The sequence below is a fragment of the Dryas octopetala genome, chromosome 7, assembly GCF_963921425.1.
Source record: "Dryas octopetala chromosome 7, drDryOcto1.1, whole genome shotgun sequence".
In the NCBI taxonomy this organism is placed as follows: Eukaryota; Viridiplantae; Streptophyta; class Magnoliopsida; order Rosales; family Rosaceae; genus Dryas; species Dryas octopetala.
In genome coordinates, this window is record NC_141372.1 from 12560778 (window position 1) to 12704036 (window position 143259).

General features: G+C 36.8%; 14 protein-coding genes and 1 pseudogene across 15 annotated transcripts; 4 read left to right on the forward strand and 11 right to left on the reverse strand.

The window, feature by feature from the left end:
* Positions 1-1196: 1196 nt before the first annotated feature.
* On the reverse strand, positions 1197-6945 carry LOC147279800 (oxidoreductase, 2OG-Fe(II) oxygenase family protein). Of its 2 annotated transcripts, none has more exons than XM_086251735.1 (7): positions 6257-6945; positions 3626-3756; positions 3393-3510; positions 2704-2805; positions 2433-2548; positions 2105-2259; positions 1197-2005 (listed from the first exon to the last, which is right to left on the reverse strand). In XM_086251735.1, exons 1-7 carry the CDS (start codon positions 6795-6797, stop codon positions 1531-1533), a joined length of 1638 nt encoding a protein of 545 aa, XP_086107861.1. In that variant the 5' UTR covers positions 6798-6945; the 3' UTR covers positions 1197-1530. The 2 variants fall into 2 exon arrangements, with proteins under 2 accessions (XP_086107861.1, XP_086107860.1); XM_086251734.1 differs by having other exon boundaries at positions 2689-2805.
* An 11445-nt stretch (positions 6946-18390) lies between these two features.
* LOC147279801 (uncharacterized) lies at positions 18391-19328 on the reverse strand. Its single transcript, XM_086251675.1, has one exon. The coding sequence runs from the start codon at positions 19314-19316 to the stop codon at positions 18600-18602; it is 717 nt and encodes a 238-aa protein (XP_086107801.1). The 5' UTR covers positions 19317-19328; the 3' UTR covers positions 18391-18599.
* A 25608-nt stretch (positions 19329-44936) lies between these two features.
* Positions 44937-46555, reverse strand: LOC147279802 (uncharacterized). Its single transcript, XM_086252427.1, has one exon. It carries the CDS (start codon positions 45860-45862, stop codon positions 45146-45148), a length of 717 nt encoding a protein of 238 aa, XP_086108553.1. The 5' UTR covers positions 45863-46555; the 3' UTR covers positions 44937-45145.
* A 2586-nt stretch (positions 46556-49141) lies between these two features.
* DAL1 (E3 Ubiquitin ligase family protein) lies at positions 49142-52494 on the reverse strand. The gene is made up of 11 exons (XM_086252378.1): positions 52055-52494; positions 51842-51894; positions 51569-51690; positions 51346-51441; positions 51026-51163; positions 50884-50949; positions 50393-50505; positions 50135-50245; positions 49862-49905; positions 49668-49776; positions 49142-49580 (listed from the first exon to the last, which is right to left on the reverse strand). Exons 1-11 carry the CDS (start codon positions 52126-52128, stop codon positions 49478-49480), a joined length of 1029 nt encoding a protein of 342 aa, XP_086108504.1. The 5' UTR covers positions 52129-52494; the 3' UTR covers positions 49142-49477.
* A 555-nt stretch (positions 52495-53049) lies between these two features.
* LOC147279804 (GDSL esterase/lipase At1g54790-like) lies at positions 53050-54576 on the reverse strand. Its single transcript, XM_086252377.1, has 5 exons — positions 54381-54576; positions 54086-54286; positions 53806-53972; positions 53429-53699; positions 53050-53344 (listed from the first exon to the last, which is right to left on the reverse strand). Exons 1-5 carry the CDS (start codon positions 54574-54576, stop codon positions 53055-53057), a joined length of 1125 nt encoding a protein of 374 aa, XP_086108503.1. The 3' UTR covers positions 53050-53054.
* Positions 54577-55411: 835 nt separating this feature from the next.
* On the forward strand, positions 55412-59249 carry LOC147279805 (GTP binding Elongation factor Tu family protein). The gene is made up of 12 exons (XM_086252374.1): positions 55412-55736; positions 56033-56108; positions 56366-56458; positions 56591-56665; positions 56742-56846; positions 56958-57048; positions 57133-57338; positions 57605-57688; positions 57908-57973; positions 58064-58126; positions 58347-58587; positions 58768-59249. Exons 1-12 carry the CDS (start codon positions 55555-55557, stop codon positions 58833-58835), a joined length of 1350 nt encoding a protein of 449 aa, XP_086108500.1. The 5' UTR covers positions 55412-55554; the 3' UTR covers positions 58836-59249.
* A 473-nt stretch (positions 59250-59722) lies between these two features.
* Positions 59723-63254, reverse strand: LOC147279806 (uncharacterized). Its single transcript, XM_086252376.1, has 5 exons — positions 63033-63254; positions 62351-62531; positions 61225-61630; positions 60906-60986; positions 59723-60659 (listed from the first exon to the last, which is right to left on the reverse strand). The coding sequence occupies exons 1-5, from the start codon at positions 63117-63119 to the stop codon at positions 60158-60160; spliced, it is 1257 nt and encodes a 418-aa protein (XP_086108502.1). The 5' UTR covers positions 63120-63254; the 3' UTR covers positions 59723-60157.
* A 5024-nt stretch (positions 63255-68278) lies between these two features.
* Positions 68279-72198, forward strand: LOC147279807 (BTB/POZ and MATH domain-containing protein 2-like). The gene is made up of 4 exons (XM_086251980.1): positions 68279-69009; positions 69773-70121; positions 70765-71041; positions 71798-72198. Exons 1-4 carry the CDS (start codon positions 68585-68587, stop codon positions 71974-71976), a joined length of 1230 nt encoding a protein of 409 aa, XP_086108106.1. The 5' UTR covers positions 68279-68584; the 3' UTR covers positions 71977-72198.
* Positions 72199-72343: 145 nt separating this feature from the next.
* On the reverse strand, positions 72344-74352 carry LOC147279808 (aspartic proteinase 36-like). The gene has a single exon (XM_086251978.1). The coding sequence runs from the start codon at positions 73977-73979 to the stop codon at positions 72489-72491; it is 1491 nt and encodes a 496-aa protein (XP_086108104.1). The 5' UTR covers positions 73980-74352; the 3' UTR covers positions 72344-72488.
* A 2290-nt stretch (positions 74353-76642) lies between these two features.
* On the reverse strand, positions 76643-80888 carry LOC147279809 (endo-1,3;1,4-beta-D-glucanase-like). Its single transcript, XM_086251981.1, has 7 exons — positions 80634-80888; positions 80419-80440; positions 78475-78604; positions 78219-78309; positions 77989-78078; positions 77355-77455; positions 76643-77137 (listed from the first exon to the last, which is right to left on the reverse strand). Exons 1-7 carry the CDS (start codon positions 80779-80781, stop codon positions 76997-76999), a joined length of 723 nt encoding a protein of 240 aa, XP_086108107.1. The 5' UTR covers positions 80782-80888; the 3' UTR covers positions 76643-76996.
* An 8647-nt stretch (positions 80889-89535) lies between these two features.
* On the reverse strand, positions 89536-91546 carry LOC147279810 (uncharacterized). Its single transcript, XM_086251755.1, has 4 exons — positions 91483-91546; positions 91292-91361; positions 91093-91191; positions 89536-89923 (listed from the first exon to the last, which is right to left on the reverse strand). The coding sequence occupies exons 1-4, from the start codon at positions 91527-91529 to the stop codon at positions 89834-89836; spliced, it is 306 nt and encodes a 101-aa protein (XP_086107881.1). The 5' UTR covers positions 91530-91546; the 3' UTR covers positions 89536-89833.
* Positions 91547-94878: 3332 nt separating this feature from the next.
* Positions 94879-98294, reverse strand: LOC147279811 (uncharacterized). The gene is made up of 3 exons (XM_086252074.1): positions 95824-98294; positions 95624-95729; positions 94879-95520 (listed from the first exon to the last, which is right to left on the reverse strand). Exons 1-3 carry the CDS (start codon positions 98292-98294, stop codon positions 94879-94881), a joined length of 3219 nt encoding a protein of 1072 aa, XP_086108200.1.
* A 4681-nt stretch (positions 98295-102975) lies between these two features.
* Positions 102976-111163, reverse strand: LOC147279812 (phosphomevalonate kinase, peroxisomal-like). The gene is made up of 10 exons (XM_086250527.1): positions 111026-111163; positions 110769-110928; positions 110536-110633; positions 110165-110274; positions 110013-110065; positions 109290-109670; positions 107759-107863; positions 106602-106829; positions 106117-106239; positions 102976-103482 (listed from the first exon to the last, which is right to left on the reverse strand). The coding sequence occupies exons 1-10, from the start codon at positions 111031-111033 to the stop codon at positions 103219-103221; spliced, it is 1530 nt and encodes a 509-aa protein (XP_086106653.1). The 5' UTR covers positions 111034-111163; the 3' UTR covers positions 102976-103218.
* Positions 111164-127520: 16357 nt separating this feature from the next.
* On the forward strand, positions 127521-136857 carry APG5 (autophagy protein Apg5 family). Its single transcript, XM_086250350.1, has 8 exons — positions 127521-127830; positions 127975-128099; positions 128515-128581; positions 129741-129830; positions 130041-130128; positions 133386-133529; positions 135172-135306; positions 136358-136857. The coding sequence occupies exons 1-8, from the start codon at positions 127726-127728 to the stop codon at positions 136684-136686; spliced, it is 1083 nt and encodes a 360-aa protein (XP_086106476.1). The 5' UTR covers positions 127521-127725; the 3' UTR covers positions 136687-136857.
* Positions 136858-139756: 2899 nt separating this feature from the next.
* LOC147279814 (mitogen-activated protein kinase kinase 9 pseudogene) lies at positions 139757-140737 on the forward strand (annotated as a pseudogene).
* Positions 140738-143259: the final 2522 nt, after the last annotated feature.

The following is a 143259-nucleotide window of genomic DNA, read 5'->3' on the forward strand; positions in this document are numbered from 1 at the left end:
TTTCTTCTAAGTTGGCTTGGTGTTTTGTATGTTTCTGTTTGTTTAGATCAGTGGGCTCATAAAAAGATGGTAATCTTAAGTGAATTGAAAAGATTATGTTGTAACACTTTAGACAGCAAACTCGGCAGTACATTGGGTTACTGCAAAGTTTGGTCATGTTCACACTTTTAATTTTATAGCGTCTATAAAACAGAGGCCAAAGAATTCAAGAGTCTCATTTTTTTGAAGTTTAAACAATGTAGAAACCTACTGTAAACTCCCTCGAAGGAGTTTCGTTGACAAAAAAATTGCAGGCGTTTCGGTTAATTGTCCAGAGCTGATTGGTTGATATATTTATTTTCTTATATCAACTACGAATTACCGTGTAGTTGCATGGTACAAAATCACAAAATTACAGTGGTTTATTTTTATTTTTTTTCTTGTGCTTTGTGTTTTCTGCTAGTGTATATTATTTTTTTAAAGGATCAATTATAAAATACCTACATTAACTATAGTGGCACTATCAATTCGGTATACAATGTTTGGTCTGTTTGACAATCGCACAATTTTTGTCAATGCTCGGTCAAATTCGTCGTTAAATGCATATGTGGCACCAGTGGGTCCCTTTTTTTTACAGCGACGCAGCCACTCAATCAAATTCCCACCACCACTTGCCGCAGCAGCCGCTGCCGCAAGTTCTCTCCCATGAACCCGTCGTCCTTCTGACTGGTTTGGGAATTGAAGAAGTGTTATACAAGCTTCTCTTTTTTAACTGTGACAATCAATTTGCAAACCCTGGGATGTTCACTGTCTAATTCCCAGTTCCAAATATGAAATGTTTTCAGTTGAATGTTCACCCTGTTTATTTGGATCATTGAATACCAGATTTCCATTTGATCAGGAACTTATTAACAGGTTAAAATGCATTCTTCTATTTCATTCAAAGAGAAGAGTCCGGTGCATGCTTATACCTAACCCCTAGTCTTTGGTGCCGTCATTGTACATTAATGTTGGGTGAAGGATGTGAATGCCTCTTGAGCCATTCTTGTTTCAATTTTGGTGGTTTCCACTTTCCTTGTCCTCTTATGTCTCTCTCTCAAATGAAATATTATTTATCAATGCAATTGTAACAAGAATTTGAAATTTGAAAAATTGCAATTGATATTAAGATTAGAACTTAGAACTTCTCAAAATTAAGGCCTGAAGTTAATGAAACATTCAGAAGAAAAAAAAAATATGGTGCATATAATAATTTAACCTGTCTATGAAAAACATTAACATAATACAAAATTCAGCCCTTTACTTGAGCAAATTCACACTCCACAAACTCGATGCTCGACTACTACCTCTGAAGCCCTACCACAATCTCCATTCAAGAAAAAAAGTATTGTGACCACCACTAAAACCTAATCTTACTGAGGAAAAGAAAATCGGAAAAAACCGAACTCTAACAGCACCGAGACTCTGTTTGTACAACAAGAAAAAAAGTCCTGCAGAACAAGGATGTGAACATGAATGCTGTCTTTGCTGATTCATATCATTTTGGACCCATTAGACACTGATGGGCGGCTCAGAAGTGGACTCAACCGCATGTGTTTCTGGTGGGGAAGGGAGTGCCATGAGTCGTCCTTTTTGGGCACGAGGTGGAAGATGCTTTGCTGGCTTTCTTGATCCCACAGTCCAGGGCAAGAAAACCCCAGTACCACTTTGAGGAACTTTTCGAGGGCTCATTACCATAGGCCGAACTGGGGCTAGCATGACCACAGGAGCACGGAGGACACCCCATTTGGGCATTACATCCATTGCTTCATAGCCATTGAGAGGTCCATCTGGAACTGCATATGGGCTCAGAATGCCGGGTTGCCATAGAGTCATGTTACCATTCTGGGGAGGACTTGTTGGTGACTGGTATTGGTTGGATTCTACTCGGACTCTGAAGAATGTGATGCTCACCCTTCTGTTTGGAGATGGACACATGACATGTCTTGCCATGTCAGCACTGTTTCCCCTCATCACTAAAAGAGACCTGCAGATTTTACATTCAATATCATGAGTTGATTCTTCTCAATCACAACCACAGTTAACATACATGTAGTTAGAACTAAAAGAATCTAAGAGTCCATACCCTTGTGTCAATGAGAGCATCAGTGGCCCCTTGTAGTTCCCATCATTATCGCTCACAAGGGTGCGCCCGAAAGCCATTGTTGATTCAGAGAGGAGAAGAGTGGAGATGGGCTGGTCCAAATGGGGTGGTTTCAGGAATGGCTGTGAATATTCTCCCTACACAAGAAATAATCATGTTCTCATCTGTTTCTCTCTTAAAATTAGATTCCAAGTACATAAATCAAACACTCAAAACACAAACCAATGGTGTGAAGCGTCTTCTTTGCAGCTATGTTCTAGCAAACAATAACAGACGAGGTAACATGATAATGCAGCAAAACATAGAATACCTCCTCAAAGAAGTTGATGATGCAACCATTTGGTCTTTTATACTCTGGAATTAGTTGCCACAGTACAAGGTGATCAATCACATCTTGAAGAAGAGCTGGAATTGGCCCTATATTGCCTATAAAGACAAAATGTCAAATTAAAGTTGCTTTGGTATTTAGTATTCACTGCATAGAATGCATTATTGATTTTTAATGACCCCATCACAAATTTGTAAAATTTTATTCAAATTTAATAGAAAGTTGAAGTCTGTATTACTAGTTTGATTATTACTTGTAGCATCCTCTTTGATCTGTCCGAAAATTGGAATACCAAACTGAATCAACTCTCTCCTGTTTCCCTTAATTTGCTTGTTGAATAAGATAAAGGTCTCACCTATATTCAATCAAGAAGATAGGATTAGATTTTTGAAGGAATGATAATCCACAGATTACAATTTGTGTGCAACAGTATTGCCTATCTACACAGCCATCATGTTAGAAAAGCCAGAGTTACCCACATTAATATACCAAGTTACATGGAGATAATTTAGTACTTGGAAAGATAAAAAGGGATGCCATTAAACAACAAAGAAAAGAAATTTTAAAATAGAAAATGGACTGCTACTATCATCTCCATTACATAAAACCTTATAATAGGGAAATATACAAGATCACAAATATAATCAAAACAAAAATAAAAATGATCAACTATACAGGTTCAAATGAAGCTACAAAAGACATAGATGGCCTTATCAAATCTTGGGAAAAAACTTACCTATCACTGTTGTATACACCTTTGTGTCTATCTCTCACATCATGTGACCTAGCACGTGAAGAAAGAGATAGACACAATGTTGTATACACCCGTTATATGGAAGTCTTTCTCCAAATCTTGGTATCAAAACAGCAATAATTACAAAGTAACATAAAGTCAGTTGAATAATCACAAGAATGAGGTCCGAAATAAGGGGATAAATTTACCAGAGAGCTCTCCATTCAGGCCAGCCATGTGGAGATCATTTACAAAGTCAATCAATTTAGAGAGCTCTGAATCAGTGAAAATGTCCTCATATAGCTTTAACCCTTTTACAACATTCACCTGCCAGTTTCAATTATCTGTCTGTCAGTAATAGCCACCTGCATTTCTCTTACAGAATCAACTCATTGAATTCCATAATCTCTAGTGAAATTAGGTAATGAAAGAAAGAACTTGCCATATGCCCTTTGACTGACTCCTTTGCTGAGAAACCTTTTGTCAACTTGATCTGGCCACGACGTGCCTCACAGTCTTCATGATTAGAACATATCTCATCGTTAACTGAATTGATCTGCACCTCTTGAGATCCTGCACTCAAAAGAACAGAGAATCAAATGAATTCAATGGTGCAACAATCAAAGTTAATTTTATGGATAACAGATTAACAATAGCTTATCAGAGAAATATAAATACCCACTGAGACAGCAAAAACCAATTGGTTGTGTTCTGCAGTCAGCTGGAGTCTAATTAAGTAACAGGCTTACATTTATTTAAACCAGTCAAAAAGGCCTAGTATACAGAAACTAATGCAAGTTTATATCAAATCAACTCATCTATGAACATCACGATTGAAAGAAGTATGATATCTTCTAGGTTTATAACACAAGGGAAGCTGAGATTAAGCAAAAATAAGAAGCCAAAGAAAAAGATTTGAAAAAGACATTAAGAGTAGGATATCCTTAGACACAAGGGAAGCTGCGATTAAAGCAAGTTTCTACAGTAGATTTTCAAACCCGTTATACATATCCAATGTTGAATAAAATGGGGGAAAGCACCTCCATAATATCATACCCAACACGCATATAATGTACACAACCAACCAATTTAACAGTAAAACTTCCTTAGAGGCTGCATTTGAAAGCAAGCAAGGACAGTTCAAAACCTAATGCATAATTTTCTCTCGATATTTTTAAAAACTTTTATCACTTAGATCATGTGCAATAGTGATCAATTGGCAATTCAATTGGCATCTATTGACAATTTGAAATAAAAATGGTTTGCAATAGAGTGTCAATTGACAATAGATGAATTGAAATGGCAATTGATAGGTCAAAAATTTGACTCGTCAATTATCAATTGATTTATAATTGCACCAAAAAAGTGGAGGGACCCACTATGGGAAAAAGTGAAAAGAGAAGAGAGATTGTATCATGTGACTTGGTGTATCAATGTTTTTTTTTTTTCCATGTACTATGGTTTTTTATTAATAGGGTTATTTTATAGTTTATAATCTAAAATAGAGAAATTTAAATTTGAGTATGAATTTAAATTATTAAAAAATATCAAGTATTTGGCTTATTTTAAAGATCTTATTGAGATCATTTCAATGGTATAATTTTTAAAATAAATAAATTTATAAACTTAACTTGTAAGAGAATATATAAAAAATATTAAAAAATATATAACTATTGACTTATGTTATTAACTTGAATCATTGCAACAAAACAAACTTGTGTCAAGTCAATAATTGAAAAAAAAATGTCAATATGCTTGTATTGAATTGTCTATTGACCTCAACCATTGCACATCCTCTAAGAGATCAACTTTAGCTATTTGAAATTTTATTTTGCAGTTAATGACGACATTGAAAAAGAAAAAAACCAAAAGAAAACTTGGTACATCAGTTTTTAATATGCAATCTTATTTGCCAATATATAACCATATGTCAAATGAGCAGTTGATTCCAAATAGACCAACACTTGCAGGTACAGGGTTCTACCGGCCTCATTGGTGCTTTTACAACAAAGCAAAAGCTGTCACTGCTCAGCACTCAGCACGCAACAAACAAAACCCCAATAAATAACGACCACCACTATCACCGTATCCGAATCTCGAATTCCTTATTCGCCTGCCCAAACAACAACCCAACCAATCATCCCCGAGTTCACTCGTCAACTCGGTAATATCAAACGGGTCCACCCTACCCTAAGTCATAATAGACTCAACGTTTGGGGATGGCCACCCAAACTAAAAATCAATAAAACGGACCCGTGACGTCAACCGTATCATCCATCTGACGGCTCTGATCGTGCGCCGCCTACAATTAAATCAACGGCACACATCTCGAGCCATTACATCAACGTGTGATAGTTAAAAAGGGTATTCGCTTACCCCACGAAACTAACTGTGACATCGAGTGCAGACAAACTTTTCCCCCCACCTCGAAATCTTCAAACCCCCCCTAAACCTCGGGAAAATACCAACCACAATAAAAATAAAAAATTATTTATTTAATTAATAAAGCAGAGATTAATATTAAATCAGAGGGATTAAAAACGGAACGGAACGTTGAATTCAAAGCCAGCGATAATGACTTAACGGGTTTTGAATCTCGGATCTGGTGGAGAAAAACATGTTTTCATTTGGACTTGAAAAAAAGGAAGCGAAAATGTTTTGAAATTATTAAAATAATAATATCGCTTCGTAGTCAGGGAAAATACTCAAATATTCCAAAAAATAAATGATTTTTTTTTCTCGGAGACAAAACAGCTAGAGTAAAGTTTTCCAGATTCCAAAAGCTTTCATTTTTATCTGCTTCTGTTTTTCTCACCAACCAAACGGGACCTAACTTCAGGAAAAAAGGAATCAGTACTTTCTCAGCGAACGCTACGTAGCTGGTAGCTTCACGTCTTTTGGAGAATCGGAAATTCAAACACCTTAAACAACTAAAAATCGATCGAAAAAGGAAAAAAAAAAAAAGATCAAAACTTTAGAGTGATGCTACTAATCTAGCTCACTCAGTCAAATATTTCATCGAACTTTTGCATAAAACGACAAAAAATGATAGCTTGGAAGAACAATTACTTACCTGAATCAGTAATATCGCTATCAGGCGAACCGTCCTCTTCGGTACCTTCGTCGGCAGCGTCATTCGACTCATTTTCCTTCTCTTTCTCGTCGATCAAACACGACTTAGCCTCCTCGCTCTCGTAATTTTTGTCCTCAACTTCCGCGACGTCGCCGTTTTGGTCGTCGCTCATCTCCTTCTCCTTCTTGGCCCCAACGTTCCTGAGCTCGACCATGACGTCGGCGATGGAGTGGTACTTCTGCATCTGGAGCACGGGGATCCAATTCGCCCTCCGCCGGTGTATCGCGGCGAAGGCGGCACTGTACTCAGAGCTGTTTGCGCCGCTGAGCTGAGCCAGGTGGCCGCAGAGCGCGTCGATGATCGCGTTTGCAGCTGCGAACTCGCCGCGGTACCAACCGATGATCGCGTCCTTGGCCAGCGCGTCGGAGACCACCGTCATCGGAGTCGGCATCGGCATCGGCATCGGCATCATTGCAGGTCCCAGCACTGCAGGAGTGGCTCCATCACTCGGCGACGCAGCTGGCCCAACCGCCATCGCCATATATGTAACTCTGTTTTTCTCTTCAAAGCTCGATCTTTTCTGCGACGTCGTTTTGCTCCGAAACCGAAATCTCGGGTTTTCACACGCCGGTACGGTGTTCCTCAGTTATTACTCGGTCGAGGTTTCGGTGAATATCACGCAGAGAGAGAGAGATTTTCACATGGAAGGGATTTGTGGAGAGGACTTATATATACTCGGGGGTGTTGGAGAGAGTGAGTGGCAATGTCCGTGCAGGTGGGGACCACTCGTTGACGTGGCAATTTTGAGGTTCAAGTGACGTGGCACCATGGAACTGAAAGGTTTGGGTAGTTGGGACTTGGGCTAAGGCACTACACTATATGGGGGCAGACAGCAGAGGAGAAGAAGGTAAGCAGGCTGAAATTACCAAAATACCCTTCTTCCTTTCTCGTGTCCTCCAAACTCCAAAGTGTTAGGTCTGGGGCTACCCTGTAACTAACGATTCTTTATGTGGCACGTGGGGAATTTGGATGGCGGGGATTTTAATGCAATGGTGGACAAATAAAGGAAACACCACAAGCTTTTAATTTTCTGCTTTGGACTATCTCATCTAGCCTTCGACTCAAATCGGAAGGTTAATAATTAATAATTCATTCATATTTTTAAATGCTACACTTATTATATTTTTATATCATAATTTTATACTATCTCATATGACATTCAAATATTAAATACTAAAAAATAAAAAATAAAACTTAAAAAATGAAAGAAGAAATACCTTTCTAGTAAAATAATGATACATAAGGTGAGATACGAATGTGAAAAAAAAAATGTGAGACAATTAGCATTATTGTTTTACATTCTATGTTCGTTGATTTTAGGTACAAAATTACAATGTTTTTTCATTTTAGCTATTAAAATGTTTATATCATTTTACTTTAAATACTCAATTTTAGTTTAGTTACCAATTTTAAAAAATATGGTCATACCAAACTATGACTGTTTAACAATCATAACTTTTTTATTGATTTGTTGTTTTTTCAATGTTTGTAAGACTTAAACTTTAATGTTTATTTTTTGGATTATAGGACTTCATTCTTCAATCCTAAATCAAAAACATAAACTCATATAAATTTTAAATTTTTAAGAATTTAAAATAGTCACAATTATAACTGTTCGACAGTCACAACTGCATAGTAAATTGATTTGTGACATAATCTAAAATATCTTACTCTAGATTAATACCTAAACTAAAAAAAAAAATTAGTATCTTGTTGCTTTACTGAAAAACTATTAATATTTGATATTTAATCATAATTTTTTATTCATATATACCACCCCATTTTCCTTAATTTCTCTTTTTAATATCTTAAGCTTTCGAATTTGACAATTTCTCTCTTTTTCTTTTTGTACTAATTTGAACATTTATTTCATACATGGGTCTTTTAAATTTGTGGCTGTCAGGAGCGTATGCAATTAAAAATTAAAAAGTCCTAATTTGTTAATTTGGCTGTGAATAACTCTACTTTTATTTTCCAACCATGTTCAAGATTTCGGGTGGATGTATAATGTATCGGAGATGCGTTTATATATAGTTTATCATTTGTTTCAAGGAATCCAAGAATAGTATAGGATTGATGCTCAATGGTAGCAACTGCCCTCTGGTGCCCAATGTTAATTTATAGCTCATAACAAGTATTTTGAAGGATCAATTATACTTAAATTTAACCTAAATAAGTATAGCGATCATAATTAATCACCTGATCATACATAAGTATAATTATTAGCAAATTGGCCTTACGGCTAATAGTCTAACGGTTATTTATTTCGTATAGATTCTTTAATTCATATATTTGTCCCAAAAAAGATTAACGATCATAACTAATTAAAATTGTACATAAGTAAACTATTAATGAGCTTTTTACTCAAAACTCAATTATGCGGCGCAAATTCTAAATTTAAATGGATCATAATGAAGATTTAATAGGACTAAACATGCATTTAATCATTAACTAGATTTAAATTATGTTATCATGTATTTACACGCTATACCAGTGGCGGATCCATAAATCTATTGTTATAGGGGCAAGATTAACCCAGCAGGGGCAGAAGCGAGGCTTGCGACTTGCTAGCAGAGGTAGCAGCCAGCAGAGGGTGACGGGTGACAGCGACAGCGACGGAGCAAAGGGCAACATGCGACAACGAGGAAGCAGGGGGCGACAGGCTCGCAACCTTCAGTAGTTCAGGCAAGTTGGGAACTTGGGGGTCTAGTCGAGAGTTGTGAGTCTCTTTGTTTGTTTAATTAACTTGCCAAAACAACGTCGTTTTGGCAAGTTTAGAATTTTTTTAAAAAATCATATGCATCTCACGTGCTTTCAAGTTTCAGCAATTCAACCTTTCATGTTTCATCCCCTTCCTCTGTTCTGGTTCTTGTCCCTGCTCTGCAATCTTGCCCTTGCCAGCCATGGCTGCAACCAAGACCCAAACTTCATTCATAGAGTCAAGATTTTTCATCAAGCCCAACCTTTCTAAGTTCATGGGGTCAAGTGACCCCATTGTAGATTCGCCCTTGCGCCATACCATATCATTTTTGTATATTTAACATAGATCGTACCATATTAAATATTTATTCCAATAAAAATCATTTAATCAAATTGACATAATCCATATTAAGCTTTGTGTTTATAAGTCTTGGTTTAAAAACTCATTAATAATCTAGTAGAAGATTAACTAGTAAAAGAACTTATTTTTGCACCCACCAAATGGAATGAAAATATTTATTAGTATTTCTAACTTAAAAAAAAAAATGTAAAATGTGGTTTTTTCATTTGACATCACCAAGTAGTAGGCAGACCAAAATAAGTGACAAGACGACCAAGAAAATGCCAAGCGTGGGGTAGCACTATAGCAACCCCATAAAGGGCAAGGTTCGTTTTGGTGGCAGGGTCCACTCCGTGCCTCTATTGTTGGCTTATAGACGAAGAAGGAAAGTTGCGTGGGTCCCACGCCCGAGTGTCTAAGGCTAATGTTGAGGGTTGCTCATGTGGCGTCGACCCAAAAATCACGAATCAAGTGTGATGTGTTTATGGCCCAAAAAAAAAAAAAAAAGTGTGATGTGTTTACTTGAATTATAATAGGTGTATAATTGTTAAAATAAAATTTATACATTAATAATTGTGTCCTACACTCCTACACTCCTACATATAATTTAAATAAATTTATTATATTATATTTGTTTGTGGGAAAACCCACATCGACCCGAACAGCCAATCACAGCTCGACACGTGGCTGGTCAAACATCCACCTCGGAGTTGATTCTCAGTGGTCAAACTTTGACTTCCACGTCATCACTGATCAGCACTTCCTCTACCAGCTCAGACCGGATCTCCACACCGCCCCTCCTTGTTCGGTCCGAGCCGAACCGATGATCTTCCTTGGGATCGAGTGTCCATCTTCCCACGATCATCCCGGCTCGGCTCGGCTCGGCACACGAGATGGCTTCCTTCCGAGTTCTGGCGTCGACCAGTTAGGGCTCGGAAAGACTCCAATCTATGGACCGGCTCGGCTTGGAGTCCCATGCCCGATCCGACCACATATGGACTTCGTGTCTTCGCATGGGAACATATGTTCGTATCGGCTCGGCTCGGCTCTCCGCCGCCATTCCCAGGAAGATCACGCTGGGAAGTTCATATGTTCATATGAACTTTATTCTATATCTATATAAATAGGTATGCATCTTTTTAACAAGAACAATTTTAGCTGTGCCACTTCTGCATTTTAACATATTTTTATTAATTTTTCTTTGTTAAAAAGCGTTAGAGAATCCCTTTGGTGCAAATGAATAAATTTTCACTTTTAATCAAAATAATCTATCCATTAGAGTATAATTAAAGTGTTTCTTGCTAAAAGGATGACAAAGCAATTTTCCTTAAAGTGAAGTAACTGTTAAATATGAATTAATTAGCTTTAACCTTTAGTGGGTTCTGTGGTGACGTGGCAGCACTATAAACAAATAAAATGAAAGAATGGCTCTGCCTAAGCCAAGCCTAGCTGACATTTAGTGGGGGGGAAAAGGCCTTGATTCGATTTACCTTTTTTAGCCCAAAATTGAAGGTGGACATGAGAATTGAGAGGTCCATGTAAAAAGTAGTCCAAAAAGGGTGCCATTTTGCATGGAGACCATCCCATGACTCACACCCACAAGACCCACACACACAAGCACTTTCTAGAAAAAGTCAAATTGCATGTATTTCAAACCAATTGCCAATTACAAATCTACATCTACTTGTCATGCATGAACATCATCAGTCCATATCAATATTTAGCATATACTTAGAGAAAACCAATTTTGTGATGCCTTTGTTAATGCCCAAAAAATCTATAAAGATATGTCCTATGTGTACTTAAATTTTTCATTATGCCAACATTTGGATGTGACATTTCAAACATAGGAATTTTAGTTCATGTTTTATTATTAAATTACTTCTTTATATGTTGTTATTAAATTACTTGAATGGAATGTTAAACTAAAGAAATATCTAGATGCAATAAGGTGTGCCATGGCCTAGCTAAATTTGCACTACTAAATACTCTTGTTTCTTTTTTTTTCAATTTGAGGAGGGGATTTAAAGTTGTATCTCTTCCAATAAAATGGAGGAAAATATTTCTGACTAAACCCATAGATAGAGGTTGAAAATACTCTTAATTGGATGGAGTGGTTGATCAATTGGCTTATTCCTCTTATTCTATTTGACACTATTTACCCTAGTGTATATAATTCAGATCTCTTAGTCATAATTAATTATGAAAATTCAATTGAGAGTATTTTATATTAACAATGTGAAGTTTTGCCTAAAATTTATAATGTCTTAAGCTCGATCTTCACCCACTCACAACTGATTTTGAATTGATACATTAATTATTTCAAATTTCAGTATATCAAACATTTTAAAGTTAAAATAAATAATCATATATACTCGATTTTCATGGTAGGAATATCTCATTCATAGTTAGGTTTCCATCGTAAAACATAACTATGAGATGTTATCTAGAACTCTTCAAACACACACAACTCAACAAGATAAGAAACCCCTCTACATTCACACAAACAATGAGACCAACCCTCAGCTTTGAATGTGCTTGTTATTGAGAGTTGTGGGTGTGCCAACTTTTTGTTAAACTTGGAGGCTGGTGGAGGACCATGTACACATAGCTAGCAGCTGAGACATGTAACCTGGTCCATCCAAATTCCAAACTAAGTAGAAGTAGTTATGTATTTTCCCAATGTTTTGTGAAAAACAATAAAAATGCCTGAACATGACATGTGGATTCTTCACGGCCATCAAGTGGGGAAAGATGTATAAAGAAGAAAATGGATTCCTTTTATATATGATCTGTAATCTCTATAATGACTGATGGACACAAGCCAATTAATAAAGAAGGTGCTCCAAAGATAGGTAGAGTATCATTTTGAGCAATCTTGCTATTATACAAGATAACACGGATCTCCTTCCCCTTTCTTTATTTCCCTTTCAGCCGAACGTTAATATTTTGTTTTCATTCCACTCACATGAGAGACGATGAAAGTTAAATTCATAATTTTTTAGATTTATTTATAGTGATTAATTTCATAATTTGAACAGTTTATTTTTTAGGTCTCACTCTAAAGATCATCATTGCAAAAAATTAACCAAATCTAAAATTATTTAGTCATATAACTATGATAAAATAAATAGACGAACAATCTTTTCGATAAAAGCATATCAATAGCTGTTATCATAATCAAATGCCTAAACGACTTCCAATTTTGAAGATTTTTTACAAAGATAATTTTTGAAGTGTAACCTAAAAAATAAATGATTCAGATAATGAAATTACATTATATGGTAGATCTAAAAGAGTATTTAACTTCATATTAACTTGTTAAGTAATTAGCTTTAAAACATTTTTGTGATACGTAAGACATAAATTTATCTAATTTTAGAAAGAGACATTTGGAGTACATGAGGTTAATGAGGTGTACTAATTCCAGTATCCTTCTTAATTCTCCTTTTTCTCTCTGTCACGGAATTTTTAGCAATTAATCTCCAAGTAAGATTTTGTGGACAAGAAGGCAAAGTCATAGCCTTGTAGGCCATTTGGCCACATGCAAATTAAAAAATTTACTTTTACTTTTTATGTAATTTACAAGTGACAAATCTTAATATATATATATATATGGAAATTTTTAGTTAAACAATTTCAACTATACCTATGTTTTTATTCAGGATATAAATTTTACTTTATATTAAATGGGACTCAAACTTTTATTTTGTTTCAAACAAGGACTTTTTGCTAGCAGCGTTACATTTTCCGTCAAGGCCAAAATCATCACTTCTCCCCAATTGCCCTCCATCTCCAATATAGTTACATTTACTGGTGCGATACCGCCGGACCCAAGGGGTGCCGGCGGCTTTGCTGGCCATTCTGGAGGTCTTTGGAGAGCCTCGCGTCGGATCGCCGCCGCTCTCTTGCAGTCGTCGAGCTTCGACTCGAACGAATAAGACGACGTCCTCGTGCATTCCGGAAACCACCGATTCGATGATGTCCTCGTCTTCTTTGAGCAGGAGCTTCTCATCTTTTCGTTGTTGCGGTGACGGTTGAGATTGTGACTGTTGCAGAACGACGTCGTCGTGCGGAGTGCGAGCGACGAAGGACTGGACGAAGTCAATGCCGAAGAAGCCGAGGAGGTAGATGACGGAGGCAACAAAAGAAAAGATGGTGGCGATCTCGGAGAGAGTGACGACGTGGAGGGGAGTGGAGGTGCGGATCTTCTCGCACCAGCGGTGGAGGAGGAAGTAGGCGACGGTGAAGAAGAGGCCATTGGTAGCCGGAGAGGGAGAGGGGGAGGGGAAGGATGGGTTGGTGAGGGGAAGGGTTTCTGAATTTTTTTTTTTTTTTCAGTTTTTTTTTTTTTTAACAACTATATTGGAGATGAAGGGCAATTGGGGAAAAGTGACAATTTTGCCCTTGAAAAGGGACGGAAAATATAACATTGTTATCAAAAAGTTCTTATTTGACACAAAATAAAAATTTGACTCCTCAATTGACACAAAATAAAATTTATATTCTAAATAAGAACATAGGGTATAGTTTGAGTACTTTATCTAAAATTTTTCATATATATATATATATATACATATAAGCTGCTCTTTGATTAATCTTGTTTATATATTGACAAACAAATCTTTTAAAAGGAAAGCAACATCGTTTACATTTTACACTCAAAAAAGAACAAAGACATATAATGGAGATAGGGAATACTTATCCACCTTCTTCATATGTTTTTTCCTTTATTATTCTCATTGTACTGTGTATTTTCATAATCGGAACTGTTTATTTTTTAGATAATTATTTAAAGATTATCTCTACAAAAAATTAACTAAATCGGAAATCGTTTGGTCATGTAATCGTTATCAAATAAAAAATGGTGAATCAAATTGTTATCAAAACCGTATGTTTATTCGGCTACAATTACATAACCAAACGATTTCTGATCTGATAATTTTTTACAAAGAGGATCTTCATAATTAGATCTAAATAATGAACGGTTCCGATTATAAATTTACATTGCAGAATGAGAATAATAAAAGAAAAGATCGATGAAGAAGGTAGATTGGAGAAATTGGATAGCATTCCTCCGCGATGGAGATAATTTTATACCAACTTATATTTTCAGGTCCCGATACTTTTAATATTTGTATTAATTTGAAGGTCCCCACAAAGAAACACTTTCATTGTCACCCATTTGTCTAATTAAGATGGCGAAATAACTCAGCAGTACTGGGCCCTAAAGATTGGGTATATCAAAGTCAAACACCCATAGTTGGGTTATAAGCCCTTTCATATGACCACTTCAAAATTTTTTTCTTTTTGCTGACCAAACTATAGTGATATATCACATTCAATACCATATAATTCAGTTTAACTAACCAAATTAATCATACAATATATATAACATTTTATCAAAATGTGGGGTCTTCTAAAGCATGCATGATATATTGGGGGTGTGGTATTATACATCCCCACATCACATTCATAGCCTAGGTCTCCCTCCATAATTTGTGTCAAAATTGAATTCTATGAAGTTTATTTTTCTTTGAAATATCATATCATATTAAATACAAACAAAGCTATGCCCGCATGCGTGAACATGTTGCAAGCAATTGATTATTATTATTTATTTGGACGGCTTGACCTCTGCTTATTTAAAAAAAAAAAAAAAAACCCAATATAAAAAAGAGAAAAACAGTATAACATCTCATGCACAGGCTTAAAATATGTTACATTTTTCTTACCTCTAAAGGCTCTAATCACAAGCCATTAATTATAACAAAAAAATAAAAATATTGAATTAATTTTTAATTAAAACTACATGAATAGTGCTTTTTCGACACCAGCTACTGGCATATAAATTGCATATAAATAAATTTATATGATTAATGTACTAATATTATATAGAATTATATAATTTTGTTTAATCTGTGTATGTGTTGAGGAATTAATTATGTACGTAATATATGTTATTTACATATTTTTATTTTTTGTAAATTTGTGGTTTTTCTTGAAAAGTGACATATTAATTTCTCAATCAAATTAAGGTTGTTAACAGCTTGTCATGCTGCTGCCCTCACTCTGAGCATGCTCTAGCAGCCTCTTATTCTATTTTCAGGTGCAACAAACAGTTAAGCATTTCTAAATAATATTAACTAATTTACTTTAATTTAATAAAGTATTAGTTGATCCTTTTATAAAATAATGCTAGATATGACATTTTTATTTTGCTCATGGAGACCCCCGAAGGTTCTCTCATCACCAATTTGCTTAATTACCAATAAAAAACAGTGATACTCCATTTTTTCTTTCTTTCTTTTTTTAATCTGAAATTTTCTTTGTGGTTATTGTGAATTATAGCTCCATCTCTCTCTTTCTGTCACTCTTAGACTATATTCTTTAAAATTTTATAAAATTGGCATCCTACTCATAGCCAAAACCATTATAATTAATCTTTTATGAGCCAGCCTAGATGAAGTTCTCATTTGAAGCAATGTCTTTTTCCCCTTTCCACCGGGCAACACTTTTTCACTTTCAAATTTGAACAAATGGTCCCTCATTACATTATTAATTATTTAACCTAAAAAATAATAATATGCTGTTTAGCCACAAACCCAAAAATGTTTCCACATTAATTAGGATATAAAGGCTGTTAATTAGGTACCCTAATGTTAAAAATGTAAATAAATAATTTCAATTGCATAGTGTGCATGGGAATGTCATGTAGGATATTCTTAATTAAAATACCAAACACTCATTAATTACTCATAGACTTCTAACTGCATGATAGTTGCTTGCACAGCATATGGCATATGCTACATAATAATAGAGGACAGTCAAAGAAACAATTCAAAATTATGAATAGAAAATCTAGAGAAATAGAAAAAGTCAATTAATGGATGGTTCCAATTTTGTAGGTCTTGTCCCCCAAAAAAAAATGCAGTGGAATGACAAAACAATGAACATGGTCATAATGTAATGGGCCGTCTTACAAGAAATTCAATTCAATTCAAGCATTCAACCAACCATGTAAAGACCGAACAATGCGGCTGCATAATAGCCACAAAAGGACAAGAGGTTATTATGGGGGCCCAGCATTTTTTATTTTATGATGCAACAAAGCTGAGTGGGCCAGATGGAAAGTTTTGATCATAAAATCATGATGTATTTGTTAAGAGGCCCATAACAGCCGAGTGGCTTGCAAGTTGCAATCAGAGGTGGGTAAACTACTTTTTCGGTCCCTAGGTTTTGCCTCGAAATCACGTTTTGTTCTCGTGGTTTTAATTTTTTCAATTAGTCCTTGTGTTTTATGTTATTTGCAATCTTAGGATAATTTTAATAAAATTCAAATCTTCAATTTGGGGATAAATTATCCACTTGTTTTCACAAAAAATTTTGTTGGGGATTGAAAGACTATCTTATGAGCTTTCTAAAACTAATTTCAATTTTTATTTTTGAATTTATTTGCAAAAAAAATTGGGACTCACAAAATTTTTAGAGTTTGAACTTTAAGTTTGTGATTTCTTTAAATTCTTGTTTGAAAATAAAAAATTCAAAGTTATATACATGATTTTTAGTCATTTTTTTGTAAAACTTGCTAGGTTTAAACAAATTATTAGTTTTGATTTGAGAAAATTTTTCAAGTTAGCTGCATAATGTCCCAAAATTGCAAAAAGTATAAAACACAATGACTAAATTGGGAAAATTGAAACCACGAGTACCAAATGTGTTGTCGGGTCAAAACACAGGGATAAAAAATGTAGTTTACCCATCACCAGTTGGTTGGCTGGTTGGGTCCTATTTAACAATTTTTTTTTGTTATGATATTTAACATATTTGTTCATGATCTTCACATTGACAATTTTATTTGTCTAAAAGCTTGGTCATGTTCAAAATTGATCACCTGCTCATTATAGAGTGGTGAATTCCCCGCTCACTATAAAGTAGAAAATTCAATGATCGGAACGGTTTATTTTTTAGGTCCTTCTTCAAAGGTCGTCATTGTAAAAAATCAGCAAAATCGATAATTGTTTGGTCATTTAAACTATACAGACAAATACAGTCCATTAGATAAAATTGAAATGATATTGACAATAATTTACTGGCTAAACAGTCTTCGATTTAGCTTATTCTTTGCAAGGATGACCTTTGAATGATGTTCTAAAATATGGACGGCTCCGATCATTGAACTTCATTACTGGGTGGTGAGTAGAGATCTATAGTGAGCGGGTGAACTTTTATTTGGTCATGTTAATTAATCATTGATTTAAGAAGCATGAAACATGAATTTTTTGTGTATATTTTATTTTGTAATTTTTATTTTAAGATAAATATTTTTTGAGTCAAGCATTCTAACGCTCGCCTGAGCATTCAGAAGCTCAGGTCAAAACTGAGCTGGGTTATCATATTTTTAAGCATGTAGTCTGTTTTATCATTGTACTTAGACTAAAATACCGACCCTTCTATTATAACTATTGTTATAAATTAAAGACAAATATAGATAAAACCAGATAAAGAAGTAGGAAGAATTTAAAGTGTATTTCTTATTTATATAAGGCCTCTATTTATAGGCTCATGGATGACTAGGGATAAGCCCTTAAGGTCTCCTATTTTATATTGAGTTGGAATCTTCTCAATTATCTATACAATTTACTCTAGATAAATACAGAAATAATGATAAACATGATAATAGACAGCTACATATTTATGATATTTACAACAAATGAAGGTTATGAAGATTTTAATTGTTGAATGTATATTCTCAAAGATATGGTAGTTGGGCCCCTGTTTTTAGACATGTCCATGAAATTGGGTGTAGCCTGGCCCTAGTGACTTAGAGTGAGGAGGACCAATGGGTTGGCTTGAGCTGGGCTCTGTGAATCCAAACCCAACCTTTCAAACCCTTTTTAATACTCATCTGTCTGTTAATTTGTTTAGTCCATTCACATGGACCTTTATTTGGGACTCTTTATATGTTGTTAATTGCTAACCATAATTGGTATTGCATTACAAGCCAATATAAATGCACAAAATAATCAAATAGCAACCACCAACTGAAGTATAACATACATAACCAGATTATATGTAGCTCACATAATTAACATGTTTATCTTATGCATGCACACACAATTAGGAAGATCATCATCATGTACTTCCCAACAATTAATCAATCACAAACAAGACCACCATTATTTTTCAAAACCCAAAAACCAAATAAACTTTGAATACCATCCTCCATTAATTAATTATCTCCTACTCTCGCTTAAAGGAGATGTTGTTTCCAGTCCCAAGATTTGAGGGTGTAGATTTGAACTTGTTCCTTACACGATGAATGTAATCAGAGAAATGGTCTTTTATGCTTTCTTTTCTCTTTCCACCATTCACATAATCATCATAATCATCATCTGGTCGTTCTGATATCTTCTTTGATGACAAGGTTCTAATCTTATTCTTTGCCCGGTTGATATATTCAGAAAATGTGTCATCCACATTCACATCAGAAGCTCCTTTTACTGGTGACTCAGACTTGGAGTAGTACTTGGGCTTCTTGTGCTTCTCCTCCTTGGCTTCTTGGCCATGACTGTGGTCAACACCAATTACCTTCTTTTGGGCCAAGTCTTCCTTGGGCTTGGGCTTTTCTTGGACTGGGGTATCAACATTTGTGGTTTTGTTTATCTTCTGAAGATAGACATGTGATGCTTCAAACTTGATGGGGACCTGAGTCACTTTCTCTGCTGCTTCACTACTTTTGGCTGGGGCTTGAGGCTTGCTTTGGATAACAATGGTTTTCACTGCAGCATGTGAAGTGTCTCTAGCAGGAGAGGGAGATGCAGAGTCTTGTGGGAAATGTGTGATTTGGCGAATTGTACGAAAAGCAGGACTAATTGTAATGGCATTGAAGATTTTCTCACACACTCCCATGGAGTCTGGAGGAGTGGTAGTAGTAGTAGCATTGCCTTTCTTTTCCATCAAGACTCAGAGTGAAGTGCATGCAAGTCTCTGAGGACCAGAGAAGGGTGGTATTTATGCATTATAACACCCCATGTACCTGAAACCCTAAATCTAATGGCTAGTCTCTAGTCACAAAAGAGAAGTAGTTTGTCAAATTTGGGTGACATTATTAATCTTTGGGATCATATTCTCATGTGCTTTATGTGCCCTTATTTTCTACGGAAATTAGAATCCAAAAAGTACCACTAACAAAGCATGCATTCACAAGTAAAGGATAAATCTTTATCTGGTTTCCACAATTACTTTTGACAGCTTTAGTTGGACAAGGAAATGGGATTATAATAAGATATGCATGATGCATTTTGGGTAGATGACAAGTTGAGATTAGCATCTATCTATAAATGAACATATTGACCCTTAATTACAGGAATCTAGCTCCTATAGCCGGTGATGCTCTCACACTTAAGAAGCTTCAAAGAATCATACTTTTGCTAGCTGCCTGGTGAGTGGTGACAAACAATATCAAGGAAGAAACTTAAACTAGCTTTTGACAATTCAGTGAGTTATTCACTCTTTTTTCCTTGCTTTCTCTCCAAGTAAAATTCTCAGAAAGAGATCGAATCCTTTTGAAATGGAATAATCAGAATACAAAACTTTTGAAATGAGGAAAATGCTTTTAAAGTAACCTCATAATACAACATAAAAACCAGCAATTCCATAGTAAAGTTTTTATATTCCAAAAAATAAATGTTTTTTTTTTCTCGGAGACCAAACAGCTAGAGTAAAGTTTTCCAGATTCCAAAAGCTTTCATTTTTATCTGCTTCTGTTTTTCTCACCAACCAAACGGGACCTAACTTCAGGAAAAAAGGAATCAGTACTTTCTCAGCGAACGCTACGTAGCTGGTAGCTTCACGTCTTTTGGAGAATCGGAAATTCAAACACCTTAAACAACTAAAAATCGATCGAAAAAGGAAAAAAAAAAAAAGATCAAAACTTTAGAGTGATGCTACTAATCTAGCTCACTCAGTCAAATATTTCATCGAACTTTTGCATAAAACGACAAAAAATGATAGCTTGGAAGAACAATTACTTACCTGAATCAGTAATATCGCTATCAGGCGAACCGTCCTCTTCGGTACCTTCGTCGGCAGCGTCATTCGACTCATTTTCCTTCTCTTTCTCGTCGATCAAACACGACTTAGCCTCCTCGCTCTCGTAATTTTTGTCCTCAACTTCCGCGACGTCGCCGTTTTGGTCGTCGCTCATCTCCTTCTCCTTCTTGGCCCCAACGTTCCTGAGCTCGACCATGACGTCGGCGATGGAGTGGTACTTCTGCATCTGGAGCACGGGGATCCAATTCGCCCTCCGCCGGTGTATCGCGGCGAAGGCGGCACTGTACTCAGAGCTGTTTGCGCCGCTGAGCTGAGCCAGGTGGCCGCAGAGCGCGTCGATGATCGCGTTTGCAGCTGCGAACTCGCCGCGGTACCAACCGATGATCGCGTCCTTGGCCAGCGCGTCGGAGACCACCGTCATCGGAGTCGGCATCGGCATCGGCATCGGCATCATTGCAGGTCCCAGCACTGCAGGAGTGGCTCCATCACTCGGCGACGCAGCTGGCCCAACCGCCATCGCCATATATGTAACTCTGTTTTTCTCTTCAAAGCTCGATCTTTTCTGCGACGTCGTTTTGCTCCGAAACCGAAATCTCGGGTTTTCACACGCCGGTACGGTGTTCCTCAGTTATTACTCGGTCGAGGTTTCGGTGAATATCACGCAGAGAGAGAGAGATTTTCACATGGAAGGGTTTTGTGGAGAGGACTTATATATACTCGGGGGTGTTGGAGAGAGTGAGTGGCAATGTCCGTGCAGGTGGGGACCACTCGTTGACGTGGCAATTTTGAGGTTCAAGTGACGTGGCACCATGGAACTGAAAGGTGTGGGTAGTTGGGACTTGGGCTAAGGCACTACACTATATGGGGGCAGACAGCAGAGGAGAAGAAGGTAAGCAGGCTGAAATTGCCAAAATACCCTTCTTCCTTTCTCGTGTCCTCCAAACTCCAAAGTGTTAGGTCTGGGGCTACCCTGTAACTAACGATTCTTTATGTGGCACGTGGGGAATTTGGATGGCGGGGATTTTAATGCAATGGTGGACAAATAAAGGAAACACCACAAGCTTTTAATTTTCTGCTTTGGACTATCTCATCTAGCCTTCGACTCAAATCGGAACGTTAATAATTAATAATTCATTCATATTTTCAAATGGCTACATTTATTATATTTTTATATCATAATTTTATACTACTTCATATGACATTCAAATATTAAATACTAAAAAATAAAAAATAAAACTTAAAAAAGAAAGAAGAAATACCCTTCTAGTAAAATAATGATACATAAAATGAGATACAAATGTGGAAAAAAAATATGAGACAATTAGCATTATTGTTTTACATTCTATGTTCGTTGATTTTAGGTACAAAATTACAATGTTTTTTCATTTTAGCTATTAAAATGTTTATATCATTTCACTTTAAATACTCAATTTTAGTTTAGTTACCAATTTTAAAAAATATGATCATACCAAATTATGACTGTTTAACAATCATAACTTTTTTATTGATTTGTTGTTTTTTCAATATTTGTAAGACTTAAACTTTAATTTTTATTTTTTGGATTATAGGACTTCATTCCTCAATCCTAAATCAAAAACATAAACTCATATAAATTTTAAATTTTTAAGAATTTAAAATAGTCACAATTATAACTGTTCGACAGTCACAACTGCATAGTAAATTGATTTGTGACATAATCTAAAATATCTTACTCTAGGTTAATACCTAAACTAAAAAAAAATTAGTATCTTGTTGCTTTATTGAAAAACTATTAATATTTGATATTAAATAAATCATAATTTTTTATTCATATATACCACCCTATTTTCCTTAATTTCTCTTTTTAATATCTTAAGCTTTCGAATTTGACAATTTCTCTCTTTTTCTTTTTGTACTAATTTGAACATTTATTTCATACATGGGTCTTTTAAATTTGTGGCTGTCAGGAGCATATGCAATTAAAAATTAAAAAGTCCTAATTTTTTAATTTGGCTGTGAATAACTCTACTTTATTTTCCAACCATGTTCAAGATTTCGGGTGGATGTATAATGTATCGGAGATGCGTTTATATATAGTTTATCATTTGTTTCAAGGAATCCAAGAATAGTATAGGATTGATGCTCAATGGTAGCAACTGCCCTCTGGTGCCCAATGTTAATTTATAGCTCATAACAAGTATTTTGAAGGATCAATTATACTTAAATTTAACCTAAATAAGTATAGCGATCATAATTAATCACTTGATCATACATAAGTATAATTATTAGCAAATTGGCCTTACGGCTAATAGTCTAACGGTTATTTATTTCGTATAGATTCTTTAATTTATATATTTGTCCCAAAAAAGATTAACGATCATAACTAATTAAAATTGTACATAAGTAAACTATTAATGAGCTTTTTACTCAAAACTCAATTATGCGGCGCAAATTCTAAATTTAAATGGATCATAATGAAGATTTAATAGGACTAAACATGCATTTAATCATTAACTAGATTTAAATTATGTTATCATGTATTTACACGCTATACCAGTGGCGGATCCATAAATCTATTGTTATAGGGGCAAGATTAACCCAGCAGGGGCAGAAGCGAGGCTTGCGACTTGCTAGCAGAGGTAGCAGCCAGCAGAGGGTGACGGGTGACAGCGACAGCGACGGAGCAAAGGGCAACATGCGACAACGAGGAAGCAGGGGGCGACAGGCTCGCAACCTTCAGTAGTTCAGGCAAGTTGGGAACTTGGGGGTCTAGTCGAGAGTTGTGAGTCTCTTTGTTTGTTTAATTAACTTGCCAAAACAACGTCGTTTTGGCAAGTTTAGAATTTTTTTAAAAAATCATATGCATCTCACGTGCTTTCAAGTTTCAGCAATTCAACCTTTCATGTTTCATCCCCTTCCTCTGTTCTGGTTCTTGTCCCTGCTCTGCAATCTTGCCCTTGCCAGCCATGGCTGCAACCAAGACCCAAACTTCATTCATAGAGTCAAGATTTTTCATCAAGCCCAACCTTTCTAAGTTCATGGGGTCAAGTGACCCCATTGTAGATTCGCCCTTGCGCCATACCATATCATTTTTGTATATTTAACATAGATCGTACCATATTAAATATTTATTCCAATAAAAATCATTTAATCAAATTGACATAATCCATATTAAGCTTTGTGTTTATAAGTCTTGGTTTAAAAACTCATTAATAATCTAGTAGAAGATTAACTAGTAAAAGAACTTATTTTTGCACCCACCAAATGGAATGAAAATATTTATTAGTATTTCTAACTTAAAAAAAAAAATGTAAAATGTGGTTTTTTCATTTGACATCACCAAGTAGTAGGCAGACCAAAATAAGTGACAAGACGACCAAGAAAATGCCAAGCGTGGGGTAGCACTATAGCAACCCCATAAAGGGCAAGGTTCGTTTTGGTGGCAGGGTCCACTCCGTGCCTCTATTGTTGGCTTATAGACGAAGAAGGAAAGTTGCGTGGGTCCCACGCCCGAGTGTCTAAGGCTAATGTTGAGGGTTGCTCATGTGGCGTCGACCCAAAAATCACGAATCAAGTGTGATGTGTTTATGGCCCAAAAAAAAAAAAAAAAGTGTGATGTGTTTACTTGAATTATAATAGGTGTATAATTGTTAAAATAAAATTTATACATTAATAATTGTGTCCTACACTCCTACACTCCTACATATAATTTAAATAAATTTATTATATTATATTTGTTTGTGGGAAAACCCACATCGACCCGAACAGCCAATCACAGCTCGACACGTGGCTGGTCAAACATCCACCTCGGAGTTGATTCTCAGTGGTCAAACTTTGACTTCCACGTCATCACTGATCAGCACTTCCTCTACCAGCTCAGACCGGATCTCCACACCGCCCCTCCTTGTTCGGTCCGAGCCGAACCGATGATCTTCCTTGGGATCGAGTGTCCATCTTCCCACGATCATCCCGGCTCGGCTCGGCTCGGCACACGAGATGGCTTCCTTCCGAGTTCTGGCGTCGACCAGTTAGGGCTCGGAAAGACTCCAATCTATGGACCGGCTCGGCTTGGAGTCCCATGCCCGATCCGACCACATATGGACTTCGTGTCTTCGCATGGGAACATATGTTCGTATCGGCTCGGCTCGGCTCTCCGCCGCCATTCCCAGGAAGATCACGCTGGGACGAACCGCCACACTTAAATGCACCTGACACATTCTTCTGACAGATAGAATATCAGGCCTGCATTCATGAATGTTGGAGCAGTCTACCTGAACCTTCCAACCTTGCATTTAATGGAGCATTCAATGCAGCATTGAATGCTGAGGAAGCAAGCAGCTGAGCATGCAACTAGGTCTGACCAGGTGCGTGGGTCTTTGGCAACCATTCATTCACATGCAGGTATCTTACTCATTAAGGTTTCCTTTGCTTATATATATACCAAGTCATATGCACAAAATGGGGCACCTAGCAATCCACCAATATACACGCAAAAACACTTGCATTCCCTTCTACAAAAAAAGCCTACCCAACTTGCTGAGAATAACCCAGAACATTTGCCTTGTTCTTCCCATTCTCCCAAGTTCTTCCTTTGTTCTTCCTCACCCACCATCAAACATCATCACTGATTTCATCATCGGAGTGTGTTTGGCTGGTACCACACCGGTCCATCTCCTTTGATCTTGTTTTTTCTACAGGAAGATCTCAACCAGCATCCACTTCATCATCCAACAAAGCACCTGATCAGCCAGGTCAACTTATCTAAGTTGTTGCATCTACCTTACGAGAATTTGCATCAACAGATTGGCGCCGTCTGTGGGAAGCTGACTTCAGCCGTTGTGTTCATCACCGCAAACGCTAAGCTCTTCCTCCACGCAAGTCATCATGACTACCATATTTCGGGACACCAGTTCTTCTTCAGGAGCGTCTCAGAATGATGAACAGCATCAGCCTGAGACACCTGAGAAAACGAGGGGAGCACAACTCCCCAGGACGCCAAAGTCCAAAGGTCCCTCCAAGATCCGAGCCGCTCACAAACTCCTTAAGGAGAGTCAGCGACATCTGGCCGCTGAGAATGCACTCCTGAAGCAGAATAACGAGCTGCTCGCAAAACAGGCCGAGCTGGCCGGGGAACTTGCACGCCACCGTGCTCAACTTGAGAATAGTGGGGGATCGGGCTTCCGATCACGCCGGACCCGAACCGAGCAGGAGGTCCTTTCGCCGTCTCCTTCTCGGCAAAGCACTCCTGCCGAGCCGAACGACCAGACCGATCAGCAGGAATCGGATCACGTCTTCCCGGGCTTCGAGGACATGCCCCCGGCCGAACAGGCCGAATGCCTGAACGCCCACCGTCTTCTTCAGCAAAAACAGGCGGCTTTCGGGAAACGTGCCCCCAGGAATTCGGGCGGAGACCGTGCCGACCCGAACACAAATCGACGACCCCCGGCCCAATCAAGGTTGGGGGCCAACAGTCCTGCCGGTTCGGCCGAAACCAGGGGCCCGATTCGGAATAGACTCGGCCCTATCGCCAGTCAGGATCCTTCCCCATCAGGAACTTACTCGGGGAGGCGATCAGTGAGCGACCGACTGGGGTCCACCATGATCATGTCGGATCGACAACCGGCAAGCGAGAGGCTCACTCGTCAGCCGGTGAGTGAGAGACTCGGCAACCAGGCCGAGTGCTCAGGGGAAAATGCGGCCGAGCCGACCCCGCCCAATGTGGAAAATCTTGTTCGGACTTTGGTCCAGGACCAGATCCGAAGCGTCCACGATCGGCTCGGACATGTCGAGGTCTCCAGGGGGTATACCGGTAGAGCCGACCACGGGGAGGAACTTCCCCTCCCGTACACCAGCAGAATCATGGATGCTGAGGTCTCCCGCGACACCAAGCCCCCCAAGATGGATCAGTATGACGGGACCAAGGATCCCTACGACCATCTTGACAGCTTCAGATACGCCATGGAGGCCCGCCAGGCATCTGAAGCCACGAAGTGCAGAATTTTCCCTTCGACCTTGAAGGGCTCGGCTCGGGGTTGGTTCCGAACCCTCCAACCGAACTCCATCGACTCCTTCTCCGACCTCCGGAGGGCCTTCCTGGCGAGATATCGGGTTGTATCCGAACGACTCTACAACTTGAACGATATGTCGCTCATCAAGCAGCAGGAGGGGGAGAGCCTCAAGGCCTATCTGATCCGCTTCAACATCGAATATACGAAGTGCGACGATTGCGACGATAGGTCAGCTAAGAATGCCCTCATGCAAGGCCTGCACGCCGGGGGACTCCGTTCCCACTTGATGAGGAATCCTCCCTCCACTTACGATGAGCTTTCTGCCGAAGCCACTAAGTGGGCGCGGGCTGAGGAGTGGGATGCTCAGGTGGAGGCCCTGAATCCCAGGCCAACCTCGGCCAAGAGGAAGGAGGGAGAGGTCGCAAGTCCCAAACCCCAGGTCCAACCCAAGAAGACCAGGACCGAGGAGCCACGCCAACTTCTGGGCAAGGGACCCAAGTTTGTCCAGTACACGGAGTACACTCCCCTCAACGCCGGTCTGGAGACAATCTACTCCAAGGTCAAGGACCAACTCCCAGTCGCAAGGGAGATCAAGGGACCACCCCCAGACAAAATCAAGGAGGACGTCTTCTGCAAATACCATTCCAATCACGGCCACGTCACGGGTGATTGCTACGCCCTCCGCGACGGGATTGAGACTCTTGCCCGGGCGGGTAAGATCAATCAATTCCTGGCCGGTGGGCCTAGGATACCCAAGGCCGCGCCGAAGAAGCCCACCAACACCATCGAGGTCCAGGATGCTGCCATCGGATCGATCGGGGGGGGACCAACCTTCGTGGGGAACTCGAACCGATCCCAGAAGGAGTATGTCAGACAGGCGGCTCAAGCACACGAGTCCCTGTCGATCCAGGCGGGTCAGCCCAGCACTTCCAAAAGACAGCGGAAGGACTGGGCACCGGTCACCTTTGAGCCAAACGAGGCAAACGAGATCATCTTCCCCCACTATGATCCGGTCGTCATAGTGGCTGAGGTGGCCGGAACAACCATCGCGCGTTCCTTCGTCGATGGAGGGAGCTCAGTCAACATCCTCTACCACTCTGCGTTCGCGCAGATGGGCATCGGCGAGGATAAGCTGGAGACCGATACACCTGCCTTGGTCGGGTTCGGGGGAGAAGTGGTTCAGCCCCTCGGACACATCTACCTTCCCCTTTCGCTCGGGAAGGGACCGATCAAGAAGACCTGCATGACGTACTTCATTGTCGTCAAGCGGCCGTCAGCCTACAACATCATTCTGGGCAGACCGGCTCTAGTCGACCTTGACTGCATCGTCCATTACGCCAACCTTCTCATCAAATGTCCGGTGGGCGACGACTGCATTGTCATTCAGGGAGACCAGTGCTCGGCTCGGTCATGCTACGCCGCTTCGATCAAGCAGAAGGGTCAGCTGCCGAACTCGCAGGAGCTTGACTCTATCGCCGATTCGGGCAGGTGGCCGAGGGCGGAGACATTCGACTTCACTTCCGAGCCGAGCTCAGATTCTCGGCCCCTCCCCGCCGAGGCTTGGGAGGAAGTGCCGATCTCGGCCGAGACACCGGATCGGCTCGTCCGAGTGGGGACTCAGACCAGCCCCGAGCAGCGCTCCGCCATAATTGACTTCCTCCGTGCCAACGCGGAAGTGTTCGCCTGGTCTTACGATGACATGCCAGGCATATCGTCTGACGTGATCACCCACAGGCTGAACACGGACCCGGGATGCAAACCGGTCCGTCAGAAGAGGAGGTCATACGACCCGGTTCGATACGCCGCCATGGCTGAAGAGGTAACCAAGTTGCAAAACAACGGGTTCATCCGGGAGGTCAACTACCCCGACTGGCTCGCCAACGTGGTCATGGTGAAAAAGAACAATGGGAAGTGGAGGATGTGCGTGGACTTCACCGATCTGAACAGGGCTTGTCCCAAGGATAGTTTTCCCTTGCCCAGAATAGATCAGCTCGTCGATGCAACAGCAGGACATCAGCTCCTCAGTTTCATGGACGCCTACTCTGGATACAACCAGATCCTGATGCACAAGTCCGACCAGGAAGGCACATCTTTCATAACTGATCGCGGCATGTACTGCTACAAGGTCATGCCCTTCGGCCTCAAAAACGCCGGAGCCACCTATCAAAGGCTGGTCAACCACATGTTCAGATCTTCCATCGGCAAATCCGTAGAGGTTTACGTGGATGACATGCTGGTCAAGAGCATCAAGGCGGACGATCACGTCAAGGACCTCTCAGACATGTTCGGAGTCCTGAAGGAGTATCAGATGCGGCTGAACCCAGCCAAATGTATCTTTGGGGTTCGGTCAGGAAAGTTCCTGGGCTACCTGGTCAGCCAACGGGGGATTGAAGCCAATCCGGAGAAGATCCAGGCTTTGATCAACATGAAGTCCCCAAGGACACGCAAGGAAATCCAGAGTCTGACTGGAAGAGTTGCCGCCCTGAACCGGTTCATCTCAAAATCTACTGACCGGTGCCTCCCTTTCTTCAAAGCCTTAAGGGGAGCAGGGAAGAGCATAGAATGGACCCCCCAATGCGAGCAGGCCTTTCAAGATCTGAAAAGGCACATGGGGGAACCTCCCATCTTATCCAAACCAGAGGAAGGTGAAGAACTTTTCCTCTACCTTTCTGTTTCAGACTCGGCTCTCAGCTCGGTCCTGGTGAGGGAGGTCGGCGGTGTACAACACCCCGTCTTCTACACGAGCCGAGCCCTCGCCGATGCCGAGACCAGGTATCCAAAATTCGAGAAGATGGCTCTCGCCCTGGTCAGCTCGGCTCGGAAACTGAGACCCTACTTCCAGGCTCATTCTATCGTTGTCTTGACGGATCAGCCGCTCAGACAAATCCTAGCAAAACCTGAGACTTCAGGTCGGCTCATCAAGTGGTCAATCGAGCTCGGCGAATTTGACATCATCTACCGTCCCAGGACGGCCATCAAAGGTCAGGCCATGTCAGACTTCATCTGTGAGTCGACCACCTCGACGGAGGATCCACCGCGCGCCGACGCTATGCCAGCAGCAGCTGATCCGAACAAAATCTGCGAACGCGACCAGGTTGATCTCATTACCTGGACCCTCTATGTGGACGGATCTTCCAACGCCATGGGAAGCGGGGCCGGGCTTGTTCTGATCTCTCCAGAACAAGTTGTGATGGAGTATGCTCTTCGTTTCAGATTTCAAGCATCCAACAATGAAGCAGAGTATGAGGCACTCATCGCCGGGCTCAGATTGGCAAAAGAGCTCGGCGCGATCAAACTAAACATCTTCAGCGACTCCCAGCTAATCGTCAATCAGATTTTGGGAGAGTATGAGACTCGAGAGCCTAGCATGACTGCTTACCTCGAGAAGACTCGTCTGCTACTTGGAAACTTCCACGAATACAGAATATCTCAAATCCCGAGGGCAGAGAACTGCAGAGCCGACGCCTTGGCGCGCCTGGCTTCGGCCACAGACACCGGATCTGCCAGGCATGTTCCAGTCGAAATCCTGGACAGACCTAGCACCGCCGAAACCGAGGCCACGGTTATGCAAACCGAGGCCGAGCCGAACTGGATGACGCCGATCATCACCTACTTGGTCTCCGGGATCCTCCCCCCAGAGAGGGATAAAGCACGTCTCATCAAAACGAGGTCGGCTCGGTTCAGCATGATCGATGGTCAGCTCTACAAGAGGAGTTTCTCCCTACCTTACTTGCGGTGTGTCACTCCCCAAGAAGGTCAGGATGTGCTGAGAGAAATCCACGAGGGGATATGCGGAAACCACTCGGGAGGAAGAACCCTCGCCTACAAGACGATCAGACAGGGTTACTTCTGGCCAACGCTGAACAAGGACGCAGATCATCTGTCTCGCGCTTGTATCAAGTGCCAGCAATTTGCCGCGGTTCCCCATCAACCTCCCCAATTGCTGACTTCCATATCCAGCCCCTGGCCGTTCGCGCAGTGGGGACTCGATCTGATCGGTCCTATGCCGAAAGCTAAAGGGCAAGTCACCATGGCGGTGGTAGCAGTCGACTACTTCACCAAATGGGCCGAGGCCGAGCCCCTGGCCACAACCACAGCCGAACGGATGGAGACCTTCGTCTGGAAGAACATCATTTGCCGGTTCGGCATGCCGCACACCATCATTGCGGACAATGGCAAGCAGTTCGACTGCAAGAAGTTCAGGAGTTTTTGTTCACGTCTGAACATCAACTTGCGCTTCACCGCGCCATACCATCCGCAGTCGAACGGACAGGTCGAGGCCATCAACAAGATCATCAAGAAAACCCTCAAGACTAAACTAGATAAGGCTAAGGGAAATTGGCCTGAACTCCTGCCAGAGGTACTTTGGTCCTACCGAACTTCCTATCGCAACTCCACGAAGGAAACTCCCTATGCGTTGGCGTTCGGAGCTGACGCCGTCGTCCCGGTCGAAATGGGGACTCCTTCATTCCGGACCGGCACGTACAATCCCGAGACCAATGACGCCGGACTTCGGCTCGGCCTGGACATGATCGAGGAGAGACGAACCGACGCCGATCTCTGCCGAGCCGCCTACCAACAAAGGGTAGCCAAATATTACAATCAAAGGGTCAGACCCAGAAGCTTCGGATTGGGCAATCTCGTCATGAAAAAGAATCCCCTTGCTATCAAAGAGAGCTCATTCGATCCGAACTGGACCGGACCATATAGAATCACGGGCATAGTCAAGCCCGGCACTTACAACTTGGCCACTCTGGCTGGGAAGCCTCTCAAGCATAGCTGGAACGCTGAACACTTGAAGACTTATTACCAGTAAAAATGTAGTTAGGATCGGGGACTGTCCGACCTAACACCCATTCCAATCAATGAAAAGATGAACATTTTTTCTACCTCATTTTTTTTTTTTCGAAGCAAACACTGGGGACTCTACTCCTATACACTTCTAACAAAGAGGAAAGATCTAAGTGTTTCCTTCGAAAAAATTGTACATCTCATGTGCCGAGCCGAAGCGCCATTTCCGGCCCGATGCTCGGCATATTACAGACTCATCAGGTCTATAAACTCATGTGTCGAGCGGGCGCGCCATTTCCGGCCCGATGCTCGGCATATTACAGACTCATCAGGTCTATAAACTCATGTGTCGAGCGGGCGCGCCATTTCCGGCCCGATGCTCGGTATATTACAGACTCATCAGGTCTATAAACTCCCGTGCCGAACTAGCGCGCTACTTTCGGCCCAATGCTCGGCATGGTACAGACTTATCAGGTCTATAAAAATCCCTGTCTGAGCCGAAGCGACTTCCTACAGTCCTAACGTTCAACAGGATATTTCTAAAAGAAAAATATACACTCCAACCAAAACTTTCATCGTGCATGCCGAGCCGATCTGAAAGTAGGTTTGAATATTTTTCTCAAAAAACTGCATTCCTAAAATATCTCAATGGGTATGCCGAGCCCATCCTAAAATATTTTTACTTATCCTGGTTATGCTTATCAAGCTGATCCGAAGACAAGTTCTAATTTATCATCACCATTCATTTTCATTTTAATCGGCATGCCGAGCCGATCTCAAAATGTCTTTGTTCTTATTATGTTTTCACTTTTATCATTTTCTTTTCCATGTGTTATTAGTTTTGTCTTTTAGCTTAATTCCCGAAGCCGAACTGACAGCAACTTGTATCATAAAAAGAAATACTGATAAATAAGTAACATAAAACCAAATACAATCTGTCCCAAAATTAGTCAAACCCGAGCCACACCTCGGCTCGGGAAGAAATATAAAAACATAAACATTACAATTAAGCAAAATCAGCTATCATGCAGACCGCTCGGCAGGGCTCTCCTGGACCGGCTCGGTAGACTCCTCAGGCGTCTCCTCGCCAAGCTGCACCACCTCAACCCCGCCGATCTGCATCTCAGCGTTGGGATCGGATTCGGGGGCCGGGGGGATCGGGGTCGGCTCGTACGCAGGCAGTGGAGGGTCTTCCGGAGTCGGCTCGGCTTCTGCGGGGACTTGGCGATCAAGAGGAGGAAGCTCATCCTGATGACTCCCCTGGGTATCTTCCCCCTCGTCATCGGACTCGCCGAGGAATGAGACATCCCAGTCCGGCCTCTTCGCTTTGATCGCCTCCAAGAGCTCCTGATACCCATCAAAGTGGGCATCAGCCAGTGCCTGGGCGCTTGGAAGCCCAGCTCGACGCCGAGACTCGGCCGCCCTTCGTTCAGCCTCATCAACATCCCGCTGGAGCTGGTCAGCAAGTTGCCCCAGGTCAGCCACCTTTTGCTCTGAAGAGGCAAGCTCCTTACTGAGCCGAGCGACCTCCTCCTCCTTCCCGGCCAGCCTGGACCGCAAACCCTCCGACCGTTCACGCTCGGCATCGACCGTCCGCTCGGCCTCGGCTAGCTTCTCTTTTAGCTCCAGGATTCGTGCCCGAAACCTCTCCAGTTTCGCCTCGGCATCGACGGCGGCTTTGGCAGCTTCGAACTGCCTCATGGCGAGCTGCAAGAAAAAGAGAGGCAAATTCGTTACTAATCCGAACCGAGCGAATGGACAAAGTCCGAAGTAAAAGAGACTTACCAACATGGCCTGGCGGGATGCGATCAGAGCCTGGTGGCTGAAGCCCGGCTCGCCATGATCGGCCCACAGCCCCTCCTGCGCCCTCGCGGTCATCACGCGCTTAAGGCCCGTGACGAACGGCTCGAGGCCGGGGTCTACCTCCACCGCCTTCAGGGGCGCCGAACCGGACGTCCCGACACCAGAACCGCCGGGCTCGGCCCGAGCCCTCTTCTCCACCGGGGCCTCGGCCTGGGAGGCCTTCCTCTTCTCTGCCTGCCGAACCGGTCTCGGCGCAGGAGATCTAGGCTGAGCTGCCGCTGGGGCAGGAGCCTGGACCGGCTCGGTAGGGGGCCGCCCCGCAGCTCTCCTTTGGACACTCTTCGCCGCCTTCCTCCTGAGCCGAGCCTCAAGATCTGCCGAATTCATACCTCTTTCCGCTCTCGGATTCCACCTGGGTACAAACCAGGAGATCCCACTTAACCTGATCTGAGTCGGTCCGAGCAGGAACTTGGTGGACAGGTATTCGGTCGGCGAATCTCTGATCACGGCGATCTGATCCTTCAGCTCGCCTCGGAGTTTATATTTGCCCCAGCTGACTGCAAGGATGAAACCAAAAGAAGTTAGCCACAAAATACACATACAATCACTACAAAATATATATAAATTGCCCTCGGATCAGCCCCAGTCTTCCGTTGCCCACCTGGGATCCTAAAAGCTCTCGGAACCCGAGCCGTGGTGGGTCTGCTCGGATCGGAGAATTCCCAATCCCCGGAGACGAAGAAATATCTCCTCTTCCAGGTCTTCTGAGAGGAGGGGTTGCCCGAGAACAACGGCCCCGAGTAGGCCTGCAGGTTGTAGAAGCCGAGCTCAGTGTTCTTCGACCTCAGCGCGTAAGAGCAGAACAGGACATCCTTGTGTGGCACACACTTGTGCACTTTGTGCCACAAGATGTGCATGGACAGGATGATCCTGTACACGTTCGGGTTCAACTGGTGTGGCGCCGCGCCGATCGTCGCAAGCCAGTCCTGCAGGAAGGTGTGCAGGGGAAGCCGAACCCCATTCTCAAACATCTCCGGGTACATGGTCACCCATCCTATCGGGGGTCGGCTCGGCTTCTCCCCCTCGCTCGGCAACCTCATCAGCACGGAGTCGGGGACTGAGTATCTATTCCTCAAATCCCTGAGATGGTACTCGGTCATCTCATTGGGGATCTGATCGGCCTTCCACGCCAGTTCCTCGTAGAAGTCCGGGTCGATCGGATTCCCCGTCACCCCCTGAGCCGAGGTCGACGCCTCGTGACCCCTATCCCTTCCATCCGAGCCTGAAGTAAGAGTGCTCGGGATAGTGGCGATCGGCTCGACGTCGAGAGGTTCTTCATCACCTCCTTCGGCCGTGCCTTGTTCCCAGTCGGAACTCAATATCTCGGGGTTTTCCTGATCCCCTCGGGCTCGGCGCTCTCCACCCGGATTGCGATTCAATGCCGAGCCGGCCTCGTCCAACTCTTCGGACAACCCGTCCCAACTCGCCTCACCCGCAGGTGGGCTTCGGCTCGGCTCGGCCTCACCCGCAGATGGGCTTCGGCTCACCTCAGCCTCACTATCTCCCTCGAAGGCTTCCCCAGAGCCGAGCCGACCACTTGAATCAGTCTCGGACATTACAAACACCTTCTCACCTTTCTCTCTCTTGCTTTTTGAATCAAAAAGTGGTTTTTCTCAAGAACTCTCAAGAACACACACCCAAAACCCGAAAAACACAAAAACTCAGAAAGGAGGAGAATCACTTACTGGTTTTCCTCCGCCCAAAGTCTCCGCCCCTTACACACTCGGAACCACCTCGCCCGCGACCGTGTCTAGTCAAAATCAGGATCGGACAACCTCTCAGACGGCGGTGGGAGATTGAAATTCGCGGCGAGAGAGAGAGGTTTCGCAGAGAGAGGAAGAAACTGAAGATGAAAGTGTGAGGGAAGAGAGAGAAAAGCATGATTTATACCCCCATGCAGACCGATCTCAGCCCTTCATTTCTGGCGCTTCAAATGCCAGATCTTGACACCTGTCAAGCATTCAAAAAATACCCATAATGAGGTGACCCTTACGTTCCCCCATGCAGAAATCAAACGTCCCTTCACCTGTCCCAGAGATTTTCTGACCAATCACAAGTCGTCATGTGCTCGGATCTTCGGGAACATGGGCTTGTAGGGTTCGGCTCGGACCAAGCGAACACGCCATCCTTGGGATTACACTTCAACTTCCAATCCACCACTGCCCGCTCGGATCGGAAGCTGGGGGACTCCTGTTTGTGGGAAAACCCACATCGACCCGAACAGCCAATCACAGCTCGACACGTGGCTGGTCAAACATCCACCTCGGAGTTGATTCTCAGTGGTCAAACTTTGACTTCCACGTCATCACTGATCAGCACTTCCTCTACCAGCTCAGACCGGATCTCCACACCGCCCCTCCTTGTTCGGTCCGAGCCGAACCGATGATCTTCCTTGGGATCGAGTGTCCATCTTCCCACGATCATCCCGGCTCGGCTCGGCTCGGCACACGAGATGGCTTCCTTCCGAGTTCTGGCGTCGACCAGTTAGGGCTCGGAAAGACTCCAATCTATGGACCGGCTCGGCTTGGAGTCCCATGCCCGATCCGACCACATATGGACTTCGTGTCTTCGCATGGGAACATATGTTCGTATCGGCTCGGCTCGGCTCTCCGCCGCCATTCCCAGGAAGATCACGCTGGGACGAACCGCCACACTTAAATGCACCTGACACATTCTTCTGACAGATAGAATATCAGGCCTGCATTCATGAATGTTGGAGCAGTCTACCTGAACCTTCCAACCTTGCATTTAATGGAGCATTCAATGCAGCATTGAATGCTGAGGAAGCAAGCAGCTGAGCATGCAACTAGGTCTGACCAGGTGCGTGGGTCTTTGGCAACCATTCATTCACATGCAGGTATCTTACTCATTAAGGTTTCCTTTGCTTATATATATACCAAGTCATATGCACAAAATGGGGCACCTAGCAATCCACCAATATACACGCAAAAACACTTGCATTCCCTTCTACAAAAAAAGCCTACCCAACTTGCTGAGAATAACCCAGAACATTTGCCTTGTTCTTCCCATTCTCCCAAGTTCTTCCTTTGTTCTTCCTCACCCACCATCAAACATCATCACTGATTTCATCATCGGAGTGTGTTTGGCTGGTACCACACCGGTCCATCTCCTTTGATCTTGTTTTGTCTACAGGAAGATCTCAACCAGCATCCACTTCATCATCCAACAAAGCACCTGATCAGCCAGGTCAACTTATCTAAGTTGTTGCATCTACCTTACGAGAATTTGCATCAACAATATTATTATAATACGTAACGTTATGATTACATATAAAAATTTTCGTAGCGGAACTGTGCTTGACCATAAGGACCATAGCTTACCAGTTACGACCACCATAAAAGACACTCGAAGTCGGCTGTTGAAGCCACTCACTCGGCTTGGCCCCAACTTTTCCTTTTTCGTTTTTATGTTTTTTTTTTGTTTTTATACGGATCTTTCTATTTTATTTTCATAAAAGGCTTGACAGATGTCTTCTCTTTTGTTGGGATCAGAATAAAAGGTTTGCTGTCTAATTCTCCAATTTTGCATGAAAACAAAGGAAGCTTCCTTGATAAGGTTGACGTTCACCTGTCATCCATGTGAGAGTTTACATCTTTGTTTTTAGAGAAATCAAAGTTTTTTTTTTTTTTTAATTATGCATTTATTATTGAACAAGACAATTGATTGACATTACATTCACACATGAGATTTAATGAACCCATACCTAATTTTTTTTATTCGATGAGATCTCAATCATTGGCATGTGTTAATTTGTTGTTCCAAACATGCATTTCAATGAATGCACATATAATATTTTGTATGTATATATGTGAAATTATAATTTCTTTTTAGATAGTTTGACTTGGACATAACTAATAATTAGGGGAAATCCCATATAAATCTACGGTTTTATTAAAGAGAACATAACATGGTAAACACTTTGATAAAGTGAACTTTATTCTATATCTATATAAATAGGTATGCATCTTTTTAACAAGAACAATTTTAGCTGTGCCACTTCTGCATTTTAACATATTTTTATTAATTTTGCTTTGTTAAAAAGCGTTAGAGAATCCCTTTGGTGCAAATGAATAAATTTTCACTTTTAATCAAAATAATCTATCCATTAGAGTATAATTAAAGTGTTTGTTGCTAAAAGGATGACAAAGCAATTTTCCTTAAAGTGAAGTAACTGTTAAATATGAATTAATTAGCTTTAACCTTTAGTGGGTTCTGTGGTGACGTGGCAGCACTATAAACAAATAAAATGAAAGAATGGCTCTGCCTAAGCCAAGCCTAGCTGACATTTAGTGGGGGGGGAAAAGGCCTTGATTCGATTTACCTTTTTTAGCCCAAAATTGAAGGTGCACATGAGAATTGAGAGGTCCATGTAAAAAGTAGTCCAAAAAGGGTGCCATTTTGCATGGAGACCATCCCATGACTCATACCCACAAGACCCACACACACAAGCACTTTCTAGAAAAAGTCAAATTGCATGTATTTCAAACCAATTGCCAATAACAAATCTACATCTACTTCTCATGCATGAACATCATCAGTCCATATCAATATTTAGCATATACTTAGAGAAAACCAATTTTGTGATGCCTTTGTTAATGCCCAAAAAATCTATAAAGATATGTCCTATGTGTACTTAAATTTTTCATTATGCCAACATTTGGATGTGACATTTCAAACATAGGAATTTTAGTTCATGTTTTATTATTAAATTACTTCTTTATATGTTGTTATTAAATTACTTGAATGGAATGTTAAAATAAAGAAATATCTAGATGCAATAAGGTGGGCCATGGCCTAGCTAAATTTGCACTACTAAATACTCTTGTTTCTTTTTTTTCAATTTGAGGAGGGGATTTAAAGTTGTATCTCTTCCAACAAAATGGAGGAAAATATTTCTGACTAAACCCATAGATAGAGGTTGAAAATACTCTTAATTGGATGGAGTGGTTGATCAATTGGCTTATTCCTCTTATTCTATTTGAGACTATTTACCCTAGTGTATATAATTCAGATCTCTTAGTCATAATTAATTATGAAAATTCAATTGAGAGTATTTTATATTAACAATGTGAAGTTTTGCCTAAAATTTATAATGTCTTAAGCTCGATCTTCACCCATTCACAACTGATTTTGAATTAATACATTAATTATTTCAAATTCAGTATATCAAACATTTTAAAGTTAAAATAAATAATCATATATACTTGGTTTTCATGGTAGGAATATCTCATCCATAGTTAGGTTTCCATAGTAAAACCTAACTATGGGATGTTATCTAGAACTCTTCAAACACACACAACTCAACAAGATAAGAAACCCCTCTACATTCACACAAACAATGAGACCAACCCTCAGATTTGAATGTGCTTGTTCTTGTGAGTTGTGGGTGTGCCAACTTTTTGTTAAACTTGGAGGCTGGTGGAGGACCATGTACACATAGCTAGCAGCTGAGACATGTAACCTGGTCCATCCAAATTCCAAACTAAGTAGAAGTAGTTATGTATTTTCCCAATGTTTTGTGAAAAACAATAAAAATGCCTGAACATGACATGTGGATTCTTCACGGCCATCAAGTGGGGAAAGATGTATAAAGAAGAAAATGGATTCCTTTTATATATGATCTGTAATCTCTATAATGACTGATGGACACAAGCCAATTAATAAAGAAGGTGCTCCAAAGATAGGTAGAGTATCATTTTGAGCAATCTTGCTATTATACAAGATAACACGGATCTCCTTCCCCTTTCTTTATTTCCCTTTCAGCCGAACGTTAATATTTTGTTTTCATTCCACTCACATGAGAGACGATGAAAGTTAAATTCATAATTTTTTAGATTTATTTATAGTGATTAATTTCATAATTTGAACAGTTTATTTTTTAGGTCTCACTCTAAAGATCATCATTGCAAAAAATTAACCAAATCTAAAATTATTTAGTCATATAACTATGATAAAATAAATAGACGAACAATCTTTTCGATAAAAGCATATCAATAGCTGTTATCATAATCAAATGCCTAAACGACTTCCAATTTTAAAGATTTTTTACAAAGATAATTTTTGAAGTGTAACCTAAAAAATAAACGATTCAGATAATGAAATTACATTATATGGTAGATCTAAAAGAGTATTTAACTTCATATTAACTTGTTAAGTAATTAGCTTTAAAACATTTTTGTGATACGTAAGACATAAATTTATCTAATTTTAGAAAGAGACATTTGGAGTACATGAGGTTAATGAGGTGTACTAATTCCAGTATCCTTCTTAATTCTCCTTTTTCTCTCTGTCACGGAATTTTTAGCAATTAATCTCCAAGTAAGATTTTGTGGACAAGAAGGCAAAGTCATAGCCTTGTAGGCCATTTGGCCACATGCAAATTAAAAAATTTACTTTTACTTTTTATGTAATTTACAAGTGACAAATCTTAATATATATATATATATGGAAATTTTTAGTTAAACAATTTCAACTATACCTATGTTTTTATTCAGGATATAAATTTTACTTTATATTAAATGGGACTCAAACTTTTATTTTGTTTCAAACAAGGACTTTTTGCTAGCAGCGTTACATTTTCCGTCAAGGCCAAAATCATCACTTCTCCCCAATTGCCCTCCATCTCCAATATAGTTACATTTACTGGTGCGATACCGCCGGACCCAAGGGGTGCCGGCGGCTTTGCTGGCCATTCTGGAGGTCTTTGGAGAGCCTCGCGTCGGATCGCCGCCGCTCTCTTGCAGTCGTCGAGCTTCGACTCGAACGAATAAGACGACGTCCTCGTGCATTCCGGAAACCACCGATTCGATGATGTCCTCGTCTTCTTTGAGCAGGAGCTTCTCATCTTTTCGTTGTTGCGGTGACGGTTGAGATTGTGACTGTTGCAGAACGACGTCGTCGTGCGGAGTGCGAGCGACGAAGGACTGGACGAAGTCAATGCCGAAGAAGCCGAGGAGGTAGATGACGGAGGCAACAAAAGAAAAGATGGTGGCGATCTCGGAGAGAGTGACGACGTGGAGGGGAGTGGAGGTGCGGATCTTCTCGCACCAGCGGTGGAGGAGGAAGTAGGCGACGGTGAAGAAGAGGCCATTGGTAGCCGGAGAGGGAGAGGGGGAGGGGAAGGATGGGTTGGTGAGGGGAAGGGTTTCTGAATTTTTTTTTTTTTTTCAGTTTTTTTTTTTTTTAACAACTATATTGGAGATGAAGGGCAATTGGGGAAAAGTGACAATTTTGCCCTTGAAAAGGGACGGAAAATATAACATTGTTATCAAAAAGTTCTTATTTGACACAAAATAAAAATTTGACTCCTCAATTGACACAAAATAAAATTTATATTCTAAATAAGAACATAGGGTATAGTTTGAGTACTTTATCTAAAATTTTTCATATATATATATATATATACATATAAGCTGCTCTTTGATTAATCTTGTTTATATATTGACAAACAAATCTTTTAAAAGGAAAGCAACATCGTTTACATTTTACACTCAAAAAAGAACAAAGACATATAATGGAGATAGGGAATACTTATCCACCTTCTTCATATGTTTTTTCCTTTATTATTCTCATTGTACTGTGTATTTTCATAATCGGAACTGTTTATTTTTTAGATAATTATTTAAAGATTATCTCTACAAAAAATTAACTAAATCGGAAATCGTTTGGTCATGTAATCGTTATCAAATAAAAAATGGTGAATCAAATTGTTATCAAAACCGTCTGTTTATTCGGCTACAATTACATAACCAAACGATTTCTGATCTGATAATTTTTTACAAAGAGGATCTTCATAATTAGATCTAAATAATGAACGGTTCCGATTATAAATTTACATTGCAGAATGAGAATAATAAAAGAAAAGATCGATGAAGAAGGTAGATTGGAGAAATTGGATAGCATTCCTCCGCGATGGAGATAATTTTATACCAACTTATATTTTCAGGTCCCGATACTTTTAATATTTGTATTAATTTGAAGGTCCCCACAAAGAAACACTTTCATTGTCACCCATTTGTCTAATTAAGATGGCGAAATAACTCAGCAGTACTGGGCCCTAAAGATTGGGTATATCAAAGTCAAACACCCATAGTTGGGTTATAAGCCCTTTCATATGACCACTTCAAAATTTTTTTCTTTTTGCTGACCAAACTATAGTGATATATCACATTCAATACCATATAATTCAGTTTAACTAACCAAATTAATCATACAATATATATAACATTTTATCAAAATGTGGGGTCTTCTAAAGCATGCATGATATATTGGGGGTGTGGTATTATACATCCCCACATCACATTCATAGCCTAGGTCTCCCTCCATAATTTGTGTCAAAATTGAATTCTATGAAGTTTATTTTTCTTTGAAATATCATATCATATTAAATACAAACAAAGCTATGCCCGCATGCGTGAACATGTTGCAAGCAATTGATTATTATTATTTATTTGGACGGCTTGACCTCTGCTTATTTAAAAAAAAAAAAAAAAACCCAATATAAAAAAGAGAAAAACAGTATAACATCTCATGCACAGGCTTAAAATATGTTACATTTTTCTTACCTCTAAAGGCTCTAATCACAAGCCATTAATTATAACAAAAAAATAAAAATATTGAATTAATTTTTAATTAAAACTACATGAATAGTGCTTTTTCGACACCAGCTACTGGCATATAAATTGCATATAAATAAATTTATATGATTAATGTACTAATATTATATAGAATTATATAATTTTGTTTAATCTGTGTATGTGTTGAGGAATTAATTATGTACGTAATATATGTTATTTACATATTTTTATTTTTTGTAAATTTGTGGTTTTTCTTGAAAAGTGACATATTAATTTCTCAATCAAATTAAGGTTGTTAACAGCTTGTCATGCTGCTGCCCTCACTCTGAGCATGCTCTAGCAGCCTCTTATTCTATTTTCAGGTGCAACAAACAGTTAAGCATTTCTAAATAATATTAACTAATTTACTTTAATTTAATAAAGTATTAGTTGATCCTTTTATAAAATAATGCTAGATATGACATTTTTATTTTGCTCATGGAGACCCCCGAAGGTTCTCTCATCACCAATTTGCTTAATTACCAATAAAAAACAGTGATACTCCATTTTTTCTTTCTTTCTTTTTTTAATCTGAAATTTTCTTTGTGGTTATTGTGAATTATAGCTCCATCTCTCTCTTTCTGTCACTCTTAGACTATATTCTTTAAAATTTTATAAAATTGGCATCCTACTCATAGCCAAAACCATTATAATTAATCTTTTATGAGCCAGCCTAGATGAAGTTCTCATTTGAAGCAATGTCTTTTTCCCCTTTCCACCGGGCAACACTTTTTCACTTTCAAATTTGAACAAATGGTCCCTCATTACATTATTAATTATTTAACCTAAAAAATAATAATATGCTGTTTAGCCACAAACCCAAAAATGTTTCCACATTAATTAGGATATAAAGGCTGTTAATTAGGTACCCTAATGTTAAAAATGTAAATAAATAATTTCAATTGCATAGTGTGCATGGGAATGTCATGTAGGATATTCTTAATTAAAATACCAAACACTCATTAATTACTCATAGACTTCTAACTGCATGATAGTTGCTTGCACAGCATATGGCATATGCTACATAATAATAGAGGACAGTCAAAGAAACAATTCAAAATTATGAATAGAAAATCTAGAGAAATAGAAAAAGTCAATTAATGGATGGTTCCAATTTTGTAGGTCTTGTCCCCCAAAAAAAAATGCAGTGGAATGACAAAACAATGAACATGGTCATAATGTAATGGGCCGTCTTACAAGAAATTCAATTCAATTCAAGCATTCAACCAACCATGTAAAGACCGAACAATGCGGCTGCATAATAGCCACAAAAGGACAAGAGGTTATTATGGGGGCCCAGCATTTTTTATTTTATGATGCAACAAAGCTGAGTGGGCCAGATGGAAAGTTTTGATCATAAAATCATGATGTATTTGTTAAGAGGCCCATAACAGCCGAGTGGCTTGCAAGTTGCAATCAGAGGTGGGTAAACTACTTTTTCGGTCCCTAGGTTTTGCCTCGAAATCACGTTTTGTTCTCGTGGTTTTAATTTTTTCAATTAGTCCTTGTGTTTTATGTTATTTGCAATCTTAGGATAATTTTAATAAAATTCAAATCTTCAATTTGGGGATAAATTATCCACTTGTTTTCACAAAAAATTTTGTTGGGGATTGAAAGACTATCTTATGAGCTTTCTAAAACTAATTTCAATTTTTATTTTTGAATTTATTTGCAAAAAAAATTGGGACTCACAAAATTTTTAGAGTTTGAACTTTAAGTTTGTGATTTCTTTAAATTCTTGTTTGAAAATAAAAAATTCAAAGTTATATACATGATTTTTAGTCATTTTTTTGTAAAACTTGCTAGGTTTAAACAAATTATTAGTTTTGATTTGAGAAAATTTTTCAAGTTAGCTGCATAATGTCCCAAAATTGCAAAAAGTATAAAACACAATGACTAAATTGGGAAAATTGAAACCACGAGTACCAAATGTGTTGTCGGGTCAAAACACAGGGATAAAAAATGTAGTTTACCCATCACCAGTTGGTTGGCTGGTTGGGTCCTATTTAACAATTTTTTTTTGTTATGATATTTAACATATTTGTTCATGATCTTCACATTGACAATTTTATTTGTCTAAAAGCTTGGTCATGTTCAAAATTGATCACCTGCTCATTATAGAGTGGTGAATTCCCCGCTCACTATAAAGTAGAAAATTCAATGATCGGAACGGTTTATTTTTTAGGTCCTTCTTCAAAGGTCGTCATTGTAAAAAATCAGCAAAATCGATAATTGTTTGGTCATTTAAACTATACAGACAAATACAGTCCATTAGATAAAATTGAAATGATATTGACAATAATTTACTGGCTAAACAGTCTTCGATTTAGCTTATTCTTTGCAAGGATGACCTTTGAATGATGTTCTAAAATATGGACGGCTCCGATCATTGAACTTCATTACTGGGTGGTGAGTAGAGATCTATAGTGAGCGGGTGAACTTTTATTTGGTCATGTTAATTAATCATTGATTTAAGAAGCATGAAACATGAATTTTTTGTGTATATTTTATTTTGTAATTTTTATTTTAAGATAAATATTTTTTGAGTCAAGCATTCTAACGCTCGCCTGAGCATTCAGAAGCTCAGGTCAAAACTGAGCTGGGTTATCATATTTTTAAGCATGTAGTCTGTTTTATCATTGTACTTAGACTAAAATACCGACCCTTCTATTATAACTATTGTTATAAATTAAAGACAAATATAGATAAAACCAGATAAAGAAGTAGGAAGAATTTAAAGTGTATTTCTTATTTATATAAGGCCTCTATTTATAGGCTCATGGATGACTAGGGATAAGCCCTTAAGGTCTCCTATTTTATATTGAGTTGGAATCTTCTCAATTATCTATACAATTTACTCTAGATAAATACAGAAATAATGATAAACATGATAATAGACAGCTACATATTTATGATATTTACAACAAATGAAGGTTATGAAGATTTTAATTGTTGAATGTATATTCTCAAAGATATGGTAGTTGGGCCCCTGTTTTTAGACATGTCCATGAAATTGGGTGTAGCCTGGCCCTAGTGACTTAGAGTGAGGAGGACCAATGGGTTGGCTTGAGCTGGGCTCTGTGAATCCAAACCCAACCTTTCAAACCCTTTTTAATACTCATCTGTCTGTTAATTTGTTTAGTCCATTCACATGGACCTTTATTTGGGACTCTTTATATGTTGTTAATTGCTAACCATAATTGGTATTGCATTACAAGCCAATATAAATGCACAAAATAATCAAATAGCAACCACCAACTGAAGTATAACATACATAACCAGATTATATGTAGCTCACATAATTAACATGTTTATCTTATGCATGCACACACAATTAGGAAGATCATCATCATGTACTTCCCAACAATTAATCAATCACAAACAAGACCACCATTATTTTTCAAAACCCAAAAACCAAATAAACTTTGAATACCATCCTCCATTAATTAATTATCTCCTACTCTCGCTTAAAGGAGATGTTGTTTCCAGTCCCAAGATTTGAGGGTGTAGATTTGAACTTGTTCCTTACACGATGAATGTAATCAGAGAAATGGTCTTTTATGCTTTCTTTTCTCTTTCCACCATTCACATAATCATCATAATCATCATCTGGTCGTTCTGATATCTTCTTTGATGACAAGGTTCTAATCTTATTCTTTGCCCGGTTGATATATTCAGAAAATGTGTCATCCACATTCACATCAGAAGCTCCTTTTACTGGTGACTCAGACTTGGAGTAGTACTTGGGCTTCTTGTGCTTCTCCTCCTTGGCTTCTTGGCCATGACTGTGGTCAACACCAATTACCTTCTTTTGGGCCAAGTCTTCCTTGGGCTTGGGCTTTTCTTGGACTGGGGTATCAACATTTGTGGTTTTGTTTATCTTCTGAAGATAGACATGTGATGCTTCAAACTTGATGGGGACCTGAGTCACTTTCTCTGCTGCTTCACTACTTTTGGCTGGGGCTTGAGGCTTGCTTTGGATAACAATGGTTTTCACTGCAGCATGTGAAGTGTCTCTAGCAGGAGAGGGAGATGCAGAGTCTTGTGGGAAATGTGTGATTTGGCGAATTGTACGAAAAGCAGGACTAATTGTAATGGCATTGAAGATTTTCTCACACACTCCCATGGAGTCTGGAGGAGTGGTAGTAGTAGTAGCATTGCCTTTCTTTTCCATCAAGACTCAGAGTGAAGTGCATGCAAGTCTCTGAGGACCAGAGAAGGGTGGTATTTATGCATTATAACACCCCATGTACCTGAAACCCTAAATCTAATGGCTAGTCTCTAGTCACAAAAGAGAAGTAGTTTGTCAAATTTGGGTGACATTATTAATCTTTGGGATCATATTCTCATGTGCTTTATGTGCCCTTATTTTCTACGGAAATTAGAATCCAAAAAGTACCACTAACAAAGCATGCATTCACAAGTAAAGGATAAATCTTTATCTGGTTTCCACAATTACTTTTGACAGCTTTAGTTGGACAAGGAAATGGGATTATAATAAGATATGCATGATGCATTTTGGGTAGATGACAAGTTGAGATTAGCATCTATCTATAAATGAACATATTGACCCTTAATTACAGGAATCTAGCTCCTATAGCCGGTGATGCTCTCACACTTAAGAAGCTTCAAAGAATCATACTTTTGCTAGCTGCCTGGTGAGTGGTGACAAACAATATCAAGGAAGAAACTTAAACTAGCTTTTGACAATTCAGTGAGTTATTCACTCTTTTTTCCTTGCTTTCTCTCCAAGTAAAATTCTCAGAAAGAGATCGAATCCTTTTGAAATGGAATAATCAGAATACAAAACTTTTGAAATGAGGAAAATGCTTTTAAAGTAACCTCATAATACAACATAAAAACCAGCAATTCCATAACTATAATGTGAACCCCTTGAAATATCTAAGACTTTGATGGAAAAAATGGAAAAAGTAGTTGATCAAAAAAAGAAAATCTAAGACTTTGTAGTAAAGTGTATCTTGATGATCTATTTGGTGATGAAGTCATGCCTCAATGAAGACTTCCCTTCATTCCAGAATGGGGACCTCAAGTGGGTCAGTCCCATTTTATATACCCAGGGCCAGTAGGGCCAAATATCATTGTGACAATTCCTGTATATTATTAGCTGAAGCAAGAAATGGATGGTTTCATATGAATATGATAGGTTCAGTTGGTTTTTAACTTGTCTTCTTTGGTGTGAGAAAGAAAATGCAATTAAACAAACGACCCTAATTTGAAGTCTCGAAATTCTTTTTAAAGAGATTTGGACACAAAAACAAAAAAATTTACTCAACTATAACTTCCTGCAGCTGTTTAGCCTAGTTGAGATCGATGCAATATTCATCATCATACACCTTTAAAGTTAATTCCCAAAAAACAAAACTAAAGGAGAATGTATAATTAATTAATTGACCAATCCCATTATAATCTAAATTTATATTGCTTCGAGAAATTATTATAGCTAAAATCAGAACCATTCAATGTGGCACCTGGACTTCCCATTTTGTCACAATATTAGAAGCTGTGGAAGAATATGCAATGCAAACACTAGAAGTTACATGTTGTGATACCTTTTGCAGAGCTTTCTGCACCCCAAATTTTTGTGTTGAGATGAATGAACCAAGTAATTACACGAATTGCATGCCAAGTCCACATCTTCTTGTGTTTCATGTTGTCTTAGGTGCATTGTTGCATGTGCTTCGGACATTCGTATCATTGATTTCTATGTGCCTTACAGCTATGGCTTCTCCTTATCCATGCTAAACAAGAACAATATATGAAAGATTAAGTCTCCTAAAATCTTGGATATCGTTTTGGGATTCGCTTAATTAAGGACTAATCATCCATGTTAGCTCCCTTGGGTTGTGACTTGAAATGACTACCAACTACAAACTTTGCAAGCATTTCATTGTGATGGGATCTGTTAACTCAACATTTTGAGAAAATGTTTTTGAGGAATCATATCTGGAATACAGACATACAGGTTAGATTTCAAATCAAATGAGTGGTTCAATGTGGACAACTAAATTGTAACCGTGTGTGTCTTAAAATGCAACATAGTTTGTATATCCAGTTTATAAGAATATTTTTATTAATATTCTTTATGGCTCACAATGTAGCTTGTTTGACATATAAGAGTTTATTAAAACATTATTTGGGAAATTCTATTGGTCAAATAAGAGAAATAGTTTTTTTTTTTTGTTACATTGGAGGGAATCAAACCCTAGATCTAGCCTAATCCTAACCCTTATCTTATTCACCCTCACCACTTGGACTAATCCCAAGGGCTTATAAGAGAAGTAGTTTGATAAAAGTAATTTAGGTTACATTAGGTAACTGGTCATCTTAGGGTTTTATCGTGCAAAGAGGCCCATAGAAACCTTTTTCCCTACACCAACGGTTCGTCTACGAATTGGTTAAGACATTCATCTTACTTTATTTTAAGGTTGCTCTCATAGATCAAGATATGTATTTATGATTAATTAAATTTTCGTCTTAAGTAATTGTGAGAATCATAGAGTTCTAGGTTTTAAATTTATGAATTGAGTCGATCGATTTACTCAATATAAAGTTTACACAGTTGGCTACTTTTTCATAATTTATCAGTATCTACAACCAAAACGTCAAGACACTCATCATGCATCACATCATCATCATCATCATCATCATCATCATCAATCATAATCATAAATTCATAATCACATAAACATAATCATCATCGATCATCATGAAAGTACCCAGCAATTTCCCTGAATTTCCAGCCATTTCTTAATTCCTTTCCTCCTCTGTCGGCTCTCTGGTTGAAACCGAAATCTGGAACTGGAAATTGAGTTTCCTTAGCCTTCAAGTTAGGGTTCCCTCTCCAAATATATATAAGGCTTCAGGCTTCTACTTTTTGGCGTGAACCTTTACACCCGCCATTTTGGCTAACATGGGCTGCCACGTGTTCAATTCGTAACCCAAATTCTTAGCGGGCTGGGCTGACTCGTGATCCATAACACAACTTGTCATCTCTTGTCTGTTGACTCCAATGCTTTTTCTGTTTTTTCTTTTTAATGCTATCAATCAAATTACTATTTGATTTGGAGTATCATTAAATCCAGTTAATATCTCTTAATTATTTCCTAAATATATGAAGAATCACCATTTGATTTAAAGCATTGATGTTAATCCAGTTACTTGGAAACAAAGAAAGACTCAGCAAATGCAACTACTGATGTACACTCGCTAACAGAGAAAAAGAACATCATTTGAAGTCTTTCATTCCAACCCAGAATGGGGACTGAAATGGGCTACTCCCATTTTATAAGCACACTTGGCCCAACCAAAAAGCCCTATGGATATTTTACAGCACGAATGCATCTCTAATCCAGAGGCAATGAAAAACTAGAAACAACAAAATCAAGACAAATAAAAAACATTTCCAAGCAACAAAAATCATAACAAGCAAATAAGGCCATAATTTATATAGATACACATAAATTTACAAGGATACAAGGATGTCTACCAGTTAATCATTTACAGTTTCAATAACCCAGAGACAGTACAAAAATTAATCGAGGAAACTCCTATAAAAAAAAAAAAAATTGGAAAGAAAATATATAGAATTGCAAATTTACTCACAAGCAAAAGTTGGGAGGGGCGCAGGGTTGCACCACGTAACAAAGTGAAATTGCCAGCAGTGTGAAGAACAATATAGGCCTTCAGATTCTTGAAAATGTGATCCAATCATCGAGATTTTCAGAATTCTTCATCTACTACAACAGCTAAAAACATTTGAAGTAGAATCTCAATGTCGGAAAGTCTTCACCACCTGATCAATTCGTCGCCGGCAGAGAGGACAACTGGTCAGGTGCAAGGAGCAAGTCGTGCAACAGCACATATGACCACACCTGACAAAATAAATAAGTCAGCCATGTGCTAAATTTATGAAGGAATAAATTAAATGGCCAATCAAATGCTTAAAAGGTAGTTCTTACGGGACAAAAACAGCATTATACTCCTGCTCAAGGCATATCACACATAAATCAGGCAGCATACGGTCTCTCTTGGTACCATCGGATACAATATCAGCCATTTCATTTGAACCTGGGAGAAAAAGGTTAACGCCTTTCAGTACATTTTCGAGCATATATTGCAAATATCATTGTAATTAGGACACTCAGCAATATACCTTCATTATCTTCCCCAGATCTTTTAGCAGCTGCAGCCAGAACCCTGCTGGGACAGGAAATTTCATTATCCATTTGTCTTGACAGACGGAAGAAATAATGGAAAATATATGGTCTTAAATAAACTGAGCTTAACAATGCACTTATGGAACAGGTGGCATATTTTTATGAGTGACAAAAACATATGCTGTTTTTCCTTTAGATAATCTATTATCAGTGACTCCTCACTTGCAGTCAGTGTCCAAGTAAACATGACAAACTTGGGCGAAACTTACCTTCGCTGCAATTCCCAACGCCGCTTTCTTTCCATGAAGCATCGAATAGAATGCTTAGCAATCAAGTAAACACCAAACACGGTCAAACCCAAAGATGCATATTTGTACCACCTGGTAAAGACATATATATTAATTAGACTTCAGAAAAAGCACACATGAAGATGCACATGAGCAGTGCACACATGCAAACACAAGTGTGCGCCTGCCCATACACATGCACACACCATGTCTGTATGCATTCAGGCATCAATAAACAACCTTGCCCATTTTCCAAGGTTTGCAATGAGCTGATCAATGGTTTTGGGAGAGACATAAAACGGCCCTTTGTGCGGTCGTTGAATCCGAATGGTACCAATGTCATCTTTGACAGCCTGAACATAAATTTAAAACAATAAGAGATAGTATATAAATGAGTAAACAAAATCAAAGAGCTTCCTACACATAAATAGGGTTATGTTTATTAACTACAACTTAAAGCCATTTATAAGAGTGTATACCATAACAAGTTCATCTAAGGTACAAGGCTTATCCTTGGAAAACATCAATGTGGTTGGATTACATACATGCACATCATCCAACCTAAGTACATTTTGGTAGTATATCAGACTAAAAGCATTGGTATATGATGCAATTCTACATGCAAAAAGATGTATATTATCTGAATACTAATTGTTATTAGTTAGCTTTAAGACTATTTGTATGTTAAAATGATATCGAGTACTCCCAGTATAATTTAAACTACAACATACCTCACCAACAACACTCAAAGAAGTACCAGTTGGAAGTACACGCTCAATTCGTTTGACTCCAAGCATCTACGAAAAAACAGCCATCATATTAGTTGAACCAATGAAGTCCTCTCAGATATAGAAATTAATAAGAAAGGCAAACCTTGAGGCCTTGGAGATAATCTAATGTCCCACGTACAAGGGATCGCCCTGACTCTTCAAATACCTCACTTGCAACTGGCAATACAAAGCCTGTGGCACCTCGAGCTCCCACCACATGTACACGACCAGTCCCATCATCCTATACAGAATAAAGGAACCACCATCATATCCTGTTAGCCGACTTTCAACACCAAGTGAACCGAAAATATATTTACTCAATCAAGCAGAACAATGAACATGCAGAAGTCTCTCACAGAAGACCAAATCACAAATACATCATGGTTGCACACTTTCATGAGTGAGAGCACAACAATTCCTCACCAAATACCAGGGGACTTCTTTACTCATTGATAGCATCAAAGCAGAATCCTGTATCCATGATCCAGCATCATTGTGTTTCAAAAAATGTTGTTCTGCCTAAAGAAGATAAAAACAAGATTGTTACTTATCAATTACCCAGGACAAAAAAAACACCACTAAGAAAAAAGCACCACTAAGAAAAAAGCATCCAAACTATCTCTCTTAAGAGTTACAATTTGTGTACCGTTTCCTCCACAACTACACCTCGTAAACCACTGAACTCACAGGTGATGGGGGCTTCAGAGCTAACTCTTCCAGAAATTGCAACAACCAATGGTATTATACACTCGGAATCCAACAATTTTGCTGAAAAGTGAAAGAAGACAAATTGTTATTTGGGAAAGAAATCCAAGCAAATGAGGGACATCATTAACTCTTTTAAGTAGATGTATTTAATACCTTTATAAGAAAAAAAGGCGCCAAACTAGAATATTAAAAAAAAAAAAAAAAAACATACCCAATTCCTTCAACTGATTAATCCGAGTGGCCGATTTAAGAATATCTGCATCCCTGTAAAATCACAAAACACCCAATGAGTTACCCCCCCAAAAATTATAATTTCTGCAATAACTTAAAAGTAAAAAGGGTGCTTCAGAACTTCGAAATGTCTAATTAATTGCTACTATGCTGTGCTTAAAATAAAGTTCTAGAAAATGGGGCATAAACTGACCTGCCACTGCTCCTGCCAAGAAGGTAAAGAGCGGCTGCACTCAAACAACAGCTTACTCCACCCCAAGGTAACATCTTTAACAACCTCAACTGTCAATAATCAAAACCCTAATCCCAAACCCTTGCTGCTACTTCTCTCCATCATATATATACACACTGAAAGATAAAACACATGAAAAATTGCTCTTATGACGAATTTGATATGGGAAATCAAAATAATTGGGAGTTAGGGATTTCGGGATGAGAAGGGAAATGATCAATGAAATTGGAGGGAAATAGGAAACCCCAAAGAAAGGGTTCTCTAATTTTCTGTTTGGGTTCCGGGAAATTTAAAAAGAAAAAGAAAATGGGAATGGAAATCGGGGAGAAAGAATCAGATACGAGGAGTATTGGAAAGGGCGAAGGAAGTGAAGGGACAAGAAATGGGTGGGTTGGGTGTTGCTATTGATCCACTGCCTGCGTGTGTCGGCTAACTATCCTATACTCCCTAACATAACCAAATAAAATACTAAATAATTGAACTTCAACTTTTAATTTTCATTAATAAATATTAGATATCAATGTTTATATTTGTATTCAAGTCGAGTTTAAACTTGAATTTAGGTTGTTAAAGCTTAATTAATTGATTTCATCAACAAGTGAAGTGAAGTTCGAGTTTGGAAAAAGTAAGTTAAGATTGAGCATATTTGATGATGAAGGTGGAACCAAGTTTGATCCCAATAGTTGGAGTTTGGGTGAGATATTCAGATCACGTCAGCATTATGATATGGTATCATTGTGGACTCACCCAAATTTTTTTGTAGGGGAGTATGTGACTTAAGAAAAAAAAATATATATATATTTAGTGAGGTTTGTAGATTTAGTGAGTGAAAACATTTACACTTACATTCAAGGTCAGAGTTAGAATCCCTCTTCCCTTTGGCCTTCACTTGTAACCAAAAGAAAATGAAAAATGTCAACTTGATTTGGTGCTATGTGACTTTATTAAATTGTTTTTGGGTTCATACTTGTACAAGTTGGGAGTTGGATCCCATAAGAAATTTTGCATTCAATGGAAGAAGGTGAAGTGGGTCTGAGTAATTTCCTGTCAATATCTGGGATGTCACATATTGATTTGCAGCCTGAGTATAATGATTCCCATCCCAATTCACATACTCTGCTGGATTAGTGCATGGTGTTGCAGTGACCACAGTCCCATTTAGATTCTTGGTTTGGCCACAACCAATCCGATTATCAAAGTTTAATGGCAGACCACCATACCCACAGCAAGCAGCTATGGGCTGTTTGAATCCTGAAACACAACAACATTCATGTTATCAAGGCAAAACAAAGTGAAAGATCAAAGTTGTGAGAAAAATAGCCAAGGACAGCTTACCATATTGAGTATAGTTGGTGATGAGGTCCAACTTTATTTTGAAGATGTCAATGTAAGTGACATTAGCTTCAGGGAATTTCCTCTGAAACTTGAAACAAAGATCATGTAGCTGTGCATTGAAAACAGTAGCAGCATGGTTGTGTGAAGCAACACATCCAAGCTGGTTGAGCTGTGATGGGTCTTTCCCAAATGTTGCAATAATTCTTGGTAGGCATCCTAGTGGACCTGTGTTATGAACCCAAAAGTTCCTAGCTCCTTGATTGTATAGTTTCTTCAAAAGAAAATAGTTGTTGTTAAGATTTGGCTCTTCATTAGTGGGTTGATTAATTTAATCTACTGTACTAATTCTGAATAGGAAAAGAGAGGGACATAAATACCTCAATTCCAGTCTCAAATTCTGTCAGAATAGTTGGGATAAAAGCAACTACTTGGTCTTCTGATTTTCTGTTAAATGCACCATCAAGATCATTCTGTCCCACATCCAAAGTGTACAGGCCCTGCTTGAAATAATCTTCAAAAGGGAGGACTAGTTGAAACTTCTTGTCTAAATCCCACAACCCAAATTCTAATCAGTAAACTGTAAATTCCACATTACAAAAATACAAAGTAGAAACCAAGTCTCAGCACATGAGGCATGTACATGTACATTGTTAGTACCTTTAGCTAGTAATTGAAGAGCTCGAGCCTTGAATATGACAAATTGAGCCACCTGAATTCCAAGGGAAAAAGGGCTTACTGAAGCTGCATTGGCTGGAAGAATAGTAGAGCCTCCAGTGGCAAAATTACATCCTGTTTGGAAACTTGGTGCACCAACAGAGTCCAAGTATGGATTCAGAAATGGTTGGTCCATTGCATTCACTGCAAATAAAGTAAAATTGTAACATGCCAAACATGTCTTTGTAAACCATGTTATAAACATATAAATAGGTAACAACAAAGATGCATGCTTTACTTAAATAATCAATGATCAAATAGCCATTGCAGAAACGTTTAATGGGAAAAGCAACTCCGGCATGAAGGCCCCCGGTGTCTGAATTCGAATCGCCAAAGTTAAAAACTGCCGGATAAGTGAGATTGATGGGGGTAGTTAGAGGCAAGAGTGCAGATACTAAGGCTAGTAATTGAAGGGTGGAGACTTTCAGAGCCATGGCAATTGAAGAGGGCTTGAAACAATGTTTCATATATAAGGTGCTCAAAGTGGGCAGGCCTGGAGTTAGAAATACAGTTTGGTGAGATATGGCCATAGGGTGTCTTGTAAGTTTGAAAGCCTGAAATTGAGATTATAGCAGAATATGGTAACACTTAGCCCTCAACTACAAGCCTCAACTTGGAGATGATCCAAGCATCCAAACATCTAGATTTTTATGTACAATATATCAATCTTCTCTACTGATTCAAGACTTTGTTTTTTTTTCCTAATCCATACTTCTATTTGACTATTTTCCTTTTCCATGCTTATACAAACTCAACTTCTTAATAAACTTTCTTATTTCTTATTTTAATCTCTATAATTTCACATTTTTTCAAACACAAGAAACAATTTAAACATCTAGTAGTGACACTAGAAACTTTAGGTGTCATAAGAGAGGAGAATACTAAGTTTAATTCACAACTTACATTCACGCATTAGTCACGTGATCAGTTATTGTGAGAGAATCGTTATATATATAAAAAATTTGATTAGAGGATCAATTTTCTTAATTCTATAGCATATACGTATTGTGTGAGGCTATGAAAGAGAGAGAGAGAGAGAGAGAGAGAGAGAGAGAGAGAGAGAGATGTATACAGCAATTGTATGTAAAAAATTTGGTTGTTGATGACTAGACAGCAATTGTAGCATCCCAATTGAACGACACATCGTTGGATGGTTTAATTCTTGAACAAGTGACATGTCGTCTCCTGGCTTGATTAAAAAGACAGGCCGGGTATGAGTGAAACGGGTCCTTGGTTGTTTGTTACAGTCTACAAATCAAAAGCCCGTCAGCAAAACCCTGAAGAAAACCCCAAAAGCCCTAAACGGCTAAACCCCCAAAACCACTCACACAGTCACACCCTCAAGCCTCCGCCACACTGCGAGTGAAGGCTGAGAAGCCAATCCCTCTTTCTGCTTCTTCTTCTTTAGTTCAATGGCTTCGGTCGCTCTCAGAAACACTACCTCCAAGCGCATCGTCCCGTTCTCGTCGCCAATCTACTGGTGCAGCCGAGGATCGGTCACCGCTGGCTCCTCCATCTCCGAATCCATTTTCGAAAATGACCGATCTTTTAGCCCCATTCCTTGGTGGAGATCCATGGCCACCTTCACACGCACGTTAGTACTCATCCTCTGTAGTGTGCGTTACTCTTTTCTTTGTGTTGTGGTGGTCGCAGTTGTTTTGTTACTTTGATTAGAGTACGGTCGCAGTAGTGGGAAAATTAAACTAATACTGACTTTAAGATTTGTATTTGTACCTTTTTAATTGACCCTTTTTTATTATTTTTAGCTGATTGGATTTGGAATCATTCTTTTATTCGTTACTTATTTTGATTGAATATTATAGGATGTGGGTTTTTCGTTTTGTAATTAAAATCACATTCTTCATGCATATGTGTTTGATTTCTCAACAGAAAACCTCATGTGAATGTGGGAACGATTGGACATGTCGATCATGGAAAAACAACTCTGACTGCTGCAATTACAAAGGTTTGGCCATTGATTGTATTGTTTGTTTCTCTATGCATATTCCTAGACTTTTTTATATCTGTCTTTTCATCTTAAAACAGAACCTATAAAGAAGATGGTATAGAGAACTGCTTTCCCAACGTTTATCCCACGTCCCTCACATGAAAGGGGACCTATATTATTTTGGGACCGTGTGGGAGAGTTGGAAAGAAAAAATTGGGATATAAGTTGGTTTGAATAGGATTTTCTGTAATAATATTGTTTTGAATTTTTCTTAGGTATTAGCAGAAGAAGGGAAAGCTAAGGCTGTAGCCTTTGATGAAATTGATAAAGCTCCTGAAGAGAAAAAGAGAGGAATTACAATTGCAACGGTTAGTATGTTTTTCTTGATTATCAGCTTGCCATTTTTCTATTTGTAGAATACTGTAGCTACTGTATTGATTCTCTTACTCATTTTCTCAAAATATTCTTTCCACCTAACTTAGTTTGCCTTGCTTTTGTAGGCTCACGTGGAGTATGAAACCACTAAGAGACACTATGCACATGTGGACTGCCCAGGACATGCAGATTATGTCAAAGTAAGCTCTGAATTAATGGAATAATTGTAGTCTTCTATATGCTTAAATTCATCTGATATGTATGACTAATACGCAGAACATGATTACTGGAGCTGCCCAAATGGATGGGGGTATTCTAGTTGTATCCGCGCCTGATGGCCCTATGCCACAAACTAAGGAACACATTCTGCTTGCACGCCAGGTGGGTATCTTACTTTCACCAGATTGCGAAGAAAATCAACCTTATTTGTTCATATCATGCATTTATGGTGTATAGTGATGCATATATTGTCTTGTTGGATGTATTGCACAGGTTGGTGTGCCATCACTTGTGTGTTTTCTCAACAAAGTTGATGCTGTTGATGATCCAGAGTTGTTGGAGCTGGTAGAAATGGAGCTCCGTGGTTAGTAGATTTAACAGATCACTTTATTAGCAGACAGCTTTATATTCACTTAAAGTTTTTCAATTTGCTTTATGTTTCTGGCAGAGCTTCTTAGCTTCTACAAGTTCCCTGGGGATGAAATCCCGATCATCCGAGGTTCGGCTCTGTCGGCTTTACAAGGCACAAATGAAGAGATAGGCAAAAAGGCTATTTTGAAATTAATGGATTCTGTGGATGAATACATTCCTGACCCTGTACGCCAACTTGACAAGCCTTTCCTAATGCCAATTGAAGATGTTTTCTCAATTCAGGTAAGTTGGGCATGCATCTAGCTATGCACATGTAGAGAGTCCTAAATCTTAATTTCTGTAGAGCACTGAAATTTGTTACAAGGATTGTCCTAAAGTCGGTGTGTAATTTCGTTCATAACATCTAGTACATTTCTCTTGGAATAACCTTATTACTGTTTTTTACTAGTACTATTGTTTTGATTATGAAACTTTATTAAAGCTTTTCTAGAAAGTTGATTCGTATTATCCTGAATTTATCATTTATCAATTTCATTTCTGCGTTGAAGGGTCGTGGAACTGTTGCCACTGGTCGTGTCGAACAAGGGACTATTAAAGTTGGTGAGGAAGTTGAAATTCTGGGGTTGAATCAGGTCTGTATGAATCAAAATTTTAAATTGTTTGGTGCTGCATAGTGTTCTTGTGCATTTCTTTAGTTGGTGATTTACTATGCAACTCATATGAGTGGGGCCTTCAGTGCTATAACACTTTGAACTTAGGTGACATTAATCTTCAATATAGAGCTTTGAGGATAAAATAGTAAAATACCACTCTAAGAATGGCTGGTCCTAAGTTTGAACTTTCTTTTTCAGGGTGCTCCTATGAAATCCACAGTGACTGGTGTTGAGATGTTCAAGAAAATCTTGGATCAAGGGCAAGTAAGTTACTGATTCTAAACATTCTCCAAGATACTAGGCTTTTTTAATAGCAGGAAATATATCTCATGATGGGTTTGTGCACTTGACTAGGCTGGTGACAATGTGGGTCTTCTTCTTCGAGGTCTAAAACGAGAAGACATCCAACGAGGACAGGTGTGTGGTTTCAATTGCAACATGGAAATTTAAGTGTTCTTGATTTTATAGTACTTTATATAACTTGTGTAAAATTAGTTTCGACTTATGGAAATTATTATTTAGTGGTTCTTTTTTATTTGAATGCCATAAGTTTGCAATGGTTTTTCCATTGTTTTGGAAACTGATCTGTGTTTTGGCACCGACTGTTGTACTTAACTTATTTGTTCCTATTGCATAGGTAATTGCTAAGCCAGGAACTGTCAAAACACACAAGAGGTTTGAAGCAGAGATATATGTGCTCACAAAGGATGAAGGTGGACGCCATACTGCCTTCTTCTCAAACTACAGGCCTCAGTTTTATATGAGGACTGCTGATATCACCGGAAAAGTAGAATTGCCTGAAAATGTTAAGATGGTTATGCCTGGAGACAACGTGACTGCTATTTTTGAGCTGATTCAACCAGTTCCTCTGGAAGCAGGTCCGTTCTCTGCCACTGAAGGCTAAACATTTGCTTGTTTATTTATTAATTTGAATTGTTTTTTCTTTCCAGAGTTTCAGTGTATCTATTACTTTTCATCCTTAGTGATATTTGTCACCTAGTTGTTGAGTCTGAGTTTTTAAGTTTTTAAGCTAAACATTCCCTATGTTCATTTGGCAGGACAAAGATTTGCTTTAAGGGAGGGAGGTAGAACAGTTGGTGCAGGAGTAGTTTCAAAAGTACTCTGAGCTGAGATTTTCCAATGCCGGAACCTTGAATCCCTTTCTGTATGCTCATAAGTGAAAACGGGGTGGAGGAAGCAAAAGAACTCATCACTTAGAAAAACATGCTCATGTCATGATTGGTTACATAATTTGAGTTTTATGTGTTTGTTTTAGGCATTCTCAATGAGATTATTTGTTAGAAAAACACGGAGTAAATTAAGAAGGAAATTTCGCACCTTTGCAGGTGGTCAACCGGTTGGGGTCTCTCGTTTTTGTTTCTTAGATTTGTTTGCAAATAATTTCCTTGAGAAACACCATCGGTGTCGGTTTGGTAGTAATATCTTGTTGACATACCGATATGATATTGTAGTTGTACAATTGCAAAGCTTTTTTCTTTTTTGTAACTTCATTCAATGGTAAAGGCTCCTCCCTTCTCGAGTTCTTGGCAAGGCAAAATATTGCCTTTATAATTCAAGTGGATGTGCATTTGTACATGTTAAAAAGCCCCCATTAGTTTTTCCCAAGGCTGGCAATAATGTGATCAGGATCACTTCTGTTCGTCAGTTATATACTTATCATGTATATTGTGACATTTTTTCCTTCTGGTTTGATAGCCGCACTCCTTTCAATTCAGTTTCACTTGTCTCTCAGGAAGCCTGATTGTTCTTTGTTGTGCTTTCTTTGTCCTTTTTTCTAGTTGCTTTGTAATTGCCCAAAACAAAAATAGAAAAATTTTGCCTCAGTAAACCTAAAATAATTAATGGGTGACTGAAAGAAAAAAAAAGTATAATAATAATAACAATGAACGTATACCCCATACTTGTACAACCTCCAAAAAAAAAAAGAAGATACAAGCCAGTTGGAAATAAAGTAATAATAATACATTATTATCATATTATTTAGTCATTACATTTATTATTCAAACTTTTCTTATATAACCAAATTAAAAAGTTATTTAAAATACATAGAGATAATAAGGGGAGTTTCATGCACAAAATTGTAATGTGGTACAGACTACGATGTTACCATCCTATCAATTCACATTCTATATGAACTACTACTAATACTACTACTACTACTACCAGTTGACTGGTCATCAGCCAGCGCTCAGATCACGGAGCTCTGGTTCACGTCAACCCTGACATGTTTTGAATTTTTTTTTTTTCTTTTTAAAGATCAGTCCTTCAATTATATCTAGTTCAAGAACACCACCTCATGCCCAACAAGCTTCACCTCTCTGATCATCACCAACTTGGCCACCACATATATATTCAATCGTTCACCATCTAGCCAAATGTTCTTCAAACCATCTCTATCTCCCAAAATTTCTATTCTTCATTGCATGCTCAAGCAAACCTCAACACTGCCACCGCCATCAATGCTGCAGCTCTGAAGTAAATCTCATTCACACTTCTCTCCACCTTCGTCATTATTTCCTCTTCTTTTAGACCCACCTTCCTTGAATTCTTGCTGATATAGACAATTGTGTCCCTCAGCTTATTCACTGCCCAAGAAAGCCAAACTAACCCAAAACCAACTCCAGTATTCATGAGTTTGGACGCACAGAAGGGTACCCTCCCACAAGCTACTTTACAGAGGACGGTGACAAGGACAGCCAAGCCGGTTCCAGCAATACTGGCAGAAAACTGGGTCAGAAGCTCGGGAAGCTCGGGGCCAGATTTTTTAAGTGAATGAATTGTCGACTTCCCATGCTGCCTTCTGTTAATCATTAAAGATAGAAGGCTCTCACAGGCGTGGAAAGAGTTCCTCTTGTAGAGACCTCTATCTTTGCTTACTTTTTTACCGTTCTTCTGCTTTGGCGTCGCCTTTGTCTTGAGTTTTTCAGGACTGTTAAGAAGGTACCAGACATAAAGTTAATAAGCATGTCCTGATTCAAGTAGAAGAACAAGCATACAAGTTTGGAGACCAATAATATCAATGACAATAGAAAATTTCAGTGTAAGCGTGAAAGTGATATCACTTAGACAGATAGATGCTGGTAACATACAGTAACAAAGAAAGAAAGTTGAAGTCATTAAAGAGAGAGCCAATATAAAGGGAAAATAAAATTAAAATCACGTTCATGTCATATACCTCTTTAAAGGAGCAACCGTAGTCACTTGCATCATCAAAGGAGATCCATCAATATTAACTCCTGCTTCCCTGCTCTCCACCCTGGTCCATAAAACGATTGTCAGGTCATGTTTTATAGGAGAAAAAAGAAAACACTGAAAATTGAGAACAATTGAAATACAGATAGAATTTGACAATTATAGAGAATATTCATCATAGTCGAGTAGTATTTTAGGCAAAGAGTTTTATAGTATGTTATCCAGTAAAATAGGTGATGCCAGACTAATATACAAGTGATGCCAAATTTCAAGCCAAAACAGGTCTAAGCATCCATGCATACCTATTATAGTGCGGAACCAGCACTGACTGCCTTTTCCAACCAATTGAGTTTTCCAATGAGTAAAACTCAGCAACGACTGAAAGGAGATGCTTCATCTCAGTTCCTGTACCTGTGAAAAAGACTCGACCATCTGGCCGAACTGTAATCTTTGAACTACAGGCCAGACCTCCCACAAAGTCCAAGAGAGGCTTCTGGGTATTGAACTCACTACTTGGGTAGATAAGGGAAGGAATTAATGGCTGTTGGCATGTGTCATGTAACCCCATCAAGTCATATAGTAAAGTAATATCTACTCCACCTCCCTCTGCTTCACTTTCTCCAGACATGAGGAACTGCAACATTTTATCGCGTTTTATGAAGTGTTCAGCAATTCCCAAGCTGAACAGCATTGAGCCTGGATGAGCATCTGTAATCAGTAGGAAAAAGAGACAATTCAACAAATTGGGAAGAGAGTACATTTCATTATAGCCTATGCAACAAGGATTTAGCAGCATTATTTGCATGCCGTCCGGACAATAACACAAAATAAGTTTGAAAATCTGCCCCCAATGTTTCATAAATTAACTCAGTCACTCCCACTCAACCTTCTACATCATTGCACCCCTGTAAATGGACATCAATTGATAGAAAAACACACACAAACATGCTCGGATCATTTCCCATACTCGGCTATCCTTTATTGTTGGCAAATGGAACAATTCCCATACTCGGATCATGCTTATATTTTACATATGCATGCATCCACACACAAACACATATTAAGGATGCACCTTTGCAATGAAACAAAATATACCATGCCACACGTATCCCAATACTCTACTCCTATGGTGGTGAGCAATCTGAGATGTAATAATGCCACCTTAAATTATTCTACTTTATTTAGCATTGGTTTGGGATGCATGAGTCGACCATTTATAGAAAGTTACAGTGGACATGGACAAAAAACACTTAGATATCACCAATCTAGAACTTTTAAATTTAATTTTACATGCTATAACCACAACAGAACAAGACATACAAAATTGAAATAAATTCATTAGAACAAACAGCAATGGAATCAATATAAGTTGGTAATGAGATTTTCAAAGAATAGCAGCATCCAACCAAAAACTAATGAGGTGCATACCTTGCACGTCAGTGAGTGAAGGCCTTTCAATTTCTGATCGAATCTTGGCAAACCAGTTAGACTCTGACAATCCACTTGTGGGTTTCCATGGCTCCTCACATTGCTTCGGCATCAATTTCAAAGATTCTACTTTTGTGATTTCATGTCTTGCTCCATAACTTGGCAGAAAGGGTTGAAAATCCTGTGTTATCAAAGATTAATTTTTGAAAAAAACAGATAAGCAAATATCTCGACTTGAACTTCAATTTCATTCAGCAAAATGAAACAAAACTAGAAAAATCAAAACCCCAAATAGAGCTAAACATACAGCATAAACTCAACGAGCTGAATTTGATTAATATGTAAACAGCCCAAATCGAAAAACAAACATGAACCCCAGATGAGCCCAATGAATTTATTAAAAGTTAGATAAATAAATCTGATCAACAATCCAAATACCATGCCAATAAATTCATAAGCTAAGCTAAAAAACCTTGACTTTATCTTGATGATGCCCGAGCTAAACATACAACATAAACTCAACCAACTGAATTCGATTAATATGTAAACAGCCCAAATCACAAATCAAACATGAACCCCAGATGAATTTATTATAAATTTTATAAAGAAATCTTATAAACAAACCAAAAACCATGCCAATAAATTCATAAGCTAAGCTACAACTACAAGACCTTGACTTTACCTTGATGATGCCCATGGCCTGGTCTTGGTGCAAAACAAGCCCATGGGGGTACCCATGAGAAGCCATCAAACAAAGCTTATCCGCCATAGCCAAAGATAGAAACCCACCTCAGAAAACTGAATTTCTCACCCTTTTTGTGAAGGGGTTGTGCCTCTTCACACCACCATAAACTGATCCATCCCAGGACCTAAAAAATCAAAACTTGTCACAGTCTGGCTCTTTTCATTTTGAGTGGCACCAAAATAAACTAATAAAAATTGAAAATCACGAAGTGGGGTTTATGTCATCCAGTTGTTTGATTGATCGAGAGATTACTCATGTGAGAATCCGACAACAGAAGTGTCGGTTTCTTCTTGTAATTGAGTTTCTATCCCCTGTAAATTTATGCACCATATTAGTATATTTCTTATTTTCTAGTTGTGCATCTTGGCCGTTCATTTTGGGTACATCGAGTTTGTGGACCTTTTGTTGATTGACTTTTTGTTTGTTTGGTAACTTTGGTTTGGCATATATTGCTGATCAGGAAAGCTAGCCTGCGATCAGTGCGCATTGAAATATAATTAACAAAAAATCTTTGCATGACAGTACAAAGCAACTTCATAATTGGATCTACCAAACCATATTAGTTGGAGGGCTAGGATTCCTTTAAGACATTTTGAGGGCCTAGATTATCACACATAGATGGTCTGCTTTTTAAGCCTGCTTTGGAGGGCTTGGAGTTTTTAAAGGTTTGTTTGGTTAAAAACTTTAATAACAACAAAATATCGATGAAGATTGAAGAGTGAGAAAATTAATTTCAATTTATTTCACTGTACCATATTTTTTATATTGAAAATTTGAAATATAACAGTTTTTTTGATGCATTACTATTTGTACTTTGATGCATTATCGTTAGTACCTTGATGCATTACCAATCATACCTTGATATATTACCCTTCATAACTTGCATTGCCATTTTTACCTTAATGCATTATCATTTGTACTATTGATGCATTACCATTTGTACTTTTATACTGCATGAATAATAAAAAATGAGCAACACTTAAGCAACAAGATGAAAATTGAGCTTCTTGCATACTGCATAAATATTTTACATTGAAAAATAATTCGCTGATTGTTTCAAACTCAATAATAAAAAATTTCAATTCTCTTAAGGATCCCGACTACAACTTTAATAGGTACGTTCTCGCTTCTTTTGTTCTACAATTTGCATCAAATTCAACATTATGTGTTTCTTTTTTGTTGTATTATTGTATATTTTCAATTAATATATATATGTATTGTAAAAATTTGTTAAAAATGAGGTTTTATTTAAAAGATTTTACATAGATCATTATTTGTATGAAGATTATAGTATAATTATACCTAGAAAAAACAAAAGTCATTAGCCTTTAAGATAGTATCATAGCTAAGTAATCCCCTTCCAAAATTCTTGGTTCCTCCCTTGAGCATATACTCATATTGAACATGAGATTAGGTCAAACACACTCGAAGTATATAGTTAAGAATGGTGTCACAACTAGTACAACATGATATGAGATAGCTAGTGTCTACTTAATTAATGGTATGCCATGACTTTGACTTGTTTCACCCTCCTACATTAATGAACCATAAGATTCAATATTGATCAGGTGGATATATTCACATCCATATCTGGTCAAAACTTGTCCTTGATGAGTTGATGATCAGTGGTTACATACTGTCAAATCATCATCATGGTACCAAACTTCAAACTTTACTATATATGTTTCATTGACCAAATTACTACTCACAGTTGACTCCACCCAACTAGCTAGTGCACCATAAAAGTTCCAAGTCTTAAATAGAACCTGCAGAGCTTTTAACATGAACAAAAACAGTTGTTCATTGATCCTTCAAAGTACAAAAGAGAGAAATATAAAAATGCTCATTAGAAAAAAAAAAAAAAAAAAACCAAAAAATAAGAGAAAAAGAGAAATAAATATGACTACCAAACATAGACTACTATAAAACAATCAAGGACAATGATTTTTGTAGCCTTGTGATTTAATTTGAAAGCTGAATCATAACCCATCAGTTTGAAAGTCAACAATGCTATATACACACACTGTCACACTGACACACACCAACCACTGTCAACTGAGATTAAATTTTTGTATTTTTCTTTATTTTTTTAACCGAATTATTGTATTTTCTATTAGGACAAAAATTGATTCTGCTAGGAAATCAATCAGAATAGCCATTTATGGCCACGTGGCACTATGCATGGACTCACCGGTAAGAAGCGTGGTCCTTCCTTAGACTATTCTTTCCCAGAGCAGCCTGTCAGTTCATCATCCAGATTCCAAACATGCCAATCTGACGCGCGTGGATGCCAATTGGCGCGTTAGGACAAATAACATCAACGCTCCACTTGAGCAACAAACCAACGGCTTTTGTTCACCTTTCAGGCTTTCACTTTACTAAACAAAGAAAAATGAAATATGGTCAAAAAACAAAGAAAAATGAAATAAAACAAAATTATTATTTTTTGATTAATATGCTATTATGTTAGTTTAGCTTCAAAAATAATATATAGAAAAAAAAATAAGGTGAGCCAAAATATAGTTTGATTTTTTTTTCTTTTTGATATGAAATGAGCGAAACATAGTGTGATTTTGTTAACCTTTCATTACTATCTTTTGTTACAATGATAAAAGAAAATACAATAAATTTATGTTAGAGTGCAATTATTTCAACCTCTATGTCTATTTTTCCCACCCACCACTTCATAAAATTATTAATCACTTATTTAATTTTTGTAAAATAACTTTAGAAAATTAGAATTAAATATCAAATTTCAATAATTTTTTTGTATAGCATAAAGACCATATAATATTTCAATTGAACTACCAAATTTAAATGTAGTTTTTTAGATTAGGTCACAAATATATTGGCCCCTTTAATTTGAGTCTTTTCCATTTGACATTTTTATCCTTTGGCCCACATATGATGAGTGTTAGTTAAAATTTATAAGGTTTAGACAAAATTGCCCTTGAGGCTTTTATATTATCTTGAAAATTTGCTAATATAGTCTTAACTTCACATTTAGTTGTGACTGTACGACACTCATAACTTCAAATTTAGTTGTGACTAAACGACAGTCACATTTAAGTTGTGAGACAGTCACAGTTAAATTGTGACTGAATTGAATTTTTTTTAGAAAAATTATATTACAATATAGTATAAATAGAGGTCAAAATAATACTTTTACTCAAAATAATATATAGTATAGTGGTGTGAGTTGTCTATTTCAATTTACCAAGACAGTCACAGTTAAGTTGTGACTGGATTGATTTTTGTTTTTTAATACAATATAATATAAATTAATGTAATATTTTTTTTATTTTTTTATTATAGTGGCATGTAATGTAATATTTGTAAATTCTAATACCTTTTACTTTATTAATTTATTTGACTTTTCAACTAGTACCTAATCTAAAATGTTATTTAATTTTAGTACATAAACTAAAAAGTTATTGAAATTTAGTAGTTAAAATCAATGGATCTAAATAACTTCTAAAGACTTATGTAAAAAAAAAAAAAGATAATCTACTTATTCACTTCTCTACACCCACATAAAAAAATAAAATAGAAAATTAGGATTAAATACCAAATATCAATAGTTTTTCAATAAAGCAGCAAGCCACTAATTTTTTTTAGTTTAGGTACTAACCTAGAGTAAGACATTTTGGATTATGTCATAAATCAATTTGTTATATAGTTGTGACTGTCGAACAGTCATAGTTGTGATTAAACTGTGACTGTTTCAAATTTATAAAAATTTAAAATTTTCAAGAGTTTAATACTTTTGATTTAGGCTTGGGGGATGAAGTCATATAACTCAAAAACTAAACATTAAAGTTTAAGCCTTGCAAGTATTGAAAAAACAAAAAATCAATAAAAAAGTTATGACTGTTAGACAGTCACAGCTAGATATAACCATGTTTTTTAAAATTGGTACCTAAACTGAAATTTAGTACCTAAAGTAAAATAACATAAATGTTTTGGTAGTTAAAATGAAAAAACATTATAATTTGGTACCTAAAATCAACGGACCTAAAATAAAAATTGTCATTTCATCTTTCACATTGTAATATACAAGAAAAATCACTTTGGATTTATGAACAATAATTTTTTTTTCTTCTACAGAGATTTATTCACAATCTGATTTTAACATAATATTTCCAATATCTAATTTTGTCTCCATCATTCATATTCCCAAATCCCTCTTGTTTTTTAATTGTTTTGTTTGATTTTTCTTTTATTCACAATTTCATCCTAACATTAAAGGTCTTGTTTGTTTTGTTTGATTTATTCTTTTATGAGTTGATTTAACCATGCCCCTCCACTTTCACTCTCTTCCTATATGATCTAGGAGTATGTATAAGATTGTATATGAGTTTAAAATTTGGTGACTAAATAAAGTTTAGGGTTTATGGAAAAAAGGAAATATAGAGGAAGAAATTGGGTGTAAATAGTATTTACTATTATTAGTAAGGGTATTTTAAGGACATTGGGCGATGAAAAAAGAGAATTATTATTTCTTAAAATTTAAAAGGAGGTAAAATTATAAGATGGGTGAAAAAATAAGACACATGGGCCCGTTTGACATTGTTTCTTAGAAGCGCTTTTATTAGAAGTGTTTATGCTCATAAGCACATATAAATTTTTATAAAAACTTCAAGTGCTTCATGCAAAAGTACTTGAAAGTCAAGAAGCACTTGACAGGTGCTTCTTGAAGAAGCACTTAAAAGCGTTTTTATAACCCATAAGTATTTTTATTTATTTATGTGAAACGCAATAAAAAACGTTTTTACTAATCTAAAAGCGTTTTTGCCGATTTTAAAAGCAGTGTCAAACAAATTTATTAACATACAATAAATCTGGAAAAATTAGAAATAATAGTTGATTTTGTCCATTTTAAAAACAGTGGCAAACGAATTTATTAACGTACAATAAATCTGGAAAAATTAGAAATAGTAGTTGAACCTGGAGAACGTTGTGTCTAAAAATTCCCATTGAATGACTAAAATGCCCCTTTATGTCTCCACAGAGTTATATTCACAGGTGGTCCAATGGGAGAGCGAGTTGGTTAGACGCGTCTAGTTCGGCAAGTGCGCTTTATGGTTTTTAACCAATAATTCACTGTCAGGAAAAACTACTATAAAAGTAGAATTACAAGTCATCCTGTACCACTCCTTTTTCTTCTTGTTCCTTCTTCTTCTTCTTCTCTCTCTCTCTCTCTCTCTCTCTCTCTCTTTCTCTCTCTCTCTGTGATTGTTTGTGAATCGAAGCCCTAGAAAATTCAGCTTCCAGAACCAGATAGCTTTTGGGAATGAAACCCTAGATTCTCTCACCACGCACTCACTTTCCCGAGAAAATATTCAGGAACAGAAGAATCTTCGACCACAATTCCAAGATTCCTCAATTCGAATCCAATTTTAGCCAATTCCACATTTCCGATTAAACCCTAGATCCCGAATTCAATCTTCCAAAAATTAAGGCCCAAGTAATCCAATTTCTCATTGGGTATGGGTAAGGTTTTCAGAGAAACCTCCAGGCCCTCATCTTCTTCATCTCCCCCAACCTCTTCGTCGCCTCCGACCACCACATCGACGTCGATCACAGAGACCGTGAACGGGACGCACCACTTCAAGATCACGGGGTATTCTTTATCGAAAGGGATTGGGATTGGGAAGTACATAGCTTCCGATACGTTCAACGTGGGTGGGTACTCGTGGGCCATCTATTTCTACCCAGACGGCAAGAGCGTCGAGGACAATGCCGCGTACGTGTCGCTGTTTATTGCGCTCGCCAGTGAAGGTACCGATGTGAGAGCCCTCTTTGAATTGACCCTTTTGGATCAGAGTGGGAATGAGAGGCACAAGGTGCATAGCCATTTCGGAAGGACCTTAGATAGCGGTCCGTACACGCTCAAGTATCGCGGTAGCATGTGGTGGGTTGGCGACTCGAGTTCTTGATAATGTCTTTGCCGGAATCTTGTTTTTCTCACCGTATTTTGTAAAAGTTGGTAACTTGGGTTTTCCAATTTCAAAAGAAACACGTTTTCCTTTTCTGGGCGTGGTTCTCATTTTTTATTTGTTTTTGGGATAAGGGTATTAAAGATGGTGTGAAAAATCATAATAACCTGCTAGTATAATTAGTTAATGTCAAGCAATCAAATGGTTTGGAATTAAAAGGTTTCTACAAGTTGGCGTTGGGATGGGAAAATTTTGATTGCTTATTGTTTTTTGGATTTATCACGGTTGAGAAAATAATTGTGCTACTTGCAAACCAAAACTCTGTGCTGAACGTGGTCAGAAGTTGTGTATGACATGTATATAAATGTATTTGCTTTTCGTGGTTGTTCTTGAGTTATGCAGCTCAGCGTGATGGTACAAATAGGAAAAGACATTATATTATATCAGATACTCATAGAACTCACTGTATATGACAATGCCCCATTTGATGTTCTTCTTGTCTGCCAAGGACTGTTTAGTTATTAACTTCTTTTAATGTATGCCTCGGAGTGATTATTTTGCAATTTAGTGGAGAAAACATATTACGGGGCATAAATATCTTATCTATTCTGTCCAATATTCTCCTCATGTTGTGTGATGTTCTTGGGTTGTAGCTTGGCCCAGCTCTCCTTATATGATATCATCCATTGTTGTGGCTAGTTTGCATCTATAATTTAATGGCTTCCTGGGATTCTGCAGGGGCTACAAGCGTTTCTTTAAAAGAACTGCTCTGGAGACATCAGACTACCTTAAAGATGATTGCCTCTCAGTTAATTGTATGGTTGGTGTTGTGAAGTCACACACAGAGGGGCCGAAGATATACTCTATAGCAGTGACGCAGTCCAGCATTGGCCATCATTTTGGGCAGCTACTGGAAAGTGGAAAGGGAACTGATGTAAATTTCGAAGTGGACGGGGAAATTTTTGCTGCTCACAAGTTGGTACTTGCAGCTCGATCACCTGTATTCAGGGCCCAACTATTTGGTCCTATGAAGGATCAGAATACTCGGTGCATAACAGTTGAGGACATTGAGGCTCCAGTTTTTAAGGTTTGATCCATTTCTTCTTTTTCTTTGGTTTATCATGTGTATACATCATTTAACTAATGCTTATCATTTTTTTTTGCACTATATATGGGAAGTTGGTTACCATATTTATCTTATTTATCTTTGATTACCTGATAGACATTGTCAACCTGACTTTGATCTCATATATACCTGTACCTTTGCTGAAAACCCTACCAGACATGAAATGATTGACCCCAATGGTATTCATTGTAGGAATGATTTGTTTTGTCTTCTTTGTTGCTTGTGAATTTGAAAAGTTGGTGGTAAAATTTAGCCTAGTGTGGAGTAATAAGGTTCAGTTTTTTCATGAAGAACAGCTTATTTGGATTGTGTTGGTATGCTCTATGCTTACTTCTTATTCTCTGTTTCTTTTCATTATAAATGTATTCTAGGTTGATGATGTGGATTCTGCTCTAATTGTCTGGTTTCTTGTGCTGTCATGTGAAACTATGGAATAGGTTAATTATAACCATCCACTCGAGTTTGCTTTGTTCTTTAACATTTGAAAAACTAGTTTGACGCATACAAGTAGTATAACCATCCATTCATTCGTTTGGTCAATGTAGGTTGGCCATTCATCAAGTTTGACTTGACAATGCATTTAACCCTATTTTTTCTTGTGCAGGCTTTACTGCATTTCATATACTGGGACTCACTGCCTGACATAGAGGAGCTTACTGGTGTTAACTCTAATGGGGCTTCCACATTGATGGCTCAACATCTGCTTGCAGCAGCAGATCGATATGGCTTAGATAGGCTCCGGTTGGTATGTGAAGCAAATCTCTGCAAGGATGTCGCTATAAACACTGTGGCAACAACATTAGCCTTGGCCGAACAACATCACTGCTTCCAGCTGAAAGCTGTGTGTCTCAGATTCATTGCAACACCTGGAAATCTATTAGGTGAACTCTTTTCTCCATCAAGTTTGTTTACAATGCCCCAAAAGAAGAATGTAGTGTTTGTAATTTTAAAAGGAAAACTATTTTCATCAGGATCCCCAAACGAGGTGTTGATGATGATTGTGCATTATTTAATTTGATCTTATGTGGTTGACTCTAAATGCTGTGCTTGAATTCCAGGGTTTAGTGTAGTCACTAGTTGGAGAAATTCTCTTTTAGTGATTACCATGTTCTTCATATTTACATCTCCTGATTTTTCCATAGAATTTCAAATTTGTATTTGGTTGTTGAAGATATCTCTCCTGCTTTTCTGAAAACAATCCTGTAAGAGGTCATAAAACTAAGGTTCTGTGTTTCTTAACTTGTGATGTTGGGCTTTACCCATCATGAGAGGAGTAATTCTTCCACTTGGCTCTTTGGTAGGTCACTTGGTACTTGATTATACTTGATTATCAGCCATTTTACTTATGGCTTCTGTACATAAGCCTTTGAAAAGTGTTAAAATTGGCTGAGGTAGCAAGGAAACAATCTAGGTTTTTTTAAACATAGATATGTCCAAACAGATGATATTGTTTTAAACATTTTAGTCTGTGCTAGTTTTGTTTTTCACAATCTTGGGTTTTTGTAATATTAGAACTAATCAGTGAATGATAGATAAAGCTTTTTGTTTAATCATTGTTTAATTTTGTGGTTCCTGGATGTAAATACATGTAAGAATGTTATGTAACTGAATTTGATTATTTTGTTTTTGTTTTGCAGGTGTGATGCAAACAGATGGTTACAAACACTTGAAGGAAAGCTGTCCATCTGTTCTGACCGAACTCTTGGAATATGTAGCTAGAGTTAGTGAACATTCTTTATCCGTATGCAGGCATGGGAATGAAGCTATTCTTGATGGCAGTGACATTAATGGCAGGCGGGTGAAGCAAAGACTATAGTGAACTGAGCTTTTCTAAACATTTTCTCTGTAGACAAGAAAAAAAGGAAAGAAAGAACAAAAGTGAGGAGAGAGAGATTGTTTCTAGGCTTAGAAATAATTCTAGTTTGTAGCGTTGTTATTTGTAAGAATGTTGATGTCCCTGTTGGCTTGCAATGTGAAAGTTGTAGTACTTACTGTTTTGATTGAGAAAAAGAAAAATTCAATTCCCTGCTTTGTTGCTTTCTCCATCTCTCTCTCTCTCTTCTTATTTTTCGTGCCTTGGCAGTTTATTTCTCACCAATGATATGAAGACCATACGTATTTGTTTAAAATCTAGAAGTATATGTATTACAAGCAAGCATGTATATGATCTGATGTGTCAGATTATCACCATCGGACGACCAGGCTTCCTTGAACTGCTTCAACTGGTGGAATTGATATCAAGCACACAATTTCTTTCATTGATATATTATGGTGCACCAAAAAGAATGAATGGTGTGCCACTTATTGAATCCACTTATTGAATCAAATCTAATACAAAGATATTTGCAGCATAGCAATTACAAATAACAAGAATGTGATTAGTTTTCCATATACTGGACTTAGAGTGGAAGCTGAAGAAAGATTGTGGGCACCAACAGAGTATACTGCCCCTGACTTGCCATCTCTGACTTTGATGTTTGTAGAGCAGTTGTAATAATCAGTCCACCCTATTGCCTGATTTTCAAGATCATATAGGACTAGCTTATTTGAAAGTACCAAATCTCCCAGAAGAGTCATGGACTTGCCATCTCTTGATTTCATTCCACTGCTCTGCCAACCAGAGCACCAGACATCATCACTCAACTGAAACAGATACTCATGAGGATATACAGTCAAAGTCACTGAATTCTTAAAATGGAACTTCACAACTGGAAACCCATCATCAACATTTAAGGAATACTGGAAACATGTAAACTGGTCCTCAACAGTATGCAATTTCAAATCAGGCTGCCTAGCCAATATCTTTTTGAATACTGGTGTATAAACCACCTCTGGAAGATAAGCCAAGGTTGTACCACTGTCAATTATAGTCCCTTCCCGGTCTCCGGTGTCAAATGTATCCGAGGGAAGGTCTACAACCTCACCACCCACCTCAATTGCCTCCAACACAACATTGTAATGTGCCTGTTTTGCTACCAATGGAGTTGTATTCACTTTGGGATCCACCACTTCCCCAATGGCAAAGATTCCACCACCATTCACATTATCCAAGCAATGTGCAAATTGCCTTTTCACCTTTCCAGAAGAAGCTAGCTGAGAAATAATGGATGAATTAGCCTGCCCAAAACCAAGTATCCCATCAAGTGCTTCAGAAGATTTACCTAGCTGCCCAGATTGTTTAGCTCCACACCCAAATGCTATACTCCCATTTGCTGGTGCTGTTTGATAGTTTCCAGTTACTTGATCAAATTGTATATGATCCTTCACAAAGTAGCCAGCAGTTGAGCTCCCATCTCCATAAACAACATTATATTGACAAGGCAAGTCTGAGGTGCAACCAGGAAGCTCACCATTGTATGTGGCAGTACAAAAATCTTCATTACAAGTAACTGGGTCTGAACTTGAAGAGCTCTTTGGATCGTACAATGTGAGTTTGACACCAATATCACTTTTTCTTGGACAGTTGATGCAGTCAACACAATTGATCCATAAAATGTCACTTCCGGTATCAATTTGAACGTAATAGTCCTTTGGAGGAGACCCAATTCCCAGTTTGGCAAAGTAGAGCCCAGTTTCAGAAGGATGGCCATTGCCACCCAATTGCAGATCCACAGCTGAAGCAGAGCCAGCGAGCAACCTACCGTGACGGCGAGCATCATGAGCTTTCAGTGCACTCAAGGACACCTGATCACGACCCTTGAACTTGTGGTCCACAGAGAACACAAAGTTACCAGACACATCAAAAACCAATCCCAACAGAACAAGAACACCACCCAAAACCGCCACTCTTGTTGTTGTTGTTGTTGTTCCAAGATCCATTTAAAACCTAACAAAAAGGGAATCTTGTTGAGATTAAATTCAACCCAAAGATCTAATTTTCATAGGTCTATGAATCGAAGCTTTTGTGGTCTGGTCTAGAAAGACAGGTTTTTTTGAAAAGTTACTGCTTTCAAGATCTATTTTTGGACCCAACAAGTCAACAAGAAAGCTTTTCGAGCAAATCCCAGATTGGAATCAATCCTTAGCTTGGATTCTTGAGGCTTAGAGACGTGGGTTTTGTGGAGAATTCATTGGCGACTCAGGTGGGGAAAGAACAATGAGGTCGGTGAAGGAGGGAAAGGCGTGTGTGAGAGGGAATACAAGAAAAAGAAGAAGATGAAGAAACGCAACGCAAGAGCGAGAGAGACGACTTAGACTTAGTAGAAGAGAGGGTTTGACCGATGTTGGTTAACTTAGTTTATCATTAATTAACGATAATAATAACATTAGTAGAGATTATAACAATGTTAGCATTCCTCTTTCTTCTTGATAATGATATATCCAACAAAGTAATAACTATTTCGTCGGTTGTATTTTAGGAACTGTCGACCATTTTTTTTTGGGAAATACTGAGCTATTTTGTTTTTGGGTAATTAGGATTGTTTCTTCTCGAACATTGTACATTATCTTTTGGGTTAGTTGAAATTGGGGGTTTTTTTTTGGGGAAATTACGTGAAAGAAAAAAGAATTAGTTTTTTCTGCAATTACGTGGGATTGGGAACACACATACACTCTCTCTTGCCCCGTTCTTTGTTCTTAAAAGACTTGAGAAAGATTCTCACCAAAAACAAAAAAAAATTGAGAAAGAGAAGACTTTCTTCTTTTTTGGGTTTATAAAATATAAAGTGTTAATTACAGACTTTACAGTTTATTCTCCAAATTATTGGAGGTTTGCATTTTATGTTTTAGCAGACAGAGTTAATTACAATTTATTATTTGCCCCTCAAATAAATTTTTTTGATACTTTATTATCTAGACTATGTTTCTTCAAACATATAATTCTATTCCAAAAATAAATAAAAAAATCAAACGGGCCGTAATTTTTGCTCATGTAGCTTTTTTTAAGATCGTCACGTGTGTAAAATTGACGGAGAAAACTATTTTTTTGAGGGGTTATATATCTCTTGTTTAATAGAACATAGTATGAAGGATAAATTGTAATAACACAAAAACAAACGTTTGTGAAGCTGCAAGTGTTTTCAGGACTTGCACAGAGGGAAAATCTATACCTACCCAAAAATCTTCTTATTTTACCCAATTCAAATTATTATCATACCCTTATTAATAATACCCAACCTCCCTTCCTTCCAAATTTACCTTTAACCTTACTCTCATAACAAAACTTCAAACCCTAAATTAATTTTTGTTCCCATATCATCCAATTAAGATTATTTTGATGAATGAAAAGTCAAATCGTTGTTTGGGAGCCTTCAAACGGGAGTTGTGAGCAAACTTTTTTGTATTCTAAACACTATGAATAAATCTGGGTTTGCGCAGTGTTTGGTGGACCAGTGTCGAACATTTGCATTATATTCGGCAGGTGCCTGCTGAACATTTGCATTTTATTCGGCAAGTGCCCACCGAATAATGATAGAATGTTCGGTAGGTGCCCACCGAACGATGGTTGTGTAATAATTTTAGACATTTTTGCATCATTCGGTAGGCATCTACTGAATATCCTATAATTATTCGGTGGGCACGTATCGAATATAATGCAAATGTTCAGAAGTTGCCTGCCGAATAAAATACAAATGTTCAACAGACACTTGCCGAACATATTGCAAATGTTCGGCATTGGTCCATCGAACATTGCGCGAACCCATATTTGCTCAAGCTTTTAATACCCACGAAAAAATGTAAAAAATTGGCACACATACCTCATTTAGAGCCTCGAAAATAATGATTTAACCCTCTATTCAAGTTAAAATACTTGATTGGATGATATGAGGTCAAAACTTTGATTAGAATTAGAGTTTGGTTATGGAAGAGGTTGAAGATGAAGATATGATGTTGGGTATAGAAAGAAACCAAAATTTTTTTTTTATAAGTTGCATTTGTCTTCAATGATCATTTCATAATGGGACATAATTGTTCATTCATGATTAAACATTTTGTTGGATAAAATAAGAAAAATGTTGGATATGTATAGAATTTTCCTTGCATAAACCGCTCATTCATGGTATTTAGAACTCAGAAGAATTTACTTGCACGAATTTTATGCAAAAAGGTTTGTGCACAAAACTAATCAGCATATTAATGTTAAATTTTTTTTTTTATTAAATACAAAAATTGTTCATAAACTTTACAGTAAATATCAATTTAATCCATTAATTATAAAAAATGTCAATTTAGTCCCCAAATTTTTCAAATTGTACCAAAGTAGTATAAACGTTAACTTCCATAAAAAGATTTAACAAAAATTGGTCATATGCACATCTAGTGACCACATTTTCAAAAACATTTCCATCCGTTCATCACATTTTCATATGACTAATTCTATTAATTTTCGAATGGAAATTAACATTTATATTTCTTTGGTATAACTTAGAAAATTCGTGAACCAAATTAACATTTTTTATAGTTAGTGAACCAAATTGAAAATTAGTGTAAAATTCGTAGACCATTTTTGTTTTCAACTTTTTTTTTTTTTTTTGAGATACTAATATTAAATTCGGTAATTACTTCTTTAACAATTTTTGTGCAAATAACACTACAGTTTTATATATCCTTGAACAGTATATCGGGCAAAATTAATACAAGGAAAAGAGCCAAAAGCGTCTTAAGCTGCCCAATGGAAGCAAGTTTAGCTCTTGCTTACGTCTAATTTATCAATAACAGTTTATGAGAACGAAATACATGCCCAAATATACAGGTTAATTCAACAAAAGCATACAAAATTCAGTCCAATTTTCCTGCTCACCATCGTTATTGATTAACTGATTAACTGTTATGCTGCAGCTATATAAATTTCGTAATTGTGTATATGATGCCGAGCATTTCATCCACCAGAATTATCTCTATTTGACATGCTGAGTAAACCAGTCCAACAAATCTTGATGGGATTCTTCAGCGCACTTGACAGCGGTCTCATCCTCATCTTTGTACCTGACAGTCCATCCATGGTGAACACCAGGAAATATTTTCACATAGCCATCAACCTGTGGACAAAAAAAGCATCAGTTAATTTCTGAAACTAGTGCTGGCATCATCTAGGAGAACCATCACCTTATAATCCTGAAATCATCATGAGAATTTATCATGTGAAGACTTCTCTTTAGGTTGCAATGACATTTCTAAGGAATTTCACTTCCAAGGAGATCGTTTTGTGGGGTGGCGACATGAACACCTGACTTTCTCAAGTTGGGAGATGCTTACCTCTGGCTTGGTGGATAAAACCTCCTCAAACTTTTTCAGGAGTTCGGGTGGAGAGAGCTTGTCAACTTCAGCACCCAATATGGCTATTGGAACCTTAACCTCTGAAATAGAAGAAGAAAGAGAAAGAAAACGGTGGATTAGAAGCGAGCTAGAGAGCGGTAGGGTAACCCATTTAGACTTTATACAATTCTTAGATAAAATTATGTAAATAAACTCGATATAGCTCGAGTTTGTATCGGGCTCGATTTTTTTTTTTGGCTCGTTCGAGCTTGGCTTGTATAAGAAACAAGTCAAGCCAAGCTCAAGCTCGAAAAATTTAAAACAAGCCAAGTTTGAGCACGGTGGTATTCGGCTTGGCTCGGCTCATTTACACCCCTAATTTAGAGACACTAGAAGTAAATTTTTTTTCTTTGGCCACATTTATCATACATGACAAAAATATCAGTTATCTTCATTTACTCTTATTTTGGCAGGAGAGGCTGTACTGGGGTCATACACAGTTCATTTTGCTGGTGATCAGATTGTCAGGTGGTAAAACCTCTTAGGGAATCAAAATAATTGGGAGTACTGGTTTTTTTTTGGCCAAGAGGGAGTACTGGTTTTAATTATGAATTTGTGTAGTGAATACTCGTACCTTTAATATCATCAACAGTGACGCGGGAAGGGTGTAACAACACTGCAGCCTGAATGTAATCAGACTTTGATAGCTCCACAACCACCTTGCCTGAATGTGTTTAAGAGGTCAGAAAAAAAAAAAAAAAACCAAGAGTTTGTCAATTCAATATCCATGACACAATTAATCAAACCAAGAAACAGATTTTACGGTTATATGATTCTACTCATAAAGTGTGAGTAGAGTCTTACCACCCCAACAGAACCCTGCAGCTCCTATCGTAGATACCCCTGTGTTCCTTAGAGCAGCAATTACAGGTTTAGCATCTTCAAATCCTTTGTCCTTAAAGAGAGAAAAACAGGGGATAATAAACTTGAGCATCATACAGAAAGAAATATTTTGCATAACATGTTCAGATACTCTAAACTTTCAAATAAGCTGAATGAATATATCATGAACTTCCCCCTATTTTCTAAAAAAAGAAAATAGAAAGATTCAGAAACAAACTGTTCCATGAGACTGTATCCAGACTGACACAGGCCTCTCAGCATTGTCAGGTGTGTAAGGATCTCCATAAAAGAAGTCTGGAACCACAACATGGAATCCAGCAGCACCAGCGATTTTGTCAGCAAGCTTCCTTTACAGCAACAGTGGATAGATCCCAACATGAGTTTAAGAAAAGTGAAACCATAAGATAAAGAAGGATGGGAGATAAACCTCAAAGCAGGAATAAAAGTCCAATTATTGAGATACCAAACATAGATATGTCTCTGGGAAACCTTGCACAAATGACCACTTTAAGAGATAAGATTGCATCAGACTTGTGGCGTGATTGTGGTCCAACTTCATGACAATGTTATCATAAATTTGGATATGACTATTTTATCAAATTAGGTGCATGATTATGAACTATTTTGTTCAAATATGTATAAGATATGGTACTTTATTTAATCTATGGTATTTATGATTATGAACTATTTTGTTGGAACATATATGGAATGACTGTACTCTATTTAATCTAAGGTATTTTTTAGTTATTTTTTTGACAAGTAACTTGTGTATGTACATGTATATATATATATATATATATTTTTTTTTTTGGTACTAACATATTTGTAAACAAAAGGCAAAGTAATAGTAATAAAAAAATATATTGTTATGTTTTTTTATTAAAAATAAATAAAAATTTCTTAAAAAACATATTTCAAAAATATTTTTACCAAACACATATTTACTGTTTTTACTATTTTCTGTTCGCTGTACCAAACATGTTTTCACTGTTTTTGTTCTCATAAAGCAGTTCTTGGGTTAAGCTACCAAACACATTCTCAGATCTCGAAAATACATAATTCAATTTCTCGTTTTCGTTTTTATAAAATCGTTTTTCAAAAATCGTTCTGTAAAACGTTACCAGACGCACCCTAACTCTTCCTAAAGAAGCCACAAAATCACTTACCATTAGGCTTTAGAAGTGGCATAGACAATATATGTATCATGGACTGAATCAAAATAAAGGTCTTGTAAGTCCATCAATTAAAAGTTTTTTTTTTTTAAATTTTTTTTACAAATTTAGTGGAGAATTCTCAATTGATTTGGTGAGAAGGTTTTAATCACTGTAAAGCCCCAAGGTCCCCAAGAGACTAGAAAACCAAATAACCAGAGATGCACAGTACTTCCTGACTAAAGTATGAAAAAACTACACAGGAAATGGTAGATGTTGGTGTAGTTAAATGCTAATTGACTTAACCTAATGCCTTAACACTTGAACCTAAGAATTTTCTATTAAATGAAACAAACTAATATATACATTAAAAATATATAGTGGTTTCAATCTAAGGTTTGATCATTCTTACATTGATACATGTGCATCCCGCTATATGGTTGTTTTTCAAAGGTTCAAAGGTAAACTGTAAACATATAGTCAGCATACTACCAAATGTTGTTTTCACACACACTGCAAGAAATCTATTCAATAATGAACAAAGAACATTAACGTGTACTGACTAAAAAAGCGCATTATGAGTACTGGATTAATTACTTTCTATTACATTGCCTATAAGGCTTGTTCAAGAATAGACTGGCAGCTCAGTTTAAGTTCACCTTGGTTGAACAGATGGAGACAATAATGCTTAATCATCTTATTTCAATTCATTTATTAATTCTATGACAAGCTGTAGTGTGCAGTGGAATATATCACATATTTGGGGTCAATTGTATAACTGAAATCCGAAAACCAAATATGTCAATCCACAGTTGACTTGCTGTATAACTGAATTTACCAAAAAAAGAATTCAGAAGCTGATTAAGCTGCAGCTAGCTAATCTTTGAAAAAAAGAATAAGAAAAAATAAGGGGGATTCAGACAAAACATATTAGGCTTTTCATATGAGGTACTTAAACATCTATGTACCATTAACAAAATCAGGATGCAAAGTTAAGAAAGTAGGCATACCTTAGGTTCGGTGCTTCAAATCCTTCAAAATAAAGAAATATATACTGTTAAAACTTAAAATTACCAAGAAAAATTGAAAACCACAAATTAACCCAGATCAGACAAGTAGATGAGATGTGAGACTAAAAGGAGCAGAATTGGTAGATGGTAAACAAGAGAAGCACAAAAGCGAGGTTATTGATCAAAATAAGAAGAATGGTGAAATGGGTACTTACCAAAGACATCAGAAATGAGGAGAATGGCGAGCTTGGCATCAGAAGGGCCAGTAACATAGGCCTTTAAGCCTCCGATTTCAGTCACTGACCCAGCTCCGTAGCTCGAGCTAAGAGTTGGTGGGTTCTCACAGCACTGAGGCCCCGACATAGCTTAACTTGTTCAGACACTGAGACACACACACAAATTCCAAGGAGAGAATTTGAAGTGCAAAGCTACAAAACAGAAGTAAGAAAGAGAAGTTTTTTCTTTTGGGACCAACAAAATGACAAGGTTTCAACTTTCAACTACCAAACAACTTTTGACCAAAAAAAATATTACCAAACAAGTAAACGGGGCTTACAGAGCCCAAGATAATGTTCCAGGACGAGTTGCTCAGTCACAGGAAAGGGGAGGAGAGTTAAGGATGGTGAAGCCCAAACCCAAAAAGAGACCAGCCAGCCCATATATAACATAGTTCTTTTCACAGTAGATATGAATCAGCTCAATGTCCGGCAAAGGCTTGATAATGTGTAACCTTGAATAGTTGAATCCCAGACAATTATTATTATTTTTTTTTCTAAGAAAAATAATACAACACAAAACCTCGATTACAACCCGAACCCACACTATCAAAAGTTCAAGTAGAAACAACAAATATGGGGAGAAAGTTGATCCAAAGCGTTGAGGAATGCTGAGAGTGACTTAAAGAGGCACACAAAATTTGTTTATTTAAGAATATGACAAAATTGAATATATTCTAACCAATTAATGATACAAGCAATGAGCAACTTAGAGTCCCTTTTAACACATACATATATTATTTGACTCAATTTATTATTATTATTATTATTTTTTTTTCTAGCTATAGTACTTGACTTCAGTTACTCAAAACAAAGGATAGTTTGTTAGACTTGAGTTGGAGTACTCTTGCTATCTCCTCTAACACATGGATCTTATGTACATTAATGTCTAGGTAGCTTCTTAGGCCCACGAAACACAAAATCTCACACACTCTTACTCTTAGCCAGATCTTCCTAACATTCTCAATTGTGATTTTCACTCACTCTTACTCTCACAAATCCGGTCCACTATAGGGAATTTTAGACCTTCCAAACACTCTCACTCACTTTCACTCTCACTCTCAATATCATTGCTGTGGAAGGCCTTAGTTATCTTGTACACAATCTGATATGTTATATAAGCAAACTCAATTTAAAGACTATTAGAATTGCTGTGGAAGGCCTTAGTTATCATTGCTGTGGAAGGCCTTAGTTATCTTGTACACAATCTTATATGTTATATAAGCAAACTCAATTTATTAGAATTGACATGTCTATCATTTATAAGGTGAAAATATTACTTCCAAATTTAAGAGCATTGATTCACAATTAGGCAACGAGAGAACATCGATCACTAGCTCTATACATAAACGTACCATAGTTATATCTTATATATGGACCATATGCTCTATATAATGCCATTACATATGTCCTCTAAAAATGAACACAAAAGTAAGTCCATCATGCATCCAAGTTCTTAATCAAAATAGCGGAAACACGTACAACACCTACACCTTACATTATGCTGCAAGCACTAGTAGTGTAATCGTCACTCAAATAGTGGAACATGGAGTTGCCAATATTAACTGGGGGTTTCCTTGGTTGATGACTATAATAATAATGACGCATATATGGTGGTGGTGGCGGCCGCGGTGGCACCATACTCGAGTGGTAATTATAAGCATATGCAGTCGGCGGTGGTGGTGGCGGCCGCCTCCCCCAATAGTCCCGGTGCCCATGTGACCTCCCAGTTTGAAATTCCGGTTGTGCCCTCGGAAAATATCCCTTGCCATGAGGTGGTGCAACAAATGGAGCCCTTCTTTGACTATTCATAGGCCTCCTTATATGATCATCATTATTTTCATCATCATCAGAACCAGAATCAGAATCAGAATGACCACCACAGTCTTCGTTTTTTACCCCAGGACAGAATTTTTTCATATACTCTGCTTCGAGACCACTTTCTTTGTTCTTGAATGATCGTTGTGCTTGTTTTGAAGGCTTCTTTTGGGCACGAGGGTCCTTGTTGGGCACAAGTTCTGCCTTTTTCTTAAGCTTTGATATTGCCTTTATGAGTGTGTCCGGACCAACATCTCCAGAAACTACAACCGTCCCTTTTGCTACATCTATGGTGATGGACTTTACTCCTATGTACCCAAAAATTAATATATAAAAGCAGCACACAATTAGATATTGGAATATATAAAAGTATATACCTTGTACTAAATTAATATACACTTGCATGAAAAATATAGTTAAAAGAGAGTTTGTACCCTTTATTTTCTCCAACTTTTTCATTATTTTGGGAGGACATGCCTTGCAACACTGAAGATTATTATTCACCTTCAGAACAATAGTCTGCAAAAACAAATTCCAGGAAATATAGTCATACATATGTGTAGATACGTACACAAGTAACCATATATCAATTCAATATACATATGTGTAGATACAAAAGTAAAAGATTATTATATAATTGATATAGTCATACAATAATGAAGAAGTAGCTAGATACATACGGGACCATGAACTCTGTGGTTCTCCATTGCAAGAGCAGTTTTGAGAGTTTGGGAGAAGATCGATGCATATATATATAGTGGATGATATTTATAGATTACTTGATTAGTAAGAAAAGTCAAGTCTATAATGATCGTAATAATTATATCAAGAAAATTCTAGCTAACTAGATCGATCTTCATTAATTGATAATATATATATATAATCTTCTCAAGATCTTAATTGTAACATTTTTGGTATGTTATAAACATTTTCTAATGTATGATTCACTTAAGAATGTGTACTTGTTAGGAATCCAAAATCCATTCCCTAAAATGGGTGTTTAGGAATTAACTCCAAATAAGGAAAATGGAACCATCCAATTGCAAATGGCCATTCTAAAAAAAGAATATTGCAAATGCCAATTTTGATTAAGTTTTTTTTATAACGAAAAAAAAAATCCAAAACAAAAAAGCCCATCATCGAATAGCCCACCTACAAAATTATGATGACATGTCTCCACTTTAATGAACTGAGCGCTCAATACTATTCAGAGTGCTCAACAATTGCCGCTATTCGATAATGGTAGTTGTTGTTTAATTTTATTTACTCACAAGTGTACGAATCTATAAATGACACAAACAAGGTCGAACCACCACAAGTATTGTTTGAAAGGGATTCAACGTTGTTAAACTTTAATTAATTTAAAGCCAACTTAGCTAAGAAGTTTGATGGTTGATATAAAATAAAATGCAAAAGACTTGGAAAGTAAATAGATCTAGAGAAATTAAAGAGAGGTACTAAAATTTTTAATGATTCTTGAGGTTTTGAATTTAAACAATTGTAAAAAGTACTAAGACTTTGAATTCCACACCACTTTACCAGTTGACCATCTTAAATAATTTATATAATAAAACAGAACGGTTTTTAAATTCTAAAATTTATTTCTGAGTTTGAATGAGTGATTAAGGTTAATGTCTAAAATGAGATATAATTTCAAAACTCATTGAACTTTATGAGAAAAGAAAATTTATATTCAAACCATTATGTAATATTAAAATATAAATTAAAATATAATTTGCTATAGACTATACAAGGCCACTTATCTACCAGACGTCGCGCACCTTTATTTTGTGTGACAACTTCATTCTCTGCCGTTTATTGTTGATTTAAGTGGCTGATACCTAAAAAGAGATCAAAGGAAATGCCAACACGTGTCATAGCAATCAACATAAGATGGATATGATCACTTCTATGAAATCCCGTATTTCTAACTGTATATGTACCAATTATGTTGCAATGGTGTATCAACAACAACCCAATGATTTGAAGGCCTAATTTTTTTATTTTGAAATTCTTTTACCAATGAAATATTCGTGAGTTTATATGCTTTTTATTTAGTTTTGGTTTCAGTTAGATTATTGTTTATGCTATGATTATGATTAATTTCTCCAAGTTTTTGTTTGACACTTTGTAGGTTTTTTTTTTTTTTTTTGGATAGCCGTAGCAAGTTTATTGAAAAAACTAAGAGATTACCATGTCATCCGCTACATAAGACTCAAGCCAAGGTGGAGTCTCATGAGTCCAAACACTAATAGAATTACAAGAAAGAGCAAAATGGGCTAACTTATGAGCCATCTTATTACAAGCACGACTAACATAAAAACAAATAACTCTTTCAAACTGCTCTATCAACCTCTAGAGGTAGAAGTAAACCAAAAGAAGTAGAACTCTAGTATTTAATTGCTATAGATCGAACAACTTAAAGAACATGTAGAAAATGAACAACTAGTAAAAAAAATTGGCTAACAATTATTGCATTATGAGTTTCACTACATCAAAAACACTCAAAAAAGTATTTCAATTTCTACGCCTGCCATTTTTGGAGGGACCAACCATAATGAATTGGAAACAAATTATCCGATTTCTTCTTCACAACCTGAGCTTGGTATCCATGGTGAAGATGTTGTTGTTGTTGCTAAGGAAGCTTGTTTTAATTTGCTGTAAGTAATTTAGTCCAGGGTTACTCTTAACTGAATCCTTTTCTCCCGGATATCATATATCCAAGGTGTGCTGCTCAAGATAAATATTTGGACCTTCATAATAAAAGCTAGCATCGAAGCTCTACAAACAGTTGTTAAATATGATGATATTATCAAAAAATAGCTTAGTTATGAGGTTGTAAACTCTTTGGATTATGCTAAAAGTTTCCTATTAATTGAAGATTGGAAAGGAAGACTGAATGAATGGAGGAGGGAATTAAATTAAGAAGATTAGGTAGAGGCGTAAAAGATGGCATGTCGATCAGCAATAATTTTTTATGTGAGAATATAAGAAATTTGATATACAACTAATTCACAAACATTAAGAAGGTGACAATCTTTGCCTAAACATTATAGAAAGATGTGATGATATTATCATATATAAGAGAACTTAGTATGAGGCTGTAAACTCTTTGGATTATGCTAAAAGTTTTCTATTGAAGATCAAAAAGAAAGACTGAATGAATAGAGGAGGGAAAAAAGATTAAGCAGAGGCATATAAGATGGCATGTCAGCAATAACTTTTTATGTGAGAATATGAGTGATATTAGTCATGTTTCCTAGCTTGATATGTATTCTTGTATAATTAAGATTTATTGTATATTATACTCCAATTTATTGTATCCTAGCTCTTTCGAGCGAACTAAAGAAAAGGCTATTGAGCCATTAATCTCAATTGATGAAATAATTAAAGGCAGTATAGTGCCTTCTTAAGAGGTTAATAAACCATAAAACTAGCTGATTTATTTAATTAGTTTTAAAGAACTTAATATGCAAGAGCCTAGCTAATAAGACCAGTAATATATAGTCAACATGCTAATTATAAGCCAGAAATTAATTATTCGTTACAAAATATAGAAAAGATTTCTATCAATCGTTTCTTCAAATAGAACTTGCAAAGGAAAGGATGAAGTGACTTTCAGAAGAACTCCAACATCATATCAAGGAACAATCATCACAAGAACATCTCCACTTTCAACTAGTGGTTCAAGAACAATTATTTCAGGCGATTGATAATCCCAAACCAGAGGTTGCCATAGTCATATATATATGTATCTAGGATGTATCCATCTACCACAAAAAGCATGCACATGCTAGCCATTGTTCAATATAGCAACAACGTACGTACGATATTAAACACGCATGCATGACTTTCAAGAATGGGAATTTAGATATCAATAGGAGAACGTCAAGGTAACACCAAGACTTCTTATGGATTATGGTTTCCTTGACCAAATGTATATTAATTCTAAGGAAGTATCATACAGAGACTCTCCCCAAGAAACTCAAGAACTTGGCTCAAGTATATCTCCAAAAATGGAAAAGGATTCTCTTAGATTTTAACAGTATTAATCCATCATGGTTCACAGATAGTACGTCTGCACCAAGACCCAACAATACACAAGATTATCATCAACAGAGCAACATTTACAAACTGTATCCAACCACAGCTTCCACCATATAATTAAGTTAGTTTTGAACACACTGAAGCCTATAGAGGAGCACAAATAGCACAGTTCAACTTATATGATGACATTGAACTATACTTAGTAAGTCAAACAACAACAATGGACATATACACAAGAACTTGAGAAAAAAAGGTGTCATCCACACCAACTCTTCGTATGAGCATATACAGAAGAAATTCTTACAACAATGACAGAGACCTTGCAAAAACAGCAAAAGGAACATGAAGAAGACGTCACTTGGTGTGATATTTAGACAGAGGAAGAACCTGAAGGTTTCTTGAACATAATGGAAGATTAGACAACACAATAATAGAACATCAGTAATAATGGAGGCACTAGCTAGAAATAATGGAGCACTAACTACTCTGTCAGAACAAAAGAATTCCTATTTAAATGACAAGATTAGCTGGGACTACATCACAAGGATCCCTTGGTCATTGGAAAAAAGACACAGCCAATACGTACGGTCATTTTAATAAGGGAAAATTTTCTAAATATGACACATACTTTAGGGTCAATCCTATTTCAGGACAAGTATTTAGGGTTGTATTAATAAAAGACACTAATTAATAGTTTGTATCAATGTGAGACAATCTGTCATTTCTGTTACTAACTCCGTTTAAATGAGGGATAAATTAGTCTTTTCATATTAAATAAAATTTTGATTTAATTTTTTGGCGGCCGGCGCGACCCCACCCTCCCCCTTCTCTCTCTCTCTCTCTCTCTCTCTCTCTCTCTCTCCATCACTCCCTCTATTCCTCTCTTTCTCTCTCTATCCTCTCTATCTCTTTCTCTCTATTTATTTCTCGGTGTAATTAAGGCTGGTGATGATGGAGCGGGAGGCGGTGGTGGGGAGGCATGCTAACGAGATTGTTGCAAGGAGTGAGAGAGATGGTTTGATGAGGGCAAGGAGTTTGGGATGTGATTATGTGAAGGCTGTGGAAGAGATTGTAGAGCAGAAGGGGATGGTGGGAGAAAGAGACAGAGATGGAGAAAGAGAAAGAGAAAGAGAAAATGGAATAGAGGAGAGATGGAGAGAGATGGGCGATTTACACCTTCACATCCAACCTCCTTGGTGGGGATGGGGATGAGGATGAGGATAGGGCTGGGTGGGGGAACGGGTGCGATCTGCACCTTTTTTTTTTTTTTTTTTTTTTTTTAATTTTAATTTTTGTAATAGAAAATGACAATTTTAACCCTTAAAAAAAGTCATGTGGTCATTTTTTAAAGGAAGTCTTGACAAAAGTGACATATTGTCTTACATTAAAACAAACCATTAATTAGTATCATTCATCAACACAACCCTAAATACGTGTCCTAAAATAAGATTGACCCTAAAGTATGTGTCCTATTTAAAAAAATTCCCTTTTAACAATACATGTCCTTTTGGCCAACATCCGTATATAAATATCCCTTCAATCTATTTTTCCTAGGAAGAGTGCTATTATTCCCACCCCTATGTCCTATTTTCCCACAAACCACTTCATAAAAATATTAATCATTTGTATAATTTTTGCAAAATGACCTTTAAAGACTTATGTAAACAAAAATATACTCGATCTACCCATCCACTTCTCTACACTCACCTAAACTAATTTCTTCTGTTTTCCCACACTTTAATATACAAGGAAAACCACTTTGGATTCATGAACAATAATTTTTTTTTTCTTCTTTAGCAGAGATATATTCACAATATGACTTTAAGATATTGTTTCCAATATCTGATTTTGTCTCCATCATTCATATTCTCAAATTCCCTTGTTTTTTTAATTGTTTTGTTTGATTTCTTCTCTTATTCACAATCTCGATCACCTTATCATAAAAGTTATTTGGCACAATTTATGGGTTGATTTTGAAGGAATCTAGACATCCATCTCAAAACCAATTGCTTATGATGGGAAGAGTAGTCCAAACCTTTATAAGCCACTATGTAAGGCCTACATTTTCAATGTGTGATCTTTTATATTAGGTGACACTACTACAATAATATAAATAGACAATGGTGAAAAACCGTTGTCTATTTACCCAAAATTCCGTCGTCTAGGCGAGTGACGACTATAGTATATTTAGACAACGGTAAAAACCCGTTGTCTAAATGGATTAATACAACATTTATAATTTAAAACTGTTGTCTAGTATCCACCAAAATGCCCAATATTCATCTTAAACAGTTGTGTTGAAACCCAATACACAACGTTTACAGATACAAAACAATTGTATTAGTAATGATTAGACAATACTTATATGATATAAATGTTGTCTGAAGTCTTATTAAACATCCGTTTTAAGAAACACCGTTGCATAATTAAGTATAAAACCAGCATGATGTTTGTACATAAGAAACTCAACAACAGTTTTTACTAAAACATGTTATTTTAATTACTTATACATATCATTTTATATCTTAAAACCGTTGGGTAATCATGTTTTCCACAACTTTTTTTAACTATATGTGATGTTAAGTTAGGTGTTTGACAAGTAATTTTTTTTCAAAAATGTTGTATAGATAGATGATACACATCAATTTTTTGGTTAATCGTTTTAACTGTTGTTAGTAGATGTTTTATACAATGGTTATTTAACTAAAACCGTTGTCTATTATTAATTAACATAATTTTTTTAAATTTAAAACTGTTGTTTGTTTGATTCACATTTTAATATCCTTGCTTACATCCAATTGAATCCCCATTAATTCCCTGCTTGCATATCCAATTGGAATTAAATCCCACTAAATCCCTGCTTGTTGCATCCAAAGTAATCCACAAATATTGGTAACTCAAAAAGATCCATGAATTCATTAAATTGGAATTGGAGTTTACAAAGTCGATCATGATAACAAACCCATTCACACATTCCTTGCCAATTAATGTACAGCCCAAAAAATTATAAGTAACTTGATAACTACAAAAAGTACTTGTTGATTACAAAAACTATAAAGCTAGGGATGACATGGTCTAACCTAAGTAATCGTGCAAAGTCAGCCATATAAATACCAAAATATCTGACTTTGCAAGATTAGCTAGTCAATGAACTGCTCCCATCATAATATTGCATGTCTACACAGCCTAGCCAGTTAGCTATACAAAATATTTACCAAAAAATGCTTGTTAAACCCAGCCAGCAGATTTAGGAAAGTGAGGAGTACGTATTGGATCTACATATAGCGCACCAGAAAGCCTGCCCATTCAGCACGTACTTCATCAATCTGGTCCTGTGAGTAGGTGTTGTCCTTTCTCCTTTCCCACTGAAATTAACCATGGAGTAACAAAGGGATTAACATAAGGGAATACACCAATAAGAAATTCAACATTTTTGTTTAATTAACCTTTTTTTTTAGTAATTGAATGAATCAATAAAAAAAAGGAGCAGGGGAAACCCTTGAACCAAAGAACAAACATACAAAGCAAGAACAAACAATCAAAATAATGATCTAAGTGACTTAAAAAACAATTAACCTGCCATAACCATCAAGTTAATCATCAACCATCAAATTAATGATCTAATTGACTTAAAAAACAATCAACCTGTCATAACCATAAAATTAATCCATCATCATCATAATTAACAAGGGTTTTTACACAATTGATCCAAACCACATTTTAAACAAAATGAAACATGTCCCAAGTGTAATGAGGTTGCAGCCAAACCATCATGTTATCATGACACCATGAAACATGCACACTGTAACACATGCAGTATACCAACATTCAACATTCAAACCTGGGCAAAGTTTAGTAGACAGCAGGAAATTGTTCAAAGGTCTATTTTGATTTGGTAAGATTGAAATAATTCTAGCATGCAAACTTAATTAGATGAAAGAGCTTAATTCCACTTATGACGACTACACAAAAATAGTGAACCCCAATATCTGTTTAGAAGTTACAAAAATTCAGGAAATTAATTTGCTGGCCAATTAATCAATTTCATGAAAGTGCAAGTCACCAATCAATTGGTCAACATGACAAAACAAACAGGCTAAATCTAAGCATAGGTCCAAGAAAAGAGTTGCATGACCTAAAGAAAGGTGAGATTTTAAAAAATAAACTATCAAAGGTGCACAACAACACAACAAATGATAAGCATATGTAAAATGAGTAACCTAAATACACCAAAGAAAAAAAATCAAAAATAAAAGAGAACAAGCGACTTGGAAACTAGTAGGGCATCAAGTTGCTACTATAAATAACTTCTTTGTTTTCATAATGCTACTATGAACACATGCAAATGTGCATAAGACTTAAAATCTGTCCCAATTAAGTCTAGGCCAAATGCTACCTAGGACTTAAAATCTGCCCCACATGCAATTAACCTTTCAGCTTATTAAATTTCAAACTTCCCATGATATATATATCCTAGTATATATACATTCCAAATAGTATAAAATTAAGTCTAAATTTCAAGTTCAGTTTGTACCTTGGTAGCAAAGCTTAATCCTTCATCTTCAACTATCTCTTTCATAAACCGCATAACAAAATAGCCACACTCCTTGTGGGTTGGTTGTTGAGGAATGCCCTAAATAGTATAAGCAATAGAATTAGGACCGAAATTCATAATCTTAAGTATTATATCTAAATCACTATGAACTTGAGTAGAAATTAGCAAACATGCATACCGACAAGTTTTTCCACAAAACTGCCTTGTTCCCTTTCTTATTCCCTTGGGCTTTAAAGATTCTGATCGCACTTTAACATGAAAACAGATACCGTGTATCAGCATAGCAAATAAAAACCTTATACATGCATATGCATAAATAAATCAAACTGCTGTTTTGGGAATCAAGCTTCTGCTCAATTAATTACTTACTTGTCCACCACGGTTCTCCATTCTTCACCACATAGTCTCCTTCTCATTGGGTCCAAAAAATGGACAATCTCCTTATCCGGATTGACAACCGTTAACGCCCAATGATTTCTACACAAAAAATTCATTAAACATCTACCAAACTTCTTATGGATTATGTTAAATTGCAAAACAACTAGAAAACACATTAAAACAATTACTTACCCAGAGTTATAAGGGACTAAGTAAAGCTGATCCTCAGCAGAACTTTTGAACCTATCTGCTAATACTCGTGATCTCTCATCAACGGTTCCACAGCAAATAGCCCCAATTCAAGCAGGGTCAATAAAACCAATCATGTCATTCATTTTTGATTTCTTAACCACATCGAATAAAAACCTATAAGGAACATACATAATTTAACATATCATAGTGGAAGAAAGCTTGCCAAACTTATTACTTAATTCACATGGAAAGACATAATTAAGCTACCTCATATACACAACAATGCAAGTGGCTGATATCTCCTCCATACGGCTAAACTGCTCTATATCTTCACTCAGTACGTGGATTTTCCGAGGCTGACCAAAAACTTCAGGTTCAATTACAAAGTGGATTGTCGCATCCTTCTTCATGCCAGTTTGTGCATACATGCATAACACCTTCAATGTAGGGGGCAGTACTTTCAGGTCCAAAGGTTGTGGCTTGTTTACACTCTTTTGATGCTTATCAGCTTTGGCCTTCAAGGGTTTCTAGGTTCAAAATTAAAAATATGTTAGATGTAGGATTTCATAAATAACATCAAAAATTGCCAAAATCAACACGGTTGACCACAATACCTTAATACCCTTTTTGTTCTCCTCCATAGGCAAAACAAACTGTTTTGGCCAAGCTACAACACAACCTTTGGCTTGGCCCACAGTTTCAAGTTCGCCTCTCACAGGGATGGGAAGCAGTGCATCATCATTAAATGAAGCATAGATTGAAACCCTGAGGTTGTCCTTTCCCAAAGGAATGCCATGGACAGTCGGGTTGTCAACCTGTACCTCAATCAGTGTTGCATGTGCAACAATTTTTTTATCCTCACCTTCCACAACTAACTTGCATTGTTTCCACTGCACACAAGACACAATTTCAAATTAACTGAAGGCATTTTAACTAAGCATAACTGAAGGCATTTTCACTAAGCATTTTAACTAAGCGTAACTGAAGACATTGTTTAGATGCATATAAAATTTCATTGAATCACCTTAAATATTGATTCCCTCACAAATTCAGAATCCACATCCATGATGTCATCCTCCTTTGGATTGTCATTCAATCCCAACACCTTCTTTGCAGCATTACAACTGGCTTTATCGGATCCATATTCCACGGTGTGTGGAGTTGGGGGAGTGGGAGGAGCAGTCTTTTGTACCGGGACTGGGATATTTGCAGCAGGACCCTTGACATTAGCTAGTATTTCATCCAATGTAGTCACCTTGGCCTGCCAATCAGGGGACCCTGCTACCATTAACTTGTCTCGCTCATCCATCACAAGTTTGGCCACAATATTTGCTCGCTCCTCCTCCAAAATTTGAGCCGAGATCTTTCTTTTCTCCTCTGCCATTATCTCTGCCTTGATTTTCTCTCGTTCCTCTGCCACTATCTGCGCCACAATCTTCTCTCGCTCCTCCTCTACAATTGCTTTAATTGACTCTCTCACATTCTCTTTCACACTTGTCTTCCTTCGCTTAGGGAGGTGGAAGTATGAATTTGGTGTCACATAACTTCCAACTGCTCTAACCCTGCCACCATGCTCAGGGGTCCCCAAGGCAAGTGTCAAAACATCATTGCTACCAGATGTACTTAATTTCCCCTCCTTCTCTTGTTGCTTCAACTCTTCCTGAAAATGCAATTAAAAAATTGTTAAAAAAAACTTTGAAACAAGCAATGATGTGGCTGTTATAAACTGTAGGGTGCCATGAACTAAGTATAAAAATTTAGCGTGCAGACTCACAATCCGATTTGCTAGCTCAGCTGCCTTGGCATCTATGATTTTACCCTCTTTATTTGCACGTGCTTTCATCCAGAGAGTAGCACGATCAACCTCTTCTTGGTCAGAATTCATGTCATTCAACTGCCAAAAGCCATATGGTTTTAGAACTTATAGACGGTGTTACATACCTAAACATCATAACACAAAATCAGCGGATTTAAAAACACATCACTAACCAGTTCTGACTCCAATCCAACATACCCTTTACGCGACATTCGATGTTGGTACTCGGCCTTTGCACGTCTCTCCTGCTGAACTTCATGAAGTTTATACAATCCAAACAAGTAACAAATTACTTGCATCAAATAGGAAGATGTGACAGTAATTTAAGGGGATATAATATGTAAAAATCATGAAATTACCAAAAAATTTGGTTCTAGTCTTGACTGCACAAACTCGTCCCAGTCAGCTTTCTCAAGGAAGTTTTACTCTGCAGGGGGTTTCTTAAGTTTCTCAAGGTCATCTATAAATGGTAGTACAAAAGCAGTCGTGAGACGGCTCTTGAATTCCCTCCATTTAGCACCCGCTGATTTCATTACCAGCTTTTTGCTTTCCGGCGCTATCTCAAATGCCAACTACATACATAGATGTCCAATATATTAGTTACTACATTACAAGAAGGGTTACAAAAATAGGTTGCTATAAGTATTTATATGAAAACAAAAAAAGAGCATGATTAAATGTATGCTTACCTCTATTTCTTCCCAAATCTTGTTTTTATATTCATTGTCCACCTTCTTCCATTTAGCGAAGGTAATAGGGATCTTTGTACGTGCTAACACCCCAATGTAAGATTGTAGTTCCGTTGCCACCTTCCCACGAGGCTGACCCTTCTTATTATACTCAACCACCTTCTTAATCTTTAGGATCTTTCGCCTCACAATGCGAGGCATTGTAACGGGTCCTCGTTTGCTCTTCACACTGCTTTCTGATGTAAGTGTCTCCTTAGCACCAGAACTTGAATCCTCAACAGCCTTAGATTGTGTTTGCTTAAAAGTCTTTGCTTTTGTCGGTGTCTTGTTAGCTTTGGCTTTACACCTCTTCTTACCAGCCGGAGATGCCCTCTGTGGAGCCATGGTCTGCAAAAACAAAAGCAATCAACTAATTAAGTATGAACAAGGTTTGACAAATAAGCATAATAACCAATCAAGTAAGAATAAACACAAGCAGTACTGAAATAAGGTATAAACACAAGCAACATATATAAAGGTATCAACACAAGTATAAACACAAGATTTTTACCTTTGCTGTAGATCAATACCTTTGACAGCAACCAAAGAAAAAGGTATAAACACAACTAGCAAACACTTTATTACATATTAATATTTTAATCCAAATTGAAATAAGTATTAATTTACAAGCTCAAATATGGTAAACATAAACTAATCAATCCATATGCCCTCGCCTCCAGGTCGCACATATTCTGTTCCAGTTTCACCCACTATATCATCAAACGTCTCTACGGGTGGAAGACTAGTGGTGAATGGTTGAAGGTCAAATGTGGTATTTCCCAGCTCATCTTCCCATCTAATGTCATCTCTATCTGGGGTTGATAGTACAACAGACCACCTAGAATCTGCAGGATCTTCCACATAAAACACTTGTTTTACTTGTCTTCCCAAAACAAACTTGTCCGGCTTATGACTCAACCTACTCAAATTGACCAACGTAAATCCAAGTTCATCTATCTTAATGCCATTCTGATTCTCAACCCAATCACACTTGAAAATGGGCAGCCTAAACTTGTAATAGTCTAGTTCCCATATTTCTTGAATCACTCCATAGAAGACCATATCTGTGATGACCGGGTTTTTGTCCTTCGAACTAGCAACCTGCATTGCATCTGCCAGGAGGTAAACACCACTGTTCTGAACAGTTCTTACGTCATCACGACACTTGGTACTAAAATGAACCTCATTAATCTTGTAACTGTTAAATTTCAGAACTTCAACACACGGTCTATCAGCTATCCATCTCAAAGTTTCAGATATGTTATTAGGTGTGACAGAAAGTGCATGATTCACCTGCAAAGATGACCGTCTATATCAAATAAGGTGCACTGTGTATACAGAGAATGTGCTTCATTTTTTTTAAATATGAACTAGTAAAAAAAGTTGAATATATCACCCGTTTTTTTATCCAAGGGATGAAGGTTCGATTGTGCTTTTCTTGCAACCACCTCTTCTTTTTCTTGTTTTTGGGATATTTCTCTTTCAAATATCTCATATGTTCACTATAATAATAGACATGTATCAATTAACCAGCAGGGGGAAAACAACTATTGAACAATTATAAAATTAATTTTAAAGGGAAATGATTGCTCTTACTCAATAAAAGGTTCAACTTCAACTGTATTTTCTAGTACATAAAGATGGGCCTGCTCCAACTGGTCACGATCAACCCGATGTATAGAAGCACCTGATAGGGGCTTAGTTTCATTGTTAGAGCCAGACTTTTGAGATGACGGGATACCAACTGTACTAACTTCACGCATATGTTTAGAGCAAAACTCTATAGCTTCTTCCGCAATATAACCCTCCGCTATGCAACCCTCGGGACAATGACGATTTCGTACATACCCCTTTAACACCTTCATATATCTTTCGAAGGGGTACATCCATCTAAAATAAACTGGTCCACATAACCTAACTTCTCTCACAAGGTGCACTGTTAAATGAACCATAACATCAAAAAATGATGGTGGAAAATACTTCTCAAGCAAACACAGAGTGACTACTTGATCTTCTTCAAGTTTATCTAGCGTTGATACATCGACAACTTTGCTGCATATAGCATTAAAGAAAAAACATAATCTCGTGATAGCATATCTCACAGGCTTTTCCAACACAGAACGTATGGCCACAGGGAGAAATTGTTGCATGAGGGTATGACAGTCATGAGACTTAAGGCCATGAATCTTTAAATCCTCCATTGATACAAGACTGCTAATATTTGAACCATAGCCTTCAGGGACCTTCATACCCAGAAATGATTTGCACACAGATCGCTTCTCCTCTCTAGACAAATTCCAACTTGCAGCCGGCAAGTGAGTCCGTTTTCCACAAGTGTTAGGTGCCAATTCAGTTCTAACCCCCATGTCCAACAAATCCAAACGAGCTGCAACCCCATCTTTTGTTTTTCCAGGGATGTTCAATAGTGTGCCAATAATACTATCGCACACATTCTTCTCAACATGCATAACATCGATAATATGCCGAACATGAAGAGATTTCCAATACTCAAGCTGAAAGAAAATTGACTTCTTTTTCCAACAAGCTCTAGCTTCACCCTCAACCCCTTTACTCTTGACTTTCCTCTTGCCAAAAGGTGTGAAATTTTCCTTTTCAACCTTTTCAAGTACTTCCTCTCCTGTTAATGGTACAAGAGGTGGTGTTAATTCTTGCAAGTTATTGAAAGCTGCTCTTTGCCTTCGATAAGGATGATGGCGTGACAAGAATCTTCTATGCCCTATGTACGATAATTTATTACCATGTACCAACCTATGAGGTCTTGTTTGTGATCCACAGATTGGACAAGCATTATACCCTTTCACAATGCAGCCAGATAAGTTTCCATAGGCCGGAAAATCATTGATGGTCCATAGAAGTACAGCTTTAAGGGTGAAGTATTCACAGCTGAACGCATCATACACTCCTGGAACTCCTGCCCATAAAGATTTTAAATCATCAACCAAAGGTGTCAGGTACACATCTATATCATTTCCAGGTTGTTTAGGACCAGAAATTAATAAAGTCAGCATCATGAACTTCCTTTTCATACACAACCATGGAGGAAGATTATAAGTAACTAGTATAACTGGCCAACAGCTGTATTTGCTACTCAAAGAACTATGGGGATTGAAGCCATCAGCTGATATTGCTAGTCTAAGGTTTCTTGGATCTTCTGAGAAGTTTGGCCACTTAAAATCAACTAACTTCCATGATGGGGAATCAGCGGGATGCCGCATCTGTCCATCATTCAGTTTTTTATTAGCATGCCAAGTTAAACTCTCAGCTATTTCACTACATTCGAACATCCTTTTAAACCTTGGGAGAATGGGAAAATACCACAAGACCTTGGCAGGCACCCCCTCCTTCATTTTTGAATCCTTACCAATCTTCCACCTTGGCAGACTACAAGTAGGACAACTGGTTTCATCCTCATTTTCATTTCTGTACAAGATGCAATCATTAGGACATGCATGTATTTTCTCATAATCCATTCCCAATGCACACAGAGCCTTCTTTGCCTCATACATGGATATGGGTAGCTTATTACCTTCTGGAAGCAAATCCCCAAAAGCAATAAGGTAATCAGAGAAACCTGCATCACTCAATCCATGCTTTGCCTTCAAATTATACAACCTCACTAGTGCAGATAGCTTAGTGTGTTTTGTACAACCAGGATACAAAGGTGTATCTCCATCCCCAATAACATTCAAAAAATCTTGAGCTGCGTCATCTGAAAAATAGTTTGCCTTATCACCTTCCATCTCCACTGTTTCAGAGAGAAATGAACGTTCTACTTCAGTTTGCTCTTTCTCTCTAACTGTATTTGTAGCTGACCTAGAAGGTTCTCCATGCCATATCCATTGTTGGTAACTTTTATCAACACCATTAAAATATAAATGATCCCTTACAACTCCAACACCAAACTGCTTCACATTGCCACACTTCGTGCAAGGACAATGAATCAGGTTTGGGTTTCTCGTATTTTCTAATGAAAACTTGAAGAATGCTTCCATCCCTAATTCATATGCCCTCGACCTTCTATCAGCAAACATCCATGACTTATCCATCTAACAATTTCAAATTTCACAAAAAATTAAAGCAAACTTGTAATTCATTGCAAGTAAAATTCAATATATTCAGTTACCCTAATATTATCCAAACAATTTCAGTTAAAAAAATATCACAAAATCACACAAGGACAAGTGAGAATGTAGGCATGCAAGAGTAGTGTTGCTGTCAGAGTTTCAGATTTTCAGGTCTGACTTGGGTATTCCACGAAAACTACATTCAAGGTCGGAATATGGTGATTTTTGTCTTCAAATGACCATTAGGATGTGAACTTGTGACTCACAAAAAATCAGCTTATGACTCCTTACCAAATGATACAGTTTTCTAAAAGTATACAGTAAGGTCAAAGACTACCAAAATCAAACAAAAGTAAACAGTAAGGTCAGAACCTTTAATATTCTTGCCAATGCCAAACATTCAAACATACTCAAATGCATTACCACAAGAGTTTCACAGGGTTCACAAATAAGTTCAAGTCTTCTTACCTCGCTGTGAGCCTTGGTTTTGAAAGATAGTCAGTAGCGCTTTCCACGTACACTTATAATGGATAAAAAACTAGACGATTTCTCACATCTACAAACACAAATGACTTAATGTTAGAAACAAGAAACAAGAGAAATACTTCAAAATAAATACAAACTAAATTTAAAAATTAAATGAACTATGATATTAGTCATATTAGTCCATTACCAATCAAAAGTTTCAGTATCCTTGGGAATTATCCAAACTTAGTGAATAGCATTCAGTCACATATACAAAGGAAACTAGAACAGTTCTAGCTAACCAATTAGAATTCCATTTCCTTCCATACCTAAAGATCCAAGTTCAGTAAATAACCCATATTATAACCAATTTTTATATCTCAAATAAAAACGGAACTACAATCAGAAACTCACGCCATGAGACTCTATCTAACATACTGCATCAACCCTATCGATGGAAACTTGATTTCAACCCAGAAATGCAAACTAAATATACGCAACCTAGTGAGAAAATAAAGCATGCATTCAGTAAAATCTAAATTCTAACTTTTCCCCCTCCAATTCCGCAGCAACCAAACAACCTTTTACAGCCCATGAAAACTTGATTCTGAGCCTCATAAAAATATATGATGGATGCAACAAAACAACTCATTTTCAAAAAGAAAACAAAAATAGTACATTATTAGTAAGCAACAATGATGTACAAATAACTATGTTGAAAGTATAAAAAGATATGCTCTTTCTCTTATAAGGATGTCCTACCCACCCTTTAAGAAATGTATATCCTACCCACCCCAATAAAAAGAAGAAAGAAAGAAACTTTTCTCAAATTATCCACTGGTTCAGAAGTCCAAGTTAAAAAACTGGCCTGATCTTACTGCAGTATACACAAATCTCATGGGAAAGACTCCTAATTTGATCACATCAATGCCAAATTGATTTTTTATACCGATAAGCATTACATGATTACAACCATCTATCATAAAGTAACTTCGTAAAATTTGTCAACATGATTTCTTTATGGGGTCTCTTAAATTCTTCATGTGTCCCAGGCTTGCATGCTTCTTTATATTTTCTAATAACTTCTACTGTTTATAAAGAAAAAATTAAGGTCAACAAATTTCTAATCCAAGTAGCAACAAATGACAGTAAATATCAATAGACTCCTAAAACTAAAAGCACTTATAATGCATCAAGAACCAATATAGTTGATAACTTGCAAGCCAAAATATGTGTGCATGTGTTTAATGGGTACTAATTTATGAATGTAAACAGGGACGCCCCAAATATATCAACTGCAAAGATGCAAAAGCCAACAAGAACATTGATCAGCTAATTATAAGCTTTTACAAAAGAGTAATTATAAAACCAAAAGTAAAAGATATTGCTTAGAACATTCAGATAATTATAAGCTTATACACTAAAAAGAAAAAAACATATCTATATATTTGTATTTGTGTGCTAGTTCCAGTGAGAGAGGAATGAGGTTGACTCCATTTTCTAAAAGGGATGGATTCAAACAACTCTGTGAGTGTATGGTTATGAGTCTGACTGCATTCATTTATATTAGACACATCAAGAGAATAATAAAGAACAACATATGTTGGAGCTTTACAGATTTAACTAGTATCATTTGGCCCCTGCCTTATTCTTTTGGCACTGCTATGCCTTTAAATTTAAAACCAATTGATTGTTTACTATGCTGGAAACTAAACAAATTTAAACCTGAATACAGTGGACAAGAGCAGAATTCTCATCACTTGGATTAAGGCCTTCGACAGTAGAATAGTTCTTGCCCATTTCAAGCTTAGTAACTTTATTTGTCAAATGTTGGGATGGGAATAAATTAAGGTTGGCAAATAGGGTTTGAACCCTTAAAGAAAACATCTTCAATATGCAGAATCATTGACTTAGCTTCATTACTTTTAAGGTTTCTTGCAAAAACAATTTACTAGCAATGAATAGAAGTAGAAAAGGAAAACCAAAACGAAGATAACTATGACTATAACCTAAGGTAAGAGAATATGAAAAACCTGCTGTGTAGCACTCTATGTAGGCCCTTAAGAGCACCCTGATAACCACTGGCCGAGCTACCCTTGCACCCAGCCTAAACTTTCTGCTCCGAATCCAGCTCAAGTTGTCGACGGTGAACTCATATCTCCAATCGTGGCATACCCATCTCTCAGAGTGACATTCACATCCCCAGTGAGCAAGGGTCGCTTCCCAGTTCTCTCCTTCAAGACGGTGACACAAATTAAGAAAGGGATCCGACGGTGAGACAGAGCGATTGGCGAGAGAGAGCGAACGGAGAGAGAAAGAGAGATAGTGGTTGGATCTGGATGAGGGACTGAGGGTTAGGTTTAGTGTCCCCACGCGACGGTGACTCGGTGGCGAGAAGGAGAAGATGCGACGAGAGAGAGAGAGAGAGGCGAGAAAGAGAGAGAGGCGAGATCGATGGGTGGCTTATCTTTCAGATCTCTCACATGGTCGGGCTTGTGAGGTCGCTTGGAGGTCAGGTGGGTGCGCTTGGAGCAGATGATGGCTTATCTTTCAGATCTCTTCTGGTTTTGGCAATGTTTGTTGCTGGGTGTATGACTTAGGGGTGGGAACGATGAACATTGAGAGGGAAACATATCGGAGGGCAACAAGAGTACACAACAAAACTTTTTTAATGAAGTTACTGTAGACCGGTTTTTCCATTTTGTTTCGCTTACACAATGGTCACAACTTAAAACCATTGTGTAGGCCAAACCAAAAAATCTACCCCTCTCAAAACCATTGGATTTCTTTCATAAATACAACAGTTTTTTTAAAACCGTTATATGTAAAAAATACACAACAGTTTTAAAACAACCGTTGTGTAGATAGTGTCGTCTATTTATATTATTGTAGTAGTGTGACGTGGGAGCACGTGTGGCCGTTGAGCCTAACACGTGGATAGCTTGCTCTGATACCATGAAGAAATCTAGGCATCCATCCCAAAACCAATTGGTCATGGGAAGAGTTGCCAAAACCTTTATAAGCTACTATGTAAAGCCTCACATTTTCAATGTGCGATCTTTCTCTCAACATATTTAACCTTGCCCCATCCCCTCTGACTTTCTCCTATCTGATCTAGGAGTATGTATGAGCTTGTATATGAGTTCAAAATTTGGTGGGTGAATAAAGTTTAAGGTTTATAGAAGAAAGAAAATATAGAGGAAGAAAAGGAGTGAAAATAGTGTTTATTTGTAAAGGTATTTTAAGGACATTGGGGGGGGGGGGGGGGGGAGGGTTGTGAAAAAAGAGGATTATTGTTTCTTAAAATTTAAAAGGGGGTGAAATTATAGGGTGGGTGGGAAATTATAGGGTGGGTGGAAAAATAAGACACGGGGATGGGAATAATAGCACTCTTTTCCCAATTACAAATGTTATCTAAGAGTGAAACAATTTTCAAGAAGTTATAAGCTGACAGTGTTTAGTTCAAGGGAAAAAAATATTTTTAGTCCCTGTGTTTTACCCTGAAAACATATTTGGTCCTTATAGTTTCAAAACTCCACATTTAGTCCATGTATTTTATGTTTTGTGCACTATGAGGACAATTTTAACAAACTCAAAATTTTAATTTTTGTTTAAAAATCAAAGTGAAGGTTACATACATGATTTTTTGTCTTTTTGGAATAAAAATCGTGAGTTTATTAGTTTTAATTTGAGAAATAATTTCATTTTGGTTATAAAATGTCCTTAAATTGTAAACAATATAAGACACAAAAACCAAATGTGGAGTTTTGAAACCACAAAGACCAATTTTGTTTTTGGGGTAAAACACAAGGACCAAAATTATTTTTTTCCCTTAGTTCAATACATGAACCGTTCCTTTAAGAATGGTTTCATTCTTTTGGCCAAAAAAAGCATGGTTTCATTCTATAAACAAGTAATGGGAAGTCTCCAAGATGAAATGATTAGAATCGCCCCATAATTATTCTTAAATGATAAATAGAAACAAAGTAATGGCAGAATATCATATATATGTGGCTGTTCTAATAACTCTAGTATTATCTTCTAAGGCTTAACCAAAAATTCAAATTAGTAGCATAGCAATGCCTAATGAATAAAATGGACATCAATAACTCAGTAACATATTCCTCAAATTTTTTCTTAAGGAGCCTATAAATAATTGAAATTAAAGAACAAGAAGATGGCATAGGGATCTCCAGAATAGTTTAAGTAAATGGCTCTTATTGATTTTGGAATGAGCAACTTTCTTTATTGAACAATTGTTCATGGAAATTAAAGCAGCTAAAAGCCAAGGTGAATTTGTTGGTGATAGGTATTTTTCCTTAACCTAGACCAACAGAATTGATATCAACATTCTAATACAATTCCTCTTACAAATCACATTTTTCACCAAAGTCTATAAACTGTCATAAATTATCACATAAAAGTGAAGAATACGAGCTTATTAAATATGAACTGAGGAAATGGATGAAGTAATTTCCTTGGTTCGTGGATCAGCACGCTCTAAACTAACACCATGAGGATCTTCTCTAACTAACAAGGCCAATACATTGAATGAACTCCAATATTTTGTCACATGGCTTCCTGAGTCCCCCAGGGTAACAGCAAATACCGCATCAAATCCACCAGCTCCAGGAACTCCAGCCAACAAAACTCCTTCCATATTCATGGTAGCATCCAAAAGCCTTGTTTGTGATTCTGGTTCTATCTGCAAATTTGTGAAGTCAAAGAATCAGAGGGGAAAGTAAGATCACTACCTAAACTCTATAAACACAATTTAAGATGAAAAGAGGAAGTATGACCATATCCTACCTGTGAGCTTAAATTGCCAAAAATGAAATTACAAGTAATGAGGGCCTGTTGGACAGTGGGACTTCATTCTATTTAATAAAGTTGAACAGGATCAAGTTGGCCCTTGCGAAAAGCTTGATCCACCATCTCCCTTCAACCCTTTGAGCAAAATGTGGCAAAAGGAAGAATTTTCTCTTCTATTGTAAATTTCTTAATTGACCAGAAAGATTGTCATTATTAATTAATTTTTCCTTGGTAAGAAGGTTAATTGGCTAAAAAGAGTTCTTCAACTAGTTAACATTGAATTTGAAGTGTCAATTCCCCAGAAAAGACACTCTTACGCTATGTTGTTTTGCATTTTTGGCACTGAAGAATGGGTTTACAACTTTACATTATAATTCCATGAGCCACATTAGGTTTGCATAACCCATTCCCTAGTTATAGGTTTAAATAACTGGATTTTCCTCCTTAAAAAATTGCAAAAACAAAACCCTAACCCCAAATCAGTTTCGGCAGCTCCAAACCCAACACCCAAGTAGCTCTATGCCTCCATCCCAGATTTCATCAGCAGCTTCAAGCCTCCATCCCCCAGGTATTATCAACAGTTTCAACTTCCAAGTTCTAATTTGTTTTGTTTTGTTTTCTTTTTTTCAGTTGTCTAAAATCCTTTTTCCTATTTGCATAAGAAGGATTTAGCCAAAAATTTGGTAATCAATCACCAGTAAGAAGGATTTTAGTTGTATATTTATTATATATACTAGAAGGATTATCACATGAGACACTTGTGCGGAGTTGTGGATGACTCGTTCTCTTCATACGGCTGATAGTGTATGAAGTGCATGAGTAAAATTAGGAAGTAATGGAGAGTGAGGTAACTGACAATGAGTCCATCTCTGTTGTGGATAACTTTGGTGCAGAGTAGTTGCGCATCAAATTCTTGACTGGCTACCATTTAAAATTAAAAGCTAACCCGATTTGTAACTGAATAACCAATATGAAGATAAAAGCCGTTTGGTTACTAAAAAAACAAGAAAAAACACTCAGCTACCCATTCCTACTTTGTCAATGTCCTCCAGAGAACCAAAATAGATATTATTGTCTTCTCACCATCAGAGAACAGACCCCAGCTCTTCCTTCCATCTTTCTCTCCACCGCACCTTCTCTCTGCATCTATCTACAAGTTTGATCTTTTAATTTGTTGCCTCTCCTTTTTGCTGCAAGGGCTGAGATATGAGGATCAATTTCTTGACAACTTTGTTCTGGAGGCATGTATTGATTCTCCAGAGACTTGAGGTTTAATTTTAGTCTAAAACTCTTCTCTTACTCCTCCCCTTTGCTTGGAACAATTTAATCCTTTTGAGGGCTTTTTTTTTTTTTTTTTTTTCCTGTTCTTTTTGCAGGCAGTGTAAATGACTTCGTCCAGTTTGGCTCATGAGCAAAGGAAAATTGTGATCAGGGTTTATTAGTAAGGTTATGAGCAAAAGTAAATTGTTATAGGTTTATGATTGGGTCAAATCCGCAATTTGATTTTACCACCTTATGGATTGATGAAGATTTTACCTAGCTCGTAAAGAGGTCTGGTGTACTTTTCGCTAGGGCTTTTAATAAATAAAAGTTGTTCTTCATCTCCAACAACATAGAAATATGTCCCAAGTCATAAACTGCAAAGAGAGGGATGAGTTATGTTTTTTTTGATGCAGAGAGAATGTGTGGAAATAAGATGGAAGATGCCTGTGATGAGAGGGAAAAATTTGTTTTTTCTTTGGGGATGGCTGACGAAGTGGGGGAGAGATGGATTTTTTGTTTCAATTAAAAAACGGGTTGATTTAAGTTTAAATCATAGCCATTCAGTACATCTACTGGTGCACAAACTCGATGTACAACCACTCCACACCTAGGTCATCTTGAAAAGAGACAGGCTCAATTGATAATTACTATACTATCCTTAATTTTTAAATCTAACATTAATACGCTAAAATGATATATTTCTTAGATCATATATGTTGGTTGATAAAGAGGTTCTTTTTATAATAATATAGATAAAATAAGGGCTTTTCAACTATATTTATATATTTGAATTCATTATAATTTGAGTCCCAAAAGGCTTACACCTTCCCTTCCGAGTACTGAAACGCCTCGCATTACGCTTTCGTCTTTGAAAACATTAATCAGCACAATAGCCAACTTTAAATTGGTTTGTTTCTGTTTCAATATTAAGTTTGCTTCAAGTCTTCATGATATTCTACATTATAGCGCATATCATTGCAGAAAGACATTATCAAAGGTATATATTAAAATCATGCTCTGTTAATAAAGTTCTGTCAAGAGTTGACAAACTGCAACACATGGTATATGTGAGTGATTCATTATGCATAGAAAAGCTCGTCATGAATAGGCATACATGTTGTCATCTACTTTATTATACTTTATGTTACTCATAGATGCATGAACATAGCTACCAGATTCTAAGTACTTTGGGATGCTTAGCATGAGAAAAGGCCAACCATAGGTATAGCAAACAAACAAGAATCTGGTTAAACAAAGAACATACCGGAACACCTGCAGCCTCACCCATCTGATGCATATGAGACCTGATCCCCAGCATAGCATCTCTTGCTCCTAATAATGCTTTAATGATTGCTTCTTGGCTTGGTGTAGTGACTTGCTCTATCCACTGTCCATAAAATTATCCCACATCAATGTTGGGAAATAAAAAAAAAATAAAAAATATAGGATAGGAATTAACAGCAATACAAAAAAGCAAAAACATTGAAATTTGATGATGGCATGATTAGGTATAAAACAGGCTGGGCTGGCATGAACACGGCACATTTAACATGGTCCCCACATGACATGATCTATGTTGTTGTGCCCTGACAGGACACGACACGTCCAATAAATCTGAAATAGACCCCAGGTTTCAATTTTGAATTTCATCATATAAAAAGACAAGTCCTGATTACGCTTCATAACCCAGGGATATGAATAGAATGTTTTCCCTTTGCTCTTCTGAGAAAAGATGAGTCCAAGATATACCTTCTCTGATTTGAGAATGCTGCAGCTGTTTATCAAGCTTTTATATTCATCCCAGTGTTTTTCTGCCAATTTGCTTAAATTACTGAGCTGTGTTTCAAGTTCCGAATTTGCCTCTGACAACTTTATACATGTTTCCAGGGATTTCTGAGGGTCAGACTTCTGCCATTTTTTCACAGCACCCACCATTGATGGAGTGGATGATCCTCCAGTCCCTGGTTCTCCAAGTAACTACAGAAAGCACTATAATCACTAAAAAAAAAAAAAAAAAACAACCCTTAACATGATTGCAATATTGTTTGTTGAATGATGCACAAAACATGATAAGAGAGAGAACTCAAGTGTCAAGTTTTTTTTTTTTTTATTTAATAAGTAACCAGCCTTCAGTTGTTTTTATTAAGCACCCAATAATTCTTACTTAGCTGAATTACTGTGTCACTTCCAAACTTATAGATGTTATGTTATGTCATGTCATGTATACTTCTAAATTGAAACTTAATAAGGAAGCACAAGGCTCTATGAAGGAACCACTATACTGTTCACATTCTACCATACGTAGGATGAATTGATGTAAAACATTTTACAGATTTTTTGCAAGATAGGTTCATACTCTTTTGTGTTCATGGAAAAATTTATGGAATTTATTAGTGGTGAGAATAATTTAATCATAGCAACATCAGATCACAAAGCCAGTGCAAGAAAAAAGGCCACATGGATACTTTTATCCTTCAACTAATTAAGAAAGGTTCATCCTTTTGATCCCTTCTTACATTATCATTCAAATTTATTGCAACCAAAATAGTCAAAGGAAAAAAACATGCCCACAAAAAAATGGGACGAGTCTAACGCATGGCAAGAAGACTTCCAAATACAAAGAATAAGAAAGAGCTTAACAAAAAGTAGGATGTTAAGAGAACAATGTCAAAATACATTCCCAAGTTTAAGAAATTCCAATAGAAAGATACAAAATAGAAGGAAGCTAATCTGCAGTGAGTCATATGACATGTATCAATTCTGTTTAAGAAGACCCATTTAGAAGATTGAAAAGCAGTATGTAATTACCAAATCTAATTGGACATATTATACTCTTTGACATGCACAATCATACTTACAAATGCATGCTTGTTTAAGCAATACTTAATAAAGCTCAACATGCTTACAAGAGTCATCAATGGTGGCAAGCAGAACTTAGTCCTCTCATGGTCCCACTTTCCTTTTAGGATTTCAAGAATGACTTCTTGTAGTGGTGCTCCCTTCACTGCAACCTAAAATCATAAAAAAAGAAAAGTTACAAGTTGAAGTTTTCAATGGACACTTGGGAAAACCATGTTACATATATTATACTGATAAAAAAGAGACATAGGCAACCTGTCTATATGTTCATTTAAAACTTATTTCAGGAAACAATACTCTAATTACAAGATCCTTGCAGCTACAAATCAGACAGGGCAACCAATATAAACCGTTTAATACTATCTTTTCCCTTCTTTCTTCTTCCTTTAATTTCTCTTTTTGTCGTCCTTCCTCTTCCTTTCGATTTTCAAGAGTGCTTGAAGGGAGATGGGCAGGCAATAAGATAATTTATTAAGATTATAAGAAAATGAGATTTCACTAGAACATCCTTTCAAGATATCACTTACTGCATCAGGAATGTGGCCATACAAAGAGCAAAAAAGATATTAAAATAGTTAAAAAAATTTAATATAATCAATAAGACTGCAACAAATGAGAGGCCCTATCTCCATGAAAAATACCAAATGATAATTTCTCACATGGACCATGAAGAGCACTTGCAGAAACTTAAATCCTCAAATAAGTCTAGGATCCTCCATGTAAAAATCTTAACTCCCTACTAGTGGACAAAAGCCTTTCTATGTGGAGTGACAGTCAAGCAGTACATCTTACACATACCTCTAATATTACCAGGTTAAATCTGGTTTCATTCTGTATCTGGACGACTGACAAGGGCCGGAGAAACCAAGTCTTGCAGGAAGCAGGACTCAAAAAAGAGAGATCAGTAAGTTAGGACTAAACCACAAGACAATCTTAAATCTAGAGTCATGGAGTTGATGTCCTTTTCACCTTCCCTCCAGAGTTCAAGTATGTAACTACTTTCACGAGATGAGTGCTGTTTATGTCCACAGATTTCTTTAAGTTTAATCAATGAGAAGTGAAATGAACTGACAAAGAAATATTCAGGATCACAGTCTAAAACATACTAGAATCTTTGGGAAGAGATAAAAGTAATAATATTGAAATAAGGTAGGACATGATTTATTTTGAAGTCAGACCAAGACCATGAAGGCATCCGTGATATTACTAAAATCATCAACAAATAATATAAAATTTATATTTACAAAAAAAAAAAAATAAATAGATTTTACAAGATGTCCTGACGGGAAAATGGTGTATGTCAGTATATCCTGGTGTGACAACAAAATCAACATGTAGGAAGGTAATCTAATGGAGATTAGGTGATTAATTTAACCAATGTTAATATTTAGATTTTAGAGTGAACAACCTAGGGAGAGTATAGCAGGTAGTAAACCACAGGGAACCATTTCCTAAGCTTTCATTTAGTCCTAACTAACACATACCAAACTGCATTTTAACAATTAGACAAATAGGAACAACGGTGCATTCCTCTGGTGTACATTGCATGAACTAGCAAACAGAGAGAGAGAGAGAGACCTGAGCAGAAGAAATCACTTCTGGTGAAAAGCGGACATAACGTTGGCTTCCATAAACCGCAGAACTAACATCAAACCCACTTCCCACTTTTCCCTGTGCAATACAGTGAGCAGTTTGAGCTATGACATGCACCAAATCAAGATCTGCAGTGTCCTTTTGTTGATGCTGATCTTTAAACATGGGGGCAAGATCAACAGCTCCCAGGTAATGAAGCAAAGCAGCAACAACAGCAGTTGTCATTGCCGCAGACGAGCCCAATCCAGTTTTTGCAACTTCAGGCTTACATTCACCATTTGATTCCTCAGCATTGAAGGTAATCGATGCAAAAGGAGGAAGTGCAGCCAATGCGTCTGGAGTCAAAGGCAGACCACGAGCTTCAATCTATGAAGAGCACAACTCAGCAACATATTGAATTAGGAATTTGGATTGAAATTAATAGGCTAAAAAACCTTGAGTTTCAGCAGAAAATGATTATGGGAAGGTGAATGCTTTAGAGTTTTTACTTAAAACAAAATTTGCATTTTGTATAAAAAAAATAGTGGGCTTTTGGTCAAAATAATGTATGATACTATTATAGTATACCATGTTCACAGATATATGTCAAATACAATGAATTTAGGTAGCAAAATATCTTAATTACAAGAAAGAAGAAGCAGAAAGATGCCAACAACACATTGGCCATCTAAAATAAAAACTTTAAGGAAATAAAAAGAGGTAAGATACCTGATTCCGATAAGAATAAAAGTCATTGCTACCTAAAATCGTGATATCAAGACCTGCATGACTAACCCAGTCAAAACATTAGATTATCGAATATCCAGAGATATATTTATATTGAAAAGGGATGGGGAAACATATGGAGAACCAAACATTACCTTGTAATAGTAGTTTTTCTAATGAATCCTTCTTATCCTTGTCAAATGTTGCACGCGCAGCAACTACACAGTATTGCACTGCTTGTTCCACAAATGGGTTCCCCGAGTCACTGAAATTCTAAAGCACTTACGGTAAGCAACACCTTAATCATTCATTTAACCACACGACTATGATTTTCACTCAATCATCAAATAGAAATGAAAAAAGAGAACACTCAAATTAATCATCTTTCAAGAAGACAAATCTTTCTATATAACCCCAAAAGAAAAAAAAAAAAAAAAAAAAAAAAAAAAAAAAAAAAAAAAAAAAAAAAAAAAGGACCCCTATAGCAGATTGATGGAAATTGTTTAAAAACTGATGATTAACTTGCCTTGAAGAAACAGATTGAAGGGTTAAATTTTTTAATGAGAGTTTGTAGAGACTTTCTCTGGAGAGCTGAGGAGACGTCAATTTCACATATGTCCATCCCTGAAAGGTGACGCAAAGAAATTAAATTTACCAAAAACGAAAATGAAAACAATGAACAATTATATTTCAGTAAGCAAAGACTTTGACCTAAGATCAATCTCAATTAAGAGAAAGGAAGGGATGAGAGGGGTTTACCGAAGCCCAGCTGTCAGGCTTGAGATGGTCGTAGACAGGTTTGACAATGGCGAAGAAGCGAGCGTTGGTGCTGAGGACAAGCCCTGCATTGGGTCTCTCCAGAATTAGGTAGCCTCCAGTCAACAACACCTTCCCTGGAGCTGAAGCAACTACACCTTCCCTGTGTTTGTTTCAACATTCATCAAAATCAATCAATCAATCACAAAGCCATAGAACAAACAAATGTTTGATTGATTGAGAATCAAAAACAAACTTACACAGCCATTGCTTTCTTTCTCCCTCTCTCTCTCTCTCTCTCTCTCTCTCTCTCTCTCTCAAGTAAGTGGTGAAGTCGTTTCTCTCTCAGTTGAGTTGTTGGGTTTTCAACTTTAGACGTCGCAGAGTTGCGGTGTTCAACCTCGTCAACCTGCCTACTCTGTTTGACCCTTGCTCATTTTTTTTTTTGGTCAAAGACCCTCTCTCATATTTATTACTTTTGTGTCCTCAAACACATTGAGACACGTGTTGTTATTAAAAACTTTTAAACAAGTAGCCAAACAGTCTATGTTTTTGTTATCCGCACAACCAACCATAATCCGACACTTATCGATCTTAGTTTAAGACACGTATTTGAGTTTGTATTAATTTATAATACATATTTTGGATTTATATCAATATGAGATTATTTGTTACCTCTGTCATAACCTTCATTAAAAATAGATCATGTGACTTGCACGTGACATTTTAAAAGGTAAAATCGTCACTCCCTATGTGGATTAATACAGACCTAACTGAAAGAGATACTTTTCAAGAAAAAAAAAATTCATTTTAATGATTTAGAATTCAATATTCTCACGCAAAAGTGTTCGCAGGTTAGGGTTTTAGACTATTTCTTCTTCGATTAAAGCTGTAAAGAGGAATTTGGCTTTCTGATCATTGCGAAAGTGATATCTGTTGCCGCAAAAGTGATATTCTCTACTGGGGAAGTGATATTCTCTGTGGAGATTCGAAATGGAGTTCTTGAGAGGAGATGGAGATCCACCCGAATATAGAGTGGTCCCTTTAAATGACTGTTTGAAGATTTTTTTGTGGGGTTTTGCTTCGATGGTTTATGCTGTGAATCAATGACCATGAAGAATTTTTTTTGGCTGGGTCTATGTGTGGTGTTGTGTTCTGTACATTGTCTCGAAGTGGATTTTTTTGTCTTTGTCAATTGTGACCCATTTGTTTATTGAAATTGCTAGGTCGTGCACCCCATATGTTCAAACCTTTTTGGTCTTTTCTACTTTATTATTGTCTTTATGGGTAGATGAGACCAGAGATGTTGAATAAATAATTAAGGGTATGATTTGTAGAGTTAATGGGAATCCTAAATGGTTTGCTATGGTAGGTGTAGAGTAAATTATTGGTAGGTGTAAGGTAAATGAGACTCCTGGTTTGCTATGGTGTAACATTTGAGTCATATTGGGATTGCTACTAGATTAGAATAATATAATGAATTAAAATAATGTCTTAGGGTTTACTAATTAGAATAATGTCTTTATTAATTCGAATAATGTCTTTATTGTAGTTTAGACTCTAATTTTGTTGTAGTTTAGGGTTTATTCATTAGAATAATGTCTTTATTTTTGCATGTTCTACATTAGTGCATGTGACTTTGAACACTATTAATAAGCATGACATGGCTTTATTTCTGACAAATTTCACATTAGAATGTCACCATGGCCAAGTAATGGACACGTGTTACGCCCACAATTTGCCACACATTCTCTCTTTTACTCATTGTACCCACCAAAGTGCTAAATAGACCTACTTAGAAGTGCTTAGTGTACCCACCTTGAAGCCTATAAATAGGAGGTCATTTTTTCATTTCCAAATCACACCATCACCTTGAGAGCTTTTCTCTCTAAAGATTTTCTTTATTTCTCTCTCTAACATTCGTCCATTTCTTTCTCCCAAAACTCCCCAACTTGTTTCCATCATAATTTCTTCATTCGACGTCCGATTCGAGATCTGTTTTCGATCATATGATCGTGATGTCGAGCCCGACCTTTGTAGATGGTTTCTAAGCTAATACTCTACAAAAATTAGGCTTTCATTTTCAAAGGCTAAGGTAAGACCCTAAACTTAGTCGAATGTTTGTTGAAATGTTGTTAGAATTTTTTCTTATTAACTAGACTATTGTTATGTTTAAATTAGAAAACCAAAGTAATACTGAGGTTATGCCCGTGGGAAGTCTTCAACCAGATAATCCAATAACCTAGCTTATTTAAATTACTAATTATTTAAGTTTTAGTTATAGTTGAAACGTTGCCCGACTTTTGTTAATTAATCAACCTAATAATGGATTGAGGAAGATATATTAATGTCAAATAATGTGTTGTCTAGGAAAGTCCATGAGCAAACGGGCGTTGGATACTAGGTTTGATATGCCCCAGTTTCCCATGTACTTATTTGGGCACATTGTAGGGCATTAACTTATCAACTTCCAAGACTTTATTAAAATGAACTTTAGTAGAAAAAAAATACGGGTTCAGGAATTGAGCCGTTATTCAGATTCTGAACAAAAGATTCTGACATGATTATCTGCATCAGGGCGGGGTAATGTTAGATAAAAAAACCCAGCTAATATAAAAATAGGTTTTAGTAGATTGGTTTCTGGAATTTTCTGGGAACATGACTGAAAGGAAATGTCATGCTGAAAATCTATCAAAATTTATTTTTGACTGAATTATTGTCGGACTTGGACTTTTCAGTTACCCAGAGAAGAAGTCAGGACATCGATTTTGTTGCACCGCATCATCAGGTTAAGCTTGGACTCCAGCTAGGGGGAATCCTCACACCCTGTCTATGAGATTTTGGTTATTTTAAGTATGTATATATGTATGATAATAGAATGTTATTATGCGCAAATTAAGATGCATTGTTTTTGCTTATCACATGGCATGGTTTTCATTTTGATCGATAATGATGGTCTGAGAATAAAAGGTGGTATTTTTACTACCATGAGATTAGATACCCTAAACTTTTGGAAGAGGTTTGTACGGATGAGATAGTCGATTTGTCCTTCTGGGGAGGCTGACTTATGATGTACTTACTGAGCATTGCTACTCTCTCTACGATACCAACAGTTAGCTTGGTAGGCGTAGTTATTCCTTTTTGTGTTCGATCATCAGGTGAGATCAAAATTTGGGCCTTTTTGAAATGATTGTGAAAGACTGCATGCTTAATAATGCTCTATGGAAATTCAACGATTGTTATGTTTTTGTGGTGATTATGTTTTGAAACTGTTTTCTCATTGGTTGTTTTCTTATTGGCCATTTATATATACTACATATTTTATCTATTGATTTTCAAACCTGGACAGAGTTTCTCGAGGAAAATCTATGATCATATGTAATGCTTATCCCTACATGCTTCTAATGTAGATATTCTTTTGGTTGATGGTTTGGACTGATCCTGTTAGGCATGTCATTTGAATATCTTGTTGGGTATCCGTTCGATCTCCATCTTTTTGTTTTGATCTTTTGCCTTCAGTTAATCTTCAGTGTTGTTTCATTGTTTTTACTGTGTCTTTATTTTATTTAAATTATAATGTATTTTTAGAACTTCTGTAGTAGTAAGGGTTGGTACTATTTTGTAATTATATTGTAAGGGTCTTTTGTCAAACTCAGTTACCTTAACGGGTTGATTTTTATAAAGTATTTAAAGTGTGTTTTTGTCTTGTCCTGTGCGCATTTAAACTTTATGATCAAACTCGTATTCATTCAAACAAATGGCTTAACTCGTTTTAAAAAATTTTGGGAGTATAACGTAAGGTACGAATATTATATTCTCAGAAATTCTTAAGACGAGTGCCACTGTGGCGATCCCAGATTGGGACGTTACAGAAAATGGTATTAGAGCGGACAAAACAAAATGAATTTAAAAAATTATTGTAAATACAACCACATACCGTATGAGCATTAGTGCCAAATTATTGTAAATTGAGGTGACAAGATATACAGTTGTTACGTTTGTCCAATTGTAGTTTTTTACACTACACCAAAAATGAGTTTTTAAGGCATGAAATTTATGGCGTGCATTTGTTGCACATTGTAAATAATACTTATTTACGGCGTGCTAACAAAGTGCACTATCAGTTTGCTATCATATTTCATCATTGCATTTTCAGTAAATTGGCTATAGTATATTTTTTTTGTTATTTTTATGCTTTAATTTGAAACAACGTAGTACATAATTGATAAGATTCATCAGTTCAAAATCAACCCAGGTTGTATTATGCAGTCTTATATGGAACTAATGGATATAGATATTATGCAGGGTTAAATGGTGCTGAAACATATGAGGCACCTAATATAGATATTGATGGTAGTGTGGATGGAGATAGTGTTGTCAAATATGAGGAGGGTGCATTGGACGAAAGAGCAGCTATCGATTAGGCGAATATAGATGTCACAGCTACTGCATCCACTACGGCTGCTACTCCCTCATCTGATCCAAGTAAAGCCCTCATACCATATAAAAGGATGCAATGAGTGTTCAATGTTTCATTTGCGAAGGTCGATAACGTTGACATCACTGCTGCAGTTAGTTCTGCGAAGCATAAAGTTTTGAAATCCAATGTTTTATTTGGGGAGACTATGAAGATCCAGTTGAGCTTGTTTGCCACATAGTACGATCGCACATTCCAGAAGGACAGGACAATAATTAAAGCGAAGAGAAGCCTCCACTAGGGTGCACTTCTACCAGGCGACAGTTTAAGTGTTTATGAAAGCGGCAATGTAGAGGTACTCAGCCTTGATTCTTCAGCAAGATCAAACAGCTTCTCTTCATCCTTCACCATTCCTAGGATTTGGGCCATTTGGCTACTCTGAGATGGGGGTTAGAGGCTGGAGCTGGAGGCAAAGGCGCCCTCTAAGCGTGATCAAGGTATCTCTCCTTTTTTTTATTATGAATCATACATTAATGAATTAATTAAGGCTTTTTTGGGCTTCAAATTTCAATAGGGGTTTTGGTTATTAATCTCTCTCTTTATTAATTAGTTAATTAAGTAGCGTTTATTATCTTTGCCTCTCTCATTATGAATCATAAATTAATTAATTAAGGTTTTTTTGGGCTTAAATAAGGGTTTTGGGCATTAATTTTTATCTCCTTCGTTTTTTCTCTATTTCTGTCTGGATGAATGGTTTTACTTTGATTCATAGTTATGACCCAACAAAGGCCCTACTACAATGTGTCGGGGCGTGATTACCATCCGGTCTTCCTACCTTTAAATGACCGACAACCGCTTTTTGAAAAACAAATCTGTAGGTTGGATCTTAAAGAAGAGGGTGCGTATATATCGATGTATGACATAAGAGATATCGTGCTTCCCTTATTGGGACTTGATGAACTAGATGACGACGAATTTGCATTTGATATGTTCGATCAGCAGGGAAGATATTACCTGGTAACGTTGACATTTTGTTTAAAACAACATACAACGAATAAATACTATCTTAGAGAAGAAGGATGTGTGCAGTTTGTGCGTAACAATTTAATTGAGCTAGTGAGATATATATATTTAAGTTGTGTATACAACTTTTTGTTATTTTTGGGCATTAATTTTTATCTCCTTCGTTTTTTCTCTATTTATGTCTGGATGAATGGTTTTACTTTGATTCATAGTTATGACCCAACAAAGGCCCTACTACAATGTGTCGGGGCGTGATTACCATCTGGTCTTCCTACCTTTAAATGACCGACAACCGCTTTTTGAAAAACAAATCTGTAGGTTGGATCTTAAAGAAGAGAGTGCGTATATATCGATGCATGACATAAGAGATATCGTGCTTCCCTTATTGGGACTTGATGAACTAGATGACGACGAATTTGCATTTGATATGTTCGATCAGCAGGGAAGATATTACCTGGTAACGTTGACATTTTGTTTAAAACAACATACAACGAATGAATACTATCTTAGAGAAGAAGGATGTGTGCAGTTTGTGCGTAACAATTTAATTGAGCTAGTGAGATATATATATTTAAGTTGTGTATACAACTTTTTGTTATTTTTGGGCATTAATTTTTATCTCCTTCGTTTTTTCTCTATTTCTGTCTGGATGAATGGTTTTACTTTGATTCATAGTTATGACCCAACAAAGGCCCTACTACAATGTGTCGGGGCGTGATTACCATCCGGTCTTCCTACCTTTAAATGACCGACAACCGCTTTTTGAAAAACAAATCTGTAGGTTGGATCTTAAAGAAGAGAGTGCGTATATATCGATGCATGACATAAGAGATATCGTGCTTCCCTTATTGGGACTTGATGAACTAGATGACGACGAATTTGCATTTGATATGTTCGATCAGCAGAGAAGATATTACCTGGTAACGTTGACATTTTGTTTAAAACAACATACAACGAATGAATACTATCTTAGAGAAGAAGGATGTGTGCAGTTTGTGCGTAACAATTTAATTGAGCTAGTGAGATATATATATATATTTAAGTTGTGTATACAACTTTTTGTTATTTTTGGGCATTAATTTTTATCTCCTTCGTTTTTTCTCTATTTCTGTCTGGATGAATGGTTTTACTTTGATTCATAGTTATGACCCAACAAAGGCCCTACTACAATGTGTCGGGGCGTGATTACCATCCGGTCTTCCTACCTTTAAATGACCGACAACCGCTTTTTGAAAAACAAATCTGTAGGTTGGATCTTAAAGAAGAGGGTGCGTATATATCGATGCATGACATAAGAAATATCGTGCTTCCCTTATTGGGACTTGATGAACTAGATGACGACGAATTTGCATTTGATATGTTCGATCAGCAGGGAAGATATTACCTGGTAACGTTGACATTTTGTTTAAAACAACATACAACGAATGAATACTATCTTAGAGAAGAAGGATGTGTGCAGTTTGTGCGTAACAATTTAATTGAGCTAGTGAGATATATATATTTAAGTTGTGTATACAACTTTTTGTTATGTATGGGAAGTCTATAAAAATACCTAGAATTGTTTTTCTTTCCACTATTATCCTAGTTAAAATTTTTTAACTGTTGTATATGTTATCTTAGTCTTTTGATAATTTTGGTGAGAGTCAACAAATGAACAAACTACAATTAATAATAAGTTATGTAAAATCTTGTACCATATTTTGATCCTATAAGATGATGTTAGCTAATGAGTAATTAACAATTTGTGAATAAACTGTAATACAATTGTCCAAAGTACAAACCAAAGTTAAACATAAAAAATAATAATAATAATAAAAGTAATTTAAACAAGAAAATAAGCTAAAGCCTGATTAATGAAAGCAGAGGATTATACATTGTCAGAATCTGAAAAAACAACATTAGCTACAATAAAGCAAATTAAGCATATAATCTCGAAATTGAGCAGCATGACTGGGTAACTTAAGCTTGAGATTTTCTTTCAGGTGTTTTAAGCAAAAAGCATGATGGTGGTCGTTAAAAACCTTGCCAACAGATTCTCGAAACCCCTTATTTCGATCCGAAATAAAAGTTAGTGCGTTCTTGTTGGGATAAACAGTGGTACAAATTCTCTAAAAAAACTACGTCCAATTAGCCTCATTCTCAATGTCCACTATGGCGAATGTTAGACAACTATGAAGTAAAAACCTATATGTTAAAACAAAATAATAGCTATAAGTAATTAGAGTACCGCACAAATTTGAACCTGAAATGAAACAAGCGAGCATTATCCTTGTTTGCATTTTTACTAGTAACAACGAGCAAACTGTCTTTGTATTTATTCTTGACAAAGGTAGTGGTCGACATTATCGAAAACCATCAATACAAGCACTATATGCAATGAACAACCTTTTAAAGTGGGATGTGCGATGTGCGTTGATCACACTCAAAAATACAATGAGAACCAGAATAAGTTTTCTTTAAACAGTCAACATACATACCAACTGTTGGTATTGTAAGCTATCATCACTATGCACTACATTCTTAACCAACTCATTACCATACCATGCTTGGTGGTACACAATATCCAAGCCATAATTTGTTTTAAAATTCTTTACAATTTCAATGGGTTTTAACAATGGTTTGGTTCGTACTTGGTCAACCAATATGGAAGAGATAATCTTTGAAATCATTTTGGTACTCTTCTTGTCACGCATACTACCTTGGAAAGTGTGCCCATTGTACAACGTCCTAATATAACAATACCTATTGGTCTGGTTTACAGATGCATACACATGTCTTTGGCACCCTTCTGAAGTCTTCTGGCTGCACTAAACAATGACCTTTTTGTGGTCATTCTTAATGTATTTGAATACAAATCCTTATTTCAATGACATACTTCACCAATTTTAGTCTAAATTTTACAACCTCACCTTTGAATTTCTGGTCAACATGCTATATGTAGCTTTTCCAAGGGTTTGATAAGTACATTTTTGTGGTAGGAGTTGCGTACTTACCTAAAAAATCATTCTCATCAGTGTGCATTTGCCCTTCAGCAGCAAATGGTTGTGGATCTATATTGTTGCCATTATCGGTGTAATCTTGGTGAGAATGTTGATGAATGATTTCTATATCAACGAAATGTTTACTTTCACTTAAAAAATGCATGTGAAGCATCTGCAAATCCATGTATGTTTGCAACATACATTTTGGGTGGTTATTAATAGAATATTGGAGTTGACACGACCCGACCACCAGCTCATCAAATCAAGAGACGACTGGTAAACATAATTTCATAAAGGTTGTATGAGCAGTTATAGGGTATCACAATGATTTGCCATTATACAAGAATTTCTCAATTACAATATCGTTCATACTTATATGCAAAAAACAACATAATAACCAAAAACAGTTTGGTCTCGTTTGATGCATAGGATTAGATTGGATAGGTTAATGACTAAATTTATGTGTATTCAAGAAAGAAGTTTCTAACTTAAAGGAAGAAGATGAGAAGAAGATAGGCTAATCATAAGGGGAAACTTATCCCTTCCAGTTTCTTTCTTCAAGCTAGAATTCATTCTTCATGTTCTTCCTTGAATACACATGAATTCAGTCATTTATCATATCTTATCCAATCCAATCTTATGAATCAAACGAGGCATTTGAAAATAGAATTTGGTGAGTTCCATATACGAGTTATAAACAAATTAGCAAAGATAAACACAAAAAACTAAGAGCATTAAACAAACAAAACATAAAGTGCATTAGACATTAAACTTGAGTAATGAATCCTCTTGTCTGTCATGAACTTGTCATCAACTACTCTGTTTTGGTTACCACGTAGGCTTAATTTCACCAACATAACCTGTTTGAACAATACATGGTTCCAAAAAACATCATACTCTCATAAAATATGTCCAATAATTTGCTTCCCTAAAATACCATATACCAAAGTTATACCAAACAAAAATTACACTGTAAGCGAAACAAAGAAGAAAAATTGCTTCTAAACACTTAAAGTACATAGTCAAACCAATTTTGACAATCTGAAATTGCCATAAACTAGTATGTTTTAGTTTTCTAATAGATTTCATGTCAAAACTATAATTGGTAGAACAATAAATTGGTTCGCAGATTAAAATGAAGAAGACAATTCAATATAAAGAGAAAATGAGAAGAACAACTAACTTGGATTGAAGAATAACAAAGAAGAATATGCAAGTCAAATTGAGTGGAACCGTAAATTTGAACTGCAGAAAAGAAGACAGAGAAATATCCATGAACGAATGAACAAACCTTGAAAAAAAAGACGTACAAAATACATAGGCTTGAAAAAAAAAAAAAAAGGCGTATGAAACTCCCACACTAATTTCATTTCTTAATTCAAAATTTAAGTAAAGATAACAATACAATAACTTTTTAGTAAATGATAAATAACGCATAAAGTTAGGAATTATCAATTATTTTCTGCAAAATACAATAAAATCAGTACCAATGGAAGATTTGGCTTATGCAATATCACATTTAAATCAGAAATACTAACATGTATCAAATTTTTTGACGTGGCAATTAGTAAAAGTCTTAATATGAATTAAAAAAGATTTCCTTATAAATTCGAAAACACCCCTGGTCTCTTTTTCGAAATATAAATTTTTTTTTAATATTTAACTCACTTAAATTTTGGGTTCGTTATCATTTCACGACCTAAATTAAAAATTAAGTCAATTTATATTTTTTGTAATATTAGATCTTAAGGATTTCTGTCACACTTTTTGTTAAACACTTGTGTCGCTCGTGATCCCCTTTTAAGGGGTGTTTTAGTCTTCTTAGGCCTAAACGAACCAAATGGGATTAGAGACCATTTTAACCATTTTTAAGTAGTTAAGAAACCTATGAAATATTCCAAGAAAGATCATTTGATATTTTGTTTAGGCTTAAAAGGACAAAAAAAACTCCTTTTTTTTTTTTTAATCTAGACCAAAAATCCCTTAAAAATGGATCATGTGTGACACACGTGCTTATTTTAACGGAATGTGTGATGGAAAAACTTCAAGGTCTAAAATTGCAAAAAATTATAAAATAAGATAACAAATTGACTTAATTTTTAATTTAAATATCGAAATAAAACCTACACAGTCTAAGTGGGTAAAGTATAATAAAAAAATAGAGTGTTTATATATATTCTCACATCTATGTCCTATTTTTATACCCACCTTATTTTTACACCGCTATTAATTTTTTGAAAATATAATAGGGGGTGAAAAAATATTATAGAAAGCACAAATCAAGTGACTTAAGATGAAAACAACAATTAAGAAATTGGGTTAATTACAATTATATACCTCAACTATACCTCGTTTTTCAACTTAATTCATACCTCACATTCAAAAAATTTCACTAAGGTACCCCAACTACCAATCTTGTTCAATAAGGTACCACCGTTAGTCTGACCGTTCAAAAGTCTATTAACTGCACACGTGGCGCTGACGTGGCCCACGTGGACCTCCTACCTGGCATGATGTGTCGACTCACAGATTCATTCCCGCCCAAACACGCCACGTCAACATTGACCTAATATAATTCCCTCAAAAAATGACTGACACAGTCCTAGTCAAATTAAAATAATAAAAACATAAGAAAAAATCTTGAAAAAAAGAAAAAGAAGAAGATTCAAAACTTTTTGAAAGAATACCCAAAATTTATGCCTCTGATGCGAAATTATCCTGTCGTTGCAGCTCATCAACATCACATCTCGAAACCATGAGCCATTAAAGATCCATGGGGGCCAATCTGCCATTATAAGAGAGAATGCTATCTTCTTCATTACTGCAAAATAGAAGTGAAGGATTTTGTTAGTTTTGGATGTCAGATTGCCGTTAATGAGGTAATTAAGGCTTCTAGGGAGCGTTTTGTAAATTTATGGGTCGTTATTTCTTCTCCTTGTATCTTCTCTTAAAATATCTTAGAGTTTCAATTTTTTTAGATCTATTGAGGCTGAAATGGAGTGGGTAACGTGTAGTTGCGATTGTAGACCTACGATGCTCACCTTTTGGACAGACTTGAATTCGGGGAGGAGGTTCATGCGATGCACTAGATATGAGGTATCACTTGTTTCAATTATATAGTTTAAATGAATTTCCATTTTGTTGCTTAAACTGACCATTTACTTGTAAAATGCAGTAAATTGAAGGTTGTCAGTTCTAGGATTAGTTGGATCCCCCTATGTGCGAACGTTCTAGGGTTGTTATATTAGGCCTGTTGAGGAATATAAACAAGGTTGAAGATGGCTTGAAAGAAAAACAATTTTTTATTTATTTATGTTGGTATGTGGTTGGCTGCTTGCTTGGTTTTTTATGTAAATTCCAATTAGTACTGATGGGTAAAGTGTAAAGGGTATTGTTTTTGTTCTTTTGTACTCTGTTCTAACTGGTTGGCTCTTTGCTCGTTTTGGTTCTTTTGTATCTAAACCAGCTTGTTGTAATGGCAATTTATGTGCCATAAGGAAAATGAATGAAGATTATCGTGCTTTCCTACATATTTGTGTTTTTTGCAAACAAAATTTGCATTATATGTGCATTCATGTTTAGGATAGATAAAATGTAAAGAATAAGTCATCCATATATAATGCTTTCAAATGGATAAAATTTAGAAAGAAAGTCATCCAAAATGCTTCCAATTGGCGCATGCAATTACATATAATTAACCATCACATTGTCTTAAATACATCCCAAAATAAATCTCAAATAAAACTTTCGATTACATACCAAAACATGTCTTAGGACAAACCAAAATAACTATCAAATTCCCAATATCCCTTCCACAATTGCCATCAAAAAACTGTTGAAAATCCATAAAACATGCAAAGCTATCCAAAATACTTCAAAGTGTCTACAACATACCAAGTTGTCCAAAAGTCTTTAAAGTGTGTAGAACCTGAATTCTATCCAAAATACACAAAATATTTCCAAAATATCATGCAAACTGTCCAAAAAACCAAAGAAACTGTCCAAAACATCAACCAAGTAGCAAAAAACTTTTATCTTCCAAATTTGCTTCCGAATTCAGATTTCAGGAGCGTGTGAAGGTTGAGTTGGTGATGGTGCAGATGTGGTGGTTGCCTGTGATGATTGAACATTGGATGAATTCATTGCCTGCAAATTCAATGATGCACCAATTATTATCCAAGCAGACTTCATTAAGTTAGGCCATGCAATATAAATGAATTTACCTGTGATCTCCTAGTTTGTGAGTTCCTATTTTGTCTTACAGTGGTAGAGGTGTTTGCCTACATTTGTACATTTTCACGAAATTTTAACCTAAAGTTCATATCTACAAAACCAATCATAAATACATTTGATATAAGTAATCTATCCAGTAATGTTGCTAGACATACTTGAGATGTCTTATTATGTCTGTGTTGATTCGATGATGCTTGCCTTGGGAGCAAATTTCGATAGCATGTTCTAACATTGTGACCAGTGCGCTGGCATTGACTACACTTCAAAGTGTATTGCTCTCTCTTACCAAGGTCAATTTGGTCTGCCAGTGGGGTTGTTGTCTCATTACCACCTATTTTCCTCCTCATCCTAGGCCTACTTGGTTGTTCAGTGTTCTCGGATGAAGATATTGTTGGTCCATCATCATTATGCTCCCAATGCATCATGTCATTCATAGGGTTAATCAAACAATTGTATGACTCAAAGTACTTCACTCTCAAATAGCAAAGAGCCACATACTTCTCAGCATCATCTCTTGTGAATTTACATGCACTACACACATGCACACATGTCATTCATGTTAACTCAAATCTTCTGCATGTGCAAGTCATGTTATCAAAGTCAACAGTGTGTATGTCACAGCTGCCACCATCAACTTGATTCATTTTCCCTTCATTCCATGTTGTAATGTACTTGCACAATTCACCTTGTTGTCTCCGACCTTCTTCACAATCTTTGGACATATGTCTCCTCTCACGTGAGCTCTCATTTTGTCCCTGCTCACTTGGATTCTCTTCATAAGCATGGTCTTAATCATTTCAAGCATGGTTAGGATAGGCTTATTCCTTACTTTCAAGATCACACAGTTAAAAATTTCGCACAGGTTGTTGAGAAGCATGTCACACCTGGGAAATGTGCTGAAGAATGCTCTAGACCAATGTTAAGCTGGCCAAATAACCATCCATGAGCCCTGCCATTAAGTCTCCTTAGATCCTCCATAGCTCTCCTAAAATATGCAGGTGTTGTAGCTCTTGCACATGTCCAGAAGGCATCCTTTAAAGTTAGGCCCTTATAGTCCTTGTTGAAATTTGTGTATAAGTGTCTTACACAAAACTTATATATGGTGGCAGTTAGGTAGAACATCTTGCAGCTGGAAGTAATCTTTTCTGCTGATCTGAAATAAAAGTGTAATGTTGCTAGTTGACAATGTCAATATCCTCTGCCAACAAGGTGAGAAACCAAGTTCAAGAGTCCTTATTTTCTATTTCAACTAGCGTATATGCAATAACCTACGTCTCCTCATTTGCATCGACCCCCACAGCAGACAACAATTAACCCTCAAACACACTTTTTAAATGACACTCATCTAGGCCCACCAATGGCCTACATCCTTTCTTGAAGCCCTCCTTGCAAGCTTCTAAGCATATATACAGCCTTAGAAACCTTCTACCATCCCTTTGAATCTTAGCAGTGGTTCCAGTGTTAGTCCTTCTAAGTTCTGCACAGTAGTCCTATAGTCTTGAGTACTGTTCTGCATGTGTGTCTTCAATAACTTTTAAAGGTATATATATCTTCATTGCCCTGTATACACGCATCCTGAACACATTGACATTTCACTCCTTTTCTACAGTCTCTTTAAACGAATCTACAGGCCATGTGGGTTCAAGTTTATCCTATCAATGTACATGTCAGCAATTCATCTGTTATATACATGCCCATTGTCATGAACCATGGTGCATGTGTGATGTTTGTAAAGCGTCTTCACTTGCAGAGTTTTCTCATGGTACATTTTGCCAGCCTTAATATTCCAATTGCAACTATTGCTACAATTTACATTTAACTTTCAAGTTTCATTTATGGTTATTTGATATTCTCAGAGCCATTCTTTATTGAATACATCCTGACTGCTTGTCTAAAAACATATACATCCTTGTATTTTTGTCCTATTGTGAACTTCAAATCTGTCATGACCATGTCTGTCTTAGGGTAGAATTCAAGTCATCTAACATGTACTCTGCCCTTATCATCAGAACCATGATCACTAGAAAGCTCTTCTGTGAAATATCCTTCCTCTATGTCCTCAATATCATCCTCAATATCCTTCCTCTAATATGCTCTTTCATCTTTTCTGCTCTAGAAATATGGCTGCTATTCTCTCTAAATTTTCGCGGCCTCATTCCTGCATTGTTGTCACTAGTGTTATCTTCATTGTTGTCACTAGTGTTCCCTTCATTGTTCTCACCGATGCTCCCTCCATGCTCTTCTGCATTTGGGGAATCATTTATTTGAGAATTATTGGTTCCATTCTCTTAAGCATCTAGGTCTTCATCAACAAACCTTTTGAAACATGATGGTCTTTGTCAGGTCCATAGTCCTCATCCACAAAATCATTTGGTAGCTCATTGTCTTGTTCTGATAGTTGGTCTCCCTGTATAGTATTGTCATTTCGTGCACCACCTATGCCATCTTGGGGAAGTCCTTCATCCTAACCGGTAGAGATAGGAGGTGGAGGCTCAAGTAGAGGAGTTGACCTACTAGCTCTGTCACCCTTATTCATCTTTACAAGCTCTGAATTGTCTACCATTGGCTCTGAGGTGTTGTCCTCTATCACATTGGAGCTTTCTCCTAACATTTGTTGTTCATAATCTTCATCCAACAGTTCAATAGTCAAAATGCTAGGAACCCTCATTGTGCTATCCACATAGTCCTTGTATCTTTAAAGTGCATCTTCTGGTGACAAGTACTCAAAGAACATACTTATAGTTGTGGTTTGGTCTGGCACATATGTACACATAGTTCGCACATCTTTCTCTCACTCCAACCACTTAATTACATCCCTAAAGTCAACCTCATGCACTTTGTAACAATAGAATACAAATGAACCCCCATATCCTTCATGTTTATGAGACGATGTCACAGTAATTTATCCAAGTTACCTTTCCTCCTTTATAGTCTTCATATTCCAATATTCCACCATGATGCAGCATGATTCAGAACCTTTGAGAAATATTTGTACAATAACACACATGCACACAATGTCAACTAAGAGTGAAATTCCTACTTTGACCACACACACAACACATGCACTTTAATGCGTACTCAAAGCACCCTTAATATTTTCAACCACTTCTTTATTTGATATCTCATGGGACAAGTAGGCCACAAAACAAAGATAATACAAACACTTTCTAAGAACACTAAATCTGCAAAACTAGATTGAGATTCCCCAACCCACATTCAAAAACTATTGTCATAAAAGTCACCCGCTACCAAACAAAGTACATGTTTATTAATACCCAACAAACACTAAACCAATCACTACACTCGTTCCCATACAAACAGTCAAAAACTCAGTATAAATAACTCACCCGACTCTTAATTACATAAACTCAAACGACAATGAAAATTTCCAAACACCCAAGGAGCAAAGTCTCTTACCGTAAATGGGTATGTTGTAGTCATCGTCTGCGTGTATCTTCCAACCTATTCTGCGTTGTCAATGTTGCCAGCCTTAAAGTTTCAGCAACTTCATAGTTCTTCACTTTGGCGATCTGGACGTGGTTAGATCTCTGATGAGGAGGAAAATGGGTGGGTAGTTGGCTTTTTTTATTTGTATAAATGGATTAAAAGTATGAACTCTAGGTATTCTTTCAAAAAGTTTTGAATCTCTTTCTTTTTCTTTTTTCAAGATTTTTTCTTATGTTTTCATTATTTTAATTTGATTAGGACTGTGTCAGATCATGTATCAGTCATTTTTGGAAGGAATTATATTGGGTTAGCGCTGACATGGCGTGTTTGGGCAGGAATGAATCTGTGAGTTGACACGTCATGCCAGGTAGGCGGTCCACGTATGCAATTAACAGACTTTTGGATGACCAGACTAACAGAGGTATTTTACTTAACAAGATTGGTACTTGGGGGTACCTTAGTGAAATTTTTTGAACATAAGGTATGAAGTTGAAAAATGAGGTATAGTTGAGGTATATAATTGTAATTAATCATAAAATTTTTTATCAAACTATCATTATTTACGCTATTTTTAAAATTTAATAAAAGTTGTGAAAATAAGATTGAGAGGAAAAATATGAAAACGTAAACAAATTAAAGCTTGGGAGAGAAGCATAGGTCATAGGGGCAGGCGTTGATCGCAAAGGCAGGCCCTGTTGCCCACGCAGCAGCCCAACATACTAATTACAATCCCATCTCGCTGAGTGGACTCCTCCTCCACCCTCTCCTCCCTTCTGCTCCCTCACGTACTCTTCTCCAATCCCATCTCGCTGATTTCTGAGTCAAGTGAAACGACACCGTATCTTGCAGAGACAGAAGAATGGATGTGGAAGCACAAAGGTATGTGTGGGAAGGAGCAATTCCTCTGCAGATTCATCTCCATGAATCCGAAGTCACCACTCTCCCTTCTCCCCCACCCGCCCTGGTACCATCAAACTCTCTCTCTCTCTCTCTCTCTCTCCCCCTTTTTTTTTTTTTTTCAATTTCCGATCATGCCCCCGAACCCCGTCCTTAATTACTATAATGGTGGTTGTTGTTGTTGTTGTTTTTTTTTTTTTTTTTTTTCCAGATCTTAGCTCCTCGTTTAGGGTACCTGCCATTGTTGGCCTCGCATGTAAAACCCCACTTCAGCAGTGCGCTTCCTCCTCTGGTAGACACTATGTGGTTTGAATACAAAGGCTTGCCCTTGAAATGGTACGCTATGCTATTTTGGTATTTGCTCATTCTCTGAATTGCTGTCAAACTAAACCCAACTTCAAATCATTTGGTAACTCCAAATCGTACAATCACCTGCATTTGAACCTCACTTTCTCTTATGGGTGTTTTTCTTCTTTCCCATGATTGCTTACTTGCTGCCCTTCAAAGGGCTTTGCCCTCTTTGTTTTGTAAAACAAAGTGATGATATGCCAATGGATGTTATGTGTTATGTGCCACTGTAATGTACACTAGATTTCAATCTTGCAAGCCCTTTTAAGTTTTGTACATCCGAAACTCATTGTGAAGTGACTGATGGAGGAGAATGGTGAATAAATCTCATCCAATGCTTTCCAAAGTTATTAGATCATTGTTTCTTTTATTTTTTATGTAATATTGCAAGAGCTTCTTGCAGGTATATACCAACAGGAGTTTTATTTGATCTTCTTTGCGCAGAGCCAGAAAGACCTTGGAATCTTACGGTAAAATATTTATCACTGTTATCTTTCTTAACCCATCTTTCAAATTGATGTGACCGCCATTGGTGTCTTGGGAGCCTTAGTTAGAAACTTAGGAGGAAAGAAACAGTTCCCATTGATGTTTGGTATTTTTCGTACAGCAGCTGGTGTGTGATATTTACTTGGTTCTTGTTGAAGTGGTCTATAGGTTGCCCTTGGGGTCTAAGATATAGAAAACCATGGTGCATATTCAAGAAGGAAAATAATAACAACAAAGATATTGTCTAGATTGGACAGTTGGTTTCAATACTTTATGAGCTGCTTATATGGATTAGTGACCTTTCTAAATCCTTTATTGATGAAACTTTAGGTTTTCTTTGTAAAAGATATGTAACGATGTTTATGATATGAATTCTTAATATAAAAATCCAGTTTCATATATCTTTAGGCCATATATTGCCTAACTCTAATCAGGAAGTCCTATCTACATGTTTGCTTCTGTTCACGTTAGAGTGTGTTATCTCTTTTTATCCCTCCTGTGGTGATGTTTATAAAAAGTGGTATTAATTCCTTCTCTTTCTATACCTATACAGCTATTTTTACCTGGACCTAAGTATTTATATAATTTACCTTTTTAATCTCATATTTCTTTCTTCAATATGTGATTCTTTTTAACCTCTGCTATGCACTAGAATTTCTGTAATTGATACAAATTTAATCTTTAAAAAAAAAATATTAGCACTGCCACCACCTTGCTGTCAGTGTGGCCAGCAGGCCCAACACCACTACCACCAATGACACCGCAATTCTCTTTGGTTTTTTAATCAAGTAATTAAATTAAACTCACAAGATTATATTTATATGTAATGTTCTAAAGTTATAAGTTAATTTAAGCAAACCGCATATATTTTTCAAACTAGTTTAGGCAACAGGTTAATTGGTCTAAACTAGATTAAAGGATTCCTACAGCCACCTAGGTATTTGTGTGTGGGATGTATTTGGACCATGTAAAATTCCCTACAACCATTTAGTGTAGCAAGTGTCATTGGAGCACGTATTTCTTAGATTGAATGATGTTTTTAAATTTTTCTGATGATCTTTCTTCTCTTGTTCTCTTGCTTCATCTCCTTTTCTGAGGCTACACATTTTCAGATTATAAATCATTTTTTGGATCTTTCGGCAGGTGCATTTTAGAGGATATCCGGGGAACATATTGATTCCTTGTGAAGGTGAAGATACCGTAAAGTGGAGCTTTATTAACTCATTGAAAGAGGTCAGTTGTTTTTTCTTTTTTTTGTTAGTTTTCTCTTTTATGTTTTATATTGATACAACTTTTCATTTCTTGCCATATATTATATTGGAGTCAATTTGTTTACTGCTTAAATTGGGATCTGGTGACAATATTTCATTGGAAATGTTTGTATGACAATGTAGATGTACTTTTAATTTGGTCATGTCTAATGGTATTTAGTTCCAAGTGCAGGCTGCATATATAATTAACGGAAACTGCAAGAATGTGATGAACATGTCTCAACCCGATCAGGTGGAGCTCTGGCGCTCTGTCTTAAATGGTATACCTGCTAATTGCTGAGGATTAGGAGCCTAATTCAACTTTCTTTGATTGCCTTCACCTAAATTTAAGAACTCTTAATATGCCATATTCTGTATAAAGTAATATGTCTTCCGATAGTGGGTTGAAATTGATATTTTGCTGCATACCTATAATATACATAAAATCCTAGAGAGGTTTGAAACATTCTTTTGACAAAATATCCTTACCTATTAAAATGATGTTGATTTTACGGAATGAGTTTCTCCCTCCCTTTTGATCTTTTGGTTTCATTCATAAAAAAACTCTAGCTATCCCCTTCACACTCTTTTTTTTTTTTTTTTTTTTTTTTCTTCAATAAATTATTTGAAATATTTTTTAACAAATTACTAGAATGCCTTTGTTATCTCGTGGTCTTTTTTATCATCTCCATAGTTAATGTTGATATTACTCATAGTTAATATGAACAAATATTTGTGTTACTCAATTTAAAAATTTCCCATTAATTATGTCTACCTATAAAATATCATATATGTAAAAAAGTATAAGAAAATTCTATCAATTTCTTAAAAAATATGTTTTATGAAGAATTTAAATTTAAATTTTTTTCACTTTGGCTGCAATTGTTTGATAGAAAATATTTTTCAAACAAATTTTTTATTGGAAAAGACTTGCCAACAATAAATTTATTTCCGAATTTGCAACTTGTTTGGCATGATTTTGGATTTTCGTGGAATAGTTTGTGAAAGGAAGTAAATGTAAGAACCAATTTCAAATGACACTATTAGTATTTAAAAAACTTTTCTTCGTAAAGAATTTTTAATGTACAGTAATAACCCAGAAGGTTTCCCTCTATGTTAGGAAAATATTGGTGTCTATAGGTTGGTATATGTTAGAATGTAAAATAGTTGTTGGTCTACTTCCTAACACCTTAATTTACCTCAACATTTTTGAAATCGTGGTATATTAAAAAAACTTAAAATGGTATCAGAGTGGAAGATTTTGAGTTCAAATCTTATATCTGCATCCCAGTTTATGTTGAATTTCTCGTGTTGGGCACATCTGGTGGCTGGGAAAGGCTCATATGTGAGGGGCAATACTAAATATAAAACAATTATTATTGGCTCACATTCTAACAACTTAAGCTAGCTTAAGTTTTTGGGAATAGTGCTAGCTGAACTTATTAGCAAGGTGGATGGCCATGTGTTTCAGTTATCTGTTTTGTGAAAGTTCAGTTATCTTGTGTGAAGCGTTTCTTGATTATTGTCATTATCAGATGTGAAAGGGTGCTCAGTTTTTATTTTTATTTTGGATAAGAAACATAAGTTTTATTAAAATGGAAAAAAGAAAATTTATTCTTGTACATTTTTTTCTTCCACATATCACTGCTAAGTTCCATCCGCACAATCTTATTTTTATTAGTCTGCACGCCATACACATAATCTTAATCTGCAGTACATTACCTATCATGTTCCTCAGATAAGCTCTGTTAGATTGGTAATCACCTTTCTACCACCACTGTTAACCACATGGTCTCTGCTCGGTACCTTAGGAGCTCTTGAAGTAGTCTCATGTCCGCCAAACATAATTCTTTGATTAACTCTACCATATTTAGCCAACCAATACCTGACAGAGGGTATTAGGTTTCATATGGTTACACCAATTCTGACTTCATTTCAGATAAGAATTTTGGAAGTCTTCATTTTGTAATGTATTTACTCTAGAAAATGGTGCGTTTATGATTACAGAAATAACCTCTAAAGTGGAGTAGCCAAGGGACCGAGGAACCACTAGAGTGGCTAGCCATAAGGCACAAATAAGGATTTAAAACAATGTGACGACATTTAGGGACATAGTGTAATTTGGAGACGTTATGGTTGCTATGATTACCTTTAAAGAGATTTCTGCCATTCTGTTCACAAAAGCTTTGGACAGAAGATTTTGGTTACATACCATGTTGAATGGATAGGTGTCAGATGTATCCTTAAGATGGTTATTGGTGCTAGTGGGCGATTGTTGAAGTCTAAGTCCTCGTAAAATCTTGTTGAATGAAATAAATATTTTTGATATATAGTTTGAACATCTGATTCATGAGTTAAATAGAAATCATTGTAGGAGTGGGATCTCTAGGGTCACCTAAGGTTCTTTTCAGATTTATTAATTATTATTGTTATTACTATTTTTATTATTTTTTGTCAATTCTTGACACAATAATAATTCATCAATAAACTAGAATTCACCAGTAAAGAATTCTAGTTGCACTCTGATAATTAGGAGATTATATTTTTACTGCACTTGGATCTGGCCATATTTTATTCCAGCATGCCCTAGGAAAATAAGATTTGTTTTGATCATGTCTTAAACAAAGAACGAAATGTGAATACGTTTATGAATTAACACTCTCTTGCCAGACAATGTGGCATGTTTTGTTGCTGGCCTATTTTTAATACTTCAGTGAAGCATGGATAATAGGTCAAATAGATGGCAAGGAATACCTTTTGTGTTTGTTGTCTAGCAAGTTGAATCTCTGCCTTGCTCTAATCACCGACCCCTTAGCTTTTTCTAGAGCTTCTTATTTATGCTTCAGAAGGTAGATACAAACATCTTTGATATGATCATCTAAAATAGTGAAATATTCTTCTCTATGAATTTTGATTCTCATAAGTCCACATATATCTGAGTGCACTTTCTCTAATACAAAGGCTAGTGAGGTTTAGATAATGATCCTAGATATTTAATCATTTTGCATAATTGTTGTACATAGTAAATTTCAATTATTTATATTTGGAATATGACTGTCTCAACTAATTCGCATTACCTTTTAATAATTTGGTCACCAAATCTCAATTTCCAAGGTGAATCAAAGCATTTTGTCCTGAACACATAAGCATTAATACATTTTATTTTATTCTTACATCTGGAACACATTTACTGGGTACATATTATTAATTAAACATTATGTATATATATATACATAAGGATAAGTTTTGCATTGGAGTGGAATGTTGACCATTCTTCACCAAATACTATACAAGTGTAACTTTTTACGCGACACCAATTTACATTTAGACTTGCATGCAAGCTTGTGAGCTGAGGTCGTAGTCTAATAACTTGTTGCTTTTGCCTGGGATCCCCCTATCCTGGCCGTCCCCCTCTTTCTCCCTTACTTTCATCCTATTAGGAAAGTAGTTTTTATCTGATTTCTATTTTACGCTGTGAATGTGACTTTGTTAAGAGCCTTATGTGCTTAATCACTCTTCAATGGACATTTTGTTGCAGTTAATTTGGAAGCCTACCTACGGGTATCTTCTAAACTTAAGCTTGGAACAGTTGGGGATGAATGTGCAGCAAAGTTGAATTTAGGCTTGCAAAAACCCCGATCGAGTATGGGTGAACTTGATGTTTCTGGACAAATGAAGGCAGGTGAGCAAAGTATATAAATTTGGGGCCTGTATAGCATGCTCATCTTCCTAGCTTATCATCATGATTATAGTGTCCACATCTTTCTGCCATATCTTTCTATAACTTCATATTATCTTCTTCCTGGTTTAAACCTTTATTACTAAACTGACATTCTACTTTCAGCCTACCTAAATTCAGTCAAAGAGATTTATTTCCTATTTAAAGGGATTGCTGTCCTGATATAGGGCAGGTATCAGTTACTAACTTTTTACATACTCTGTTTAGGCTGGTCTACATTGATTTCACTTGTGTTGCCGTTCCAGCTTTCAAATACAGCAAGGGGTTGTCTTAAAATATTTTCCTTTAGTTGATTGGTTCCAAAGGATTACTAAAATTTGGAGTTCTAGGATTTTTTAAGGTTTTAGAGAATGTGTACCCAATATTGAAATAATTAAAAGACAGACCAGCTTTAGGAGACCATTTGGGACTGAGAACAGCACTGAAAAGATTAATTTTGGTTTTTTGGAGCAATTCTGGGTCCTGGTTGTGGTTTGGGAGGGGTTGCAAAATTGCAGTAAGCACAAAAAATTGGTGAAAAAGGTGTCTGGCTTAGTGTTAATATAACTCAAGGAAAATCATTTGAGCAGGCTATTATATGGAGCTGAGAACTAAAAACGCTCTTTGAACAGAGAAATAAGAAAACTATTTTTAGTGTCTCTAGGAATTTCGGGTACTGGTTGTGATATGGAAGGAGTTGTAATAAGTGCAAAAGAGTTCAGCAGATATAGAGGTTTTTGGAATTTTGAGTTCTGATTATGGATTGAAAGGGGCTGCAATAAGTTAGAAAGAGTTAAGAAGATAAAGAAATTGTAGCCCTTAACCTAAATTTTCTTTCACCTGACAGCTCAGGTTAAAACTGCCTGGAAAAATCCTTGAAAGAGCTTCACATTTTGAAATTGAATTGAAAGAGTTACATATGTGTATGGAAACTATGCAATTTAGTAAGTGAAAACTGACATCTAATATCAATCCAGAAGTACCGAGGTTCACACATGTTCAGAAAGTCTAGAACCTAGAATTATACCCTATACTTAAAAATTAAAGGAAAATTGATCTGAGAAATACTGCCTTAAATTCTTTGGGCATTGACTATTTTGAGCCTGTTTTAGACTTGCAGCTTGCATGATACAATATGGCCCACTCAAATAAGTTGTAAAAAATCCATCACATGCCTTCTATAATATGTAAAGCCCTATTCCAAACTTGTGATTTGTGTCAAGTTGTGGCCTTTCACCTGCCATGTACTCCTACCCTTTGAGCTTTGTCTAGTTCATTGTTTTCAAAGGCAAAGGTGTAACACAAGGCATTTTGTCTCACAAAGTGAGGCGTAAGCTTGAGGGTATTGACGCGTTTTTTAGGGCGAAAGTATTCTGCTCTTGTAACTCAATTTTCTTCTTGTATTGTTGAGGTGGACTTCTTTGTCCACAGTTTTGTTTTGTTTCTGTGTTGATTGTAAAATCTCCGTTTCTTTTATAAAAAAAAGACCCTGCCATGTACTCTCACCGCTCTATGTTGTGTTTATTTAAAAAAAACTGTCAACTTAATAAAAAAGAAATTTGTAATTTGGTTGTAATTAAATTTCAACTTGGTTGAGGTTTCTCAGGCCGAGTTCCGGTTCGATTATACGTGTGGAGTGCCAGCGAGGATTTTGATGATTTCGAAGATGCACCTCAGATTGATAGTTGGGATAAAGTCTCTTATATAAACCGGCCTGTTGAGATACAAGGAGGAGAAGAAGGTAAGACAATTTCTTAATTCTCATATGAATAACCTACCTTAGAAATAAGTGCATTGGTTGAATTTTTATTTTATTTTTTAATCTCTTTTCATCATAGAATAAGTGTAGTAGGGACAAGAATTTTTCATCAACAAAGAATAGCCTTGTCTGCTCTTAATATGGTCAGTAAAAACAGAAAGAACACCTTTTGATGAATATTTTTGTGGAATGCTTTGTAGTGAATCTGCATGGACTGTAGTTCTTTCCACATTACTCCCATGACCTGCTTAGGTTTGGTGTTCTACACCTTATATTTATGTCTGATCTGGGTAAGCTGGTAGGGTTTATCTGACTTGTGATTGCTATACCGATCATGGTCTTAATCCTTTTTCCTACACCATTAAAAAAGAATATCTGAACTAATGAGAAATAAAGATGTCCTCAGCACCCTTTATGATACTTGTTTTTGTTTTCAAACACTCTGTTTGTTCAAAGTGATACTTGTTTTTGTTTTGAAGCACTCTATTTTCCTCCAGGTACATGACACAAAATCTGTATTTTTTTCTATCACAATCTTCTTTGCTACTGCAGCTACCACTAGCTTGTTTTTTTATTTGATTGCTGGTAGTTCTTCAATTGAATCAACTTCCTTATTAGTTAGAGAGAATGTCAATCATCTGGCTTATTAGTTTGGTGAAATTGAAAATGTCAATTGTTTGAGGAGGATGAGATCTGAGAACAATGAAAGAGAGAATTCAATTGCAGGCACTCACGGATGTGCCCAAGCAGCCATGCACCCAAACAGACAGACATCAGATCTTCCTTTTTTTTTTGTTCTTTTCTCTTTTGCTAAACATTAAGGGACAGCCGGGACGTGGATCCCAACCAGGCCCGTCGAAGTGGGTAGATTAGAACTCTAGAATGTCCCTACAGGAATAATCATATTTCACATAAATCAATGCTTTAGATGTATTGTAGTATTTTATATTAGGTCAAGGTGCATTTCTGACAGATCATATCAAATATTGTAAGCTTCTAAGTTTTGACTAAGTTCATCTATCTTGCACTGCAGGTAGATGCTTCACTTTACATGATGCAGTGAAAAGCCTTCTGCCTGAGTATTTTCTTGACAAATCCTTGATCAGTTCAGAATCATTGACAGAAGGTGGTGAGGATGAACAAAGAGTTTCCCCTGAAGATGCAAGCAGCGATAGAAAGGCCGAAGAGGAAGTAGAAAATTCATCTGAGGATGCTGAAATCAAGCTAGTCCGTATACAAGGTATTCAACCAAAATTGGAGATACCTTTCTCTTGGGTGGCAAACAACTTGATCAACCCTGAGCACTTTCTTCATATCTGTGTGTATTTGAAAGTTCCACAAGTCGATAATACCATGTCATAGGTAGGCTGCATTTCCAATCATTTTCGCCATGTTATCAAACACAAAGGGGGTTATCTTCTGTTGGCGATTTCCAAAGGCATTTACTGTATAGAATTGTACAGAACATTTATTGTCCCTAAACCCTAGAGATAGACACACAAGATGTATATATTCATTACATCGAGAGTTTTACTCCTGATTAGGGCTCACAGCCGCACATGAGAATTTTTTTTTTTTTTGTGACAAATTTTTTATTGACCAATTTTTTTTTTATTCTTTTTGGTGCAATGGTTATGAAATTTTGTATTGACAATCGATCATATATCTTTAGATGGAGTCAAGCACGACGCATATGGGTTAAGAAAAAGTAGGTTGGTTATGATGAATCCTACAGGTTAAATGCATATCTGAAGTTGCCCATCTGACTTGGCAAAAACAAAGTTGCCATCTGACTCATTCTGGACCATCGGCTCTGAACTGAATGTGACTAAGATAAAGATGATCATCCACTTCACCATTTGATGAGGTCAGTGCATGGCGATCAATGACCACGAAAAGCTCAAGGCATGAAATCTGAGAGTTACTGGGTCGGTAGTATTCCCAAAACTATTAGTAAAGTATGGAAAAACTTTTCAATAACAGGGATATGGGTTAACTTGACATTTCATGAGATAAGTTTTATCTTGAAATTAGAGAAAGTTTTATGTGATAAAGTATAAAAGTATATGTGTTATCATGTTATTAGATTGAGATACCAAATCAGCCTTATCCCTGTTACAGGAAAGTTTCTCTCGTAAAGTATTCACCATCATGATAGTATATTGTACTGAGTTTACTGACTCAAATGTCAAAACTATGGATAGTTTTATAGAGGACAATGCTAGATTGCCCAAATGACATGAAATTTTCATGTCAATTAAAATAATTAAATTTATTATTTCTTGTCATATCAGTTTTTACAAATTATGTTTTAACCTTCATTATAAATTTTAAAAAATTTAAATTAAACAAAAAAAAAATATTCAAGCTATACTCATCACATCATAATCTCTCCCATGGTGGCAATTGCTGGCATTCCTTTTTCTTTTTTGCCAGGAATGCTTTCCATTAAAACAAAAGCCACAAAGGTAGAGAAACAAAGTCACCTAAACAAACAAAACAAGCAACAACTAAAACCAAACCTGCAGAGAAACTTAAAAACCAGAAACAAAAATTCAACAGCTAATCCAACGAAAGGCCATCAGCAACAAAACCCCAAGCCACCGTTTTGTTCTATTAGATATTTAGATATATAGGAATTTTCCAATATTGTGCTCCTCTGTTTAAATGGAGCAAATTTACATATAATATTAATTTAATTTGTGCTCTTTCATGGTTTCTTTGAGTTTTATAAGAAAACCAATAGTAACCCAGATTCTTTTTATCAAAGGTAAAATAAAAAGTTTCTGTAGCTAGAGGTATTGTATTAAGAGATCATAGAATTTCTTAAGAAATATAAAGAACCCATTAAACTCAGCCTAACAATGAAAACCTTATTCTCAAATCTTTCATCTGTTTATTGCATATATGAAATTTGGGTACGGGGAATAGGGCTCAACTTTTAAAAGTCCAACTTGCCTCCATGTTTATAAATCAAAAGGGATATTTGTGTTGGAGATAAGAAATATATAGTAATTAAGACGTGGAAGTTTTTTTATGTAACTTTTGAAATTATTGTTTTTTCATTGGTTTGAATTTTGCAAAATTATGAGGATTATAGAACTCCGATATGGATCTGAATGAAAATTAATGGCCTGAAATACTGGTATTTTTGCCTTGGCCTATATGTCTAAAAGTAATTAATTTATGGGTCCATATGTAATAAAATCTGCAACAGTGTTTAACATGAGAGTAAAAACAAGTGTATACAAATTGTTCAATTGTGATTCACATCGAGCTCAGCAAGTCTTGAGAGTATAGACAGAGATAGCATTGTATATGGAAATATGGAATACATGAGAGCTGGTAATCGATCAGTGTGTAACCCCAGCAGCAGGAGTAACTCAATTCCTTCTCAAAATTCCAGCAAGAATCCATGGTCATATCATTGATTCATTGATGAGTTTCACATTGATTTAATTTCCATGGCCATATCACTGATGAGTTTCACACTTTCACATTGATTTAAAAGACAATTAATAATTAATCCTTCTTACCAATGCAATTTTCACAACCAAAAACATAAAGAGAAAAGAAAACCATCCTCCCACACCAGCCAAGTCACTGTTTTTTTCTTTCTTTCTTTCTGTCTCCATTCTCAATTTCATAGAGATAGAAGATATACGGATCCTGATTCTCTGTGTAATTTACTTACTGTGCAGTTATGTGCATTTTGGCAAATAATGAGCATTCATTTAATCCAATGGTAGATGAGGCACCACATCAGTTAAGGATAAATCTTTTTTTTTTCTTCATAAAACTAAAATTAACTTTGTTACTCCTCTATCGGAGCCTTGTTCCTCCTCTTAAAGCTCTCATTTTTAAATAACCCATGTGCGCACCCTAGCTAGCTAGGTCTTTGTCTATCCAATTCCAAGGTAGTCGAAAAAATTCTACCAAATGAAGATCTAATTGATTCTTCATATATACAAATTAAAGAAAGAAAAAAACCAGCAATTCGAGGAAATAAGAAAATCCAAACAAATAAGTGAATTTACTTCTTTGGAATAGGGAGTAGAACGGTATAATCATGAATCTTGTAAAGATTCAAACATCTTTCCATAAAAAATATCAAACATATATGTACATATATAACACTATAACAGGAGAGTAACTTTTAGTTTAGTTTAAAAAAACAATAAAAAAGACTTACCCTAGCTGATGTGGTGCTTCATCTACCATTGGATTAAATGGATGCTCATTATTTGCCAAAATGCACATAACTGCACAGTAAGTAAATTACACAGAGAATCAGGATCCAAGATATACAGCCTATTTCACTCCCGCGTTTTTTCATTCCCCCTTATACAAGGAATACCAAGTTTCTATATAAAAACACACTCACACTCTCTCATGCACTCACACTCGCACTACCACACAAATCTTTCCAATAATGGCTCTAATTCGAGAACGCCGCCACCTCAATCTGCACCTCCCCTTGCCGGACCTCTCTGTGCGCCGCCCATGTTTCTCTCTACCCGCTGCCCTCACCACCACCACCACCACCAACGCTGTCAAGACTGCCCACAATTCAATCTCCTCCGCAGACCTTGAGAAACTCCAAGTGCTAGGCCACGGCAACGGCGGCACTGTCTACAAAGTCCGCCACAAGCTTACTTCCGCAACTTACGCTCTCAAGCTCGTCCGTGGCGGCGACTCCGACCCCACCGTCCGCCGCCAGATTTTCCGCGAGATGCAAATCCTCCGCCGCACGGACTCCCCCTACGTAGTCCGCTGCCATGCAATATTTGAGAATCAGCCCTCGGGAGACGTGGAAATTCTCATGGAGTACATGGACTCGGGAACCCTAGACAGCTTGCTTAGAGAGCACGGCACTTCTTTTTTCTCCGAACAAAAGCTTGCCCACGTGGCCCGCCAAGTTCTTAACGGCCTCAACTACCTCCACTCCAACAAGATTGTCCACCGTGACATCAAGCCGGCGAATCTTCTGGTCAACAGCAACATGGAAGTGAAGATCGCCGACTTCGGGGTGAGCAAGATTATGTGCCCTACGTTAGACACATGCAACTCCTACGTTGGCACTTGTGCTTACATGAGCCCCGAAAGATTCGACCCGGAAGCCTACGGTGGCAGTTACAACGCTTATGCGGGTGATGTGTGGAGCTTGGGGCTGACCCTCATGGAGCTGTACGTGGGCCACTTCCCTTTGTTGCCTCTGGGTCAGCGACCCGACTGGGCCACCCTTATGTGTGCAATATGTTTTGGAGATCAGCCGAGCTTGCCGGAGGAGGCGTCGGTGGAGTTCCGGAGTTTTGTGGATTGTTGCTTGCAGAAGGACTCCGGCATGAGATGGACGGTGACCCAGCTTTTGACTCACCCCTTCATCTCTGAAGATCCGAGATCTGTTCAGTGAAAGACATATTTTTTTGTAGTTTCATTTTATGTAGCTAGGTTTCTGAGGTTGACTATTTAATTTGTACATACTGTCGTTCTTTTATTTGAGATATGATAAGATCTAGATTGTTCAATGATTTGCTTAATTTGGTTATCAATTTATCATCCAAATTAAAAGATGCTGTAAGCCAATGATTTAATTATCAGAATAAATAAATATAGTTTCGTAAGTACATGTACAGCTCAAGGAAAGGGAATTACATATATATATATATATACCACACTAGCTCCTAGATTACTCTTGTTTTTGAGGAATTAGTTTGCTTATATATATGCATGAAATCTGGCACCTCTAGTGGTGGTGCCACCATGTCATATGGCAATGGCCACCGCCGGTTTTTAAAAATTATTTTCAAGTTCTTAAAACTAAAAAGGCATTAATGCTAGCTAGAGTGCCCTAATTGACATGTCAATTAAAATAATTAATGTTGTTTAATTAAATTCATTATTTCTTGTCACATCAGATTTTACAAATATTATTTTAACCTTTATTATAAATTTTATAAAATATAAATTAAACAAAAAATATATATCCAAGCCATAAATCGTTTAACCCCTAAAAACTCATCACATCATAATCTCTTCCATGGTGGCAAACTGGCAATTGCTAGCATTCTTTTTTTTTTGCCAGGAATGCTTTATGTAATATAAGTTTACAATAGAACTAGACCATTAATAATGGTAGTGGACTGCTACTTGATAATGTTTTTAGCTATTGTGTTGTCCTTGACCTGTTGCTTTATGACTTTTTCAATTGTATATATAGCTAATAATGGTTTATATATATTCGATTAGGTGTGTACCAACAAACATGAGCATCTGATCCGAACGCTCGGTTTTCGCCGCCGATCGCTCGACCATGCTACTTCCTTCACTGAGTTTTAAGGGTAAATCCCTATCTTTTTACCTCATTTCCTCCTAGGGTATAGAATAGACTTGGTAGAGGCATTTATGTGCTCAAAATCTCAGAGCTAAACACTAACATAAACACCGACAAACCATTAATCGATTGATACAATTGAAATGTACCCATAAAGAATTTTTTTCCTTATTTGATTATTTTCTATTTTTTGGGCTGATGCATTTTTATTAGATTAATAAAATTTAAATCTCACAATTAATTTTAAGATAATATAATAATATTATAGTATTATAGTATGCTAATATTATAATATCATAATATGCTAACATTATAATATTAAGATAATATAAAACTTGGATAATATTATTAATTTTAGGATAATATTAGACATTTTTTAAATTTAAAACATCTAAACAATATTTTTGGATCTCAATCAAAAATTAAAAAATATTAAGGTATTAATCTAAGATGGGAGGGAAAATTAGACCGGCCTGTAAATGGCTCTAAATATTATTAGTTACAAGCCCATTTCACTATTACAGCTCATTCCCACTAAACATAACATCAGTCCAGTCCCACTAAACATAACCTCGATCAGCCAATTCTCACTAAAAAAAAGCTCTAAATATAGAAACTCTAACTCCCTTTTCCTTTTAACATCAGATGCGCGCGCCTCCCTCATCTCTATCTCTCACGATCTGAACTCCTCCATCCATCTGTCTCTCACGACCTCACCTCCTACGAAAGCCAAAAGCCCAGACCTAAAAATGCCCAAAATAAGTCTTACCCACTCGCTCAGCTCCCTCTCCGTCGTCTGCCTCCGCCTCTCCTGATTTTCCTCTCCACCCTCAACCCAAAAATCCTAAGATCCCTTTAAATCCCAACATTTTAGACCCAAACACAATCGCAAAAAAGGTAATTTTGTTTTTTCAGATTTTGTAAATTTTCGATTAATGCCTACATGTTAGATTGCTAGATTTTTTTTTGTCTGAAAAAGTTCATTTTTTCAAGTTTCAGGATAATTCCTGCTCTGCTTTCTTTACTGTTCTCAGCTCTCTCTACTGCTCTATGCTCTTGTTTGGGTATATGAGCTTCCTCTAATCTCTCTTTTTGCAAGTGTTTTAAATTTCTGATAAGTTTCTTGAGTTTTGAGACAAAGAGATTGATTTGGGTTTAATAATTTTTTGTCATGTTCCTACAGGTTACAAAATTTGGCATGTTCTTTGCTCACATATTCTGGTGGTTTTTTTATTTTTTTATTTATGGTATTTGCTCTTTATATGGTTCTCTGGATATGTTATTTGCTCTGTAGTGTTTTTGTACCTATATGTTTACATATATATACACACACATATATAATACTTGAGGCTTTAATGCACCCACTTTACCACAAGAAAGTTCATGGAATATTGTGTGAGGCTAAGAGCATACGAATTACATGACAACTTATCTATCATACAAATTTTCAACTTTTGCCCCGTCACAATGCTGCACCTGGACTTCCCAAATTTGATCCTACATTATAGGACTTATAAATATATATATATATATATATCTTAATTACCAATGTTTTTATCTTTGCAAATTGTAGACAACATTAAGAACTATTTCGACATCAC

Coding starts and splice junctions, on each gene's coding strand:
- LOC147279800 (XM_086251734.1), bottom strand. CDS start 6,797: ATGGCGATGGCGGTTGGGCCAGCTGCGTCGCCGAGTGATGGAGCCACT. Junction 3,757..6,256: donor TAGCGATATTACTGATTCAG/GTAAGTAATTGT, acceptor TTTTGAGTGCAG/GATCTCAAGAGGTGCAGATC. Junction 2,549..2,688: donor TACAAGTAATAATCAAACTA/GTAATACAGACT, acceptor TTGTCTTTATAG/GCAATATAGGGCCAATTCCA.
- LOC147279801 (XM_086251675.1), bottom strand. CDS start 19,316: ATGGAAAAGAAAGGCAATGCTACTACTACTACCACTCCTCCAGACTCC.
- LOC147279802 (XM_086252427.1), bottom strand. CDS start 45,862: ATGGAAAAGAAAGGCAATGCTACTACTACTACCACTCCTCCAGACTCC.
- DAL1 (XM_086252378.1), bottom strand. CDS start 52,128: ATGTTACCTTGGGGTGGAGTAAGCTGTTGTTTGAGTGCAGCCGCTCTT. Junction 51,895..52,054: donor CTTGGCAGGAGCAGTGGCAG/GTCAGTTTATGC, acceptor GTGATTTTACAG/GGATGCAGATATTCTTAAAT. Junction 50,506..50,883: donor CTTTGAGTGTTGTTGGTGAG/GTATGTTGTAGT, acceptor ATTTATGTTCAG/GCTGTCAAAGATGACATTGG.
- LOC147279804 (XM_086252377.1), bottom strand. CDS start 54,576: ATGGCTCTGAAAGTCTCCACCCTTCAATTACTAGCCTTAGTATCTGCA. Junction 53,700..53,805: donor AATTTGAGACTGGAATTGAG/GTATTTATGTCC, acceptor TTTCTTTTGAAG/AAACTATACAATCAAGGAGC. Junction 53,345..53,428: donor CACCAACTATACTCAATATG/GTAAGCTGTCCT, acceptor GTTGTGTTTCAG/GATTCAAACAGCCCATAGCT.
- LOC147279805 (XM_086252374.1), top strand. CDS start 55,555: ATGGCTTCGGTCGCTCTCAGAAACACTACCTCCAAGCGCATCGTCCCG. Junction 57,689..57,907: donor AAATTCTGGGGTTGAATCAG/GTCTGTATGAAT, acceptor TTTCTTTTTCAG/GGTGCTCCTATGAAATCCAC. Junction 57,974..58,063: donor AAATCTTGGATCAAGGGCAA/GTAAGTTACTGA, acceptor GCACTTGACTAG/GCTGGTGACAATGTGGGTCT.
- LOC147279806 (XM_086252376.1), bottom strand. CDS start 63,119: ATGGCGGATAAGCTTTGTTTGATGGCTTCTCATGGGTACCCCCATGGG. Junction 62,532..63,032: donor AGGCCATGGGCATCATCAAG/GTAAAGTCAAGG, acceptor TTGATAACACAG/GATTTTCAACCCTTTCTGCC. Junction 60,987..61,224: donor CTGGTTCCGCACTATAATAG/GTATGCATGGAT, acceptor TTTATGGACCAG/GGTGGAGAGCAGGGAAGCAG.
- LOC147279807 (XM_086251980.1), top strand. CDS start 68,585: ATGGGTAAGGTTTTCAGAGAAACCTCCAGGCCCTCATCTTCTTCATCT. Junction 69,010..69,772: donor AAGTATCGCGGTAGCATGTG/GTGGGTTGGCGA, acceptor GGGATTCTGCAG/GGGCTACAAGCGTTTCTTTA. Junction 71,042..71,797: donor AACACCTGGAAATCTATTAG/GTGAACTCTTTT, acceptor TTTGTTTTGCAG/GTGTGATGCAAACAGATGGT.
- LOC147279808 (XM_086251978.1), bottom strand. CDS start 73,979: ATGGATCTTGGAACAACAACAACAACAACAAGAGTGGCGGTTTTGGGT.
- LOC147279809 (XM_086251981.1), bottom strand. CDS start 80,781: ATGTCGGGGCCTCAGTGCTGTGAGAACCCACCAACTCTTAGCTCGAGC. Junction 80,441..80,633: donor CCTCATTTCTGATGTCTTTG/GTAAGTACCCAT, acceptor TTTATTTTGAAG/GATTTGAAGCACCGAACCTA. Junction 78,310..78,474: donor GGATACAGTCTCATGGAACA/GTTTGTTTCTGA, acceptor TCTCTCTTTAAG/GACAAAGGATTTGAAGATGC.
- LOC147279810 (XM_086251755.1), bottom strand. CDS start 91,529: ATGAGAAGGAGACTATGTGGTGAAGAATGGAGAACCGTGGTGGACAA. Junction 91,362..91,482: donor TGGAGAACCGTGGTGGACAA/GTAAGTAATTAA, acceptor TTCATGTTAAAG/TGCGATCAGAATCTTTAAAG. Junction 89,924..91,092: donor GATTAAGCTTTGCTACCAAG/GTACAAACTGAA, acceptor GGTTAATTTCAG/TGGGAAAGGAGAAAGGACAA.
- LOC147279811 (XM_086252074.1), bottom strand. CDS start 98,294: ATGGATAAGTCATGGATGTTTGCTGATAGAAGGTCGAGGGCATATGAA. Junction 95,730..95,823: donor GAAGTTGAACCTTTTATTGA/GTAAGAGCAATC, acceptor CTATTATTATAG/TGAACATATGAGATATTTGA. Junction 95,521..95,623: donor TCCCTTGGATAAAAAAACGG/GTGATATATTCA, acceptor TCATCTTTGCAG/GTGAATCATGCACTTTCTGT.
- LOC147279812 (XM_086250527.1), bottom strand. Junction 107,864..109,289: donor AAGTGATTTCTTCTGCTCAG/GTCTCTCTCTCT, acceptor TTATGATTTTAG/GTTGCAGTGAAGGGAGCACC. Junction 106,830..107,758: donor TGCCACCATTGATGACTCTT/GTAAGCATGTTG, acceptor TGCTTTCTGTAG/TTACTTGGAGAACCAGGGAC.
- APG5 (XM_086250350.1), top strand. CDS start 127,726: ATGGATGTGGAAGCACAAAGGTATGTGTGGGAAGGAGCAATTCCTCTG. Junction 128,100..128,514: donor AAAGGCTTGCCCTTGAAATG/GTACGCTATGCT, acceptor AGCTTCTTGCAG/GTATATACCAACAGGAGTTT. Junction 135,307..136,357: donor GATACAAGGAGGAGAAGAAG/GTAAGACAATTT, acceptor CTTGCACTGCAG/GTAGATGCTTCACTTTACAT.